A 144,179-nucleotide genomic window follows, 5' to 3' on the forward strand; every position below is an offset into this window, starting at 1 on the left:
CAGGCATTTTTCCATAGACTTTCATGGTAGAATGTTCAGAAATTCAAAATTGTTCAATATTCCAACAGCTCTAATTGGTGGTGTCACATCAGAACAATTATTCAGTTCATGTCTTGACTATCTCAAACAATATTGTAGCTATATGTACTTCTACTGTAAGTCAGTGAACTCCTTTTTTAAAAATTATAAATCAACCATATCTTTTCATTGCTATTCTTCCCTCCCCACTGTCTCCATCTGTCTTTCTCCCTCTGTACCCTGTTTAAACCATTTTTATGTTTTCATGTTATTCCACATTCTCTCTCTTAATCATGCTCAAGAAATGTCACTCTTCCCTTCTTTTTACACTACTTTTTGAAAATATATTCATTGCAGCTGCTACCAATTCAGTGCATTCAATACAGATCTCATAACTACAAAACCATCAATGTGCACACAAAAAGACACATACACATAGTGCCAGTGTGGTCTTAGTTTTGTTAAAAGTTTTCTCACCCATGGCTAGTTGCACTGAGGCAGGATCTGCTCAACTGTTTCTTCTCGACAGTAACTGATTCTTTTAATGACACTGGGCTAATTATGGACATTTCATTTTCCACAGGCTCCTAACTCTGTATCCATAGCAGTCTCTTGGTTGGTATGTGTTGTACTTTGCTATAGATTCACCTCATACAACAGAAGCAACTGATTCTTTCCCTAAGACTATTTACATCAATCCCTCTCCTGTCTGACCCTGTCTGTCAGACTCCTCTGATTGGCCACTGACATTTTCAGACTATTATTAATGGTCACTCACACTGTCAGTCTCCTGTAATTGGCCACTGACCCTGTCTGTCAGACTCCTGTGATTGGCCACTGTGAGAGTTTTTTTGGCATTGCTTTATCTTTGAAATTGGAATTGTAGAATGTATTGTGTAGACTAGACTCTTGCTCAAGAACTCCTACTTCAAATTTTTAAAATTTATTTCTTTAACTCAATAAAATGTGAGGACATTTCTCTGAGAATGTGCTGAGATTTGGAGGCTACATGTAGCAGAGGCTGATTGAGTTGTCCCAGGCTGTTTGGGATTGGTTAGGCAATGTATTGATTGTTGGTGGCAAGAAAAACCCTGTTACTGCCTTCTCACACCATAGGGTTAATCAGTCAATTGATTAAGTTTATGGTGAATTTGTTTGGCTATGTACAGTGTGTGAGTGTCTCCCTGCACTTACTCCACTGTAAAAACGCATCTGTTATTTCCAGTCTCTTAACCCTAACCCTAACATTTGTAATTAGGGATATGCATTAATGTAAGTCCTGATCATGGACTATACTAATTAAATCAGTTATATACCCACAATATCTATCTATCTATCTATCTAAACTTTGGAATTTCTAAAATGTTTATTACTTGACAAATGCAATGCAAAGAAAAGAATTAATTTTTTTTTTCATATTATAACCTCTCTCATTTCAGAACAGTAGTGTAATAATAAAGGGCCACCTTAAAATTGACAAGGTTTTGAAATGTGTGTATGTTTTTTTTTTTAATGTGATAAGGAAGTCTCCACGTCATACAAGGAGTAAAGTTTTCTGCCTCAGTGATCCAGGATATTGTTCAGTAGTGTATAGTGTTAGTATTTAATGTAGTGTGTGTCTGTATGTGTGTGTACTTGATAATGCATGTGTGTATGTGTGTGTGTATGTGCATGATGATGCATGGGCGTGGGAGACATCCATGTGTGTGTGTGGTTGGTACAGCTTCAGTGTTTACACTCCGGGGGCAGACAGCGTTGAAGGTGACCTACTTCTCTTCATTTCAAGACTGTTCCATTTATGCTTTGTGTCCAACCAGTGAACTGTGGGCCATACCCAGTGGGAGAGTGTTATTAAGCTTATTAATCTTGTGCAGCATTAAAAAAAAAACATTGTAAAAATGGCTGATACATAACACTCATTTATCCATGTCCAGCAGATAAAGGCCATGCATATAAACCCTCATTCTCATAGTGGTCTTGTGAGACGTGATAGCATGTGACAGAAAGGAGACGAAGCTGATCGATGCTGTGTGTGATTACAGAGGAGTCCTCTCTAATGCTCAGCTAACTAGACCAATATGAACTGCCCTAGTGATGGATGACTACTGCTATTGTGTGTTTGTGTATTTCTAAAGGTGTTTAATAATGTCACAAGAGAACAGTAGGAGAATACATGGTTTGTACTTCATGTACACATAGCAGACAGAAGCAGTCCTCCAGAGGTAGAAGGGGTTTTTCTGGGTTAGAATTAAACATTAAGGTGTTCCTAGACTGTATTCATGTCTCCTTAAAGTGTTTTTCAGTGGTTTTTGTGTTTGGTGTTCTGTCATCTTAATGGTATGCAGCTTTGTAATACTTGAAATGCTCTTCATAACAAAATAATTGTTGAAATAAAGGGTGTACAAGAATACAACAAAAATATTTCAAAACACTCCTTGAAACTTTTCATTACTATAGAAAATGCATGTGTAACTCAGTCACAACACCAAGAGATTTTTAAGTATGTTGTAGCAATTAAGTACGACTAAAGCATCTTAGTTAGTCTATATACAATAATACAGCAACACTGTTGCTAAGGACAGGAGAAATAATGGGCTTTTTTATTGAATGAATGTAGGGAAAGAAATCATAGAAAAGAATATTGTTATTGTTGAAAACCATTATATGTGTCCTGAACATAAGCATTCCAAGAGTACAAATGTGCAACAAACAATGAGGACAAAAATCTCTAAGTCCTAAGACCCTGTTTTCACAGCACTCTGAGAAAGAGCAGTCACTTCACCTGTTTGTTAAATCACCCTCAATTACATTTCATTATCTCTCATCATCTTTGAAAACCTACATGGACTACTGACCATTGGTTTATAAATAATTACATGTGTGATGCAACATTCAAAGACATTTGTGCACCATGAAACAAAGCAACCAGTCAACAACCAAAAGGAAAATGAAGCACCCAATCAGTGGTCAGAAGTCCAGTTTCCTTTTCTGTCCCAATGAAAGAACTCCCTTTGTTGGTGCAGAGTGAGAGGTCATTGACTCTACTGAGAAAAGAGTTCACATGTTCTCTGTGACTCAGTATAGACCTCTGGGTTCACTGCGACACAGGCATTGTGTACAGGGACTGTTTTTTTCAGGGGGAACATGTCTGTGAGGTTATGTGCAGTGAATGTTCTTCAGAGGGAATGTTTTTCAGGTGGAAAGTGTCTGTGAGTGTCTGTCCTTTTTGAGGTTGCATAAGGAGCGCGTTTCAGCCAGGCTTACATACTCATGCTGGTGAAGTCACTGTGAAATGCCACTGGTTAGTGCATGCATCTAATCAAACTCACTCTGTTCCACCCCTGTATGTGTGCTATTATGGAAATGGAGTGCGCACTGGCAGGGGCAGGATACTACAGCAGCAGCTGGTGGCTGTATCCTGTGGTTTAACAGACAGTCCTCCCTGCTGTGCACATTCAAATTCACCACTCCATCAGGAAAACAGGAGGGTTTTCACAGATGATATGAGTGAGAGAGAGAGAGAATGTTGTATGCAGACACATCCTGCATTACAGTTCCCTTGTTGTTCTTCCTTGACTGTTCCTTCACCTCCTTTGTGTGTCTCTACCGCCCCCTGCTGGGCTTGAGTCTGATTACCCACTCCCCACTGGGGTTATTGTTATACAGGTCCAGGAGATGGGCCTCAGGGTCTAGACAGTGCTCACCTTGATGAAAAAAGATAATCAGTTCCAACAGTCCAACACAGGGACAGTATTTAATCACTATGTCATTTATCACAAAATGTCTATTTGAGACAGTACTCTGGGCATACACACTTTTAAAACTGGCTAGAACTAATTAGATTTATCTAAAGATCATGTTACGAAATGTCTCTGTTTATTTCCTTGTCATGTAGCCAAAACAGTCAAACATCACATCACATCTGCCAACCACAGAAACGAATGAATGAAACAGAAAATCTGACTACCCCTCAAATCTGACTACCCCTGTGTTAACCCAGAGATATAGCACAGTGAGAGATTACCCCAATCATAGAACACAGTGAGAGATTACCCCAACAATGTAACACAGTGAGAGATCACCCCAACAACATAAAGTGGTGAGAGATTACCCCAAAAATATAATGCAGTGAGAGGCCACCCCAATGATATAACACAGTGAGAGATTACCCCAACAATATAACACAATGACAGATTACCCCAATGATAAAACAGAGCAAGAGATTACCCCAATAATATAACACAATGATAGATTACCCAACTGACATAACACAGTTAAGAGATTACCCTAATGATATAGAATGGTGAGGGATTACTCCAACGATAAAAAATAATGAGGGATTATCCAAACTATATAACATAGTGAGAGATTACACCAACAACATAACCTGGTGAGAGATTACCCTAAATATGTAACACAGTGAGAGATTACTCCGACAATATAACATGGTGAGAGATTAGCCAGATGATATAAAATGGTGAGGGATTACCCAAACTAAATAACACAGTGAGAGATTAGCCCAACAACATAAAGCGGTGAGAGATTATCCCAAAAATATAATGCAGTGAGAGGTCACCCTGATGATACAACACAGTGAGAAATTACCCCAGTGAACCAGCAAGAACAGTAACTCCTTAAAATCAGTGTTTGTGTCCAAGAAAAATCTCTTATGTTACATTGTAATTTGTGACCTGCCAAAATCTCACACAACCACAAGACCTAAACAGGCTTACTGAACAGGGTTCACAGGTCACAGGTCTCTGTAAGATATGCAGTATAAAATGGCATCCTGCAGATATGATGTTTACACTCACCAATATTTCCACCCACTTCATAGACCACACAGTCTGGATATGTAAGTGATCCATTTCTGTGGTAAGAAAAATATGATGGATTTCATTTGAAAAGTAAATGTTAGCATAACTGTTACTGGTGAATCTGTTCTGGTGGTATGTCTGTATGGGTGTGTGTGTGTGCTCTCTACTCGATAAACATACTGTGACATAGACTGTAAATGCTCTGAAGTGCATATTCAAAGATAAATATGGATACTCATTGTTTCATTTCACAGACATCTCCAGGATACATGTCTGACACTGAGCGTTTAGTCCCTGACTGGCAATAATACATAAATTAGAGACACAGCCTGTACTTGCAAGCTGCTTATCCACTCAAGCAGAAATTTCGCTTGACAAGGTGTCATTTTGGAAAGGCCAAACATATCCTTGATGGGCAAGAAGATCAAAACTTCAATGACACTGTGGCCAATGAGATTCCAGCACTCATTAAACTGATTTATCAGATTTCAGCGCTCATTTGACCGACTCACCAATGGCTAATCATTGTGGAACTTCATTACTGAGATTTGAACTCTGTATTGGCATGAAGAATTAGGAGTGATTTGGCCACTAGAGAGCGCCACAGTGTTACACAAAGTTTTGAACTGGTGTATCAAGTCAAACAACCTTGATCAGTAGATACTGCTTGTTACAATGAGGATGTCTGCCTCAAGGCAAATGGGATCATTAAATCTTGTACAATTTCTTAATACTTAAAACATTTCTTGTTACTCATCTTTATTAGGGGTGGCAATAAATGTGAATGACATGACCTCCTGAGTCCAGATTCTGTCTGCCTTACAGTTCTACTGCTGGGAATGGCAGACTGGAACCCAGCACAGCGACTGGGCTGGATGTCTGAAAGAACACAGTCATGCTCCTTTGGCCAGGCTCACTCTGCTTCTCACTGCTCACTGGTCACTAACAGTAAGGTGTCTATGTCATTGTAGGTGTTGTCATGTTAACAGCCATTTCTTCTTCGTGTGGTAAGCTATGATCGATGCAGTGGCTATGTGTTTGTGTGTCTGTGTGTGTACCTCCTGAGTAGGGCTTTGCCGTTGTCAGAGCTGCACAGTTCCTTGTGGACCAGGATGAGCAGATCAGCTGTGCGTGAGTTTGTGTTGAGGAGGACTTCCATAGAGCCACTGTGAATATCTCCCAACTGGATCTTTACAGTGCGACAGGGCTGAAAAACAGTAAACAAAGACATATGGAGCACAAATAAACTGAAGACAAACACACAAACACAACTAAATCAAAGACATGCACACAAACATAAATAAACCCAAGCTAATTAGGAACACTTACAGAAAGAAGGAAGATCATCTCAAATAAAGGTATTGTGGTCCCTTGTTTTCCGTAACACTGAACTGTCCTGTACTAATCCTATTTGTAAAATGAATTATGATGGTGATTTGATTCATTGTGAGATTTAACATCCTTTACTGTCTCCTGACAACCTTACAGTGAATCATTATCAGCCACAGTTTACAGAGAATATTACGTCTGATCATGATCATGCCACACACATTCTTAATCAGCATGAAGAGGTATTTTATCCCAAAACTTTTCTTATTTTAGTTCATTATTTCTGAAATACAGAAACCCACACCAAGAGTGTCACAAGTGAGAGAATTCTTCAAAACTTGTCAGGGCTGAGTTTCCTGAATAAACTCCTTCGTTCAGGTCATTTGCAAGCATTACTGTTAACTCCATCATTAACTTACACTCTGTGTCCTACTTTTAAAGTCACTTAAATCTGTACTTTAAATATGGGATACTGTCTTTATTGACTATTAAGGAAATACCTTCAAGGAAAGTATCTTATAATGAATTTACTAAGAAAGCCAATAACAGATGCCAACAAAACAAAATTAAATACACAAAGAAACAATTTTTTGTATGCAGGTTATCTACTAGGTATGACATAACAATCAATAATAGCCAGAAAAATCTCACTTCAATAACTGACACACCCTTTAACCTGTTTATTTGTTATAATAAACACTGTTTTTTTAATCTCCTCTAGCCCTTGTCCTGTTCCCTTTATACTGGTCTCTCTGTCCCATTCCCTTTATACTGATCTCTCTGTCCTGTCCCATTCCCTTTATACTGGTCTCTCTGTCCCATTCCCTTTATACTGGTCTCTCTGTCCCATTCCCTTTATACTGATCTCTCTGTCCTGTCCCATTCCCTTTATACTGGTCTCTCTGTCCTGTCCCATTCCCTTTATACTGGTCTCTCTGTCCCATTCCCTTTATACTGGTCTCTCTGTCCCATTCCCTTTATACTGATCTCTCTGTCCCATTCCCTTTATACTGATCTCTCTGTCCTGTCCCATTCCCTTTATACTGGTCTCTCTGTCCCATTCCCTTTATACTGGTCTCTCTGTCCCATTCCCTTTATACTGGTCTCTCTGTCCCATTCCCTTTACACTGGTCTCTCTGTCCAATTCCCTTTACACTGGTCTCTCTGTTCTGTCCCATTCCCTTTATACTGGTCTCTCTGTCCCATTCCCTTTATACTGGTGTCCGTGTCCCATTCTCTTTACACTGGTCTCTCTGTCCCATTCCCTTTACACTGGTCTCTCTGTCCAATTCCCTTTATACTGGCGTCCGTGTCCCATTCCCTTTACACTGGTCTCTCTGTTCTGTCCCATGCCCTTTATACTGGTCTCTCTGTCCCTTTCCCTTTATACTGGTCTCCAAGTCCTGTTCCCTTTATACTGGCGTCCGTGTCCAGTTCTGTTTATACTGATCTCTCTGTCCCCCTCTCTCGTCTACTCTTTCACACTTTAGCAGAGTGAGAGATTACCCCAAAAACATAAAGCCCATGAAGTCAAAGCTTCGAATATTCGGTGCTGGTTACTGCCGAAGTTCTGGAGCCCAAAAAATGGTATTCGGGACAGTCCTGGTCTCTCTGTCCCGTTCCCTTTATACTGGTCTCTCTGTCCCATTCCCTTTATACTGGCGTCCGTGTCCCATTCCCTTCATACTGTCTCTGTGTCCTGTTCCCTTTATACTGGTCTCTGTGTCCTGTTCCATTCCCTTTATACTGGTTTCTTTGTCCCATTCCTTTTATACTGGTCCCTCTGTCCCCCTCTCTGGTCTTTCTTTCACACTTTAACAGTTTCACACAGTTTCACACTTTAATACTAGTTTCTCTGTACTGTTCCCTTCATACTAGTCTCTGTCCTGTTCCCTGTATATCGGTTTTTCTGTCCTGTTCACTTTATACTGGTCTCTTTGTCCCCCTCTCTAGTCTCTCTTTCACACACCCCCTCCTCCCCTCACTCTTTCTCTCACTTCTATGGAGTTCTTGTCAGGTTTGTCCTTGATATCACTGTGCATCTTCCTCAGCAGGTTCTTGATCCGTTTGTCATAGAACTGGTACCGTCGGTGACTGTTCTCGTTCAGTTTCCGCAACTGACTCATCAGGAAGTTTGGGATCTGCGGAGGACGGAAGACACAGTCAGTTCCATTTGTTGACTAAATACATTGCAATTTTGATTTTTAAAATTTGACAATGCTCATTTGTTTGTTATTGTTTTAGTCAACATGTGTGGTTCAATGTTAATTGCCAGGATGAATTGTTTGAATCTGAGCCAGTTAATGACTAGCCTAAATCCATAACTCAGGGAGGAGTTGGTTTCAGTGCTCTCTGAGACACGGTAAGAGGAGGAGGAGTTGGTTTCAGTGCTCTCTGAGACACGGTAAGAGGAGGAGGAGTTGGTTTCAGTGCTCTCTGAGACACGGTAAGAGGAGGAGGAGTTGGTTTCAGTGCTCTCTGAGACACTGTAAGAGGAGGAGTTGGCTTCAGTGCTCTCTGAGACACGGTAAGAGGAAGAGGAGTTGGCTTTAGTGCTCTCTGAGACACGTTAGGAGGAGGAGGAGTTGGCTTCAGTGCTCTCTGAGACACGGTAAGAGGAGGAGGAGTTGGCTTTAGTGCTCTCTGAGACACGTTAGGAGGAGGAGGAGTTGGCTTCAGTGCTCTCTGAGACACGGTAAGAGGAGGAGGAGTTGGTTTCAGTGCTCTCTGAGACACGGTAAGAGGAGGAGGAGTTGGCTTCAGTACTCTCTGAGACACAGTAAGAAGGGGAGGAGTTGGTTTTAGACTTTTTAAAACAGGAGTCCCCTTAGCAGGGACTGACCGTCCAGAGGAGGTCCTGGTAGTGTATGAGGAGTCTCAGGATGTTGGCTGCTTGCTCCGCCAGGCCCCTCTCCTCTCCCTCCATGTGTCGGTTGAGGACTGCGCTGTGGAGGAACAGGTTGGGAGCCATCACCGTGGAGACAGCCCACAGGTTCATACGGTTTCTCCTCTCCCTGGATACCACATTACTGAAGAACTCCAGGACAGCCTAGAAGGAGGAAGACATCAAGAGATTTCTTTTACATTTTATTTTAGCTGACACACACTTACAAACCCTGTAAATAACACAAACAATCTCATTTCAACCACTAACAACACCCTGTAACTAACACAGTCTCATTCAACTGCTAACATACCCTGTAAATGGTCAGAGATGCTGAGTCCAAAGTGGATTTTTATCCTTAAAACAATGGGTTTGTAGTTTCTAACAAGAGCAGTAGTAATAACACTACAGCCCTGCATTGACTCTGTTGATTTGTCTTACAGGTGTTAAAATGAGTGAAGTCAGTAGCATTGTCCCATAGAGCCAGCCTGATGTCTGACACAACAATTACGGTAAAGCTGGCCAGTAAAAGGTATTTTTACATGAAAGCCCTGTCAAAATGCTTAAGGTCTGATTAAAACTACCACCTAATCACCTTGATGAATGATATCTGTACCAAAATGACTAATTAATCACATTAATGACATACGTCTCTGAACCACTCTAAAGATGTTTGGATGTCTGTACCTTAAGCGTGTTCCTGTTGGGCTCTGGCAGGAGAAGAACGAGGAGATTCAACACTTGAAGCTTCTGTTTCAGCTCAGGAATGTCTGTAGGAACAGACAACACATACAACAGACTCTAAATACTCCACATAGCCTTATTTCACTTCCTAACAGAGATTATTATTTTTTATGATTCTGACACGTGTCATGTATACAACACGTATTATCGTTGTTAATCAAAGAATACCACACAATATTGATTATGATGATGTGGACGCATGGAATAGTGCGTACACACCCATGCACCCAAACCCCGTACACACACAGACTCTCTCACACACACACACAAAGTACACACCCCTCACTGCAGTAAAGGTGTTGAGGTGCTCAGCGGTCAGTAAAGGAGAGGGTAATTCCCTAATGAATTTCTTCAGCAGAGCAGCAGCATCATGGGGACTGACGTCATCCCAGATGAACCCCCCTGAGTAGAATGTGTTCTCCAGCTTCTGCTGAACAGCCTGGGGGAGTTGGCACATGGCAGTATGACATATACCATCAGAGAGGACAGGGAATTAGAAAAAACCAAGAGTGGTTGTCAGTCCAGCACATTTTGCTCTAATCAAGGACACTCACTCACTCATTATCTAAGCCACTTATCCTGATTAGGGTTGCGGGGGGTGCTGGAGCCTATCCCAGCGCTCATAGGGCGAAAGGCGGGTAAACACCCTGGACAGATTGCCAGTCTATCGCAGGGCAGACACACAGGCAAACACACTCACACCTAGGGGCAATTTAGTGTCTCCAATTCACCTAACCTGCATGTCTTTGGACTGTGGGAGGAAACCCACGTAGACACGGGGAGAACATGCAAACTCCACACAGAAAGGACCCGGGCAGGAATCGAACCCAAGACCTTCTTGCTGTGAGGCAACAGCGCTACCCACTGCACCACCGCCTAATCAAGGACACATCCTATTCAAATATCTTTAGAGAAACAGAGTTTGGCAGTTTTCTTTCTCCCCTTAGACTGCCCTTAGACTCTTTGATGTAAAATGTGCAACTGTGTCCCTAGGGGAGGGATTAGCAAACATTTGGTTATATACAGACAATGCTGCCTGACTCTGATAAAGAATGTCAGTGTTAGTGCAGAATGATACGTTGTTGAAGAACATGTAGTGGTCATTTTGCATGTTATAAAGAAGTGGAAGAAGTCACCTTAATTCTGGACTGGGACCCTGAAATCCGCAAGATCCCCTCAGAATCAATGCCCTTCTTCTCCAGGAAAGAGAGCAACTACATGAAAGAGAGAGAGAGAGAGAGAGAGAATTACACGTTGAAGAGTGCAGACAGAAAAGCTACTGAAACTATCTTGTTTTTAGTGTTTCTAGTACATCATCATTACAGAGGCATGTGTTCTTTCTATTCTCATCCTCTGTAGTTCCCAAACCGTCTGAACAAGTGCAGTGAGAGGAAACATCTAAACTAGAGTTGGGACCGATCCGTTCCAGTATCGGTATCAGGTGCCGATACTGACGTAATTCACTCATCAGATATCGGACTGACGTTACCGATCCACGTACCAATCCAGACTCCATAGTCTGATGTTTTTATGAATTATAAAAATGTAATAAAGCAATTAGAAGCCCATAGCAAAAATGCTGTAGCACAAGTTCATTACCTGATTAATTAGTTAGTAATTAAACAGTTCTACAAAGACATCCAGTAGTCCCCATATTTTTTGTCTAAGAATTCTGAGTTGGAGCACTGCACCACTAATCTGCAACTGAGTGAGAGCGTAATGCTGACAGGTCTATCAACTCGACAACATGTCTTTAGTTTGGAGATATTTTAGTCTCGAAACACAGAAAAGCAAGACAGCAACTTGTAATGTGTGTAAAGCCAACATTCCGAGAGGTGGAAGTTGTGCTGCATCATACAATACTACCAGTTTAATTAAGCATCTGCAAAAGCATCATTTGAAAGAACATCAGGGGTTCATGTTTGTCCAAAAGGACAACTACAGGCAGGACAACTGGGTTACTCCAGAGGCATGGTAAACTTCCAGCAGACAACGTGAAGGCTAAAGGGATTACAGAAAAGTCGCTCAATTTCATCATACTAGATGATCAACCACTATCTGTCGTGGAAAATATCGGATTTCGTAGCCTGTTGGAACACTTAGAGCCAAGGTATAATTTGCCATCCAGGAAATATATATCAGAGACTTCTGTACCCGAATTATACAAACGAGTGTCATCACAGTCATCACATGAGTTTTACAACCGATATTTGGACCTCAGATGTGAGCCCAATGTCTCTAATAAGTCTCACTGTACACTGGGTGAACTCAGATACATATGCCCTACAGAGTGCGGTCCTTCAGGTGAAAAAGTGCAGAGGGTCACACTCCAGCAGTTCAGTTGCAGCCTCCATTAAAGAGATGCTAAATGACTGGAAAATCCCACTGGCTAAAGTACATGTGATTCTGCGAGACAATGTGAGTAACATGAAGAAGGCGATGGAAGAGATGGCAGTCGCTAGCTTGGGCCGTTTTGCTCATACATTGCAGCTCGTTGTGCATGAGGGGCTTCTTTCAAAACGCAGTGTTAGCAATGCTATAACAAATGCAAGGAAGATCGTGGGGCATTTTGACACTAGAAGCGCCGCGCCGGTTTGACCTACTTATACCCTGAAGCACCGAGTGCCAGTTATTTGACTGCTGTGACTACCTACTAGGAGCGCCGTGCTGGTTTTACCTACTTATAGCGCGGCTAGGCGGTCAAAAGACCGCAGAGTCATTAGACAAGGACACTGTTACTGACACATAGTGATCGCTAGATGGCGCTTCTTGCACGAAGCAAATAGTTTGCTTACAAGATCAACTCACGTTTGGCCAATGAATCATTCATTTCAGTGTTAATAGTCGGTTATTATTTCATTAGAACGTTTGTTGTCCAGCCCTTCCATCATTCAACATAATGTTTTGATTACTTATTTGTGGCAACTGTGTTTCCAAAGGCATACATTCCGGAAGAAGCCTTGATCAAATTTGACTGAAAACCATCTGAACAAGACAAATTCAGGCAACTTTTTCATAGTATTTTTTTTTTAATATTTAATCTTCTACCTTGGAGAATTAGGCTGTGTCTGAAATGGTATACTACTCGCATACTAATTATGAAATAAAAGTAGTAAGTAGTATGCAGTACGTGAAAAATAAAAATTTTGCAGTACACGACAGTTACCCGGATGATGTACTACTCTGGCGAAAATTTCTAGTATACATCCCGAGCTCACTTCGCCGACTACTGCATCCCATGAAGCAACGCGGTGATTTCCAACTGTCAAAAAATTTTAAAAACATGGCGGACAGCGACAGAACCAGCTTCAACTTCAACTGCGGTTCCGAATATAAATGTATCAGTTGCATATTTTGGTGTAATAAGTCTTCATACGCTTTCTTATAGGGCTACTTTTGATACATATTTGTGGTCGTCGTGTGTTGTTCGATTTTAACAAAACAGATAGCCCAACTGATAGCAAACGTGTAGTACACTACACGAAAGTTCTCATAATTGCGTACCATACTGTATACTAGTGTGTGGAGTAGTGTGCAGTATGCAGTGTATACTAGGCTAGTATGCCATTTCGGACACAGCCTTAGTTTATTATAAGGGATGTCACACGCGTTGCGAGTTAGACTGCGGTTGGTCTGAAAATGCGAATCCCGACTTTATCAACATTCAGTTGTCGACTGACAATGATCACGTCATTGTCCCTAGTGATTAATTTATTGTAAGGGCATGGTCCAGGTAGTGCAAAAATTAGAGACAATTGTGATTATAAATTAACTATTGTAGGGAGCGATTACAGATTTGGACATTCTAATTGTTGGGCGACATGTCGGGTGACGGAGTAAGCTATAAACTGGACTTTATGCTTACTCAGTAGAACAACCTATCGGAATGACAAGACGGGCAGTAATTGGTTGAGAATTACAATGCGTCTACATCAAAACTTGTGGAAGTTTAGAGTGTGAGACTGCTTTGGGTGGCGCTGGAGAAGTACACAGCGTGTCAGTTCCGAACTCGTCTGTCTCCGTGAAATGATCGCTTATACCACATAATATACCGCTTATACCACATAATATCAAGCTTTACACTTGCATTTTAATAAAGGAATTATCTACTACAACTAACAGATCATTCTATGCCATGATAGAAGAAAACACTACGACTTTTCAAGGCATTCAGTGGGCTATGAGTAGCCTAACACCTAGCCTGCCGAGTAACCTACGAGTAACACCTCCCAACCCCTCCCAATAGAGTGCCATAGTCTATTGTTAGTCTCCCGCATTAGAATGATTTGGCCAAAACTAGTTCATGCCACGAGTAGCCTACCACCATCTATCAAGAGTCTCAGCTAAATCTAATTCCAGACATGTAATAGAAAATGTAGGTACAGCTTGGAAATGAATAAATATGCATGGATGTGGTTTTTACAAAATATGTATGTCGCAATGGATTTTCGTAAACAAACTAAATTATAGCACGAAAAAAACCCTTCTTTTTGGTAAATCGACAGCTGTGTAGTTTATTTACAGTAAATACTTAAGAAAGAATGAATTATACATTGTAGAAGATAGATACACGCGATCGTGTATACAGTGAAAAATGTACTAAGTAAATAAATACATAACAAAGTACTTTGAGCTCTTTCGTATCCTGTGTTGGGATGCTGTAACCACTTTTACACAGCCTGTTCAAGCAGGGAATGTTGTACCTCGCTGTTTTGTGTTCCCGTTTCAAGTGGAGAGATATTCGACCGACAGCCTAGAACAATACCCATGAATCACTTGGCCAACCAACTCAGAAGTTCTCTTCAACGTAGACCAAAAGATTGTTTGCCAGTGCCAACAAGGTGAAGAAATTTTCGGCCCACTGTCATCTTTCCCTAGAGAGAGAATTGCGTTCAACATGTATTTTGTTTCAACGTCAGCGGCCACCCAGAATTTAATAGCAAATTAGCCCGGTTTAATGGCGATGAACTGTGTGAAACGACACAGTAACTACTTGATAGGGAACAGTTGTTCATCCACAGTTATGTTCTCACTAGGTGTGTAAGAAGCAATACTTCAAATCTAATATGGAAAATTTATCTGTCACAAGGTGGGCAGCCCTTGTATTCTTGTCATCAAAGTGCAGATAGCGTATGATATCTTGGAATCTCTGTCGAGACATCTGTCTCTGAAAATGGGATTTCCCAAGTTAGCAGACCAGTCATCCGGGTTCATGTTTTTACCGCCCGTAGAACCTCTCAAACAAAGGAGACCCGCAGTTTGAACTTATCAGCATCATTTCGATCAGTTTCTGCTTCAGAGTATTTCTGAATCTTTCACCACATTTCTGTGTCAATCAAACACACTAAACTGCTCAATGGACTTGCAATATTGTCCTTGGCATAACATGTGGGCCCTGGGGTTTCTCTCATGATATGACACTCTCGCGCTCTACCCCGAGGGTTGCCAGGAGTTTGTTCAACCCATACTGCACCGTCTCTTGCGTAGGGTGTTATTATATTGAATGAATTAGCATTCGCAAAATTCCTGCCAACTATCTAAGTCATATAATAATTAGTTACGCCCCTGTACGTGAAACAAAAATGTGTTTATCATACGTTTATCCGCATTACAAAACATCTGCATTTTAATATTGTAAATTATTGTTGCAGCTCTAAAATAATGTAATGTCATGACATGAGAATAAAGCTTACCATAGTCTACACACGAACTATCAGTCATATGATGACTAATTACACACGGTTCAAATTGGCTAGTGCAAAAATTAGTGACAATTGATACGAAAATGTAGGCCTACATGAAAGAAAAATGCGCTTCATAGTTATTAAATTATTGTAGTCATTTTTGCACATTATGTAATATTAATTTATAACTCTTATAACTCTGGATAGATATATATAAAACCATGAAATATATATATAAAGACAGAAAACTAGTATGAGCGAACCCTTGCGACATCTGCTGAGAGAAAAGAGAATCGCAGCCTTGAAAGGCAGGAAACAATATGGCCGAATGCGAGGCTGACAGTAATTTGACAGAAATAGGAGCAAAATAGCTTTAAATTAGCTTGTACCGGGGTGATTTTGAAAATTTAAGGATGTTGGGTGATAAAACGCACAAATCTAAGAAAAGCCATGAAAGGAGGGTCCTGAAATTTGACCGAGTGCAAAGATTTTATTTTTTTTTGGGTCACTGCGGTCAGATGACCGCCGCTCGGCGCTTCTAGGTATAAGTAGGTCAAACCAGCACTTCTAGTAAGACGTCACAGCGGTCAAATGACCGGCGCTCGGCGCTTCTAGTGTTAAACTTTCGCAACTCGCACGGTCTCGCTTGGAGGACATTCAAACTGAACTGCAAGTGCCCACAAATTGTCTACATCAAGACGATCAGACAAGATGGAACAGGTCCTTCCATATTGTCGTAAGCCTTCTTCAACAGAAGCGAGCCCTCTGTGCCTATGCTGCTGACCACAGGACTTCGAGGAGTTAACCCGGAACATCAGCTCAGCGACCTCCTCTAAAGCTGATGTAATCCCAGCTATCACTGTCTTAAAACGTCTGCTTGCCCAGGAGAATAATACTGACAACGGAATCAAAACAATGTACAGTACGCTCCTGCAAGCTGTCAACAGACGATTCAGCAACATCCAGGGTGATCCCCTCTACTCGTCTGCCACATTACTGGACCCTCAATACAAAGACAGGTGAGACAGATTTTTTATCAATGCACTAATGTTGGCTACGTTTTAAATAGGAAAAACTACGTGTTGATTTCTAGCCTAAAAATGGAGATTTGTAAGTGTACAGTCATTTGGAGAAATGTGTGTGTGTTTGTGTGTCTCCTTGACCTCTGACCTTCTAGTGGTTGCACTTATTCATCATTACTCATATTTAATGTTTTGTGTTTGTTAGTGTTGACTGTCTTATTGTTTGTAAGACAGTAAAATTGTTGATTGACTGGTGCTGGAATGTCTTGGCTACGCTATAGTTGTACTCAACCTATTTTATTTTTTGTGTCAGATACTTTACAGGGGAAGACACTGCCAAGCTTGGTTGCCCTGACATGTGAAATTTAGAAGATGGAGGAAATACTGCACAGGTCATCAGCTGAAGAATCAGCATTACTGGCAATGGAGCCAGCAGAAAAGGTGCCTTGCATGGAAGCTGGTCCAAGCACAAGCAAAAGCAAGAGCAGCTTCACCAGTCTGTACAACAACATTCTGGAGGAGCACGACGAACCTGGATCAGGGAGCACCAAGATAGGTGCTGTTGTCCAAATGCAAACGTCTTTGAAAGAACCAACGATTCTTTGTAATGACAGCCCTTTCCAGTACTGGGGTAACAACCATGCTCTCTTTCCTATCCTTGCTGCCATTGCTGTAAAGTTCCTTAGGGCACCTTCAACCAGTGTCGAAAGTGAAAGACTGTTTAGCACTGCATCCAAAAAGAGGAATCGGCTGACAGCAGAGAGAACAGAAATGCTGATTTGTCTCAAGAAGAACCTGCCAATGTTTCTTAAGTGAGATTTTTAAAGCCCCAGATCACTAACTCTGGTGTGCTCCTGGTAATTAGGTTAATCCAGGTCACTTTGCGCCGCAGTCTCTTGGAATTCAATGATGCTGTTGTTTCTTTACAGTTGTTGCTGCAGCATTACCATATAGCTGTACTTGAATTGTCCTGTTCACATTTGAGAAGCAGCCACACACATTGCTGTTTTTAACTTATTTGGTATGTTTTTTGATAGTGTACATATTTATTTCTCTACACAGTTCTTGCACTTTTATTTCAAGTATTCATGTTGAAAACCTTATTAAGGAGTTGTCAGTTAGTCATTGCACTCTTTGAAATTCTCTTATTACTTTTGAACTCGTGTATAGAAATCTACTTATTAGTATTTGATAATGCATTGCTGTGCACTTGATTTGTTCAAGTTTTTCAAGACATTAAAAGTAGTTGCCATTGCAATTTGCACCTCTACAACTGTTTATATGCGACGCCTATTACAGTTACAGTTCAAATAAATTGCTTTGGAATATATTTAAATTTCATTAAATGCATTTTTGTATATTTTGTATATTTTTTGCTCTTTTAATAAGAAGTGCTTGTGGTTTGCTACAGCCTTGTGTAACTTACACATAATACTAGCAACAACAACAATAATAATGATAATAAAATTCAAGAGAAAAAATCGGTATCAGTATCGGCATCAGTAGATATCCAAATTCAGGTATCAGAATCGGATTGGAACTGGGAAAAAGTGGATCGGCTCTAATCTAAACAGGTCTGTTGTTTCCTTTAGGTGTCAATGATGGGCTATAAGAGGACATGGATAAAGATGAGGAACTAGGAAAGTTATAATGTGTTTCTTTTTTCCTCAGCTTCTAGTTCAGGCTCGAAAGACTAGAACATATTTACAAGACTTTACAAAAATGAAAGCTGACATCACCTGAGAGTGAATGGTTTCTGATGAAACTTCAAAGACATATCATGTCTATAACTAGGCAGGCACATCTGTGTGCTTCTAAGTAGTACACTAGCACTTACAGACCACTCTCCTTTCTCTGTCTCTAGTACTGACAATGTTTAAAATGCACGTAAGTCTTCCCTTCCTCAGACAACGGGTCATTCTGCTCAACACCAGCACAGAGTAAAGACAGGTAAAGTACAGGACAGAGTAAAGACAGGTAAGGTACAGGACAGAGTAAAGACTGGCAAAGTACAGGACAGAGTAAAGACTGGCAAAATACAGGACAGAGTAAAGACTGGTAAAGTACAGGACAGAGTAAAGACTGGCAAAGTACAGGACAGAGTAAAGACAGGTAAAGTACAGGACAAAGTAAAGACTGGCAAAGCACAGGACAGAGTAAAGACAGGTAAAGCACAAGACAGAGTAAAGACAGGTAAAGTACATGACAGAGTAAAGACTGGCAAAGTACATGACAGAGTAAAGACTGGCAAAGTACATGACAGAGTAAAGACAGGTAAAGTACAGGACAGAGTAAAGACAGGTAAAGTACAGGACAGAGTAAAGACAGGTAAAGTACAGGACAGAGTAAAGTACAGGACTGCCAGACATGGTTATGTATAGTGGATTGCTATGCCTCCCAGGCTGTTATGACTGCCATGAGGGCTTGACTGTACCAAACTTAAAATACACTGATGAGCAGTGCTCTGTTAAAGCACGACCATTGTCTCGTGTCCATGAAAATTCTGTCATCCAGGTCACAGTTATCCAAGAAAGGTTAAGTCAAGGGCTGAAGTCAAGAACTGAAGAAGCCTCTTGGATGAGAGGTGAAATGTCTTCAAGAATCTACAACCAAGTCCAGTTGCCCTTGACTTAACCCTTTTTGGATTACTGTCTCATGGTCTTCTTATAAAGCTCGTCTTCTATGTTGGAGTAGTACATGTGCATTGTACAGTATGATGATCTGTAACTGAAGACAGATTAGCAAATTTGATAGAAAGAGCAGCATTGACTGCATTTAACCCGTCATGTTTGTCTCGAGCACAAACTTTTGTCAGTGTCATGGCAACCATATGTCATCATTTCTGAAAGTCTTCTGAAACCAACTATTGACTGCCACTATGTGCAATACATTGTCGTACCAGTAAAGACCTGAAACTTTCTCCATTCATTTTCAACTGAAAAATAAGCAATTAAAAATGGCAATTAAAATAAAACAAGTGGACTGATCAATGAGCTATATACAAGCACACAACACAGCATTACCGCTGTAATGGAGTCAATATCGTGAAAACTGCGGGAGTACATACAGTCAGAAAAACTAAAGATGCATTTCCGCGAGAATGTGATTGTGCCGCAGCATCATCGAATCTTAACTGTTGAAATATTGCTGCTCTGTGCAACTCGTCGTCGTCACACTAGATACCTAAAACTTTCCCCATTCATTTGCAATGGGGAAATAAACGATCAAAAATGCCAGTTAAAAAAAAAAGTGAACCGATCAAACATAAAGCAGTCACCAACCATAACACTTAAAATTGAGAGCAAATATTCCTATTAAAAGCTCTGTACCTCTTGCACAGAACCCGTGATTCTCAGCCACAGACAGTTGAGCACTGGCTAAGTGAGGTTTACTCAGCAGATCAAGAGCTTGGCTGACAATCGTCAGGCTTTGTACATTCAGCAATCACGTTAATAACTAAAAAACAAGTAGTATTGTTAAAACCAAAAACACATTAAGAGCGTTCCATTACACTGGTTTAGCAGTACATTACATCACCTTGGATCGCTGCTTGCCTCATGCTACCAAACCTGCATGTCAACCAATCATTACAACAGTAGCTAAAGGATGTGTTGCGTCTTGTTTTTCCTCTGGGTCCAGTTCATCTGGGTGCCTTTTCACTATCCATTAAGTAGTGTAATTGTTCTTTTCGTACGCTCTTGTACAGTTATGGTTACAGATTCTCCACCTACTACACTCGTATTTTGAGTATAATTAATTTGCCAAAAAAAGAGACAAAACACACAATAAACAAATTTAAAGATGAATTTGACTGATAGCATTATTATTAGGGCCCGAGCACTGACTGGTGCGAAGGCCCTCTTGAAACTGTAGTGTTTCTTCTTCTTCTTCTTAGTCCAAATGAATCGCATTTTTGAGGGGCTAACGGTGCCCGAAAACTAATGAAACTTTGCACATGCTTCAGACCTGGTGAAAATTACGTATTATATGGGTCTCGTGCATGGGTGCGGCAAAATGGCTTGACTGCGCCCCCTACAAAATTTCAATGAAGGATTGCCATTGGCTTTATTTTCACCTACGCCTATGAAATTCGGTACGCAGATGTAACATACCAAGACTTAAAAAAAAGTCTCTTGGCGCCATATCCTAAACCCAACAGGAAATCTGCCAATTTGAATTTACTGTGCAATTTTGGCACAATTTTTGCCATTTCCAGGCCATGTACTTCAAGGACCTCTTCCTACACATTTGATCAGATTGACCTCAAAGTTGGACAACCTTATGACATATGCAATGAAAAGTTATCAGACTTCTCAGGTTTCATTGCACGGCGTGTCTGCAGCAGCATGGTGATCACACAAATGCGATCACATCAACAGCACCTCTTCTTGACAGTGGTATTGTAAGGAGGACACACAGCAAGGACGTTTGCTCATATGTGCCATGATCACTGGAAGTGACTGACTACACACTCAGACATCCAGAGATGACTCTCACACTACCCAAAAAGCACATTACATAACCAAAGCTGGGTAGAAAAAACAGTCAGTGTAACCAGTCTGAAAGATCCAGTTATACTAAGCTGAGAGAAGATCTAGCTAGAGCTCTCAGCAACATCCAGGAGGCCTCAGTGTGTCTCCATAAGCACAGGGTACAGCAGAATCTTCAGTTTTAGTCAGCTAAGATTCAGTTGACTTCCCCAGAGGAAAAAGGTGTGATTGATTTGATGAAAGGGACCAGGGGATCCAAGACCTCATCAGCAAAAAGAGGAAAACATTCATTATCTGGCAACAAAACAAACACTCCAGACTGAATAAGAAAGCCTACAAGACAGTCAAATGAGCTGTCCCAATCCAAATTTGAGAACTCAGTAACAAATGGTACAGAAACACAGCAAAAAACACACAATTTGTAGACATTAACAACATACTTGAATTCTTTAAGACCCCCTGAGCTCTAAATGGTCCATCAAAACACCTCTCCATGCTGAAGATGGGGCAGCAATCTTCAAAGATAAAGATGCTGTCAGTGCCTGCTAGGTAGAACATATCAGTAACCTACTCAGTCAGACCTACCATGTTTGTCTGAACCTGAAAACGTTGTCAGGCAGATGCTGGATAGCAGAGCCAGTGAACCAGACCAGATGCTTGCAGGGATTAACAAATGTGGCTGACTATGCAACGTGCACTACCTCAAACTAAGGATCTGATATGAGGAAGGCCCTCTTAAGTGAACTAATAGATGCCGTAAGTGTTACCAGCATGACTTACCAGACTGTAGCAGCTACATCCTTCATTCCACTGCAGTTAAAAGAGTAGTCCTGAACAGACTCCTAACTCACGCTGAAGAAACTCAAGAGTGGCTCCCGCTCTCTCAGGGGAATGTCTGACACTGAGATGAGTACCAGGGGCTGTCATTACCAATACACATGCATTCCTTTGCTGTGACAAGTGATTTGACTTGGTAAACCATGAAACCCTGTAGAGAATTCCAAAATTTGGCAGCCCAACAAAATGTCAACATTCTCCATCTTCTAACCAACAGTGTGAATGCAGCTGGTTTCCCAGGCAATGATGATGCACAGCCCTGTGATCAAGAGGTGTAAGAGCAGCTGTGAAGAAAGGCTGCATCTCTGTACCCATTCTATTTTCTCTAAATATCCCTCTGGCAGGAATGCTGAACCTGACTGGGAGCAGGCTTCCAATAGAAATCCACATTGCACACAGGACTGATGCAACATCCTCAACATTAACTGTTAGAGCCAAGTCAAAAATGAAATCTGAATTTCGATGCTCATGTCTGCTTCACCTCAGAAACTGACCCTCAAGAAACAGTCAATATCTTCAGTGATGCTTATCACTGAATGGGCCTTACAATCATTGCTCAATGCCACTGCTCGTGCATCGTTTTCGGTCAGATTTCTTCTCCACCAGGGCAGGATCTAAGTAAGGCTTTGCTTTAATTTGCTTCAGTAGCTGCGATTTCTGTTTTCTCTATTGTCTCTGTTGTGTGTTATTTGCCTGAGTAGCTGCGATTTCGGTTTGCTTTGTTTACTCTGTTGTCATTTGCTGTATATAACTTACTTCGTAGTAGATTCTTTCGGGTTCCCTTATGACTAGGTTTCTTTGTCAATTTATAACTGCGTGTTCTGTCTGGTAGCGTTGCTAGTCTCTTTTGCTGGGTAGTTTGAATTCCTGTCGCATCAGCTGTTGAGTTGCTGATTTGTGTTTGTTAGTTTGTGCCACAGCCAATTTCTGGTTTGTTCTGGTTCCTGAGGGGCGGGGCTGTAGCCAGCCCATAAGCCGCGAGCGCTGTGAGTCACAAGGCTCTTTAGGAGTAGTACTTAAGTGGCAGCTGTAGCAGTAGCTGAGTGGTCTCGTCTCCCTTATCTCCTCGGATAAAGACTCGGCCAGACTAAGACAAGGGAGTCTAACTGCGAGAGTCCACCGAGGAAGAACAACGAAGTAGCCGAGACAACTGCTGCCTGCCTGCTACACTCACGGTGATTGTGTTCCCTTATCCTAGTCTCTGTGCTCTAGTTGTTGTGTTACAATCATTTCCATTTGCTTATCTGCGTAATTGTGCTACTACGCTTATCGTTCAAGTCTTGAGGAACTGAAATTCCGCTAGTATAATATTGTTCTAAATATCTTTGTCTCTCTCCCTCTGTTTATCTATGTAATTGTGCGACTACGCTTATTGCTCTAATGTTATTGTACTGAAACTGTGCTACTACGCCTATTGTTCCGAATATCTTTGTCTCTCTCTCGCACTTACACTAATGCATCCTTGCTGTCGTAACCTGTCTGACCTCAACCATCCGCCGTGCTCTACTGACACTACTGTTGTCATTGCAGGTGGCCTCTGGAACTGCTAATCGGCGGTACAGAAGGCCGACTTCATCTCTGCTCAAGCCTCCATGCTGTCCCTGCACTTTCTGGCCCTCACTGAGATGTGGATCACGTCAGAGAACACAGCCACTCCTGCAGCCCTCTCCTCTGCCTTTGCCTTCTCCCACACCCCCAGACCCTCCAGGAAGGGTGGAGGAACTGGCTTCCTGATCTCCCCCTCATGAGGCTTCCGAGTAACCTCTCTCCCTTTTATCTCCCCCACATCTTTTGAATTTCACGCTGTTTCTGTTTCTTCCTCTTGTAAACTGCACATGACTGTTCTCTATCATCCACCAGGTCCTCTGCAGTCATTCGTGGATGAACTGGACACCCTCCATAGCTCCTTCCCTGAGGACAGCACTTCCATCCTGCTGCTAGGAGACTTCAATCTTCCACTGAATTCTACTCAGTCTGCTGGCCTCCTCTCCCTCCTCCAGTCCTTTGACTTCACCCTAGTGGAGTCCTCTGCAACGCTCTGCAGAAGCCCTCTCACTTCTTCCTGTGGAGGAGAAATCCTCTAATGGCCTTTCTGTGCTGGGTTCCTCCCTGGACACCCTCTGCCCCCCGTTACCAAACTGGCTCCTCCCTCTGCTCCAGTCCCTGGCTGATCGACAGTATTCGTGCTGATAGAGCCAACTTCGCACGGCTGAAAGGAGATGGCGAAAATCGAAATCTCCGGAGGACCTATCCCACTACCACTCTCTTTCTTCTTTCTCCTCTACCCTATCCTCTGCCAAGTCTTCCTTCTTCTACTCCAGGATCCACTCTGCCTCTTCTAACACTTGCAAACTCTTCTCTACTTTCTCCTCCCTCCTCTCCCCTCCTCATCCTCCTCCTCCTCCCTCATCCCTATCTGCTGATGACTTTGTCTCCTTCTTTGAGAAGAAGGTCAAAGACATCTGCGACTTCTTTCCCCCAACCCCTCCCACCCTGGATCCTGCTCCCTCAGTCTCTCCCACTACCTTTTCCTCCTTCTCCCCTCTGACTGTGAAGTTCTTCTACTTGATCCCATCCCATCCTCTCTCTTTCAGGCCATTTCAGGATATTCTGTCCTGCATTTCATCCTCGATCAACAGTTCCCTGTCTACTGGTACAGTTCCCTCTGCCCTGAAGAGGGCTAGGGTCAAGCCACTGCTTAAGAAGCCCGCTCTAAACCCAGCTGATGTCAGAAGCTACCGTCCAGTATCTCTTCTACCGTTTCTCTCTAAATCCCTGGAATGTGCAATCTTTAACCAACTCTCTCCTTATCTTCTCCAGAACAATACCCTGGATCAGAATCAGATTGAAAGCTGGTCACTCCACAGAAATGACCCTCCTTGCTGTCACAGAAGAGCTTCACTTAGCCAGAGCGAAGTCACTCAGCTCTGTCCTCATACTTCTAGACCTCTCCGCAGCATCTGACACTGTTAACAACCAGATTCTCCTTTCATCCCTTGCTGGGATGGGCTTTGCGGGATCTGCACTCACATGGTTCAAGTCCGACCTCTCTGACCGCTCCTACCAGGTTTCTTGGAGGGAATCGGTCTCCTCCCCCCACCCTTTCCAGACTGTGGTCCCACAAGGTTCCTTACTTGGTCCACTCCTTTTCTCTCTTTACACTAGATCACTCGGACAAGCTATCTCTCCCCACGGTCTTTCTTACCAATGCTATGGCGATGACACACAGTTGTTCTTCTCCTTCTCCCCCTCCGACTCTCAGGTCCAGCCATGCATTGCAGCCTGCTTAGCCGACATCACCTCCTGGACGTCCGCTAATCATCTCATGCTCAACCTGGAGAAAACGGAACTTCTCTTTTTTCCTTCTAAGGGCTCCCAAATGATCGACGCTTCGATCACCATTGAGGATTCAGTGGTGTCCCCCTCCAGAGCAGCCAAAAACCTTGGCGTTTCCCTTGACGACAAGCTGTACTCGATCCTGCAGATTCTCCCTCTACAACACCAGGAGGATCCGCCCCTTACTCACGCAACAAGCAACCCAGCTCTTAGTCCAAGCACCTTTCATCTCCCGCCTCGACTACTGCTACGCCTTACTCAGGCCGCTTCAGCTTGTTCAGGATGCTGCTGCACGCCTGGTATTTAACCTCCCAAAACACTCTTACCTTTCATGTCACTCCACTTCTTACTGCAGTCCACTGGCTTCGGGTAGCAGCCCGCATCCAGTTCAATACACTGGTGCTGGCTTACCACGCCACAAGAAGCTCTGCCCCATCCTACCTTCAGTCTCTGATAACTCCTTACATCCCAGCCAGAGCTCTCCGGTATACCACCGCTGGTCAGCTGGTGGTTCCCTCACTTCGGGAACCCAGCAGCCGTTCTTCTCGACCTCGCCTCTTCTTTGCCATTGCTCTGCCATGGTGGAATGACCTTCCTCATTCAGTCAGGACTCTGGAATCTCTTGCCATCTTCCGCAGGAAACTGAAAACCCACCTTTTCAGAACCGACCTGTCCCCCACTGCCTATCCCTTTCTATGTCACAAACAAAGAAAAAAAATCATACTAACCTTGTCCCTATGTCACAAGTCTTGTTTTTTATCGTTTATTGTCACAGAATTCCAGGAGCGTGATACTGAGGGTAATTAATCTACAGCCTTATTTTGATCTTTGCTTATGGGGCAATGTGATCTGATTGATGCACTTATTGTAAGTCGCTTTGGTTAAAAGCGTCTGCTAAATGCCAAATTGTAAACTGTAATTGTAAAACAATTACAGTCAATGCCAAAATACTTTAGCTGCAAGTTTCAGGTGCCCACTGACAAACCCAAAATGTCAGTCAACAACGTAGGGCTAGAGCTGCCTTTGGGAAAGAGAATCTTTGCACATCATGATATCATAAACAGGACAGGGGTGGCTGTGTATAATTCAGTAGTGCTTACCTGAGGCACATCAAACCTCTTGAAAACGTTCCACTAGGGCTGCATTGATAAAATACACCTCTGGGGAGACAGACAAACATGTACCAGTGTACTGGGGAGACAGCTCAGGGGTGGAACCCCTGTTCTGACAGAGATGTGAAGAAACCTCAATCCTCTCTCATAATCTAGAGGTCCAAAAATTCATTCATTGTAAGTGCTAAATTAGCCCAGAGTTCAGGCATTCTTGAAACATTTTTGTTCTTGTTTTTTCTTGCTTTAATCCTCTGAACATAATAAAATATCACTTGGGTGGCTCTGTTAATTTTTTTGAATGATGGTTTGATTATCTGAAAAATGTTTTGTGTTAAAGTCTGTAGTTATAGCTCATTCTGTAGTTGAAAATGTACAATCAAGTATAAAATAACTGAAAGCTTAATAATGTAGCGTCCTAACTGATCCCGGCCCTCTGAATGAGGATGAGTCCAAAGTGGGGAAAAAACCCCTCTCTGACCTAGATATAACTGGAATGGTTAAAGTTTGGGGCATCCTTTGTAGAGCACAGTAGAAAGTATGGAGTTAAACAAAGCCTACAAAACATGTTACTGAAGTTCTTACTGCTTGTAGAATGAGAGGAATACTTGTGCTTTCTTTTATCTTCTGATCGCTCTCTAGCAGTGAGGTCAAGGAGATACCAAAGAGAGGGCTATCTGTAAGAGAGACAGAGAGAGAGAGAGAGAGAGAGAGGGAGAGAGGGAGAGAGGGAGGGAGGGAGGGATGGAGAGATAGTGAGAAATAAAATGTGTGGTCACACATACACTGTGTGTGTGGCTGCTTTGTGTTCTGCAGTGTGTGTGTGGTGTGTCTGTGCGTGGTGTTATGTGTATGTGTGTGGCTGCTTTGCATTATGCACTGTGTGTGTGGTGTGTGTGTGTGTGTGTATGTATGGTGTGTGGCTGCTTTACATTCTGCACTGTGTGTGTGTGCGGCAGAAGAAACGAGCAGTGACTCTGACTGACCAGGGGTTTTTCTTTTGCAGGTTTTGTGTCTTTTCATGTCCAGCTCCAGCAGGTCACTCAGAGCAGTCATCTCGATGAGAGCCAGCTGCCGAACCTTTTTCATGTCCTGCTGAGACAGGTCTTGGATGCGTGTGACCCCCAGCCTGCCCTGGGGACAGACAACCCTCTGAGGAGAGAGACAAACATGACACATCCCTTCATTCCTTCATGATGAGGAGAGAGGAAGACATGACACATCCCTTCATTCCTTCATGATGATGGCAGAATGGAGGGTGATTGTCAGAGTAAGGCTATGTGTAAAGGTTAGAGCAAAAATGAAGACAACTCTAATCACAGACACAAATATGTATCACTAGTAATATTATAATATTCTGTTATTGTAAAAGGACTATTTAACCCAACACAGTGATGAATACAATGGTTGAGCATAGCAAAAATTCAGGTGAATTATTATACCGCATAATTACTGACATGGATATGTGAACTTTGTGATCATGGATATGTGAACTGTTCTTAAAGTTGTTTTTTTCTTAATTGTCTCTTAAAAAAACAAAAAAACAAAAGACGCAGAATGATTATTGGATTCAGTTGATAATAATGATGGACACTTTACTGGTCAACTCCTTTCCCACTACTCTTTGAACATCTCAGTTCGCAACATCCTCTAAATGCAGAGGAAATTCTCTAAGTTTTGGTTTCTATGTGATTGAAATGTCGGGTTTTGATCACTGTTTGTATGCATTTAAAACTGTCTGAGACAGAGGGGTGAGGACAAAGGGCCTGCTCACGGGTAGTGTGCTGTCCTCTTTCCTCTGCTGGCTACGTTTCCCTGGCAGCTTAATCCAGATGGCCACCTGCTCACAGTATGCAATGTCCGTGATGAAAATTTCCTCCCTCTGGGGGCCTCCCTGGGGCTCCAGCACACTGACAGCTGCCAACACACATACAAACACATGCGTGTGCGCACACATACACATACACATACACATAAACACACACACACGCAGACACACACACACACAGAGTTAGTGAATTTCACCTGCAGAGAAGGATGCGGCTTTGGATTATCGGCCGTTTGTGTGTGGGCACGTGTAGCAGATGGAATAGCTGACAGTTAACAGCTGAGTGTCAGAGCTGGTTTACACGGCAGAGTTAAGCAGGCCAAAGCCGTGGGCAAGCACTTCACCCATATACAGAGGACACATGGTGTGACAGAGCAGCCTTATGGACTTGAACTACACCTATGCTCGCAAAGAGGAACCAGGCAAGACCTGAATAAATCAGAACCAATTACAAAGATTAATCAGAACATCTTACATCCCACTGAGCCAACATCACTGCCCAATCACACCTATCCCTGTATGGCCTCTCACACTGCCCTCTCTGTTAAATCATGTTATTACTTTGGCTCTAAATGGCCAAACTACTGTTCTCTTTAACTTGCCACTCTGTTCTCTGTAGCCTAACATTTGATTATTTCTTAAACTGTGGCTTGAAAAGGCAATCCACTGTTGTTTCTACTATTAGAGGTCCAAGCAGATTAGCTGCTTTATCTACATTCATTTTGCTCTGAATTTTTGGGGTCCAGACAGAAAGCTACTGAAACACTATTATTTTTGCTCTGACATGTGGTGCTGCTGGGGTCAGTCAGAACCAACACTTTTGCCAAGATCTACATGAGATCATCCCATACTGACAACTCTTTAACCTATTTAACCTTCAGCTGAATAGCTAATCCAATTCCAGAAAACATCTCAGAAACAGAAGGTCCTGTAATGCAGAGTGAAGTAAAGCCCACTGGCAACAAACACTGTAAAGAGATCAGAGAGAGTTAAACTGTTAAGAAACAGGACTCAACAGTTAGCAAGCTAACTTTAGGTCATGAAACTGGCTCAGTTTTTTGAGTGTGTAGATCATTATACTAACTTATGCCCAAACCCCCTACACATAAGGATTATATCAGGAAGCAAGTTTAACTGATATAGTTTCCAGCAGTTAGCTGGCTTCACCAAATTAAACATTCCTATTCAGATTTAATCAATCTCATTACCGAGGTTGACAACATCTGTCAACACAGGTTTTCTCAGTCCAGCCTGCCATGATGCAGCATGGAAAACACCATATATGGAGAGAACTAGGATGATATATTGAGGCTATGGTGAGCCACCATACCAGGTCCTGAGAAATTCTGAACTGCAGTAAATGCTGAAAGCCAAGGCTTGGGTGAGGATGTGTAGAAAGAAATGGCTCTTTGTAGTTATACACAAAACCTACTTATAGCAGAAATATTTCTGAGTAGTATGATCATGAATTTGTGACCTTATGAATCATATTATTATTTGGGAAACGTCATGACTCTTATAGGCCAAATCATTTCTCTTTATAGACACCAGAGGTTGGTGGCCAGCAGCTCTATCCAAGCAGAGGAAGGGTCAGACATGCTAGGGGCCTTTGCCTTGTTTGGTCAGTTGGGGAGAACTTGAGAAATATGGCGGATGGGACAAAGGGTCCAAAGCAGAATGACAGACAGGACAATGCCTTATGTTTCAGCCATTTGTTTTCATAATTATTGTATAACACTGTACATTTTTGTTGACTGGTAAAATCAAAATGTATGGATTGAATACAAATGCATCTGTAAATTTGGGGACCACAAGTAAATAACTTTTCTTCCAACAAGATTTTCTTTAGAGGGTGTTTTGTTGGAATTTTTTTTCCATTCTCATACATGAATCCTCTAACTCATAGGTATGTAGGTGTGTGGGTCAGACCTGATTAATTGATTCTGAGGTCAGAGAAAAGTTTACTGCCTGTGACTACAGTTTTTAGGTCAGAATCGAATCCTTCCCTGTAGGTATGAGACTTTGTAACTGCTTACCCTATGAATCCTGTTAAGAGTTCAGGGTCGTTGTCTTTATGAATGTATCTGGGAATCTCCCCTGTCCCTTGGATTATTATGTATGAAAAAGTGGAGGTCTCAGCACTATTATATTTCATATTTACAGCAGTTTTTTGTCAGCACTGAGAAATCTAAATAAACTGTAATCACAATGACATTCACAGAATGGGCAGGTGTTAGGAATACCTGAACTAAAATGTATTTCATAACATACATGTATTTATGTAAGCGCCCACAGTGAGCCCAGTCTTTAGGCAGACCTGATGTGATCTGATCAGGTGTGTATCCTCCTTGGTAAAATAATGAAAGGTCATTACTGTTACTGTATAATAAACAGAATGTGTGTGCAAAGACCACTTGCCTGGTAGTGCGGTCCTGACAATGGTGTCCATACTTTTCTCTGGAGCAAACTTACTTACTTCAATCAGAGGTGTCTGAACAGAGAGGGGAGACGACAATCAGTCACACACACACACACACACACACACACACACACACACACACACACACTTGTACTTCGATCTTTGTGAGGACACTCACTGACATAATGCATTCCCTGGCCCCTTACCCTAACCTCAACCATCACAACTAAATGCTTAACCCCAACCCTTACCCTAACCCTAACCTAAACCTAATTCTAACCTGAACCCTAAAACCAAGTCTTAACCCTCAAACAGCCCAGCCAGGTGTAAAACCAAAATGGTCCTCATAAGGATAGCTGTACAAGTACACAGACACACACACACACACACACACACACACAATTCTCATGGGTGACTGGTGGCTCATGTTTATAGCAGTATTATCAGAGCTTTTCATGAATAGCACAAAGCTTTGTGCTTTGTGCCTGATATGATCATTTCAATATGACACCACGACTCTTCTCTGAATACTCTGCTTTGGGCCTCAGGGAAAACTCTGTCCTCTGGAAAATAATACACCTCACACTAGGATAGGTCAGCTGTCTTTGTCAGCTGATACAGAGATAGTAAGAATATTGTCTCACACTAAACCTGCAATAGATTAAGCTCCGTGTTATAAGAAAGCCCAGAACCTGTCCATAAATACATTTCCCTGTTATCAGATAAACACAATCAGGCATTTGTAAAAGAGGATGTTAGGAACCAAATATAAATCTCTTAGAGCCTGTCACTTCTGCATTAGTAAGCAGTGCATCTGCCCAATCAAAACATCTGCCACAACTGGCTCTTTGAACTGCACAGAAGACTGGAACTCCATTGCACTCAGGACCTCTGCATATCTCTGGTCCAGACATATCATATCATCAAAATCTCATCTCTTCCTAGAGACAGTGTCAGACCACCTAGAAATCACTACAGGTCTTAGGACACAAACCCTCTGCCTTCTTATCTTCTTCTCTAACTCTGTGGTCAAGGGCAAGAGTCTTCCTCTGAGACTGTTGACATACAGTTACACATGCAGCTTCACAACACTTTACACACAGAGCACTTACTTTGACTGCCACACTCGGTGCTACTCCGACCCTGTTTTTTTTTAAATAAAGACGTGTAGGGAATCTCTGTCTCATTTTTTTCCCTCGGTTTCATTCTTTCATTGTTCTGAAAAGCAATATAATATTATGATGGTGTGTTGTTCTGAGTGTGAACAGGGAGCTTGTCACCTGTGTGATTTGGGAGTTGAAGAAGTCTCTGATGTCCCTTGGGAGGGTTTTGTTCCTCACGCATTTAGAGGCGGTGTATGAATCGATGCGGCGCTGTACTGCAGCGGCCTGAGTGCGCGTGAGAGTGGACAGCAGCGTCACCTTCTCCACACCCTCCTCCCCTTGACCAATCTGAGGAGAAAGTCCTGCGTCCTGCAGCCACTGCTCCTCCTGCTCACCCTCTGGTACACATACGTAAATACATATACATATATATACTGTATACATATACATACACATATATACAAGCGTACATACATATACATATACATATACATATACACGCATATATATAGGCGTATATACACATATATATGCATACATATACATATGTACATACATGCATATTCATACACAAAAAAAAGTCGCACGCTCCAATATTTCGTTGGACCACCTTTAGCTTTGATCACGGCGCACATTCACCGTGGCATTGTTTCGACAACCTTATGCAACGTCACAACATTTATTTCCGTCCAGAGCGGCATTAATTTTTGGCCAAGATCTTGTTGACGACAGGACAGTCTAACCACTCTGTAAAGTCTTCTCCAGTACATACCAAAGACTTTCAATGGGGTTAAGGTCAGGACTGTGTGGTGGCCAATTCATGTGTGAAAATGATCCCTCATGCTCACTGAACCACTCTTTGGCATTGTCGTGGTGAATCTTGGCATTGTCGTCCTGGAATATGTCCATGCCATCAGGGAAGAAAAAAATCCACTCATGGGATAACCCGTTCAGTACATTCAGGTACTTAGCTGACTTCATTTTATTGCCACATAACGTTGCTGAGCCTAGACCTGACCAGTTGAAGCAACCCCAGGTCATAACACTGCCTCCAGAGGCTCCAAATCCAAATGGCGACTTTTTTTGGCCGGGCAGTGTACACAACAGCCTACTAGTTGTGTTTTCATTTTTATTATCACTGTGTTTTGTAATTTGCCCTCTGGGCTGGCACCTACTGCACGCCTGGCTGGCCTAGAAGGGGTTTCCTCTCTTTGTGGTCCTTCTCAAGATTTCTCCTATTTTTCCCTAGCGTCTGGGTTTTTTGAGGAGTTTTTTCTTGCCCGCTATGAGGAACAAGTCAGGGGGTGCCACCCTGCTCTGTTTTGTTGTAATCCTGTGGGCATGTAAAGCCCTTTGAGACTGTAAACAGTGATATTGGGCTCTAAATAAACTTAAACTTGAACTTGAAACATACATACATACACTTATACATATACATATACACACCAGAGGTGGATAAAGTACACAACTCTATTATGTGAGTCAAAGTACCGATACTCCTGGTCAAATATTACTCCAATACAAGTGAAAGTTGCTCAGTCAAATTTTTACTTGAGTAAAAGTACTGGAGTACTTGCTTTTAAAAATACTTAAGTATTCAAAACTACATTTTCTTTTTAATGTCAACACATTGTTGTATTGTTGCCACAATGCATTTATAGAATCTAATGACTCTGAAACAACCTACTGAATGCACTGACTTGCTTGTAGAACATAAGGATAAAAAGGATAAAAAGCTTGTGGAATATGCTACAAAGCCAACTGAAACACAACTGAGTCGCCAAAAGGACAGCCATTATTGTTTTAATTTTTTTTTAGTTAACACCCCACCCCACCCCCCTACCCACCAGCATGGCAGTGTTCTGATACAGCTTTGGCAGTGTGTGTGTGTGTGTCTGTATTCTGTAAATCAGAAACAATTGCAGTTTTTATAAGGATCTTTTTCATCATCATCATCATAATAATACAAGTTCAGTGTTTAAAAAAGCAGAAATGAGAAACTGATCATGGAACATTTAGTGAGTTTTCACATATATTGAGTCGAACATTGAGTTTTTACATATATTTCTGACTTTAGTCACTAACTTAAGCATTTTCACTAGGTATTAGTATGCATCAGCAGTGGATTCACACATGACCTGGTGTTATGTCCCAACTGGTTTCTAAGCTAACTGGTTCCCATATGTGTTCATGCACTGTGTTAACAGCAGCAGTTGTGGTCTGCCTCTGTAACTATTCGTCACACATTCACAAACATATTACTCACAATTTTCAAGTCACATCTCATATCTACTGCGGTGAACATGATTGTATAAGTGAGCAGTGAGCAATACATCATAGCCACTTACAAAAAAAGTTAAGCCAACGCAGCACATGAACACGCACAGGAACCAGTCAGCTTGGAAGCAGCACGCACTTTGAACTTGACTAAAAGTGTAGGAGTAGATCACTGTGATTGGTTTTTCTCCTGTGACAAACACAGTACAGCCTGTCGCATTTTAGAAAAGAAAATTTGTCTGCTGACTTCAAACCTATGCTTCAAGGTAATGAGTAACGAGAACCTTCATAGAAATGTAGTGGAGTCAAAAGTACAATATTTGTTTTTCAAATGTAGTGGAGTAAAATTCATAAGTTTCAAGAAAAACTGATACTCAAGTAAAGTACAGATACTCGAAAAATGTACTTCGTTACTGTCCACCCCTGATACATACACAGAAACATACAGAGGCATTCAAAACATGGAAGGATGAAAATGAACACATAACGTTTGGTTAATGAAAAGACTTTATCCTGCCATATGATGAGAATGTTTCCTTAGAGATAAAAAGAGATTTTTATCCAGAGATAAAGATAATTAAAGGAAATTAGAGGTCAGGTCACCTTGATGTCAGATGTCTTGTTTACCATGTGTCCTATTTCATTTTTTATCATCTCTAGTAATTAGTTCTCTCTCACTCTCTCTTTCTCTTTCTAACTTACCTTCAGACTGTCTGGAGTTTCGTCGGCAGCTGTCTGGTGCTTCCCGTTCTGTGCTCCCCTGGCGGATGGTCTCCACTTCACTCCAGAAGGAATCAAGGCACAGTTTATCCAGCTGCTCCCTGGGAAAGTGCTGAAGGTCCTCCCAGGGCTCCACATTCATCTCGGTGGAGCTGGCGTCCCTGTCAGGAAAACACATCTCATCATTCTCAACACCAGCCAAACACATCTCATCATACTTAACACTAGCCAAACACATCTCATCATTCTCAACACCATTCAAACACATTTCATCACACTCAACACTCGGCAAACAAGTCTCATCACACTCAACACCAGCCAAACACATCTCATCATTCTCAACACCAGCCAAACACATCTCATCATTCTCAACACCAGCCAAACACATCTCACCATACTCAACACCAGCCAAACACATCTCATCATTCTCAACGCCAGTCAAACACATCTCATCATACTCAACGCCATTCAAACACATCTCATCACACTCAACACCATTCAAACACATCTCTTCATTCTCAACACCATTTAAACACATCTCATCACACTCAATAACCAAGCTCTAGTCACACTGAATGGGCAGAATCTCCGAATACATAATTCAGCTGTTTTAACTGATTAGCTTTGATCTAATCTTCATCCCTTACCTGTCTTTCTTTTAGTAAAAAAGGGTTATAATGTGTCTTATATACCTATTTGTCCCAGTAGATGGCGAGAAGAGGAGCCAGTTACATGTATCACACACAGAGTGAAATTAGTAAAATCATGAGAGAAAGACTAAGAAAAGATACTAATAAAAGTAAAAATGTGCACATGAATATGGACATGGAGTGTAGATAACAGGGATTTCTCTCACCTTTGTCTTGTACTGTTTAATGTAGCATCCAATCCAGTAGATGTCACTGTAATACCATTAAAGAAAACCGGAGAGATGTTTCTCATACTAATGTTACTTATGTGAATGTGTTCTAAATGAGCAGTAAACCCTGGCCACCTGATCCCCCAGTGTTAGTGCAAAAGGATGGAGAGAGAGAGAGAGAAAGAGATGTATATAGATAAGATATGCATTTGCTGACAGGGCAGATGAGAGACTTGTGGGCTAAGTGTATTTACAGTCCAAGACACTTTCTCGCAATTACTTTAACACATATCGAAAACATTTGGTTAAAATTAACCCTAGAACTTCCATCTTTCACAAAAACCTGATGATATGGTGAATTATTGCGAATAATATCAATATCACTTTGCTGGGCATTTCCTGTAGATGAGGCCAGGACTCAAATATTACCTTGTAAAAAAAGTAAAAAAGAGAGAATAAAAGAATATTATATCTAAATATACATGTTCTGTCCTTGCTGGACGTACGATTAACTGGAGGTATCCAGCTAGACAGACAGCTAACATGCGAGGATGGATTCAAACTTTCTCTTTAAAATTCTGAGCGTGCAAGAGAGCGGTTGCTCTGATCATCTAAGACTGCGTATAATTTGACTGCCTTCTCCATCTGGCCTAATGGATACACCTTGGCAAGGCAGATCTTGGCACAAGACCTAGGGCTACGCCGGTCTCCACAGACTTCTGTGCACATCACTGTTGCCGAGGTTGAGGTTTCTCTCACTTGAGGCTCCCCGCCGTGCTGTTCCTCCTCTGGGGGTGGTCTGATGTCGTGAGGGGCCGGGCCTGGATGTAATGCCGTATTGCGTCTGTCGCGTTCACACTCTTTACAGCTGATTTAAACTGTACAGTTCTTTGCCAGGTGTTTGGTGGATGCGCAACACCTAAAACAGATGTTCTTCTCTTTCAGGTATGCTTTTCTTTCTTCAAGAGGCTTGCTCCGGAAGCTGCGGCATTTTCTGAGAGGGTGCGGCTTCTTATGGAGGGGGCATTGCTTGTCCGGGTCCCCACACTCTTCTGATTCCTTTGCTGCGGACTCATGTGAGACATCTGTCTTTCTCACTGATATCTGTGTTCAGTTGTTATTCTTCACAGGTCTCTCAACTTTCCCCATACACACCGATAGAAAGGAGAAGCTGGGGTCATTTCGAATTCTAGCCTGCTCTTGTATGAATTTGGAAAAGGCAAAGAAAGGTGGAAATGTAACATCATGATCCATTTTGAACTTGGACGCCCATGAAATCCATTTCTCTTGCAGTGTATATGGTTGCTTCTCCACTATGGGATTGATGCCACGTGCTGTGTCTAGGAAGGCAAGTCCAGGTGAGTGACCTTCTGCTTTAGCGAGTTCTAACTCGAGTAAGAGATCTCCTAATTCCCTCAGCTTGCCATTCTCTCTGGCAGATATTTTTGGAAAGTCTTCAATTTTCTTGAAGAGGGCATATTCTATTGCTTCAGGAGCTCCATACGTTTCCTCTAAACGCTGCCAAACCATTCTGAGGCCCGTTGTGACATTGTGAACTTGTGCAGAGCTGACTCTCCTCGCTTGCTCTGACGACTGTGGCCCTAGCCATTTGATGAGAAGGTCAAGTTCCTCTCTAGGCGACAAAGACAAGTCTCTGGTCACATTCAAAAAGGAGGATTTCCATCCTCGTTAGTTTTGTGGGTTGTCATCAAATTTTTGTAAAGTGGCTGACACCAGCTTTTGTCTCATTAGATATTTTGCTACGTCAGTCACAGTTGATCCGTCATGGCGGGCAGGTGGTGATGACCTGTGTGGTTCATAATGGCGTACTAGACTTGGGTTTGTTGCACATGGAGCAGGTTCTGAGTTATGGTAATTGCTAGGAAGGTGTTGCTGAATCAGCTCCTGATACGTGCTGATTGGTCCTCCTGATAGGTCTTCTTCTTTCCAAACAGGTGCATAAGGCGGAGCTGGTTGTGTGACTGTGTTTGTATTTTCTCCTGCGTAATATGATGACGGCTGTACGGCATTTGTCGCTGACTGATTTGTTACTTGGTTATTTTGCGCATATGATTGACTGTCAGCATAGTCTTGGACTCTTTGCTTATGATCTGCAGAGGCAATTGAAAGATGTTCAAATTTGTGGTATTGTGGCTCCTCGTGCTGAGCTGCAGCTTCAAAGATCTCAGCTTCAGCTGATGCAGCAGCAGCCATTTTCTTTACCTTAAGAACATGGAGTTGAGCTTGAATCTGCGCTTGTTGTTTCATAGCTTCTGCTTCTTGCTCCGCATAGATCAACTGCGCTTGTGCAGCCTCTGCTTTGGCGCGCGCTCTGAGTGCTGCAACGCTTGCTGATGACCTACCGGATTGCTTTGATGAGCTAGAACAACGGGACCTTGTTGCGAGAGACTCCGCTGTAACATTCTTTTCAGTGCGCTCCATCTGCTTGATGTGGGATTTGATGTCTGATGGCTTCGACGTAATGTATACAGTAACTGTCTTCGAGTGATGGTGTCCACTGAGTAATATGCTTTTTTACTGTTCTGTCCTTGCTGGACGTAAGATTAATTGGAGGTATCCAGCTAGACAGACAGCGAACATGCGAGGATGGATTCAAACTTTTTCTTTATTGTAAAACTGAAATAAACAGAAAATGACACAATCAGTTTCTTTCTTGGTATCAGACAACGCAGACAAGTTATATTGTCGCAGCGAAACAAAATATATCTTACGCCTGACAGTGCAGCCCACCATCTACCATATAAACAGTAGCACAATTGCTAACATCATTAGCCTAGTAAAACAACTTTTGTAGCCTTCAAAACCCACCATACAAACCAGCAACTTGTTGTATTCACACCCTAAACATAACATGTCAAACTCTCAACACAGGATGACTACTTACAAGCATATGTGGGCCAAAACTCCACCGAGTGAAGAAATCGACCGTACCTCACAGACAAGTGGTTTGCTACTAAATTGAAGTCACATGACCATGAGCTTAACAAACAAAACTGCAGCCATAAGAGGGCGCCAAACCTATTATTTACATCAAATTAAAGCGTTACCAACACAATACATATAACTACATTACTGGGTCAACCATTCCCTGTATTGTGTGATGAATCATTCTAGTGTTAGGTTTCTTACTAAGCAACTCTAATTGGCCAGTGTGAAACAAATAATAAGATCAGAGGGTCGATAAATCAGCTATCCAATCAGAGAGCCTTTAAACATTTTGCGAGTTCTGCTCAAAGTTCTGCATAACCTTGAAAACTCTGACAAGTTGTAATATCCTACATGTGAATGTGTTTGTGTGTGTAATAGTTTATGCCTCTTACTGTAGCTATTAAGGGTGTAACGGTTCTGAAACCGAGACCGAAACTGCGATACAAACATCCACAGTCTCGTGTCACAGCTCTGTATTCTGTATCCCCCGTCCCCTCCACACCCCCAATCCCAACTCGCTGTCAACCGCTGTAGGTGCAGCCTGTTGAGCTCTCATTATGTTACTAATGTAGCCTAACAAAACTCTTTTTACATTTCACAGTTAACACTATAACACATGTAAATCATGAAATTATTATTATGTTTAAAGATATGTCAAGCTGTATATTTTGTGTTAGGGGTATAACGGTACACATATTTGGTACAGGATGTTCGGTTCGGTGCGCGTTGTGATGCAAGTGAATATAGTCTAGCTATAACCACGCACGTTACGTAAATTACTTTTTTTATGCTCTGATGGTCAGTCAACCGAAACGTAAGCGAATAAAGTGATACTTGACAAGATACAGTGTGCCCTCTCTTCTACATTTCTATATGTGGGACTAAAATAAGAAACTCAGTTTCCTCTCTGATTCCATAACGGAGCCGTAACTTAGCAACTGAATTAGCACATGTTCAATGATGCAGCCTCGTGAGTATGGCGACCGTAAGGCCAAAGCTTCAGGACCCTCTTGTATCCTTAAGGTCCTCTGTTTGGGAACATTTTGGTTTTCCAGTGAACTACAGTGGCAATGGGCAATGGCAAGTGGATAAGATGAAGTCAGCGTGCTGGTGTTACACTGAATTCCGTGACCATTGAATTCTGTGACCCTAGTGGGCGCTGCTGCTACTGGGCAGCTTCAAAATCGCTGGCACAGACAAATTCGTTACGCAAACAGCGTAAGCTCATAGACTGTAAACAAATGAAGGTGAATGCAATGTGGAGTTTTTTGTTTACAAATGCTGGTTTGTCACATCATGAAGTACGGGAGCCCTAAAGTGCTGTGGATTTATATTTAATTCTGTTTTCTCGTGATAACGTGTTATTTTTGTTTGTTTTCTCTGACATCTCGAGATGTCGACATACTGATGTCATTATCACGAAATGACGAAACTAAATAAACAATTCACCGTTTTCCCGAGATATCGAATTAATTATGTCATTATCACTTGAAAACAAAGTTTCGTTATTTCGTGATAATGACTCGAGAAAACAAAGAAGAATAACACATTATCACGAGAAATGGAATCAAAATTTAAATGTAAACTGATGGCATCTTAGGACTTCCATAATGAAGGCTTAGCTGCTTGTCAGATTAAATACTGTTGACTGCAGAGCAGCCTATTTGTGCATTTCTAATGGAACCAACAACTGATTAAGCTGACCTCACGCTGACAACTTTAGGCCATCAGAATATGTGACCCCACTGTAACTTGGGAGAAAATGCCTGACACACCACCCAAACCATTTCAGGTGACTTCTTTTTCCTCCCCAGGACTGACCAAAAAACTGTCTTCAGTCAGGTCAACAGCCCGACCTTGGCACGAGGGGTCACATATTTTGACAGTCAGTCCTTTGGTCAGTCCTGGGGAGGGCAGAGGAGTCACCTGAAATGGTTTGGGTGGTGTGTCAGGCATTTCCTCCCAGGTTACCATGGGGTCACATATTCTGACGACAGCTGTCAGAATATGTGACTCCTCGTGCCAAGGTCAGGCGGTTGACCTGAGTGATGACAGTTTTTTGGTCAGTCCTGGGGAGGGCAGAGGAGTCACCTGAAATGGTTTGGGTGGTGTGTCAGACATTTCCTCCCATGTTACAGTGGGGTCACATATTCTGACGGCCTAAAGTTGTCACTAAAGGTGTCAATAATTTTGAGACCTGTCTGGATATATACAGAGTGAGACAGGCAAAACTTCCCTGAGTGTCTGGAATGTAGGCTCTAGCTCAGAACACTCTGCCTGTCAAGCTTCTTTCTTTTCTTTCTGTTTTTTTGTGAGTGCAAAAACAGTCTGACTTATTTTAAACCAGAAAAGCACTATGGCATAGCGCCATTATACATCATATAATGATATTTGACAAAAAACACATCTCTCTACACTATAGTCTACGGACAACACAGTTAGAGGTAGGAAAATATTTTGATACACTGTTTATTAAGTAAAGATACACTGGTTGTCAAATACGAAATACGATTCTGCAAACAAGCACTGTTTTATCCCAGATCAGCTACCTTTAATACTTAACTCTGCACAAGTTTCCAATCAATTCAAATACTGTATTACCTCAACATAAAGTGACAGGTCAGTTGCAGCCACATGGCATCACTATCTATTTTTTTATTCATCTGATATTCTTCTAAGTTATTATATCCAGTGTATGAAAATATTACGTGTGCTGTAGCATGAGGAGATTTGTCATGCAGAAAGCAAATATGGGTTTTCCTGACAACTACAGGTGTTTCTGCAGCCTAGTTACCATTATAGTTACCATTATTTGAGATGTTTTCTCAAACACTGTCTTTCCACAGTGTACAGGACTGAAGAAAAAGCATTATTATGGAACTCTATGTAGTTACACAGCAAACCACATAACCAGGCTGTGAAGTGGCTGGCTGACTGCTCCGCACAGGCAGATACAGGAGGATCTGTGTTGTGTTGTGGAATAGTGCTTTAGCTTAATCCTACACAATGCAAAGAAAAGCCTATTAAGCTGCACAAAGTTCAAAAGTTAAGTAACGTGGATTTGTGAAACATGATGATAAACAGAACAGATACAACTAAGATTAAAAGTATTTTTAATCTTATTTCTGTGATCTTGTTTGTTAATAAATTAACCACTGAGAATGAGAAGTTGATACCATATATAATACCACATAAACCTCCTTTGTGTCATTTGATGGGACTGATAAACTATCATAGCACAAGGAATATGTAAACTGTTCACATGTAAATCATCTTTAATCCTACTGTACTTGCCTACCAAGACTTTCAGTCAGAGAACATGTGTTCATTGATTGGCTAGGAAGGAGGGAGAGAAACCAGGGTCAATCCAGCATAGTGGATTATAAGATTGTGTCACACCTCGTGGACTGTGTCACACCTCATGGATTATGAGATTGTGTCATACCCCCCTGGCTGGATGGCCGCTCGGCTTGGTCTGAGTCTGAATTAGAGGCAGCTGGCCAGCCTCACATCAACATATCTCTACCTCCACATCAACATATCTCTACCTCCACACCAAATTATCTCTACCCCCACATCAAAATATCTCTACCCTAAAATCAGAATATGTTTCCCTGTAGACCATCTTCATGGAGTGATTGTATGCACTGTAGCCAGCAGGCAACTCAGGGGGCAGCAGCTGTTGCCTGTCCTGATCAAGCTGTTTCCCTGTAATCTCCTTGGTGGGTAAACACATCAGAGCCAGGCCAGCCGTCGACTTTCAGTCAGAGTCCAGGAGGACTGCATAAGGCAACTGGACATGCGAGTGTGTGTGTGTGTGACCGTGACCACTTCCATTTTTATAGGCCTGTGAGGCATCTGAATTTGAGACAAAGCCACAGGCAGACTTGTCTGTGGTAACCTCCTGAATGCTCCTTCATTATGTTTACATTCCTCATATTTGTACTGTCACACTGTACAATCTGCAAGGTCAGTGCAGCAGGTCCAGTGTGTCCAGTGCAGCTGGCACACATTATCATTCCAGATAGGCTTAGCCGGCTATCTTCCCCTGACAGTGCCTGCCTAAATCACTCTCTCTCTCTCTCTCTCTCTCTCTCACATGGGATTCCTGAATGCAATCCCCTTGAACTTTTAAAGTCATAAAAGAACTTCCCTGATTACTCCATTGCAAAGCTACTCCTCTCTGTGTCTTTATCTACTGCTGCTCAGCAGACCAGGTCCAGATTCCCAGTTCCCAGTGGTGTCCAACACCAGAGAGGTGCTCTCCTTCCAGACCTCATGAGGGATTAAGGAATATTCATAAATCCATGAAATTGCCATATAGCAGTCAAGCCATTCACTGAGGAATGAGCTATAACTTAATCTGGAAACATGGCATCTTCTGCAGAGTAGAACAGGGATGTGGTTTATCGTTTTAGGAAAGGCAATGTTACAATGTAACTTGAGTCAGAGTGGTCAGAATGTCACAAAGGATAATATGATGTCAGCCAAATAAAAAAACAGAGAAAAGAAAACAAATGAACAGTAGAGACAAACTGCATTAAATTATTAAATGAGCCATCAGGACAGCCTTCATACCATATGGTCATCTCAGCAGGCTGGTACATGTTATTAATCTTGATGCAGTCTTCCAATGTGTATAATACTTTATAGACTTACTAAGAGTTTCAGGTCAATTTGCCTTTTGTTTAGTATGGTGTTCATTCTCAAATACAAAGGATATCCACTGCATTTTTTGATAGTCTTTCGGTGTGTGTAAACTAACCTACGTGAAAAATAGACAGCCTAAATCAGCACTCAGATCCATTTGATTCAACCGCGTCAGAAGTGCTACAAAGGGCCAACTTGACCTGCGGCAAAGCCGAGGGTCAAAAATGATTAAACCTGCCGTTGTAGCCAGTATTTCACCCTCAGAAATGTTTATAAACCAGATAACAAATGTCAGTCCTCACAGTGTTGTTGTGAAACCAAAAGTAAAAAAACAGCGAGATAAATACAAAATTAAAGATAAGTCAAATAATAAGACGAACACTCCCTCCAAGACTGACTCCCGGCTAACAAAAGAGAGAACGGCTTTGTGTCTTGTGGAAACTGTTGCGCTTTCCCTTGGCCACTCATAGCAACAGGTTCTAAGACCGTAGCAACCACTAACGCTTTGCTGTTCTCTGCACTTTTTTCTCCAACTGCTTTGGCTCAAAATACATAATTCATATCAGAGTCCTGCTTTTACAATGTGTTAACTAGGCAATTGAAACCACAGTGGTATCCTTCGTTCACACTGACACTGAGTGCTATGCATTACAGAGCCTAGCTAAATGGTTTGCTTTTTGCTTAATAGATTTTCGTTCTTACCTCTGAAAAGCCCTATCGTCTCTCCAGTTGAATTCGTCAATATCCTTGGTACCGAAACACACAAAACCTCCGGTCACAGCCACTCTAAACAATAGCAGCTGTCATTCGCGCTTCCAACCACGACATACCTCGCAATGACGTCACGGCGCATGCATTTCAGTGTGTACTGGCGTTTATGTAAGCCTTCGCTTTATCAGGTATCTACCCCTACGAGTAGGAATTTTGGAAATTTGGTAACACAGAGCAGCATGAAATGTTGAATGCCTAGAAAAGATTTTATTCTCTCTGACAAAGCAGAAACAACGGGAAACAGAGTTTTCCCTTAAAAATATTCATAATTGTTACTCAGTGAATTACAGATTAAATTAATTTATCTGCACTATAGAACTAACTCATTCTAGCTTGCTCTGTCTGTCACTGCTATAATGAAACCATAGAAAACCTTTGTCCTAGCCAACTGTTAATTTATTTTTGGGCCATCTTGTCGTCTTCTAGAGAAGGTGCTTGTGAACTGTATCTATTTACTCTTACAGTTGGCAAAAGGAAATCCTGTTTTTTTTTTTTGTTTTTTTTCTTTTCTTTCTTTTTTTTACTTTTCGCATGTCCTAAAACACTCTGAACCTTCTATGCTGTGCTTCCTATAACCTAATATTCTGTAACTCTGTAACTCTTTTTTTCTCTTTGTTTTATTTGATTCTTTGTCGGTATTCTCTTGTTTGATAAAGTTTACTTAAGAAGTTTATTTTAGTCCTAGAGTACTAAAGTAGGTAGTATTGGTATAGTAAGATAGTATACTAAATATAGTAGTACCTACTGGGTACTACTATCAGCAGTCATTAATGAGAGTTTAGAGTGGAGAGCTGCACATTGTGCAGTTTCATCGGTTAATTTAGGCCGGATTCTCACACTGTAAGACATTATGGTTAAAGTCGCAATGAGGCATCACTGTTTATTTCTGTCTCGTAGAGAAAAAAAGTAAATTATTTTGTTTTCAGGACTTTACAACATAGAGTTCATATGCTTTACGTATTTACACAAGCGAGTATATATAAGCACTTGGAATTCAGATATTTAGGGTATCTGAATTCCAAGTGCATAATTCATTATTTAGTATTTCTAATTTTGTTAAATGATATCCTTCTAATTTTTGAAGACTTTCAGTACTGTACCTGTGAGCTTGAGTTAAAGCTGGATGTGGAACTAAAACACTAACACATTTGAGAGAATTTAAATGTTCTATTCAACACTAAAAGGGAGAAACAGACTGAAGCCCAGACACACACATGCACAAACACACAGAGAAAGAGAGAGAGAGAGATCATGGAGAAGACACTAAGGAAACATACTGAAATTGGACAAATAGTGTGCACACACAAGTTTCCACACACACCTCTTTAAATGCTTTAGAGGGAAAAATTCAGTGACAGCAAATATATGTGAGTGAGAGAGAGTGAGAGAGAGAGAAAGAGAGTCTGTGTGTGTGCACGCTTGAGTAGGGAAATAGGGAAATGTGCCGGACATAGTTATGAAATTTCTGCATGGGAACAGGATAAAACATAAGATTTTTGGCTCTGTTGGGGTAAATCATATACAGTATAGAAAAACCTATGTATAGTATAGAATAATCCAGTGCCTCTCAATCCTGCTCCTGAGAAACTTCTGCTCTACCTACCTGACTGAACTCATCAGTGACACTTTTAATAGGCTGAGCACATCTGATTTAATCAAGAGCATGTTAATCACACTAATCAGGTGTGTTCAGAGCAAAGATAAATAGAAGATATGCAGAGCAGGGGTCCCCCAGGAGCAGAATTGAGAAACAATGGAATAATCTACATCTAGTATACAGAGATGGGGACTCAAGTTTGTGACTTAAGTTGCACACACAGTGACCTGTGATTTGACTTGAGACTCCTCCTCAAACGACTTGAGACTTGACTCGGGCTCAAGATTTGGACCTTGTGAATGATCTTTATTTTATTTTTTATTTTTTTGCTGCATTAACATTAAGGAAATGTCTGATGAGCTGGATGTCATTCTCTCCCTTATTATCATTCGTAACTTTATGCATGCGTACGGCCATAGATGACTGTAAACTGCAGCAACAACATCATAACCATGGCGAGCACACCTGCAGTTGTTGTGCCATTTGTGATAAACTTTGGCTATACTGTAATGCCTTCACACAACCCCCAAACAAAAGAATGGCTAAATGCAAGGTGTGCAATATCAAAATAAAAGATGCTGGATCGACCTCATCAAACTTTAGCAGGCACCTCAAAACACACCCGGATAGGTCAGTCAGTCACTTGGTAATGTGTGAAAGACAAGTTAATGTTAGCGCCTGTAGACCGTTAGCAAACATGTTAGCTCAGCATCAGCTATCTAACATTAACTTGTAACTAGCTTTGTAGCTAAGGGAGGTTAACTTGATTAGATTAGCATTCGCTGAATAGTCTGAAAAGATGAGTGAATGTTGCGAAATACAGTCATTAAATTTTTAAAGCTTTCTTTGGGTGTTTTTTCATACTGCAGTGCAGTAGCCTGTTTAAAGTGATCATATACCGAACAACTAATCAATCCTGATACTGTATGCTAATAGATAAAAGAGTGATGATAATGCAGTACATGCTTTGAATTCCTTAGATATAGAAATGCTGTGTTCTAAGCAGACTGGATGGCATGTAGCAGATGACAGAACACTCATTACAAACATAAGAGACTTGAGACTTGATTTAGATGTGCAAAATATGACTTATGAGCATCTCTGTTAGTACAGAATAACCTATGTATCGTACAGAATAATCTCTTATTTGAAGCACTCCAATGTCACCAGGATCTGTTCCACACAATATTTTTCCAAGTACTCAACTGATCAGAAAAGAAAGGGTCATGCAGTCTGAGGAAACTGCTTGCCTTAGGTAGTTTGAGACACTTTATTCCATTTTCTTAGCTCAAAATTGCAGGGCTTGAGACTCAATTAGATACACTTGAAAAACACGCCACAAAATAGGGTCTGTCCACTATTGTCTGGTTTAATCTTAATCATTATCTTATTATCAAAGTGGTGCATAAGAGTATAGGATCCAATGGATCGAAGAATTTAGAGCAAGCGAAAGAAAAAAAGGGAAACAATGATGTGATCTCATCACTGCTGCACTCAGGTTATTTACAGTTTAACAATGAAAAGCGTACATTATAAATAATTTGAGGCCGAAGGAAAGTAATGTTTGGCATTATGATTCATTTTGTCAGTAAAAACTCTTCTTCTGGATTAAAAACATAACCGTACATATACCATGTGTTAATATATCTGCATGGCTTCATTACGCCACCAGAAAACAAAAAAGGTCCTTACAGCCCATGAAAAATAAGCTGCTGTACATTTTGTGCTCCCACTGATTGCATCCACAATGGTAGTTGGTTTAACATTTGTATATTATATGTATAGTGTGACCATACGTTGTCTTTTTCCTGGACATGTCCTCTTTTTTGGACCTAAAAAATGAGTCCAGCTGAGACATCTAAATCATCAGAAATGTCCGGGATTTGGCTTTTGCTTTCCCCAGTTGCCGTTCATTGTGTGTGCATTTGCATTGCTTTGACCTTTTTCTCTAGGTCCCGACCTCTTGCACACCACCAATGGACGGTAATGTACACTATCATGCCATAGACATTGGTTAAACTGCATTCATTACTGTTAACACTGCAGCAACAGCCAAGAGACCTTAACAAAGCCGTAACGCCCCAAACTTGAATGGAAAGAAATAAGGTCATCTTGCCACTGTTATTGTGTGAGCAGTTATTAGTCTTATTTATTTATTTTTTTTTTAATATGTGTTCTTGTTTTGTTTTTTTTTTATTTGAAAACAGGATAACAAAAATACAAAGTACAACAATACTTCACAAGACAAAACAAACAAACTACAGACTAACAAACAACAAACAAATAAAATAAAATAAAATAAAAAAAAGCAATAACAACAAGATCAACCACAAATAACGTCAAAAGTTAAAGAGCAAAGGGAAAGAAAACAAAATGAAAGAAAAAAAAAAAAAGAGGGAGAAGGAAAAAAAGGAAAAAAAAACTACAACAGTTAAATAACCAAATAAATAAAATAAAAACATCATTCTTTGTATATATGTATTTATGTGTGAAGGTTGAACAACAAAACATAACAAGACTGACAAGACATGATGGGGCAAGACAGACAGGACCAGACAATCCGGGCTGGTGGGACAAACTGCACACTGTGTTAGGAGGAGAAAATAAATAAAAGTCGAAAAGAGTAGTAATGTTATGGGTCACTTGTAGGGAGAGGAATCAATGTTTAAGGTATTATAGAAAGGGGGACCAGGTGTCTTCATAGGATTTAATGTTGTTTTTCTGAAATGCGGTAAGTTTTTCTAGATTTGAATGGTCTGTCAGAAGGTTGAGCCAGTGAGCTATGGATATCTTGGTTCTGTCTTTCCAGTTCAGTAATATGGTCTTTTTGGCAATGGTTAGCGATATTAATATGAATGATTTAAGATGTTTCGATGTGTGTAGAGTAGAGACATCGCCAAGTAAGGCTATGATGGGGCATAAGGGGATGCTGAGGCTAAGGATCTCAGATAGCTTGCTCATAACCTCCGACCAAGTTTTGGACGTGTGGGCAGAGCCACATGGCATGAAAGTAATCATCTGTTGAGGTTGGACAGTGTGAACATGTATTACTTTGGCTAAAGCCCATGCGGTAAAGTTTGTGAGAGGTAATGTGGGTTCTGTGAAGGACTTTATACTGTATAAGTTGGATTTTAGAATTACATGTCATAGAGAATGTGCTATTGCATATGCTTTGCCAGTTAATATCTGTTGGTAGGTTATTTATGTCTGTGGTCCATTTGTCCATAGGGATTGATGTTGTGCTGTCTTCAGATGCTAGAAGTTTGTATATTTGGGATAACTTTTTTTGAGGTTTGAGTGATTGTAACTTTGAATAGAGGGGAGGGATATGATTGTTAAAGTTCCTAGTGTTAATGGTTTTTTTAATGACTCCTTTTAACTGGATATACTGGAAGTAGCAGTGGTCCAGTATGACGTATTGTTTTTGGATGTGGTCGAAGGTCATGAGCAAGCCATCATTGAGTAACTGTCCCAGGCTGGTTACTCCTCTCTCATTCCAGGTTGAGAAGAAAAAGGGTTTGTTATTGATTAAAAACATGGGATTATGCCACAATGGAGTATGGATAGATGGTGAGAGACTGTAATGAAGAACTTCATTTGACTTCCACCAAGCGGTTAGAGTGGTGCTAATAGTGTTGTTTTTGTAACAGTTGTGAGTTTTTATGGATTTATCTATAAATGGGAGATTTTTGACGCTCAGTTCTTTAGTTAAAGTATTTTCGATGTCTAGCCAGGGTGGATTGGTGTTATTTGTCCAGTGGTGAATGTACAGTAATTGGTGTGAGAGGAAATAGTAAAGGAAATTTGGGGCCCCAAGTCCTCCATATTGTTTGGGCTTTTGGAGTGTAGATAGTTTGATTCGTGGTTTTTGGTTTTTCCAGTAGAATCCAGTGACTGTGCTATTGAGAGAAGAGAACCAGCCCGGGGGTGGGGTGACAGGCGTCATGGCAAAGAGGTAGTTTATTTTTGGGAGGATGTTCATTTTAACAGTTGAAATTCGGCCAATTAGAGATAGTGGTAATTTATTCCATCTTTCCAGATTGTCTTTTATTTCTTGTAGTAGGGGGGTGAAGTTCAGTTTGAATAATTCGTTTAGATTTGGAGAGATGTGGATTCCAAGGTATGTAATAGATTTTGCTGTTTGTTTGAAAAGGGGGACCTCAGCCTCAGTATCCCAGTTGATCTTGGTTATAGGCAGAATCTCTGATTTTGTCCAGTTGATGGAGTAGCCAGACACCCTGCTGTAATTACTGATCAGAGTTTGGACTGCTGGAAGTGAAGATGAGGGGTTTGCAATGTATAACAGAATGTCATCGGCATACAAACTGATTTTATGGTGGTGTGAGTTTGATTGGATACCTGAGATATGGTCACATTGCCTAATGGAAGCAGCCAGTGGTTCAATGAAAAGTGCAAACAGTAATGGGGACAATGGGCATCCTTGTCTAGTACCTCTTTGTAACTGAAATGGTTTTGATATAAGTCCATTGGTTATAACAGATGCAGTGGGTGAACTGTATAGTGTTTTAATCCAGCTGGTGAAATATGGTTGGAATCCAAAGTGATTAAGGGAGGTGAAGAGAAAGGACCAATCTACTCTGTCAAACGCCTTTTCAGCATCAAGTGTTGCTATGAAGAATGGTGGTTTGTTTGGAGAGGTGCTATTTTTATGGAAATTGATCAGGTTAAATAATCTTCATGTGTTTTCTGAGGAATGCCTCCCCTTAATAAAACTGGTTTGATCTATGTATATTAATGATGAGATTACAGATTCCAATCTGATTGATAAAGCCTTGCTTATAATTTTTATGTCTGTGTTGATTAATGATATGGGCCGATAGTTGGAGCATTGAGTGGGGTCCTTATTTGGTTTTGGGATGAGTGTAATATAGGCAGTGTTCATATGATGGGGAATAGTGGTATTTTGGTGGATTTCAGACATCACTTTAAAAAAAAGAGGTGAAAGGAGAGGCCAGAACTGTTTATAAAATTCTGCTGGGTAGCCATCTGGTCCCGGTGATTTATTGTTGGGCATGAGACGGAGTGCTCTGGTGATTTCTTCTAGGGAGAGAGGTACCTCTAGATTCTCTGCTTGGGTTTGAGTTAGTTTGGGTAGGGAGACATTCCTCAGAAATGTTTCGGCATCTTTAGGTGAGGTGCTCTGGTTTGAGGTGTAAAGATGTGAGTAGAAAGATCTAAAAGAGCCATTAATTATGGAGGGGTTTTGGGTTATATTTCCAGATGGATCTATGATTGAGGTAATGATAGATTTCTCTGTTTGTTGCTTCAGCTGATTTGCTAAGAGTTTACCTGTTTTATTTCCAAATTCAAAATGTTGCTGTCGGAGTTTGAGGAGAATACCTTCGGTTTTCTTGTTCAGTATGTTGTTTAGTTCATGTTTAGTTTTCAGGAGTTCCTTCATTACTGAATCGGTAGGTGTATGCGAGGCCAGAAGGTCCAATCTCTTCACCTCTTTTTGTAGCTCATGTTCTTTTGCAATTTCTTCTTTCTTTTTGTATGCGCAGTATGATATTATTTTCCCTCTCATAACTGCCTTTGCAGTTTCCCATAGTGTACATGCTGTTATTCCATTAATGTCATTGATTTCGATAAAGGATGCCCATTCATTTTTGAAGTAGTTGTGAAATGCTTTGTCTATAAGTAATGAATTATTGAAGCGCCATCTAGGTGGGGGATGGGGTTGGTGTTCTGCTAAAAAAATAATACTAATTGGGGCATGGTCAGAGATGATAATGCTATGGATGGCTGGGTCAGTTATTTTGTGTGTAATGGAGTTGTTCACCAAAAAGTAGTCTATACGGGAGTATGATTTATGGTAGGGTGAATAATATGAATATTCTTTATTACCTGGATTTTTCAGTCTCCAGACATCCATCAGTCCATAATCTGACATGTACTGTTTAAGTAAGGATGAAGAGTGGTTGGGTTTGTTAGTGGAGGTTGATGATGAGCGATCTATATCTGGGTCCAGTACTATATTAAAATCACCGCCTAGGATGATATGGGAGTCAGGAAAGTTAGACAGTGCTGAGAACAATGAGTAGAAAAAGGAAGGAGAGTCTGCATTGGGGCCATAGATATTTGCTAGAGTTAGAGTATCTTTTCCGATGGTTCCGGTGATAATGATATAGCGCCCCTCTGGATCAGTCAATGTTGAGTTGTGAGAAAATGATATGTTCTTACTTATTAAAATGGAAACGCCTCGTTTTTTGGAACTAAATGTGGAGTGGTATGTCTGGCCAATCCATCTGGCTGTAAGTTTCCGAGACTCTGCCTCTGTAAGGTGGGTTTCCTGTATAAAGCAGATATCAGATCTTAGTTTGTTTTTTATGTGATTTAATATTTTTGTTCTTTTTGCAGGGGAGCTGATTCCTCTTATGTTCCATGATGTTATTTTCACTGGCAGTACCATGTGATTGGTATTATGGTGAATGGTATTGAATTACACGGTGTGCAGTAAGGATCCAGGTGGGGGAAGATTTGGAATGTGAAAACATATAACAAACCCAGAATGTACATGTAACATAAACACAGAAACATACAAACACTCATTGGCGCATTAAAGAGCATTGGTGAAATTGGGGATTGGTAATGGGGTTGGGAGGTCATTTGAAGGCTCAGCTGTGTACAGCAGGCCTGGAGGAGAGTTGAAATATTACAGCAGTTAAGCCATTGTTATAATGTCTTTGGATTTGTTTTTTTATAAGCAGTGAGCAAGGCGGATAGAAGGGACGATGGGGAAAAAAGTATAGTGGATTGGGACTGAGGGATAGAGGTAGGACTCTTAATGAAGAGTAATGCTGGTGAAGAGAGATGTGATTGAAGTGAGGTAGAATGATAGATATACAAGGCAGGAAGGACAGAAGGGGAAAAGAGAGTAAAGTGAGGGTGATGGGGGGGGGGGCAATTGTAGGTGCCACTGAGTCTGCCCACACATACACACACACACACACACACACACACACACACACACACTCACAAACACACACACATACACCCCAAAGGCAGGCTTATTTCACTCGTCAACAGAATGGACTTAAAGCTACGTTATCCAGGGTGTTGTACCCAGACATGGGCTAGCTTCCCTTGTAACAATAACGTTTTTAGGGCGGTGTTGTGTGAGCTGTTGTGTTTTGGAGCATGCCTGCTCTCCACCTCTCCTCCCAGCTTTCGCAGATTAGGGGCCAAGTGCCATCTCAGGGGCACATCAGTGGAATTGAGTCCAGAGCAGGAGAGTGTGGCTACTCGCTCTCCCCTCTGGTCTCTTCCTACGGGCTCGGGGGCCGAACCTGCAACCCTCCAGCAGCATGTTCGCCTCACCCACCTCTAGGCTACCACTGCCCCAAGATGTTTCCAACATACATAGAAAGGAGGGGAGAGTGGTAGCTTTATTACCTGTGGTCATACAACATGTATTCAGGATTTGTGACTGTTGGGCGTCTTGCCCATACCGCTCTATATGGCTTGGAAGTAGTCCAAATTTTAACACATACAGACCAATAATATCACACAATAAGCACTGCTATCAGGGCTTGAAACCTTTGGTATCTTGAACTTATATTGCTTGGAAACAGCCCATTGCACTCTCACAGACATACCTACACATTCACTCTCTGTGGATTATACTTATGCTAAATGCAGTGGGCAAACTCAGTGTGGGATGCAAGCAGGTTGAAAGTTTGCATGTACTGTACACTGGAAATGCAGCTCAGGTAAAAGCAGGGACAGAGAAGAGAAGCAGGAGAAGCGGGGGAAAGAAGCAGAGGAGGGACAACATCTGAGTGTTAATATAAACAAACCCATGACTATGCACATGTACATACACATTCATCAACTGAGTGATATATAGACGTTGTGACATTAAATGTTATCTCAAAATGAGTTATAAGAACAGTATAGTTACTAGAGAGGGGCGAGTGAATGTGTACATACATACAGTACACACAATGTGCACATATACTGACACATATACAAAAAAAAATTAAATAAGTAAATACATAAAAAATAAAAAAAAATAAAGCATAACGTAAGCACATATATACATACATGCATGATTTATTTTCTCCACCTTCTGCCCTCAAGAACTCCAAATTCCAGATACTGCACTGTTAGGATTAGACAGTTATATTTCCAGCAGTTCTCAGTTAACAGATGGTCCATGGTTCAAAGGACTGGTATGAGTTAACGTCACTATAGCCAAAGGGTGATATTTGGATCCTTAAATAAGTTATTGTCTATGTAGAGTTTGTCGGAGATCAGACTCACCCGTTTGCCGTTCTTTCGGTTGTTGTGGTAGATGGGAAGAAGGATTCGGCGTCGCTCCATAATCAGAGGTGGGAACTGTTCGTTTATGCCATACGGTTTGCCTTTGAGCCTTCTCCCGAGACTTCTGACATATTCCCGCTGCTTGAAGTGGGAATATGTCAGAAGTCTCGGGAGAAGACTAGCTGGCTCTGTATTGTTGCAGATAAGTACAGATGCAGTTTCACATTGCATTGTCAACCATCAGCCTTACATGCGCAAGGACAGGTACCAAAAGTGTCCTCTTTTTTGAAAACCAAAATATGGTCACCCTATATATGTACCTTACAAAATATGTCATCAGAAAAACAGAAAGCTCCAAAATTACATCACATTAAAAGCAAGGCCCTTGCTAAAGTGGTTTACAACTTTTTGCAATTTCTTATCAAATAGTCCCATGACACAGAGCTTGAAACTCTGTCATGTTTGTTGTTTGGTCATAGTTATCACACTAACATTATGATCCACAATTAGCATTATGAAAAATCTAGGTGAACCAAATTGTGGCAAGCTATCAGTCATAGAAGAATTACTTTGTTAGACTAACTACATTATTAAGGCCAGTGTTCCATTTTAACCAGTATTAACTATCCAAATGGGAACAACACACAAAGCAGGAAGACTGTTCCTTGCCAAAATACCCACTAGTACTCATACATGTGAACAGAATGGCCCACCTTTTGCTGTGAGCTGCACCTCCTCTAGTACGTCGAGTCACCACTGTCCATGGTCCAAATACGTCCAGCCCCACGTAAGTGAAAGGTGGAGATGTGTCGAGCCGCTCTGGAGGGAGGTCAGCCATCTTCTGCACTTCTAGCTTCCCTCTTAGCTTACGGCATATCACACAGTGATGGAGGATAGAACTAACCAGCCTCTTGCCAGCAACAATCCACAGTCCGGCTGCCCTAATGGCCCCTTCTGTGAACTGCCGCCCCTGGTGTTTCACTTCCATGTGATGGTGTTTCACAAGCAGTTTGGTAACATGGCTTTTGCTTTGAGAGGATGACTGGGTTTTTTATCTCTGATTCAAAAGAAGCATGCCTGAGACGTCCTCCAACCCTCAGCAGACCATCACTGATGTAAGGATCAAGGTTCAAGATTGAACTGGAACTAGAGACCTCTTTATTTGCTCGAAGAGCAGCGTACTCGTTTGGATAGGTGTCTCTTTGAACAGACTCAAGGATGAGCCTCTTGGCAGCTGCGAGTTCTTCAGGAGTGCGAGGCTTTCTGCATCTATGCCATCCTCTACACGTGTGCTGTGATGTGTCCATGGAGCCTGACCTATGAGAACGTGCCTGGTGGATCAGGAGGAAAATGGCTCTCAGCAAGGAGTTCCATGTGGAAAAGCACTGGAAACGCTCAGAGGTAAGTCTCCTGGCTTCAACATGGGTAGCGAAAGTAGAAGCTTGCAGTCTGACCTCCTCATCCATTTCAGGGTCTATCAGTTCGAAGAGCTTGTGCACTTCAGGCTCTGGAGGCTTGTAAAGGAAATTAGGTTCCTTGAACCACATAGTATCCATGAGCCGTGATGCAGGTACAGACCTAGTGGCCAAATCAGCTGGATTCTGTTCTGAAGGGACATAACGCCACTGCTCAGGGGAAGTCGTCTGGTGTATACGATGCACACGATTATGTACATACACGAAGAAACGTTTCGAGTCATTGCAGATGTAACCAAGGACTACCTTGCTGTCACAGTAGAATTTTACAGCATCTGGCTTGTGGTCCAGTTCATCTAAGATGAGCTCCACCATCTTGACCGCCAGCACGGCTCCACATAGCCCGAGGCGAGGGATTGTGGGCTGTGGCTGTGGCGATAGTTTCGCTTTTCCAAGAACGAATCCGACTTCACAATTACCTTCTTCAGTGATAACTCATAAATACGCTACTGCCCCTATGGCCCAGTTTGAGGCGTCAGAGAAGAGACACAGCTCTGTGTACATAGATCTTGAGAGCAACATCGGTACATAGCAGCGGGGTACATGGAGGCTGCTCATCCCCTGAAGTGATACTTTCCACACTTCCCATTGGCTCATTTTTTCATCAGGAAGAAGGGCATCCCAATCCTGAACTCCACTGGACAGCTCTCGCAACAACAATCTGCCTCTAATTGTCACTGGCGCTGCCAGTCCCAAGGGATCAAAGATGCTATTGATGACAGATAGCACCCCACGGCGGGTGTAATGCTTGTGGGTAACGGCTACTTTAAAGGTAAAGGTATCTGTGTTTATGTCCCAGCACAAGCCCAGGCTCCTTTGGGTAGGCAGAGTTTCATCGTCAAGACCCAAGTCTTTGATGCCTGTGGCCAGCTCTTCGGGTTCAAAGGCTCACATCACAGTGATGCTGTTTGATGCGATTTTGTGCAGTTTCAAGTTCGACTCTGCAAGTGATGCACGAGTACGCTTCAGTAGGTCTATAGCTGTGGACTCCGTGGGAACCGATATAAGTCTGTCATCCACATAGAAATGTCTCTCCACGAACTGCCGTGTGTCAGCTCCATACTTTGGCTCACCTTTCTGAGCAGCTCGCGGAAGACCATAGATAGCCACTGCTGGGGACGGGCTATTTCCGAAGACATGCACCCGCATGCGATACTCCTCGACTTCCTTGGACAAGTCGTTATCCTTATGCCATAGGAATCTCAGGTAGTCTCTATGGTCGCGTCTTACCAGGAATCCATAAAACATTTGTTGGATATCGGCAGTGACTGCGATGCGATCCTTCCTGAACCGTAGCAACACGCCCAGGAGAGTATTATTTAGGTCAGGACCTGCCAGCAGCACTGAGTTGAGGGAGACACCATGCTGTTGGGCACTTGAGTCAAACACAACTCTTATCTGTCCCGGCTTCTGGGGGTGGTACACCCCAAAAATGGGCAAGTAGCAACACTCCTGTTTCTCATGGATGGGCTGTGCCCTCTCTGCATGCTTATTTTCAAACAGCTTCTCCATAAAGGAAGAAAACTGCTGCTTCATCTCAGGGTTTTTGCTCAGAGTGCGTCTTAAAGAACTGTTGGGCATCAATGTTTTTAAAAGTGTTGAAAATAATAAACAGGCACGACGATGACTTAAGGTAGCTCTTTTGTTTTTATTGAGTAAAAGGTAGCGTATACAGCAAAAGCAGAGAGGAGGTCATCAGAAACACCCAGGCAGAGTCTTGGTGGTGGAAGACTAGGTCTCGATGGTGGAAGACTGACAACAAGGTCTCACACACACACAGATACACTCGTGCAGCCAAGGGCCTTCGGCCTTGACGCCCATAGATAATGAGAGCTCTCTAAAACAGTGGGGCAGGTGTGTGAGAGCTTGGTTGATAAACTAGTGTTTGAGTGAGAGAAGGGTAACACAAGATGAAAAGTATGTCCACACATTCCATTCACTTAACAAAATATATACCTGTGATCGTATTTTACCACTACACCTCACTAAGAGGCCAAAGAGGTCTAGTGACGGTCAAAGTATTCAGCTAGGCCCCACAGAACTAAGGCGGGACAACGCTTGCTCTCTGTTGTTTGGGAGTGGGGGGCGAGGTGACCTGAATGGCAAAGGAGCTACCCAATTGTTACCTTCATCCTGTTGGACTTCTTTCTCCATAATCTTTAGAAAGATCTCGTCATCGAAGGACATGGCACACTTGTTGTCATTCTCTGTACGTTCGAATACCGCAAGCCCGAGCTTGTCTTCAGCTGGCATAGGCTTTGATGTGTGTGTTGGGAGCCCATGTCTGCGCTCCCCGCCATAGCTTGGTTTTTCTTTTACTCTGATGCTATTATGACAAGGAGTGAGGAGAGATGGACGTCCATTCTGTAGGATATGGGTTCTGAAGACACTTAGAGTCGGCTTGTGAGCATTGTTGATGCACACTTCACCCACGATTAGTCTAGACGCTGAGCAAAGGGTGCATTGTGGGGCCCATTGACTTGCTCTCTCACCTTATGCACTCGTGTCATGTCTCTCCCCAGCAGGATCATCATATGAGTGTCAGGATCTAGCTTGGGAATGTAAGGAGCGATGTGTTTTAAGTGAGCATGTGCAAGGGTGACCTCTGGTGTTGGTATTTCAGATTTATTGGTCATTATCTCATTGCACTCGATGAGAGGTGGGAGATCCAAGCACACATGTCCATCTACTGCTTCAATCTGGAAGCCTACTGCTTCCGTGCCAGCACATGTCTTCATCAGATATGACGACAGGCTGCCTTCGATCCCAAATAGGCGGAACAATTCAGAGCGGGCCAGCGAATGGTTGCTCTGGTCGTCCAGTATGACATATATCTTGATGGAGCGTTCAGGTTGGCCCTGAGGGAAGACCCGCACCAAGCAAACCTTTGAACAGGATTGAGTGGGGCTGCCTTTACTGCAGACTTTGGTGCACCGCAACGTCACCTCAAGTGGAGTGCTGCCTTGTGGTTCTGCATCTGGTTCTGGTGTGGTAGACAGAGGAGGAGGCTAGGAGGTGTCAGGATGCATTGCAGAGCAGTGTCTTTCACTTTCGCACTCGCTGCATTTCAGCGTCACCTGACAATCCTTAGCCAGGTGGTTTGGAGAGCAGCACTTAAAGCACCGCTTGTGTTCTTTCAGGATGTTTTTTCGTTCTAGCAATGTTTTCATTCTAAAGGCTCTGCATTTAATCAGAGGTTGAGTTTTCTTGTGAACAGGACAGTATCGAACAGGATCGCTGTCTTTCCTCTCAGTCTCTGCTATACTTGTGGGGCCTGTGTCAACAGTTGCCGAAACATCAGTCTTGTGTACGGATACAGCCATCTTGAACCCACTGTATCTTGATGGAGTTTTCTCACCTTTGCTGCAAGACTGACTGCTGCTCGTCAAGATGAAGCTTGGGTCATTTCTGGCCTTAGCCTGGCCATAGACAAAGTCAACGAAGAATGAAAAGGGGGGAAATGTTACTTTGTGTTGTTCCTTGTACCGGGAACCAGTGAGGAGCCATTTGTCCTGTAAGCCTAGAGGCAATTTCTCTACTATAGGCTTTATCCCGCGAGGAGTATCGAGGTAGGCGAGGCCAGGAAGATATCCTTCATTTTTAGCCGCCAGCAGCTCCATAAGAAGATCACTGAGTTCTCTCAGTTTCATGTTGTCTTTAGCAGACAGACGGGGGAAGCTATCCAGTCTTTTAAATAGGGCATTTTCTACTATTTCTGGTGTAGCATAGCATTCTTGAAGTCTGTCCCAAGACAAATGGAGGGCAGCTCGGGGGTTGGTAACGTGAACAGCGCGGATTCTTTTAACATGCTCAAATGACTCCTTACCGAGCCACTTTACCAGGAGGTCCAACTCTTCACATTTTGAGATACCTGTAGTCACGAACTCTCTGTGTGCTAGGAACTTAGCTGCTGCTGCTTCTAAGACCTCAGCTTTTATTCGAGCAGCTGCTGCTTCTTTTTCAATCTCCAAAGCTTCCAAATCTGCTTCTAATGTAGCCTTTTCTAGATGTAACCTAGCTCTCTCCCGTTTGATTTCCAGCTGGTTTTTAGCGTAGGCCACCTTGGTAAGCACAGCTTCAGCAGAGGCTCTGGCCCTGGCGGCTGCTTCAATGACAGAGGACTTAGAAGAAGATGAGCGTTTCGAGCCAGCTCTTGAAGCTGCCTTGACTGAAGACTTGGAGGACGACGAACTCTTGAGTGTAGCTTCTTGCTTAGCTTTTTCAGCTTTTACACTGGTTTCAGAGTCGGAGTCCATGGCTGTGTCCTTGTATTTTTTTTTACACCCACTGATGGTATGTCTTTTCACTGTACTGTTCTCGCTACGTGTTTTATACAACTTGTATGTAAACGTAGATTAAACAGCCAGCCAAACTCAGTTTTCACGAGCCAGGAGGTGAGAGCCTTGCTCCTTTATTAACGTTCTTCAGGTGCGGCAGGTGAAAGTTTACAAGTGAAACTGCGATAAATAAAAACAGAAAAGACTTAGAACGTCTCTTAACTAGTTACCGTATGACACAACTGACTAATAAACAGAATTACAAGCAAATGGTACATTAACGTCGTCATACTTTAGTATACAAAGTTATCGTAAATTAGCATCGCTGCAACAACTGAATTGATTGCTATCAATCTGCACACCATGTAACCAACAGTGCATATAGAAGAAAATCTAAGTTACTTATGCTTGTTAAATAAAATACAAAACAACCAAACTTACAGACATTGCTTTCGAGGGTATTAAGAAAGTTCAAAACACAGGGGAGGCCTACAGACGCGCATATCTATGCTCCATAGCAACTTGCTCCATAGCAACATAGCACTTCTCTCTCTCACAATTCACAGCAAGTCTCTTACTACGTGTCAAAATAAAAGTCATTCGTGGATTCAATGTAATGTGTGTCTATTTGAACAGCCACTGCATGAATTGTAACCAATCATTATTGGCAACATACAAACTTCCTTCACCAACTTAAATCAGAGGGCAGAACACCCACTCCCTGTTTTGTTCTCTTTGTTAGTGTGGATGAGGGGAGAAAAGTGCCTTTGTCAGTGTGGATGAGGGGAGAAAAGTACCTTTTCATGTGCCTTTAAGACAGCACCAGCTGTATAGTCTGTCATAACCAGCTATAGCTTAATTGCAATGCATGCAGATTAGTGACTAATCTCAACAAATGATATTAGTCTCATTTGTTGATCTATGTTATTTTTGAGAGTGAAGATCCAATTACATATCTTTGCAGTGTTTTCAACAGAAATTAGCTTCATAAACGCCTCTGATTGGTCAAACTGCCTATGCATCAGTTAGATTAATGATGTTGTTGTCCACTGGCTGGAATCCCTGAACTGAATGAACTTTTGCAAGATTTAACGCACTCAGTCTGTTTAGTGACTTTACTAATTAGTAGTCACAGACTCTACGGGAAAGCATACTGAAAGCATTACATTCAGTTTTTTATCCTCTGCTCAGTTTTCATCTCCATGATCTCTATGAATCAATGTTCAAGCACAGTAGTTCCTGAGTCAAAACTAACTGCACTGCCAAGATATATACTCAGTCTGAATGTCCAAATACTGAATGCACGTGGTAACCAATTTTAAAAAGTTGTTTCCTACCATTGTTCCATCCAAGACCCAGATGAGGCTCAAGACACCATTGTGATAATCTTTCATGGTTGCCATGGATACTGTGTAATGTTTCAGACATTCTGTGTTAATGAAAGGTTAGTGGCATCCTGTGACACTGGGAAGAGAGGAAGGAAAGAGACAAAGATTAGTCATTGGAAATGATGTAAATCTTGGTGCTAAACAAGAGTCGTACCTGTTGTACTTTGTATTAAAAAAATTTGTGATTATGATTGTGACCTGTTAGGGGAAGGACATGGCAAAATTATCAAATGTTTTGTTGTCTGACATATGTCCACATTCAGGAGTACACTATATTACACTATATACTACTATACTACACCACACTACACTACACTACACTATACTATACTGTAGGGTACTATACCACACCATGACATACTATAGGCTAATGTACTGCACTACACTACTGTATTCAGAGATGGGCACAGATACATCAGTAAGTATCAAGTTGTATATTTTGTGTTAGGGGTATAACGGTACACATATTTGGTACAGGATGTTCGGTTCAGAGCGCGTTGTAAATATAGTCTAGCTATAACCATGCACGTTACGTGCATAACTCTTTTATGCTCTGATGATCAGTCGACTGAAATGTCAGCGTTTAAAGTGATACTTGACAAGATACAGTGTGCCCTCTCTTCTACATTTCTGTATGCGGAACTAAAATTAGAAACTCAGTTTCCTCTCCGATTCCATAATGGAGCCGTAACTTAGCAACTGAATTAGCACATTCAATGATGCAGCCTCATGAGTATGGCGACGGTAAACCCAGAGCTTCAGGACCCTCCTGTATCTTTAAGGTCCTCTGTTTGAGAACATTTCGGTTTTCCAGTGAACTACAGTAGCAGTTGAGATGGCATCATCCAAATGTGAATATTACCGGTACAAGATAAAACAGAGTTGAGAGCAAACTGTTATGGCCAGTTTGCCATTCTTTACAAATTTGTGCAAGTTTATAAGTTTACAAGTGAATTCATATTAAATGAAAGGAAATTTCATGTTTTGCATGTCTTTTTTCACTGTACCGAAACCGTACCGAACCGTGACTTCAAAACCGAGGTACGTGCTGAACCATAACTTTAGGGTATCGTTACACCCCAGTATACATACAGCAAAATCATTGATTAGTAGTTAAATTCTGTAATTGTGCAGCATGTTCACTGGTTAGTAGTTAAATTCTGTAAGTGTAAAGCATGTTCACTGGTTAGTGGTTAAATTCTGTAAGTGTAAAGCATACTCACTGGTTAGTAGTTAAATTCTGTAAGTGTAAAACATGCTCACTGGTTAGTGGTTAAATTCTGTAAGTGTAAAGCATACTCACTGGTTAGTAATTAAATTCTGTAACTGTAAAGCATATATTTATACATATATTTTATATTTAGCAGGGAAACAGAAACAGTCTCCTTTGTCATGGACAGTTAAGTTTCCAATCACTTAATCATTCACTCATCTACTTACAGTGACCTGTATGTCTTACATACACTAAGATAAAATCGTCTGTGGGGCTGGTCCAATAGCTCAGTTCAGTTTTTTAAGTTCACTGACCTATATTTTTACTTGCACACCTGTTCAGAATTTATTGTGGACATAAAAGATACACAATATGACAAAGACTGTAGACACATGCCATACACAGCAGTTCGAGGAATGAATAAGCAACATCTATTAATCGACACTGGAATAGCATAAATACTGCAGTGATTCTTTCTAGCACGCTTCTCCATGATGACACTCAGCCATAACCTGTAAGAGTAAAGCATCTATGCCTAGAATCCATATCTTTGTAGAACCCATATTTTCACAAAGGAAATGAGTGTGTAATGGATGTGGTTTGATGTGGCTGACAGGGGTAGCCCTACATTCCCTTCCTTGGCTCTCAGTTGCTCTTGATGCAACATACAATGTGTCTCTATGACATAGAGAGGAACATTCATTAGTGTGAAGGCCTGTCCTCTGACACCACTGTAAATAGGGCCCTGTCTTTGTACAAGCCAAGCATTTGTTTCCATGGAATTTGTTTCTCCTCATGTAACTGCACAGCACACTGTACATTCCTTTAGTTGTTTCATGACCAGGAAGCCTCGGAGGAAAAATAAAGTCCTGTTTAAATGCATCCTCCTGTGTGTTTCACATAAAAGCCCAGGTCCTCTGAGTTGTGCTAGAGTGTGTCAACTCGACTGACAGCTGTAACCTCAGTCTTCTTTGTATCTTGGTATTACCTGACAATGGAACTGATGGAACCATGTTAGCAATGACTGGCAAGCTCGTAGCAATAGAATAGAATAGAATAAAATAGAATAGAATTGAAGAGAATAGTTCATTCAACAGGTAAAAAGGAATAGGGAAAAACCTGTCACTGATTTGGAAAGTTCTGGTACTGAGGGACGGAACTGGTAGCTTTTGCAAGATGGAAGTTTTTGATGAACAGGGTGGATAGGATCAGTGACAATTTTTGGTCTACACTTCTCCAGTCTGGAGAGGTGCAGTGCTTCACTGGAAAGCAAATCAAATACTTTCACGATGTTCGATGTCAATGCTATGGGTCTGTGGTCATTCAGATTGGTAACTATGTCCCTCTCAGTGACTGGTACAATGGTAGGCGGGACCATGGCACTGGGCGAGAGACAGATTTAACAGGTCAGTTAACAATGGGGATAGCTGACCAGAGCAGTGTTGGAGTGTACTGGGGGAAATGCAGTCTGGACCAGTAGCTTTCTTGCATTTTTGCCTCCTAAGAAGACATCCATATCCTGGATGTGGAGAGGAGCTGTAAGAGGCTAACTGGCAGTGAGTAGTACTGTTGTTGGGGGACGTCTGGGCAGTCTTAATAGAGTGGAGGAGGGGGGTTGAGCGACATGTTGTGATAGATCTGGAGCATTCACTGCTGATGGTCCTTTATTTTTCGAGTATGCAGTAAAACTTGTTCAGTCTGTCTGGGAGGGGTGAGTCAGCTCCTGAATAGACGGCTTACAACTGGCAATTGTCTGGAGGTTATTCCACACAGTAGAGGAGTTCTTATTTTATTAATTATATTTCATTTCTTATTTTCAAACTGTTGCTCCAACCCATTCTTTCATCTTTTCATAGCTGAATTCAGTTGTGTTTTAGTCTTCCTGTAGATCTCCTTGTTTTTTATTGGTCCAACTTATTTCAGTTTGTACACCAGGAATCGGACCCAGGTCAACTGCTTGGAAGGCAGCTATGCTAACCACTATACCACCGATGCTAGTGCAGTCTTGCCAATATACTAGAACAGCACACCTCATATAAGGCCACCAATGCCTGAGCTGTAATTATAGCAAGAGGTTTTGGATATCAGGATTTTAATACATAGTTATCTTTCTTTTGTTTCCCAATTATCCTGAGGCAGTTTGAACTATTCTTATGATTTTTAATGTAATGCACAGCATAACTGATAGCTGATAACTGATTTTGTTGAGAACTTTGCAGGACATGAGTGGATACACTTATCTCACCTGCCTGTACAAGGGACCACGTCAGCATGTATTAAAATATGCAGAACATTTTGTGGATAGTTCCTTTTTAAAGCGTATGCTGGCTGTTTCTTCTCAGTTTCCATAGGTGCCATTTAGGGATGCATATTTCTGTATTTCCTTCTCTTCAAATATAGGATACAGAGGAGGTCCCTGTTGAAGGGCACTGCAACTGCTTGAAACCAGGGCTGTGCTGTCAAGTCTTTTTTTTCCTCATCATTCTTATAATTCATGTGGAAGATGCTTGAGTGTTTGGGGCTTTCAGTAAGGAGTGCATTAACATCTGTTTCTAATTATGGGCTTGGCAATCCCATTTATAACCTGTAGTTTCAGTCCCACAGGCATTGCATGCCCTCTCATGCAGATAGTGACTGTACGCTTTGTATGCCTGTACAAGGGACCACATCAGTGTGTATTTAAGTATGCAGAACATATTCTGAGAGAGAATGAGTGTTTTGTAATGGTGTGGTTGGAAGTGTGTATAAATTCTGTAACAGACTGTTCCAGATCTAATATTGATCAGAACTGTTACTGCAGTACCTACATTAAAATAAATAAATGAATGAATATGAAAAAGAATTACCACTGTCACTCTTCTACTAATTGTAATTTTAAAAAAATCACGCCATTTCAACTTTACAATTTTGAGGGCAAAACAAAAACTATATTAACAAATTAACTTTGTGTACACAGACAAAAAGTATGGGATCTTCATTTGACTCCCACAAAGTGCAATTACTTTGCATTGTCACAGGATTCAGTGCAGAAATCAATGCAACTTCCTACAGTTCCAATACAATTCAATTTCTATTTTCTTAATGTTTTAACAATTCCAATTCAAATTCTGCACTGGTGCCAAAATTGATTAAACCATTTAGTAACTGTATTTTTTCATGTAGCCAGTAGATGGTGATCTTGTTCTATGTAATTTGTCTGAAAACAATCAATCAATCTATGGCCACATCTGTTGACTTCTTTTTACAATTTTTCACAATTGTTTACACATTTTCTGAATCTTTGGCTCATTTTCTCAAAACTCTAAACACGAAACAAAACCACAAACGCAAAATCCAAAATGCATTTTTTGCATCATAATGACACACACACACCATCATATGAATAGAGCTTTCTACCAGCAGCAACACACTGATGTGCTCAACACAAAACACGACTATGAATATGTTATCAGCAGGTCTCTGCCTTTTGCATTTTCAGTGTTACACTGTGGCTGGCTGTAAAAGATTGTTACAGTAATGTATGTCTACTCAAATATATATAAATAAACACACACAAATGCAATATAGTAACAAAAACATTTTTTTCCCCCCAAAATGCAGTATGTTGGAACACTTGTTTTGCGTGTTACATTTTACATAACCAACAGGAGAAAACCAGGAAAAACATTCAGTATGATAATGGTTTTCTGTCAAAATAAATAAATAAAAGTGGCTCATTTTTTCAAAACTCTAAACACAAAAAGACAAAACAAATGAAAATTGTAAGACAAAAGAAATTAGTCTTTCACCATGGCCTGGTCATCTCTCAATTCTGTAGAAGACCCAGAAACATGTAGCAGCTCAGGTTGGGCTGAACTCTCTGTTCAGCCTCCATCATACTCAGTCCCTAGTTGAGCACATGGTCAACCTGTGTGGGTCGGATCTCATCTGAGACAACTGTCCGTCCTCGTCCTCCTCTTACTCTCACTCCTTGACCTCATCTGTAGCTGTTTTATAGTGCTAAAGCTCTGATTTCTCAGTGAGAAATGAAGCAACTAGTGTTTACGCCTGTGAGGAGTGGGTGTTGCCAATTGGCAACTAACGCTTGGCATTTTGATTGGCATTGCTTTCCAAAAGAACAAAAGATTTTAATTTTGAATGTTGTGCCCAATGTAGAGAACTCTGTCCAGTGTTTTTGCAAAAAGTGTGATTCAGGATTGAAAACTGACTGAAAAGCAGAAATTGGGCTTGCAATTTTGTACACTTGGTTTAGGGATTTGGTACATGGAGTTTCAGTGACTGAATTTCAAGGTCAAATTTTAGTGTGTAAATAATTCTGAAAAACTATAAAAAAAAAAAATTATTCTGGGCAGTTCATGTCACGCTGGTGGTGTGGTGCAGGACACGATGATGAAGGTGACAAACTGAGGATTTTACTGACAAAATAAAGATGAAAATACAAGTGCAAACCAGGAACAAAAACTGATAACAAAAAGGTGCAGCATAACAGTGCGCACAAAACACAAACAACGATAGACAAAAGACAAGGCAAACACTAGGGCATAAACAGAAGGAGAACTAAACAGGGCAAAACAGGATTGGTTGAAATTAATAAGGTTAATAAACGAGGCAAACAGGAACAGGTGAGGGGTGGAGACAGACACAGAACAAGAGCACAAAGACATACCAAACTAAAAGTCCAAAATGGAGGTGCAGGTTGTGACAGTTCATGTGAAACAAAAGACACTTCTATTTTGAGCATCAAAAATTCCTGCTGCAGAATGAAGGCCCTGACTTCTTACTGCTATAAGACATATTCTGTCTACATCACCAAACATGTGCTCTGTGTAATCAGCAGGATTACAGTGTGATTAAAGACTTCAGAGGAATATGTTCAAGTGAAAGACACATGTAAGTCATGTTTCAACCGATCCATTTTAGCCATTTTTACTAAGACTCAATGGATATAACTGAATTAGTTCATTCTAAAATGTTTTACTTTATATTAGAGTGAAAAATAGACATCAAATTGATTTAACAGTCAGGGAATAGCTGAGTCACACAAACTAGGAGAAAGATTTCTGTTGTAAATTAAATGCCCCACAGGGGAAATTATTTTAAATTAAAATTATTTTAGACTGATGGCCTCTTCAGGAAATAATTTTATGGCGGGTCAAGACTGGTAGTGGCTCAGTTGTACCTAAGTTCAAGTTCAAGTTTATTTAGAGCCCATTATCACTGTTTACAGTATCAAAGGGCTTTACATGCCACAACAGTTAAAATCAAAACAGGATGGCACCCCCTGACTTAATCCTCATGACGGGCAAGAAAAAACTCCCCAAAAACCCAAAAGGGAAATGGGAAAATGGGAGAAATCTTGAGAAGGACCACAGAGAGAGGAGACCCCTCCTTGGCCAGACAGGTGTGCAATAGGTGCCGACCACGTGGGCAGTTACAATTGGAAGTAAATTGTAGCATGAACAAAGGGGATGGCAATGCAGACAGGAGGCTGACAGGGGGATGAAAGATGATAACACCAGGATGGATCGGTCCACGGGGCGGGAGGAGTCAGGATCACTGCTATCTCAGGAGTAGTATGTGTGGCTTGACAGAGAGAGAGAGAGAGAGAGAAAGAAAGAGAAAGAGAGACATTGTTAGATGTTCATTTCCACATAATGGTTCAGGGAAAATATACATCGTGTGCTGAGTGCAGGCAGAGACTCCAGCAAGACTAGCTAGTACAGCATAGTTAAAAGGGAGAGCTAGAAGGTAATACGGACATGATGGCACTCTGGGACACAAGGCGGCCACCCACTCCACTGTCAACAAACCTGAGTGAACATGTTAGAGTGGGGGGGCGACAGCATCGAAACATCCCAGTTCACCAAACATTCTATGCCCAAGAACCCTCCAGATCTGCTCCTTTGCCTAGTAAAGAGCTGTTAGCAAAAGGCTTGGCTGAACAGATAAGTTTTCAGCCTTGACTTAAACAGAGACTGTGTCTGAGTCTCGAACATTAATTGGGAGGCAGTTCCATAACTGTGGGGCTCTGTAAGAGAAGGCTCTGCCCCCTGCTGTAGCCATCACAACTCGAGGTACCAACAAATAGCCTGCACCTTTTGATCTAAGTAGGCGTGGTGGATCATAAAAGACCAGGAGTTTGCGCTGGTACTGTGGCGCAAGACCATTTAGTGCTCTATAGGTTAATAGTAAGATTTTATAATCAATACGAGATTTGACTGGGAGCCAGTGCAGTGTGGATAAGATAGGGGTGATGTGATCATATCTTTTGGTTCTAGTAAGAACTCTGGCTGCTGCATTCTGAACTAACTGTAGCTTATTTATACACCTATTAGAACATCCAGACAGTAAGGCATTACAATAGTCTAACCTAGAGGTAATGAAAGCATGAACCAATTTTTCAGCATCTTGAAATGACAATGCATTTCTTATCCTGTTAATATTTCTAAGATGAAAGAAGGCTATTCTGGTAATATCATCTACATGAGCTTCAAATGAAAGACTGGGGTAAATAATTACACCAAGGTCTTTTACTGCCGCACCTGATGAAAGAGAAAGGCCATCCAGAGTAACTATGTGATCGGAAAGCTTACTCCTAGCTGCATGTGATCCTAGTACAAGTACTTCTGTTTTTTCAGTTAAGTGAGAGGAAGTTAGTAAGCATCTAGTGCCTAATATCCTTTCCACATTCCTCAATTTTGTTAAGCTGGTGTCTCTCGTCTGGCTTCACTGAGACATACAACTGTGTGTCATCAGCATAGCAGTGAAAGCTAATACCGTGTTTACGAATAATATTACCTAGAGGTAGGATATATAAAGAGAAAAGCAGTGAGCCTAAAACAGAACCTTGCGGGACCCCAAACTTTACCTCAGTATGTGCAGAGAAGTCACCATTTACATCAACAAACTGATGACGATCAGTCAAGTAGGACCTAAGCCATAAGAGGGCCGTTCCCTTAACTTACCTCTGAGGTTAATCCAGAGCTATCCATCTCCAGTGGAAGAGTCACAAAGTCTTCAATCCAGGGCTATCAGAAATGCTGAAAGACGGTTTAAACAAATAGTTTATTATCAATGAACTGACTGAGTTTGTCTTGAAATGGATAGGGAATAAATTGATCAACTCTAGGCTACACTACACTCACACTGCACTTCACTACATTACACTATGCTACTCAACACTACACTACACACACTGCACTACTCTACTCTACCCTCACACTATACCTCACTACACTACACTATACTACGCTAGGTTATGCTCTTAACACAGCTACACACCTACATCACACAATTCAAATAGTTAATTTTCTGCTCAAAACCACACTTTGTTCATTACAGTTTTTCTCGATTGCTTAAACACAAAAACTGGTTCCTTTAGCACAAAAACCCATACCCTTACGTCATGCCCAAAAACACACACACATTTCCCATAACCATAAACACTATTCACCTGTTTCCACACGTTTCAATATTCAAAACTCTTTCTGCAAAACCTTACACAAAAGTGGCCAAATAAATCATTCACTGCACTATATGTTCATTCAGCAAACACATGTTCCCAATATAATTAACTCAAGTCATCACAACCTAAACTCAAAGAGCACACCTTTCTCCAGGTGCAAACACTAAGCCTCAAAATTGTTAACACACCAATCAGAATTGCAGGGTCAATCAATAGTTTTTTGACTTCTGTAGAGAATCTTTGAGCTGGATGCCAGGGCTGACCCACAGGAGTACATCTTCACTGAGGGGGCAGGGTTCAACCTAACAAAAAGGTGCAAAAGGGGGCACAACATCATTGGTCACCATGCCATCAAACAAGTTCCTGGCCAGAGGGGAGGCAACATCACCCTATGTGCAGCCATCAGAAATTGTGGCGTCCTCCACCGCCATGTCAAAGTGGGTCCATACAACATGGCACAACTCCTTCAATTTCTATATCAGATGCACAATAACATTCTTCAACAGGAAGGGGAGCCAGGGCAACCAGAGCAAGCCCAAAATGTTGTCATTTGGGATAACATGAGTTTTCATCAGGCTGCTCTGGTTTGTGCCTGGTTCACTGAATGAACAAAGCCCAAGCATGCTTCCCCCCAGCCCATATACCTTGATAATGGAGCGTGCCTCAAGTGACAGGCGTACGGTTTGGTTACACCATTGACATTTGTTACAACAGAAACATCGTGGAGTGAGAAATAGTGATGGGAAGTTTGGATCTTTTTACTGACTCGGATCTTTGAATCTCGTTCAGCAAAATGAACGAATCTTTTTTCAAGTCATTCGTTCATTTTGTTCATTGGAACTAGTGTGGCGATGTAGCTGTCATCTGAGTGATGACAGAAAGAGCAAGAGCAAGGTTCTCAGACACTAAGAGCAACATGGTTTGCTTCACTTGGTAAAGTATAATTACACAAGTTCACTTATGTTAAGCTCTTAAGCAACCTTTTGGACCATAGTCTATTGAGTTATTCAGTTGAAATGACTGATTACCTCAATTCAAAAGTCAAAGTCAAAATGTTTATTGTCATATACAGAGTTAAAACAAGCTTCCGTACAATGAAATTCTTACTTTACCGTCCACTCTGAACGCCGTTCATCAAATAAACACGAGGTATAAAAAAGGAGAGATAAAGGAAAACAATAAAAATATATAAAAATACCCAGAGCACTATGTACAATATGTTCAATTGTCCGTACGAGAGCGCTGCACTTATCAATAAAAAATATTATTCTGTTTATTCAATGATAACTATTCACTTTAGCCTACCTGGTCATTGAGGACCTGTAGTGTATAAACTCGTTCCAATGGAAAGGCAAATTAAACATCCATTCAGTATCTATATTACACACAGCTAGCTAGCTAGCGACAGAAATGTTCTGGTTGACCAACTAACATTAGCAAGCCCTCCTCACCAGTAATAATAGCATTTGTCATGTTACTGCTCTAACCATGTGAAAAATGAATGAAAAACTCAGGCCAGAAGACCCGTAGTTATGAGTCGTGAATGAATCAGTCGTTCCCACACTGAGAATATGCAGCGGTCACGTGACAAGTGAACGAGAGATTCAGGACCCGAAGACCCGTAGTAATGAGTTGTGAACGAATCACTCATTCCTACACAAGTGAACAGAAGACACCGTCTGTCATGTGTCTCTTGGTTACGTGCATGTATGATCATGTCATGTGAGATGTTCTCAACACCAGCTAGGGCACTGGCTATCTTATGCTGATATTGTTCGCTGGCTGAAGATATACCAAATAGCAGCCTCTTGTATCTGTACACTCCGCTGTGCACTGCGAATGTGGTGATGTGACTCGGGAGTCAGCTCAAGCTGATGGTAACCCCATTTCAGATCCAACTTGCTGAATATCGTTGAGCCATTCATATCCTGGAGCAGCTCATCCACAGTGGGGATAGGAAAGTGTTCCCTCACTATAGCCTCATTGGCCCGTCTCATATCCAGACAAAGCTGGACATCTTTTTTCCTGGTTTTGGGACGATCACAACTGGGTTTACGCACGGGGTGGGCCCATTCACAGGTTCAATAAGTCCATCAATTTTTTAACCTGGACTCTACTGCCCCCCTTAGGTTGAACAGTATGCATCTGAGCTACAGGTCTCACCTTTGGGTCAATGTGAAAACTGACCTGTCTTGTTTTCAGCCTTCCTACTCCATTGAATACTTCTGGGTACTGCTGTTGGAGTGTTTGCTTAATATCTGTGATGAGATGTTATCGCCATTACCCCTGATTACAATGAACTCAGTATGTTCAGTTTTTTTTCCTATGGAAACCTCACATGTGACCTGTGGCATGAAGTACAAGTTCAACGTGTCGACCGCTGCCTGGTAGTCCGTTGGGTCACACGTGTCTGCCAGAGTCGAAAAAACGTCTTGTATGTCTGGTCCAGCGAGATGTAGTAGCAGAGCGCATCCCCTCTGCCTCGTAGCTGGTGGTGAAGTCTCATCCATAATGAGTCCTTTTCTGTCGGCATACGGCTTAAACGACGTTAGCCACCTCTTCCAATTTTCCAATTTCCAATTTAGCATTTGGCAGACGCTTTTAGCCAAAGCGACTTACAATCAGCTGGAACCTAGTGTAGCTGGAACCTAGTTTAGCTGGCTCCGTGTAGCATGCAAAGTTTTGAATTCCTTATTTCTCCCTGTTAACCCACTAAACTTGTATATTTAACTAACTAGAGTCAATGTTATCCTCGTCACCAATGTTACGTTTCTGCTTTACAAATAAATTAAGCAGTAATAACCGAATTTAATACCTGAAATATTTACTCACTCTCCCACTCACGGGTTATTTCCATTTATTACACTTTATTAAAAACTCCTCCATTCTGGTGTACCCACAATACACCTCCAGGATTCCAACCATGGGAATGTTAACCATGGATATGACATGACCTTATTCTCAAAATCTCAGAACTTTCTTCCCCTCTCATTGGCCAATACTCTGTCGTACAAAATAAAGTGCTTAAATTCACCTTTTTTTTTCTCATGTAATCAATCAAAATAGGTCACTAAAATGATCAATAATTACCGAAATTGACAGAAAGGAAACATTTTATTGTGATAATTTGTTCAGCTATATCACCCAGCCCTAAGCCTAAAATTAACGTACACGTTTACCCCCTTGAAAATTTTGAAATGCCCCCTCAGTCATTGTACCCTGCAGCCGGCCCTGGCTTGTGGTGATGTGTCTGTGGAGTCTATCCAGGGTTTTCTAAACAAGAGCATTTTTCCCATGCTTCCTGGCAAGAGCAAACATAATGTGTGACACTGATGAGGTATTATGGCATGACCCAGACCTGAGACAAGACGATGAGAATGCTGATGTCGAGTAACCTGTACATTTTGCTGCATTTGGAAATAAAACTTTTGAAAATTGGGTACTTTACTGTGCATGGACTCTTCCTTACATGTTTTGTCAGTGTGACATTTCAAAGGTCAGGTTTTTGACGCAAACAGCATATACAGTAGCATTCCCTTATACACTAATTTACATTAGTTATTAGGGGTAATTATTAGGGTATTGCTTTGAATTTCTCTCGCAAGGGTGTTCCTGAAAGCGTTATCTGGGTAGTCAGAACCGTGGTTTTAAAAAGTTCCATATTTTTTCTCTGAAAACCTATTCTACACATTTTGGTAGCACTGTTTTGAATTAATCCCTCCAGTGTGTAGCAAACAGTCATGTATTCTGTGTTTTTGACAGCTTGTGTGTGTTGGGTGTGCGTTTTTAAAATTGCGTGTGAAGATTTGAGAAAATGGTGAATTGTTCCAGGAATTGTGTCTTAGCATTTGAGAAAAACTGTGATGAACAAAATGTGGTTTTGAGCAGAAAATTAACTATTTGGTTCATTGTGTAATGTAGGCGTGTTGCTGTGTTAAGAGTTTAGAAAAAGTATCCTAAGTACAGGTAAACGCTCGTTGGCAACTGTAAAAAACTGTAATATGTTAAATAATGATCATATTATTTTGACAGTTAATTGCTGATTGTTCCCTAATTACTAGGTAACTGACCTGTTGGTTGGCCATCTTGGTAGTGGGTTGTCTGCATTTGAGCATACGAGGAGGTCTATGATTGCTGCAAGAGCTGTAAAAAATGCTTTATTGTTGTATTTTTTCTGTTTGTTTGACAAAATGAATTTTGTACTCCGTGGCACCTTAACCCTCTACTGCTGGTGTAGTCTTACATGCATCATGTCTCAGCCTAAGATCCTAGTGCAATTCTACAACTTGTGGCAATGTTCAAAAATGTCCAATTCTATGTCCAACTACAAATTAAAATGATATGATTTCTATTGTATGCTTGTCTGGACAAAAAGGAAGAATGATATGTGACCTTTACCCTTTGAGGAGTGTGATGCACGTACTCAGCACAGGTCTTCTGGTGATGTTTGACAGCCCTTCACTCATGTGACTGTGTTGACTGAGCTGTTCCACCCTGTTTCTTGGTTTCCTCCTTATTTCTCGTTAATCTCCCTATTTCTTATTAGCATCTCTCTTCCTGTGTATTAGCCATACCCTGTTTCTTCACTTATTGTCTAGTCCTCAGAAGTCTGTTTATCGTCTGTTGAACTCTGCCTATTTTGGACTCAGATTATGTTTTGGAATAATGATAGCCTGTACTTGGATCCAACAACTCTGTGAATACATAAATAGTTTGGGTCCTCTGCTGCACCCTATGGAAGAACATGCATGTTTTAAAAAATGTCTCAGTGCAGAGTACTCAGTGACAGCCTTTTATGGACTTGGAGTAGGGGAAGTAAGATTACTTAAGATTAATTTCTTTTTTTAAACTCTGTGGTTGTAATCTCCTTTATGAGCAGATGGCTCTGGATTGGTAGGCCACTGAGCTGAAGATTTTTGTGTGGAATGACAACAATTTATTAAATCAGTTGATGTCTGATTGTTAGAGGATTTTACACATCTCCTGGCTTGTAAATCAGTCAGTTGACTTTACTGATCGTAGTCTCAATGTATGCACAGGACTGTAGTGATATTTAGACTATTGTTAAAGCAGTCTAGTTTACAAGCACAGTTCAAGGTATGGGATGGATTGCTGCCTTTTAGGGGAAACTTTAGATCCAACAATGACAAATGAAATTTGAACTTTGTCCTTGTAGGTAGAGGTGGGCCACTGAACTGTAAGCCACAGACATCTGGACAGATATTGGTTGTCTTTCATCAGCTGCATCTTACTTGTACTTATTAGAACATCTGCAATCTAAGAGTCAAACACAGATCAGATGTAAATAAATCTGTAACGTCAACAAACAGCAAAGATGACTTTTGTCAGGCAATATACGTATACGATTGCTAAATAAAGCTGCTTTTAATTGGTTTAAATTTTTTCCATCACTGGGCACTGATGTCATGGCAACAAAGCTCTGAACCAAAATCCTGTTTGTTCAGCTTGTACCGTGCTGTACAAAAGGGTTTTTCTGTCCGTCCAGTGTCTCCAGTGTGTGACTAGAATACTGTGATTAGCCTGCTGAGACTCCACTCTACAGAATTCAGAATCACTAGACAATACTCTGGAGAGACAATGGAATGGAGAGGAGTCAGGTCGAGTTGGGGGACATCCATGAGATTGCTGGTACACTGAGCAATCTGGTTTAGACCATATTTGCTTTACAGTTTTTCTCAATTGCTTAGACACAATTCCTGGAACAATTCACTATTTTCTCAAATCTTCACACACAATTTTAAAACCGCACAGCTAACGGTACAAACATCTAACTTCTGGCCCTCAGACAACACACACACAAGCAGTCACAAACACAGGATACATGACTGTTTGCTACACACTGGAGGGATTAATTCAAAACAGTGCTACCAAAATGTTTAGAATAGGTAATCAGAGAAATAATTTTGAGCTTTGTAAAATCACAGTTCTGACTATCTAGATAACCCTCTCACAGACACTGTGGCGAGAAAAATTCAAAACATCACTCTAATAACTGCCTCTTACATTAGTGGATAAGGGAATGCTACTGTATATGCTGTTTGCGTCAAAAACCTGACCTTTGAAATGTCACACTGACAAAACATGTAAGGAAGAGTCCATGCACAGTAAAGTACCCAATTTTCAAAAGTTTTATTTCCAAATGCAGCAAAATGTACAGGTTACTCGACATCAGCATTCTCATCATCTTGTCTCAGGTCTGGGTCACGCCATAATAGCTCATCAACAGGAGGTTTTGCTGTACATAGGGGTTGCAGTCATACACTCCCCACCACCATGCTGAGAAAAATTCCCCAGTTGGATTCAGAAATGGAGGATATGCTGGCAAAAATAGAATGGTGAACCTGGGGTGGTAACTGAACCAGACACGAACCAGTGCAGCAGAGCATTATCCCAAATGACATTTTGGGCTTGCCCTGGTTGCCCTGGCTCCCCTTCCTGTTGAAGAATGTTATTGTGCAGCTGATCTAGAAACTGAAGGAGTTGTGCCTTGTTGTACGGACCCACTAACATGGCGGTGGAGGACGCCACAATTTCTGATGGCTGCACATAGGGTGATGTTGCCTCCCCTCTGGCCAGGAACTTGTTTGATGGCATGGTGACCAATGATGTTGTGCCCCCTTTTGCACCTTTTTGTTAGGTTGAACCCTGCCCCCTCAGTGAAGATGTACTCCTGTGGGTCAGCCCTGGCATCCAGCTCAAAGATTCTCTACAGAAGTCAAAAAACTATTGATTGACCCTGCAATTCTGATTGGTGTGTTAACAATTTTGAGGCTTAGTGTTTGCACCTGGAGAAAGGTGTGCTCTTTGAGTTTAGGTTGTGATGACTTGAGTTAATTATATTGGGAACATGTGTTTGCTGAATGAACATATAGTGCAGTGAATGATTTATTTGGCCACTTTTGTGTAAGGTTTTGCAGAAAGAGTTTTGAATATTGAAACGTGTGGAAACAGGTGAATAGTGTTTATGGTTATGGGAAATGTGTGTGTGTTTTTGGGCATGACGTAAGGGTATGGGTTTTTGTACCAAAGGAACCAGTTTTTGTGTTTAAGCAATCGAGAAAAACTGTAAAACAGACTGCCAAAATGTTATTCTGTATGGATGTGGTATTAATATGGTTTACCATAATTTTGGTTTGCATAAAGCGGTGGGGACATAGAAATCTTTGTCAGACCTGATCCAATAAGGTGCTATAGAAAAAAGAGGCATTCATTTGGAATATAAAGTATGGTGTGAACAATTGTGACAAAGCTGTTGGTCTAGTACTAAATGTTTTATTCATATCTTCTACTGGAGTCTGGGCCCACTGTGTAAATCTATCCATAATTTGTTATTCATCACTTGTGCACAGCTCATCACTTAAGCGGATGCAGACAGCAGACAAATTTTAATACAGATTCCAACTGTTATTGGTCAGTGATTTAGTATTTGACTGTTGCCTTCGAGTGTCATTGTTTGACTACATATAAAGCACTCAAAAAACTAATCAGTACCATTTGCCTTGATTTTTACCAGTGTCTCCAGCTTTATGGCATTTTCTGACACACCTCTTCAAATTTTCACTTAGCAAGACAGCCTTAGCAGTATTACTCAGGATAGAAAGTCTTGAAAAGGCCAAACATTTGGTCTTTTAAAAAAAAAATGAAAAAAATATGACTCAACTGTCCCTTATGTGCATAGTTGAAAAGGACCAAAGCTTTCAGCTGGCTTTATAGTGCAATGACTGTGCTTTATAGTGCAATGACTGTTTTATAGTGCAATTACTGTGCTTTATAATGCAGTGACTGTGCTTTATAGTTCAATGACTGGCTTTATAGTGCAATGACTGTGCTTTATAGTACAATGACTGTGCCTTATAGTGCAGTGACTGTGCTTTAAGTTTCAAGTTTAAGTTTATTTAGAGCCCAATATCACTGTTTACAGTCTCAAAGGGCTTTACATGCCCACAGGATTACAACAAAACAGAGCAGGGTGGCACCCCCTGACTTGATCCTCATAGCGGGCAAGAAAAAACTCCTCAAAAAACCCAGACATTAGGGAAAAATAGGAGAAATCTTGAGAAGGACCACAAAGAGAGGAGACCCCTTCTAGGCCAGCCAGGCGTGCAGTAGGTGCCAGCCCAGAGGGCAATTTACAAAACAACAGAGTGATAATAAATGAGAACACTACTAGTAGGTAGTATGAGGAATGACAAGACAGCATGGGGCTCAGTTGGGGTGGACGGCATAGCTGTAGCAGCGCAGGAGGACACGAAGCCGCAGCAGCCATCGGGATGACGGTGAAGAGGGATGGCATGGAGGGTGGGGGGGGTGGGGGGACACCTAAGAGAAAGTAGCCACATTCAAACCAGACACTCATGCTCAAACAGATGAGCCACAGCCATGCAGGAGATGAGGGAGGGAAGGAGAGCAATTGGAGTAGCGGCACTTAACAGATGAAATAAGAAAATAATTTTATAGGTAATTTTGTATTGAAAGTTGCAAGAGTACTAGCTGAGGAGGGCGCAGGAGGAGCAGGGCCACATGGGGGAGCAGGGCCAGGGACAGCAGGGCACAAAGTCATTCAGCCGGTCAGGGGAAGGTGCCACATCCAGGAAGGAGGCGCAGACATCGACCACTCACACAAAGAGAAGAGAGCAGGTTAATGACAGAAACTGATCAGGGTAAGATAAGAGCAGAGGAGAGGGAGGAGAGGGAGAAGATGAGAGGTATCTAAGCCGGCAGCTACTAAGCTAAACTATGCCAGGAGAGACTACAGCAGAGACTGAGCTATACCGGAAGATTAGTTTGAGACTATGCTATCATACGACACGGAGAATAAATGAGTCTTAAGTTTGGTTTTAAAGGTAGCAAGACAGTTTGCCTCTTTAATATCTATAGGTAGGCTGTTCCAGAGAAAGGGTGCGCGGTAGGCAAAGGCGCGATGGCCAGCAGACTTCTTTTTAACTTTTGGAACAACTAATAATTTAGCAGCCTGAGAGCGCAGGGTGCGGGGGGGGGGGGCGTAGAGTGTAATTAAATCAGAAAGATAGGCCGGTGCAAGCCCATGGAGAATTTTAAATGTTAATAGGAGGACTTTAAAATTAGCCCTCATGTGAACTGGGAGCCAGTGAAGGGAAGCCAGGACGGGAGTGATGTGATCGAACTTCCTAGTTCGGGTCAGGATTCTGGCAGCAGCATTCTGGACAAGCTGAAGACTTCTGGTGCTAGAGGCGGGCAAGCCAGAGTACAGAACGTTACAGTAGTCGAGGCGAGACGTGACAAATGCATGAACAATGGTTTCTGCATCAGCTAAACATAGTAGGGGCCTAATTTTGGCGATATTGCGGAGATGATAAAAGGCCATTTTGGTATGAGTGACAAGCGAGAGACTAGAGTCAAAAATCACACCAAGGTTTTTAGCGGTAGAATTTTGCGAGAGAATGCAGTTGTCAAATTTTAATTTAAGATTATTAAAAAGATGCTTATGCACAGGGGGTCCAATGACTAGCATTTCTGTCTTACCTGCGTTAAGCATCAGGAAGTTTGAGGACATCCAATTTTTAATGGCACAGAGACATGCCTCAAGGTTAGCCAATTCAGAGCGGTCACTGTGCTTGATTGGTAAGTAGATCTGAGTATCATCAGCATAACAGTGGAAGTTAATGTGATAGCTACGAATAATGTCTCCAAGAGGGAGCATGTAGATAGAGAAAAGGAGAGGGCCAAGGACCGCCCCCTGAGGGACACCACAGTTAAGCTCTCGATACTCAGATGTCACATTATTGTAGTGGACACACTGCTTTCTCTCTGAGAGATAAGATTTTAACCAGGAGAGCACCAAGCCACGGATGCCAATTTGATTTTCCAGGCGCTTTAACAATATGGTGTGATCGACTGTGTCGAATACCGCACTCAGATCGAGAAGAATAAGTATTGAGGTATCACCAGCATCCATGGCTAGTAATACATCATTAGTCACTTTAGTTAATGCGGTTTCAGTGGAATGAAAACGCCTAAAGCCTGACTGAAACACTTCAAAGAGGCTGTTGGAGGACATGTATGCGATGAGTTGCGCAGCGACAATTTTTTCGAGTATTTTAGAAAGAAACGGGAGATTAGAGATTGGTCTATAATTATTCAAGCTTTCTGGGTCGAGGTTAGGTCTTTTAAGTAGGGGGCTAATCACAGCTGTTTTGAGAGCAGAGCGTAGAACGCCTGACTTAATTGACAAATTTAAAAGGTTGAGGATTGTAGGGCCGAGGATTGAGAAAAGTTCTACGTAAAGTTTAGGAGGTAGGGGATCAAGCAGGGAAGAGGCTGGTTTAGCGGAGTGCACCAGTTTGGAGAGCGCGTCTAGGGAGATAGGCTCAAATTGGGTTAAAGAGTGCACATCCTGATTAGGCTCTGGGGCAGCGATGGGGAGTATACCGGCGCATTGATTTTGTTGACTGTTTTTAATATCACAACGGATTAAGTCTATTTTTTGTGAGAAAAAGTCAACAAAGTCGCATGCGGTAATAGAACTGGATTGAGGGGAGTGATTCTGGGTCAATTTTGATACTGTATCAAATAGAAATCTCGGGTTGTTTTTATTGAGATTAATTATTCTTGAGTAATAGGCGGATTTGGCCGTGGAGAGGGCGCATTTATAGGCTATTAAGCTATCATGCCAGGCGAGGCGGAAGACCTCCAGCTTAGTGGCGCGCCAGTTTCGTTCAAATCTTCTGCATGCTTGCTTCAATACACGTGTGTCGTTATTAAACCAGGGTGTTATATGTTTACGCCTATTTTTTAGCGTTAATGGTGCTACCGTATCTAAAGCATTGCAGAGGGTACAGTTTATACTGTCTGTCAGATCGTTCAAAGACCCTTGTTGATCATCGAGAGAGCTGAGGGCAGCAGGAAGTAAGTTAGCAAGTGCGGCAGTGGTGGAAGCATTAATGCAGCGGCAGCGACGAACCACGGTGGAGACTACAGGAGGAGAGGGGAGCGTGACCTGGAAGGTGACAAGAAAATGGTCAGATAAGGCAGTGGAATAGGGAGAAACAACCACATGAGAGACGGTTAGGCCGCGAGCTAGAATAAGATCTAAGGTGTTGCCATTGGAATGAGTGGGCTCGCAGACGTATTGGTTGAAGCCAAAAGTGTCTAAAATAGAAGTAAATGCTTTATTAAGAGAATCAGAGCTATCATTGATGTGGATATTAAAATCCCCCATTATAAGGATTTTATCCACCGTAGTTATAATGCTAGAGATCAATTCAGTGAAATCATCGAGAAATTGACTATAGGGCCCAGGGGGCCGATAGATCACTACTATGAGGAAGGGTGAGGTAGAGCAGGATTGTTTCAGAGAGAGCAGCTCAAAGGAGGTAAAATTTGGTGCATTAAAGATGCTAGGCGAGAATTCAGTGTTATAAATTAAGGCTACACCCCCACCTTTCTTCGCTGCTCGAGCAGCATGTGAAAAGGAATAATTGGGGGGTGAGGCTTCATTTAAAGAAAAATAAACATCTGGCTTCAACCAAGTTTCACACAAATCCATCATGTCAAGGCTAAGATCAGTAATAAGATCGCTGACCAGCAAGGCCTTGTGGGAGAGTGATCTAATATTAATAAAACCGAACTTCAGGGTTACTGGGCTTACAACGATCGAATCGGAAGAGGGGGTCAGTTGAATAGGAATTAAGTTATTGTGGGAAATAGGCTGTCTAAATCTAGGCCGAAGTGGTCTGCGAGGGCGTGAGAGTACGCTAATAGCGAAAGCCAAATTGCTGCTGACAGAGGGATGACCATAGAGCGAGTTATGTTGAGCAACTAAGGCAGAATGAGGACCAGGCTCACAGAGGGAGCTAGTCTCTGCTGAAGCCCCTCCACTAAATGAATAACTAGTCAAATTAATCTTTGCCTTATGTTGGAGGAGAGGAGTCATTGGTTCATGGAACTCAGCAGCCTCTGAGGGGATTTCATTAGCAGGTTCTGTAATCACCTGCGACCTGGCCCGCTCTAGTGGAAGATGTCATAGCTGACTCAGACATCTATCTATGTTACCTGATAAAACAGCAGCGCCATGCCCATTAGGGTGCAGGCCGTCCGCTTTTAGCAAGCCAGGTCGACCCCAGAAAGAGGGCCAGTTATCTACAAAATCAAATCCCTGATCTAAACAAAACTGCGAAAGCCAGCGATTCAGTTGCAATAATCTACTATATCTTTCGTCGTTACCCCTAGCTGGTAGAGGGCCAGAGACAATTAATCGATGCCGACACATCTTTCTGGCGAAGTCACAAGTCCTAGCTGTGTTGACTTTTGTGACTTCAGATTGCCTCATTCTAATATCGTTGGTGCCGACATGAATAACGATATTGTCATAGCTAGTGTCTATGTGGTGTGCCTTATCGATACGGCTATTCCTGTTTGCCAGCACCCTAAGGTTAGCTTCTATGTCGGGAGCTCTGGCCGCGGAGAGACAGGTAACAGTCGCTGGCATTGCTAATCTAATCCCTCGGGTCACTGAGTCCCCTATAACTAAGGTACGGGGCTTGGGGCGGTCGTGGGAGGTGGAGGACCCGGGCCGGCAAGCAGGAGAAACAAGAGTAGCATAGCGATTCACCACCGGCAGCGGTTGTGAGTCGGGCCGTACGGATGACGGCTGGTGTCGGCGTCGGCGAGACCTCCTGCCACTCACGACCGTAACAAACTCCTTTTCCGCCGGCGAAACTGCACTAAAGGGAGAGACTGAGCCGCTAATCGGCTCAGAGGCTAAACTAATGCTATCTGGGGTGCCCGTCGTATCTACAGTAATAAAACTAGGGCTAGCGCTGCCTTGTTCTAGCTGACGGACACGTCTCTCTAGGAGAGACAACTTCTCTACGAGAGCGAGGCAGAGAGAGCAAGACATAGTGGCAGATAAAGAGAGGTAACGTAAACGTGAACTATCAACACACTATTGCTGTGTAAATAAGGTTAGCAAGAATGCTAGGCTGGTGTTAGCACGCTAGCAGCCAAACAGTAGAAAGAATGTGTTGATAGGTAACGTTAACGAAGCAGACACAGAGCGAGATTAAAACAAGCACACAATATTACAAGATTAGAAGTGCAGCACAATGTAAATGTTAGAGACAGACCGTAGAGCAGTGACGAATAATCAGCACAACAGCGGCAGCAGGCTTGCACAGGTACGCACCGGAAACCGATCCTTATATAATCAGTTTTTCATTTTCAATGAGCATCAAAGCTTTAGTGCAATGACTGTGCTTTATAGTGCAATGATTGGCTTTATAGTTCAATGAGTGGCCTTATAATGCAGTGGCTGTGCTTTACAGTGCAATGACTGGCTTTATAGTGCAATGACTGTGCTTTATAGTGTAATGACTGTGCTTTATAGTGCAATGACTGTGCTATACAGTGCAATAACTGTGCTTTATAGTGCAATGACTGTGCTTTATAGTGTAATGACTGTGCTTTATAGTGCAATGACTGCTGTATAGTGCAATGACTGTACTTTATAGTGCAATGACTGCTTTATAGTGCAATGACTGGCTTTATAGTGCAATGACTGTGCTTTATAGTGTAATGCCTGTGCTTTATAGTGCAATGACTGCTGTATAGTGCAATGACTGTGCTTTATAGTGCAATGACTGGCTTTATAGTACAATGACTGGCTTTATAGTGCAATGACTGGCTTTATAGTGCAATGACTGTGCTTTATAGTACAATGACTGTGCTTTATAGTGCAATGACTGTGCTATACAGTGCAATGACTGTGCTTTATAGTGTAATGACTGTGCTTTATAGTGCAATGACTGTGCTTTATAGTGCAATGACTGTGCTTTATAGTACAATGACTGGCTTTATAGTACAGTGACTGTGCTTTATAGTGCAATGACTGTGCTTTACAGTGTAATGACTGTGCTTTATAGTGTAATGACTGGCTTTATAGTACAATGAGTGGCTTTATAGTACAGTGACTGTGCTTTATAGTGCAATGACTGTGCTTTATAGTGTAATGACTGTGCTTTATAGTACAATGACTGGCTTTATAGTACAGTGACTGTGCTTTATAGTGCAATGACTGTGCTTTACAGTGTAATGACTGTGCTTTATAGTGCAATGACTGGTTTTATAGTACAATGAGTGGCTTTATAGTACAATGACTTTGCTTTATAGTGCAATGACTGTGCTTAGGTTTTCCTGTTCTGGTGTATGAGAGAGAGAAAATTGATGGAAGACTGAGCTGTCATTTGAAAGGTGTTGGTGTATCAATATTATAGCTAACTGCATTAATGGTTACAATAAAAATGTATATATGAGCAGCTATATGAGTTTCCACAGTTACTGACTCCAATCAGGGATCTGTGGGAACACAAGTAACAAAAGCAACACAAGTTCACACTCTCCTCCAGATGTGTATTATCACTGTTTTGACTGAAAGTGTTAAACCCTCCCTATAGTGGAAGAGGTGTGTGCTGCCAAAGCTGAAGGTGGCTGTGTGATTACTGGCTGTGGCTGTGTGATTACTGTTATTGTTATTACTGAGTACTCAAGTGAAATTACACTTAATTGATTTCTCTGGGGAAATTCCTCCCTGCATTTCACCTGTTCTAAGTGCTTAGTTGCAGTGGGCAGCCACCATACAGCACCAGGGGACCAACTCCAGATCTGGGCCAGGGCAGTGGAAGGAGCATCTGATACATGTCTTTGGCTGTGGGAGGAAACCAGAGTGCCCGCTGGAAAGCCATATGAATATGCAGAGAACTCCATGCAGAGAGCAGCTGCAATAAGCAGTCAAAATTGGAACATCTGTCTTGTGAGACAACAGTGCTAACCATTAACCACTGTGCTTTATGCTGTAAAGTATTAGCAGCAACAGAATAAGTGTCACTGTGCAGCAGAGAGGTTTAAGCAAACTGCCATCTGCTAAAGACCACATTGCCATTGCTAAAAACTACAGAAATGGTGCCCTTTTCCTCATGCACAACGTCAGGTGATTAAAACTACAGAGATGGTGCCCTTTTCCCCATGTACAATGTCAGGTGATTAAAACTACAGAGACGGTGTCCTTTTCCCATGCACAACGTCAGGTGATTAAAACTACACAGATGGCGCCCTTTTACCCATGCAAAACACTAGGTTATTAAAACTACAAAGACAGTGCCCTTTACCCCATGCACGTCTGATAATTAAGGGACATGAATACTGGCGACATATTCTTTCAACAGTGCTGCATGACAGACGTGCAATATCTATATATACCCTCCTCTGTCACATGTTAGAAACAAATTAATATAACCAAACTGTAAAGCTCTTACTGAGGATGCCTTGCGGTATTACCACACGTTTTGGCATTTTTATTTTTAACAGTGTTCCTTCATCCTGCATTAAGCGGGCCTGCACAGTAACTGCCAGTGTCTGCCTTGGACTGTATAATTTAAATCTTCTCCCCAGTCTAGCTTCCCTTTCTTAAATATGTACAGACAGACAGATGGACACACTCACACCTTTTTTTTTTGGTTGAGTTGTCACAAGACATAGCTCAGTGCCTCCCAGGTTTGTCTGCTATTTTATTTCATTCCTTTCATTAGATGTGTTTGAGCTGGGACTCATATTGTCTCATATTATATTTATAAAGATATATATCACATTGGTAGATAAAGTAGCATCTTAATGAACCAAATCTCCGACTAACAAAAGCCAAGTCAAACATGCTAAACTGAAAGTCTGCAAGCTATGTAGGCACATCACCTCCGTTTAACACTATTAATGCTGAATCTGTTTTAAGCTGAAAAACACATTCATTTAGGGTTGTGTTGAAACAGATGTTGAATATTACAAATGAATTCATTTGGAATGTCAAATATTGACATCAGTCTATGCATTAATCATGAATAAATTTATTTCCAATATTGTTCCTAAGATGTCCTGATTCCTTGCTGCACTCTCACATATCTCAGGCTGGAGTTCCAAGCAGGTCCCTGGGCATTCACCTGTCTGTCTGTCTTTGACTTTCTGATTGTCATTCTGCGTTCACTTCTCTGTCTGTCTTTGACTTTCTGATTGTCATCCTGTGAACAGGACGTTAGGGAAAAGTGCTGCTGGTCTGCGCAGTCTGTCATGACTACCCCTCCATCTCCCCCATCTTCCTCACCCCCCCACGGTTATGCTCGGTTCTGTGAGAAATTATCACATTTACAAACTGACATGTATCAGTTTTTGTTGATAACTCCCCTTTCAATCAACAAGAGGTTTGCATTGCTGCAGTTTATGAGTGTAGCCTGTGCATTGATTAGGAGCCTTGTTACAAGTTTAATTCATTTGTAGCACTTGTTCTTAACAATACTGTTGAGTGGAAGTCCTCTTTGTCATTTGCTCTCATAGTAGTGTATAGACACCTGGGGTCTGATACTGATTTGTGTTTGTTTGTTTGTTTCTTTGTTGTGTAAGCTAGTTGTTGTTGAAAGGACAGTGCTGGTTGGTGATTTTTACATCCATACAGATGTTGAGAGTGCCTCTCTGAGTACAGCCTTTTCATCTAATGATTGGGTGTAACAGGGCACACCCATTGCCATAGTCACACACACACTTGAGCTCCCATGGCAATGCGCCGAAGACAGCTGTCGTTTTCTGGGCTCTTCCTTCATTTCAATATTTTGTTAATTTTTGTGCACTAATTTTGATATATGTTGGGGTAGATTTGTTGCTGACGGTCTGAGAAGCTAAATTTCTTACTCTATACACTTTAGCTCACTTTAGAGTAGAAATCTTCAATCATTTATGTCCGTGTTTAGGGAGTTCCCATGTCTACGCGCCTAAGATGGCTGCTGTTTTTTGGGCTCTTCCTTAACTTCAATATTTTGTTAATTTATTTGCACTAATTTTGATATGTGATAGGGGTAGATTTGTTGCTGACGTTCTTAAAAGCTAAATCTCTTGCTGTATAAACTTTAGCTGCTTTAGTGTAGAACTCTTAAATAGTTTATGTTCATGTTCTGTTGTAGTGTTTACAAAATTTATGTGTTTGTTTACTCATTTATCTATTTATTTAGCCAATTCAACGTTATATCTTATTATTGTTTTTTTTGGTTGTTGTTTTTGTTTTGTTTGCTATGTTTATGGTGTTGCAGAATCTAAATCTTACAATCTTTATCTTAACTGTTAACAGGATTATTTACATCATACATGCTATGCCATGTGTATACGCCATACATGCCATGCTATCTTCGAATAAATACCACGTTATGCAACAGACTGTTACTTTATGTATCTATATGGCAATAAGATTCTTATTGTAAATAACAAATATGTTGCTGTGGTAGACATTTTCTTTGCACAGTATAGGCCTAGTTATTATTAATGTATCTTGACAATTGTATAATACTCTCCTTTTCCCTCCTCATCTTCTAAGTGTGTGTGTCTCATATGCTTGAGTATGAATGCCTTGTGTGAGTGTTGCTGTCCCGGGTGTCCTCTTCATCCCTCCCTGTCGGAGTCCTCCTCATTGCCACCCCCCTCGTCCTGCTTTTGTTGTCATTATTTTGTCTTTTTCCTAGTGTATTTTCTTTTGCATTATTATTGTATTACTTGTAATTGCCCATTGAGACAGTACCTTTTGCACACCTGACTGGCCAAGAAGGGGTCTCCCCTCTCTGTGGTGTTTTTTCTTGCCCGCTATAAGGATTAATTCAGGGGGCGTTGTCCCATTTTGTTTGTTGTGGGCATGTAAAGCAACAATATTGGGCTCTCAATAAACAGCAATATTGGGCTCTTGATAAACTTGAAGCTTGAAAAAAACTTGAAACCCACACACCCAATCCTAAGCTACAGTGCTTGTGCTGAAGATGGAACTGTCCTTCTAGTATCAGTATCATTACCGTTAACTTTTGTGCTATGAAATACTGTTGAGCTATGCTGCTGTGTCTGTCCCTGAATATCATTTTTGCCTGCACTACTACTTCATTCACTGCTGAAAACTTCACTGATAAGTGTCCTGATTTGTTCTCACTGATAAGATTCCTGATTCCTTCTCACTGATAGGCTTCCTGATTCATCTCACTGATAAACTTTCTGATTCCTTCTCACTGATAAGCTTCCTGATTTGTTCTCATTGATAAGCTTCCTGATTCCTTCTCACTCAGAAATGAGGCATCTGGTGTGTCTGCTCATGAACAGATAACAAAAGATTCAGACAGAGTTTTACATGATACCCTGGACATAGTTGCACTGCTTCAGAAGATAAACAAACATAGAGACAAGTCTGCATTCAGGGGGGTATTCCAGAAAGCAGATTTAACAAACCCTGAGTTTAATCCTGAACTCTGAGTTCATGAACCCTGAGATGGGAAACTCCGAGTATTCGGTTCCAGAAAAGCTGATCTGAGTTAGTTCAATCAACTCTGAGTATGTTAACTCTGAGTTAAGCGTGTGCATGACGATTATAAAAAGCCATCCTCAATGGAGCTCTGATGCTACGTTTCACCATGGCAGCAGGTTAAAACAAAAGTTGTTTTACTTCACCCCGCTGCAATTAGAAACTGATACGTGCTTATGGCAAGTATGAGCACACTCTCAAAACAAAAAAAGGGGCAACACAACTGCATCGGCAAAGGTGAGTCAATTGGTGTGGGAGAGAATTGCTGTCCGAGTCAATGCGTAAGTTTGAATGCAGTAATCTATTCATTTAACATTTAACCACACTTTCTTTTAATATTACAGGTGGAAGTGGTGGAATGTAATTGAATAAAATTCTGTTTTTTTTTGGGTGCAATCCCATGGGTACAAAGTGCACTTGGCAGCCGCTGAAAATGAAATATAAAAACATAGTTCATAGGTAAGGCACATTTTTCTTCGGCCTATAGGCTCATGGTTGTACCTCATTTTGGTTTTTATCATATTTGACATATTAAACAAAGTAAATATCCTTCAGTGGCTATTTCAACTTGGAGTAGCTTTAACCCCCAACAGAATGCTATTTTAAGACACACAAATGTCCTCTCGCCTAATATCCTGCTTAGCAGATGAATATTTAAGTTCTATTAAGCTCACAAAAAGAAGGGAAGATGCTCGCAAAATGGGTGGAGGGCCACCACCATCACCTCTGACAGAGGCAGAGGAGCTGGCCCTGGGCCATAAGACTGGGAAACCAGTAGCCGAAGGCATCCCTGGAGGGAGCTCATCCAAATATATCTATATATATCTATAATCTATACCTATATATATATATATATATATATATATATTCCTTTTTTTGAGTTTTTAATTCCTCCCAACAGTCACTGATGGTCTCATCAGCCTTGTTGAGCCTCCTGCCACAACAGGACTCCCTGCAGTTGTAAGTACTCAATACTCCAGAGATTTTGCCAAATGTAGTCATTTAAAGTATACTGAAACAGAATGCTCTTCTTCATCACAGGATGATGATGATGACATGTTGTCTGCTGCCACAGAAAGGGATTCAGAAAGGCCTACAGAGGTTTACATATTAATAATTATGTATGGTAGCTACTGATATCTCTCTCCCCATTTAAATGTTTTTACATTCTTGTGTGGAATTTTGAGTTTAAAAGGGATGACAAGTTCTTATCCTTTTTAACAGAGCATGACTGGGCATTACCAGGAGAGTCCATCAACCTCCACAGCACATATTGACACAGTGAGATGTTCAGTAAATGCCAGGTTAATTCTGCATGTAGAACTGTAGAATTTAATGTCATCCTTATGTTTTCTCAGTTACCAGTAAAGGAGTTGTATAAAATGCATCTCCTGAAGAAAATGGCTAAAACTGACTGAGAAATGGTGTACTTGGAGTGACAGATTAGAAAGGCCTATCTTGAAATTAAATTACAGGAACACCAGTTAGAGGTGGGTGCATGGTCACAGGTGAATTGTTAATTGTTGGAACAATCTAAATGTAGTAATTGTTGCATTTGCATTTGTAGGAAATAAAGAAGACCAAATAAAATGTGACAGATTTTTCTTTATTTGACTGCTGGGGGTGGTGGTATCTTAATCTGTGAAATGATTTTGGCAAATTATGTCTTGGACGGCTCCTCCATCTGGGACATCTGCAGGGTGGATGGGACTGTCTTCCTCAGGGTCGTTCGTTTGTGCGGCAGGTTGCTGCTCTCCTGTAATTGTGGCAATATTATGGAGAACAACACATGGCAAAATAATGTCACACGCCCTCTCAGGGGTCACCCTGATTTTACTCAGACGCTTGAGCATGCCTATTGTCATCTCAACCCGGGCTCTAGTCCTGCACTGGGCCATACTGAAACATTATTGGGGGCCCAGCTCAGGCTCAGGGTAGGGGCTCAACAGAGAGGGCTGGCATGGGTACTCTCTGTCACCAAGCAGGTGGCCGTCAAACTCTCCTGTAATTATATAGTGGATACATTTTAAGGGTGTTAAAAGAGGGAGACAAGGGAATGATATTTGTGCAAAGCTTTACTTACTATGTGCAAATCTGTTGCTCAGGTTACACTAATGATACATTCGTGAATCATGCACAGAGCCGGGCCACTTGGCTTCAACATTTGTGATCAAGTGCGCTGCATCACATATAATCTTGACAGTGCAGAGAATGAGAAATATTAGTTGTAGTATATTGTGACGTATAGTTTTTGTTATTGTAAGACAGTAGTCAGTGTACCTGCACATTAATGCTGTGGAAAGACTTCCAATTCACATATTCTACTTCATTAACTGAAGGAGCAGTGATAGGGATCTGTGTGCTATCGATGCAGCCTATGACACTGGGAAACCCTGCAACATAAAAACTAACTACTGATCCCAGTGTGAGGTTGCAGCAGAATGTCATGAACACGATATAATTTAAAATATTATCGGGAATCACGGGAATGATAATACGTCTAATGGGGGTCTCAGAATCTCCTAACGTAAGGCTATGCGAATTAATTTGGCTTCAACGCCGATCAGCTTAGCAACAAAAGGACACACCATGTTTGACGGCTTCTTCAGGTTCAGCCTGAGGGAGGAGTTGGGGAGAAACTCAGGGTTTGTGGAAGAAAACCTGCAAGCGAGTAGGTTAGGTTCACAGAGTCAGTTACCACGGTAATTGAGCCAGAGTTTGAGTTACCTCACTTTTCGGAATGGAAAACCCAGAGTTTCCTTCAGCAGGGTTAACAACTAAACTAAACCCACTTTCTGGCATACCCCCCTGGTACACTGATCATAAATGTGTACTTAAATAAGCTTGTGTAAAACTGCCATGGAGATTATGGAGAATTATGGGATGTAAAGTTGCTGGTTTTACACCCATTGGTCTAATTCTTCTGTCAGAAAGAATGCAGCTCCTCCAAGGAGATGACGTTGAGAATTTCTTTGTGAGCTTGGAGGTGTGTATGTGTGTGTGTGTGGTTTCTAGACAAGAAATAAAAAAAAGTACAATCAGCGTAATATACTAAACAGATAGCCGTTGTCAAATTAGCTATGTGCACGGTTACTTCCTGGTTTTAGATAGGCCAGCTCAGGCATTTCTGGTCAACTGTCAAAGATACTGTTCTATACTCGCTGCCTGCAAGATCTCCCCAATTCAGCATCAATGATGTGCACTGTCTAATTCAGTCAAACTCAAAAGCTCTATCAAACAAATGTGAGAAAGGATTTAAGCTGTACATATCCAGCTATATCCATGACTGCGAAGGTAAGTGTATAGTTAGCAAAAGTATTATTCGGCCGTTCTATAGGGTAATAGACAGATAGCTACATAGCCTAAACACCAAAGATAGCGTAACATCGGTAAACAGAATATAACGATGCTAAGTTGGCAGCATCGAAATGCATAGATATGTCTCCCACTACTCTCCTTGAGCGAAGCAGTCTAGGCACTAACATAAAATTGTGTGTTGCCATGTCATTATCGTTGCTGAATTCGTTGCTTCTGTTGCTCAGTTTCTGCCAAGAATGAGGCAGGAGAGGTGTCTGTGAGGGCAAGCTGCTTCAGGTCGATGAGGAAAAATGAGAGACCACACAACTTGAGTGTAGAGGAGTGAGAGAAGGTTCAATGTAATAATGTTAAAAATCTCTGCTTTCTGGGAATGAAAATGTCATTTGCCAGTGTAATATAGGCTAGAGAACAGATAGCGAGTGTAATACAGTTTGGAGATACAAGATTCCCTAGAGAGTACAGACAGATAGGCTGCCAGCATTTGACATTGTACACAGTGAGCAAGATTAAAACACATCACTAGCTATAGTGTGAGCCCACATAATTCTTTTAATAAATACTTATTTCATTAACATTACAGCCACTCTATATTTTCTTGACCCTCAAAACCCATAGGCTACGTTATCAGCTGATATATTTCTTTTACAGGTTGTTCTTAAAGACTCTAAACCTGTTGAGCTTTTGGCCTATCAGTGCTTGTGTGTGGCAGGCTTGAACTATGCAATCATATTGCAGCATTGCTCTACCAGACCTCACATTACAGCCAGCAGGGAGCAACCACTGCCCCCCCTACTCACAGCTACACAGGGTCTGAATAAGATGTGAACATACAGCATCCTTCCTTAAGAGAATATATGATCATATAAACAGTATGCCTTAACTAAACTTTACACAAAGTAAATAAGTTAAACATTACATTCTTTTATAGGGCTTTAAGCCTGGTCCAACAAATGAGATGTTGGTGTTGTCAGCTAGCTCCAAGGAGAGAAGATCAGATAATGTGTAGTAATGTATTAAAAATATGTATTTGCAATGTAAAGTAGCACCTCGTATTTTTTGCCTAGTTTATGAACATTGTCCACTCTTTGGGACTGTGATCTGAATTTAACATGACTCTCTAATTGCACTGAATGTCCATACACACACACACCATCCCTGTAGTGTAGAGCTACACATCACTGAGGTAGAATTTACATGGAAAGCATTCATTTATGATAATAATAAGCAGTACATAAATACCTGTCTAACTGTTCAGTTATGTGTATGTTTTCAGAATAACTTGTACAAAGGGGCCTGTGACTGGGCCTGTGACTGGACCTGTGACACTCCAGACATGTCAGTTCTGCGGGTGAATGAGATTTACCAAGGCATGCCAAGGGAAACTGCTCCACTTAAAACAACTATGGGAATAGCAGGGGATGTACCTTTGGCAGACAGTGCCTTTGGAAAAGTCCAGGAGGGGAGTGTTCTCTCCTATCACTTTCCAGCATGGAGTCCAACAAAAACTTGTCCGCATACCATCGCACCAACAAGACCATCCTTACCCCTTGATGGCTACTGTCTGGGTCCCTAATACCCCTTTCCCACTGCCGTGGTGCCGGTGCCGGTGCCTATTCGAGCACCGGGGCCGCGCTTTTCCACTGACAAAATACTGGTGCCGGAGCCGAAAAGCTGGCACCGGCACGGCACCACAGAATTGCTGGTCCCAAAAGTTGGAACCGCTGACATCAGAGGCTATGCAAATAAAAACCCCGTGAGAACCAGTCAGTTCAGCGTTTGATGTGTTTGGTACGTGACGTTCTCTAGAGAGGCGGGAGTAACAAAAAAGTCTGACCAAGTAGTGGTAGGCTAAAGGATATTTGTAGCATGAAAATATATGATTAAAAGATGTATGAGCAACAATTTGTGTCTACATCAACACGGGCTGTTGTTTACATGTTACATGAACGTAGTTGGACCCAGAGTGGTAGAAAAAGACACTCTCTCTCTCGGCTCTGGCTGGTGCAAACCACTGCAGACCTTCATTTAAACACTCGTTTTAACTTTTGAGCTAGGTGACAGACTTACTATTTTCATGAATTTTGACTGCAGAACGAAAAGTTATAGGGCACAATTCGTGAGCTGTTTCGCTGTGTGGAAGCCTAGCGTAAAAGTACATTTATAAAAAGCAAGCAGATGCGTTCTGTCCGACATTATTTTTGTCCCCACGGAAATTACCCAAACTTTCGCTATGTAGTGTTCGGTTCCCAAACCAGTGGAAATGCGGGTCGGTTCTCAAAAGGCACCAAGGCAGCACTGGCTCCGCACCGGCACCGGCACCAGCACCGTCCTAGTGGAAAAGAGCTATAAGAGTGCTGTTTTGTGTTAAGCTACCATCAACAGCTGCACATGAAGTCTCTAGCAACATCAGAGGCCATGGCACACCAAATTGAGAAAAGCACAAGACAGCAAACCACACTGAAGGAATGGCATCTATTAAGAAAGCCGTGTGTGACTTCCTCTAAATTCAGGTAACTGTAAACTTTGTGAAGTGACAATCAGCACATTTTGTTTCTTATGTCATTTAAATACTTGAGTTGTTTGTATATATATTCATGTATTTCTAGGGAGGTTAGCCATGTGAGAGGATAGTCCTCAGCAGAGAGTCTGGCACTGAGAATTGCAGTCAGGCTATCAGAGTGCAGAAATGAAGAGGGGCCTTCAGATGGGGCCAAAAGCAGTGGAGGAATACTGCTGTGTCAAGGAGGTAAATCACTACCACTGTGGTTTTATAATCCACCCTGTTGCACCTTGGCTTGGCTCATCACCAAATGGGTTGGTGTATGACCCTAAAGCTGAACCTGTGTTTGGACTGCTAGAAGTCAAGTGCCCAAATGTGAGAAGCTATGTAGACTGTGCCTACCTTAGGGTCTCTGAGTGCTACAGCTCAAACCATCTCACACATACTACTGGCAGGTACAGGGCCAAATACTCATTGCTGGTTTGGAGTGGTGTGATTTCGTCGTCTATGCTGAAGATGACATGTTTATTCAAAGAATATCCAGAGATGGGGGAGTCCTAAAAACAACCAAAGAAAAGGTTAATTATTTTTACTTTTACTTTTATCTACCCATGCTTTTGGCTTGAATGACTCTAGCATTTGGGTCATTCCATACTAACTCACCTAGACCCTACAGTTCATGTCATGAATCAAACTTTGGTTGGAAAAAAGTGAAAACTGGTGGAGATATTCATTTTTAAAAATGACAGATTCTTTGTTCGGGTAATTTATTTTTATTAATTTGATTACCGACATTCAGCAACAACTGTTTACATGAATACACGCTGCAAATTATCCTTAGGGTTTCTTGGATGTTCAGTACAAATTTCAACCCAATCCAGTGAGAAATAAGCAATTGGTGAGGCTTACGAAGAATTGCAAAAATAATGATAAGCAGAGTAAGTATTCCTGACTCTATAAAGATCAACTTGTCACTAACTGAGCCAGCATAGAGGGGAGACACAAAGGTTACAGCATCATGGAGGGCCATGCCAATCATTCCCTTCAGGGTATAGTGGGACTTGTAGTTGGAATACACTTCACTCTGGAGTAAAGGAGAGATAGGTGTTTGACATCTGAGCTCTGTGCAGTCCAGGATTACGGTAGTGTCTGGATAATATCTGAACTCTGCTGGCATGTGCTCTTTAATTTTGTCTTGGAACATCCAAATTCTTTGTGAGCCAAGAGCACAGAACAAAAAATTGATCCAGGTCAGAATGATCCTGCTGACAGTAGATTGATGGACCCCGTACTGGTCAGCCAGGTCCCTCTGCTTCAGTCCAAGGGCAAGGTAGTTCAGGAAGAGGAACAGTTCATCAATTGGCTGTAAAGACTGTGTCTGTATCAGATATATGAAAAATATCAATATAATATTCTTACATTGGCTGTATATTTCCACAAAGTAATGTAGAATATTACTGTGAAATGAATGACTGTTTATGGTAATGTGGTAAAATCACAAAAATAAATGGTAATAACATACCATGGCAGCACTTTGCTTTGCAGTGTCACTGTTTGCCGTTCTTGCTCTGGTAGCTCGAACCATGAACTGCAGCAATGGTTCAATGAACTGCCAAAACCACATTAGGTGGTCATAAGATGAAAACCTGGAAATAGTAGAAATATTGTATCAGGAAGACAGGCAATTGCATTTTAGAAGTGAACAAACGTGACATAACAATCATATGACATAACATGACATAACAATCATAACAATCATGGGGATACAGGTGTTCAGGTGTAAACGCATCCAATGCGCATTGAGGTCGCATCCAGATCCGATCACTCAGACCACATTCGGAGGTGGTCTGGACCGCATATGACCACATTCTTACAGCAGCGTAAACGCGAATGCGAACTCGACCACATTGAACGACCACCTGCTCAACTGATGTCCTCTGCTTACGTGGAAGTACAAACTCATTCACGTATGTAGCCTACATATTTGCTCACGCATTCGGCGTCATATTAAATTGTGACAAGAGGCAGCATCATCAACAACAACAGGCAAAATGTGAAAGAGCTTAAGTGGCTTAATGTTCCAAAACTGCGATCAATGATCACCAAATTTCTCTCGGACATCTCTTGTTAGAAACGCCTCCTCCTGTCAAAAAAAAAAGTTTTCCTCTCCACTGACATCCATTATACGGAAACAGCTTAACGTGCCTTAATGTCCCAACACAGCGATCAGTGATCACCAAATTCATTTGACATCTCACATATTATAAGCACTATTTCTAATTTAGACAAAGCATAAGTGAAATTCAGTGAAAGGGGTAACGTGTTGGAAATGATTTACGTGTTTATTTGCGTATAGAGCGGAGAAGTGAGATCCAATCTCAAGTGGTCATTCGAGACACGGATTCTAAAACCAGGTGTAAATGGACGTACTTAGAGCCGTCCACTCCACCTTGCGTAGAAAAGGATGTCCCTGTCAGAGCCTGCAAATCGCTGTAGCCCAAAATGCTGTTTGACTGACAGCTGCTCAAGCTTCTACCTCAGCTGGACAATTTCGTCACGAAGCCTTTCGTTTTCACTGAGAACCGAGTCAACAAACACGGGGTCTGGAGCTGTGCAGTAATTGTGGTCGTTGGCACATATAGGGTGAACATCATCCCCAGTCTCCACACTCTCTGGTCTCGCTCTCTGTTCCCAACCCCAAGCCTTCTCACTCCAAGAGAGTAATTGTTCCAGGGGAACAACACAGGTATCGCACCAGGCTTCAGCTTCCGCCTCCCTCCTACTTCAGTCGGCTCGATGACTCCTTCTGACACAAAGTGACGACTACACACATGGATATAGTGAGATATGATCAGGTTGTCTCTCCTTATATTTATGATACATTTCTTTCGTGGCTGGTAGTTGGAAGGGAAAGTATGAAAACTAGTGGACGAATTGAATTTTGCTGAGGACGAGCACTGAGGGACGCAACAGTGCTCAGCTGTCGTCCCCTCACAACGTTGAAATTTAAACGTCTTTGCCATCTCTTTCACCTATTTTTTTTATGTATTTGATAACTGCCAACCCTAAATATAAAATTAACTATTAAAATTATTCATATAGTTGATATATATGCTATTTACACTGTTTTTATAGGTACCTCACAAAACTGAAGATACCAGCAAAACAACAAGTGACGTTTTACCGGAGGTATACGAGCTGGCTCATTTTTTTGTGGAAGTCCTACATAACGTTCCACGCATGTAGCGAATTGACAAATATGTATTAGAAATGAACAAAAATTAGTTGCTGTAATAATTACACCACTAGATGGCAGCGTAAGGCATCACGTGAAACTGTATGCTCACACTGAGAGCGGCAAGATTGTCAAAGTGACCGGAAGTCATTCATTTTCTATGAGAGCCAGCGTCTTTAAGCGGCGAAGAGCATCGCGGCGAAGGTGGTTTGGGCATCAAAATACAGTTGAAGTTCGGTTAACTTCATGGTAATGAGATATGACGCGGTTTGGCAGCAACCAATAGGAATTTGAAAGTGCTCCGCTCTAGAGAATTTTAGAGAACACAACAGTACAAACTATTGTTCCCACAAAACTTTTGGTCCTAAGCAAAATGGAGGAGAAACTGATTATATCTGTGGCGGGTTTCCCCATGTTGTACTGTAATGTAAGTTATGCACAAACGTTACTGTACGTTCACACTGAGAGCGGCAAGAGCGTCAAGAGTCGCCCAAACCTCCCTGCCAACGACGCTGTTGAACACTGTGGACGCTCTGCCGTTGATGAAATAGGCGGGTACAAGTTCCTTCGGAAAGCTTGGTTATGCAAATGTTTTTAAAGGGGCTATAAAGCAAACAAACAGGTCGAGCGGTATCTTTGTGCTGACTGACCACCAGTAGGCTATAAGTTAACCTTATGCGATATTTTAAATGTGAAGGTGCGAAATCGACCGATGACAGAAATAAATAAACAATGCTAATTACATATTTCGGAACAAAATTAACTAATGAAAAACACTACTTAAAAGCTTTTTGTTGTTGTGTGTCTTTTGTGTTAATGATAGGCTAGGTCAAATTCCAGCATGGAGTTTATAGGACACGTTTACTAGCCTTGGTCTTTAATTAACACTAACGTTTGTGCATAACCTACATTACAGTACAACATGGGGAAACCCACCACCGATATAATCAGTTTCTCCTCCATTTTGCTTAGGACCAAAAGTTTTGTGGGAACAATAGTTTATACTGTCATGTTCTCTACAATTCTCTAGAGCGGAGCACTTCCAAGTTTCTATTGGTTGCCGCCCAACCGCGTCATATCTCATTACCATAAAGTTAACCGAACTTCAACTGTATTTTGACGCCCAAACCACCCTCGCCGCGACGCCCTTTGCCGCGACGCTCTTCGCCGCCTAAAGACGCTGGCTCTCATTGAAAATGAATGACTTCCGGTCACTTTGACGCTCTCGCCGCGCTCAGTGTGAATGTACAGTTAGTGTTAATTAATGACCAAGGCTAGTAAACGTGTCCTATAAACTCCATGCTGGAATTTGACCTAGCCTAGCATTAACGCAAAAGACACACAACAAAAAAAGCTTTTAAGTCGTGTTTTTCGTTAGTTTATTTTGTTACGAAATATGTAATTAGCACAGTGTTCAACAGCGTTGTTGGCAGGGAGGTTTGAGCGACTTTTGACGCTTTCGCCGCTCTCAGTGTGAACGTACAGTAACTGTACGTTCACACTGAGCGCGGCGAGAGCGTCAAAGTGACCGGAAGTCATTCATTTTCAATGAGAGCCAGCGTCTTTAAGCGGCGAAGAGCGTCGCGGCGAGGGTGGTTTGGGCGTCAAAATACAGTTGAAGTTCGGTTAACTTTATGGTAATGAGATATGACGCGGTTGGGCGGCAACCAATAGAAACTTGGAAGTGCTCCGCTCTAGAGAATTGTAGAGAACACGACAGTATAAACTATTGTTCCCACAAAACTTTTGGTCCTAAGCAAAATGGAGGAGAAACTGATTATATCGGTGGTGGGTTTCCCCATGTTGTACTGTAATGTAGGTTATGCACAAACGTTAGTGTTAATTAAAGGCCAAGGCTAGTAAACGTATCCTATAAACTCCATGCTGGAATTTGACCTAGCCTATCATTAACACAAAAGACACACAACAACAAAAAGCTTTTAAGTAGTGTTTTTCATTAGTTAATTTTGTTCCGAAATATGTAATTAGCATTGTTTATTTATTTCTGTCATCGGTCGATTTCGCACCTTCACATTTAAAATGTCTCATAAGGTTAACTCATAGCCTACTGGTGGTCAGTCAGCACAAAGATACCGCTCGACCTGTTTGTTTGCTTTATAGCCCCTTTAAAAACATTTGCATAACCAAGCTTTCCGAAGGAACTTGTACCCGCCTATTTCATCAACGGCAGAGCGTCCACAGTGTTCAATAGCGTCGTTGGCAGGGAGGTTTGGGCGACTCTTGACGCTCTCGCCGCTCTCAGTGTGAACGTACAGTAAGAAGGAATAATACAACGTGACTAGGCAGCTATGCATTCCGACAGTTTGCCGTTAGGAAATTATGCATTGTGCAAACAACGAATCTCGATGAATATGAACAGATAACAACATGATAACTATCATAAATATTACATCAACTGACTGCACTAATAGGAAGATTGTTCATACACTTTGTGGCTAACTGCTCTTGTACTCGCACCAATTATGCTAACATGTCCGACATATACGGAGAATAAACGGCAGTCTGACATGTGCAAACATAAGTATACATGCAATACAATGTTAAACGAGCAGGGTAAATACTTACAGTGTCAGCAACGCACAGCAGAACAGAAATGAAGTTTAAGCAAATGCAGAACCATGTAATCGAGCCAACAGTGTCATCGATACTTCAAACTGCGCACTAAGGAAAACAAACTTTGCGCACGTACAACGTTAACAGGGTAATCTTTAAGAGACAATGGCTGTGTCCGAAATGGCATACTAGTGTACACTGTGTACTGCACACTATTCCACACTCTAGTATATGGTACGCAATTATGAGAACTTTCGTGTACTACACGTTTGCTATCGGTTGGGCTATCTGTTCTGTTAAAATCGAACAACGTACAACTACCCCAAATATCTATCAAAAGTAGCCCTATGAGGAAGCGTATGAAGACTTATTACACCAAAATATGCAACTGATACATATATATTCGAAACTGCAGCTGCAGTTGAAGTTTAAGCCGTTTCTGTCGCTCTCCGCCATGTTTTTTTAAAATTTTTTGACAGTTGGAAATCAGCGCGTTGCAGCATGGGATGCAGAACCCGACGAAGTGAGCTCCGGTTGTATACTGCAAATTTTCGCCAGAGTAGTACATCATCTGGGTAACTGTCGTGTACTGCAAAATTTTTATTTTTCATGTACTGCATACTACTTACTACTTTTACGTCAAAATTAGTATGCAAGTAGTATGTAGTATGCCATTTCGGACACAGCCATGGTGTTTGATTCAATTTGAGATTTAGAAAGAAAGACTTTTAAGCTGGACAGACAAGCTCTAGTTACTGCCATTTTGTCATCTCCAGCCTCCAGTCAGAACATAATAAAAATAGTTTCAGATTCTTATTAAGCAGTCTTAAAACTAAAGAGGACTCATGCAAGAGTTATTCATCGTATTTTACTGGGCAGTGAACACTTCATTAATTTTTAATGGGAAAATTGCAGAGATCACAGATAAAATCCTTCCTCAATGGCAACCAACTCCCTGCTTACTGAGTCTGCTGAACTGCGCGAGTCCTTTGCTGCAGTTGGATGCTCAGAGAAACAAACAACACAGCTCAGAGACTCAGTGAAATGAGAAACCTTGCAATGGTAAACTGGCAAACAAGTATAAATGGGCAGGGACAAAGAGCAGGTGGGGGTGGGAATGAGAATTAGCAAGTTCAATAATCAGTAGACAGGTGAAGATGAAAGCCGATTGGTGGAATCAGATGACTATGCGTTAGTGGCCGTTAGATGATCTCGTGTTGGTGTGTGTTGGTGTGTGTTAGTTGACAGGGACGGCTGGTATAAATGGGCTAGCAGGGCTAAGCCCTCCCTATCTTTTACAATAAAGATGAAAAGATTATTGTTAAAAAACCTTACAACAGATTGTTTTAAATTTTGGTGGAACCTAGAGCAGCAACAGCACTATGTAATCACAGGAGAAACACAGGATATATCTAAATGGGCTTATTTTTTACAGCCCAAACACAGTAGCATCAGCTACCATTCATCTTCATAGGGTTAAGTGAGTGACAGGTGTCATGCCACGCCCTGTTGATTTGCTGATCATTTGGGCTAAATTAATTCAGCCCACAGGCCATTGACTTTTGACCAATGACAGCGGATGTACAGACGGTACATACAGTGAGGTGCTACTGTAGCACCTGCATGTACGAGAGTGGGGAGAGCGACTGTGGCAGTGGTGGGAGTTAGCATGAACGAGCGGATTATTTACTTTCGCATCCATTTTCTTTGATGTTTTTGGTGGAAAAATTGGAAGTGAAGAGACTGGGGACACATCGTCCAAACAATGTTCAAATAACACAAAAGGACAAACAACACAATCGTAAGTTTTGTAACTTGGTTTTAATGAAAGGACTGGCTAGCGATAAGTGTAGCTAAGAATTCGCTTTTCTGTTTCCCATGCTTGCTTTTTGGAGGAGACACGGCTTAGACCGTGAATTCCTGTAAATTTCAGCTTTGCAACCGTACTCCCCTCCCAGAACCCATAGACTCACTGGTTTCCCCTCATGCTGCCCGGCGGATTGTAGGGGATGCCGCGGGATCGCGTGTCGGCATTGTTTACGACAGTTTCTGATCATCTTTGATCCTCCAACTTGCGTTTGTGATTTATGAAAACATTCATAAATCGACAAATGCTTTTGCCTTTGTTTGCCTTGCACCGGTCCATGAATTTCACCTGTGTGCAGTACGGATGCCCCCGGTCGTCCCTCTAAATCATGGCCCTGAGGCGCTACACGGCTGTGATAAAAACAGTTGCGGTATCTATTGGCAGTCGTTACAGTTGGAACACGTTTAGTAGTGCATCCCTAGGTTGACCCTTTTCTGACATTGTAGGCTACATGACAGGCTGCATGATAGAACAGAATGCTCTATCATTCCATCATTCTTGTATATTTTGTTTTTGTTAAAAATGGCATGTGCTAATGCATACAGAGGAAAATAGTTAAATGGTATGCAGCCCGTGTGTGTGTGTGTGTGAGTGAGTGAGTGAGAGAGAGAGGGAAAGACAGATACAGATACAGAGTTTGTTGGCATTAGGCCATTCTTGTGGATACCTCTCTATAGTATTGTTGTAGAGCACTTGCTATAACAAGGTGTTGTGCCCTTTAAAAACATGCATTGCAGAGTTAGAAGGAAATGTTTTAAAAAAAATTTGTTTCTTAATGTTTTACATGTTTGAACTGAATGTTTTAGTAATGCTGTTAAATAAGGTGTGGTCACTTTAAAATCTTTAAGTTTGTGTGACGACATTAGTAGTGGCCGAGATCTTTTGAGAAAAAAAAAAACGTAACAAGAACGGAAAACGCAAGACGGAAACATGTTAAAAGAAAACTTGTTGTCGAACTGGGCCTTTATTAAAAAGTTGCTTGCAAAGAAGGAGCTGCCGTGCGAGTGTCTTTCTAGGGTGCAGCAAAGGTATATATTGTCCTTGTTATAACTTGGTATCTCGGATGTGATGCTGCTGTTGCTGCAGTGTAAACTATTGATGGGTATAATGCACTTGTTAGCCCACCCACCCCATATCACCACCAGCCGTCACTGTTAGTTGACCATTAGTTTTATTATACTGCAAAAGTTAAACTTGTCAGAATCTCATACCACATTCATACACTTATACTCTCACACACTCACACTCCCATACACTCATACAGTTATACTCTAATACACTCTCATACACTCAGAGACTCTCATACGCTCAAACATTCATACACTCACACTCTCATACACTTACACTCTCATACATTCACATAGTCACTGACACACTCATATACTTATACTCTCATACACTCATACTCTCACATCCCACAACGTTGAATCAGTTCATCCAAACACAAAGTTTTAGTGGGAGAAACATTTCATCACTCATCCAGGTGACTTCGTCAGTCTCAGCTGACTGCAAGTATCCCCAACCTTATAAACAGCACAGTTGTGTAACGACTGAAACCAGAACATTTGCATAACAACGAAACCGGTGATTGGTATCAAGTGGCCACTGGCCTGTAGATGGGTGTAGACCGTGGAGTCCCGGCCTGATGAGGTAGCTCTTCTGTGTTGTGCCATCTACTTCACCAGAGTCTGTTTGGTTTCCCCAACGTACAATTCACAGCAGTCCTCCTGCACTTAACAGCATACACTACATTGCTCTGTTTGAGTCAGGGGATCTGATCCTTGGGGTGGACCAATTTCTGTTGCAGAGTGTTTCAGGATTTGTAAGCAACCGAGATGCTGTGTTTAGCAAATATGCGTCTCAACTGTTCCGATACTCCTGCCAGATATGGAATCACCCCTGGTTTACGCTTAGACAACGGCTGTCCTTTTCTTCTCTTTGATTGGCTGGTGCACTGTTTGTGCGTCTTCCCGGCGTTGACAAATGCCCAATTAGGCCAACACACTTACCCAGGACCAGCTTAATGTGGGATTTCTCCCCTTCCCTGGCCACTGTGTCAGTGGGGACGCTGTCGGCTCAGTGGCGCAGTGTGCTGATGACTCCTAGTTCGTGCCCCAGTGGATGATGAGTGTGTGTTGGTTTAGATCAGTGTGTGTTGGTTTAGATTAGATTAGATTAGATTCAACTTTATTGTCATTGCACATAGTACAAGTACAACAAAATGCAGTTTTACATCTAACCAGAAAGTGCAAATAGTAGAATAAGGTGCTGATATTGAATATGCAATTTATATTAACATTTATGTACAGTAATTACAGGTAAGAGTATATAGGATAGATGGTTATATATTCATGAAATATACACAGGTAAGAAAAAGAAGTTGCTGACAAGGCAATATTTACAGGTAAGGTGCAGGGATAGGCATACAATAGTTATATATAGCTAGTGTTGGGTTAGAGAGTTCAGAGAGTTCAGCATGGTGAGCTGAGGGTCCTGTACCGTCTCCCTTATGGGAGGAGGGCAAACAGTCCATGGCTGGGGTGTTAGGTGTCCCTGGTAATGCTGCAAGCCCACCATAGACACCACTTATGCTGGAGATCAGCGATGGCTGGGAGCGGGATACTGATGATACGTCAGGCAGTTTTCACCTCCCATTGTAGGGCTTTCCTGTCAGCTGTGGAGCAGCTGCCATACCACACCGTGATGCAGTTTGTCAGGATGCTCTCAATTATGCAGCTGTAGAAGTTCACCAGGATCACAGGCGGACTTTCTTTAGCCTCTTCAGGAAGTAAAGGCGCTGCTGCACCTTTTTAACCAGACTGGAGTTGTTGAAGGATCAAGAAAGATCTTCAGATATGTGGACACCAAGGAATTTGAAGCTGGAGACATGCTCCACTTCAGTGCCATTTATGTGAATGGGGGTGTGTCTGCCACATTTGGTCTTTCGGTAATCCACAATGAGCTCTTTGGTTTCCTGGTATTGAGGGCAAGGTTGTTGTCAGTGCACCATGCTGCCAGATGCTGGACCTCCTCCCTGTAGGCTGATTCGTCGTTTTCACTGATCAGGCCTACCACTGTGGTGTCATCTGCGAAATTGATGATGGCGTTGGAATACAGTCATGGGTGAAGAGGGAGTAGAGGAGTGGGCAGAGCACACAGCCCTGTGGAATGCCGGGGTTTAAGGTCAGAGTGGAGGAGGTGAGGTTGTTTAACCTAACAGACTGGGGTCTGTTGGTCAGGAAGTCTAGTGTCAAGTAACATAGGGATGTGCTGATTCCAAGGTTACTAAGTTTAGTGATCAGATTCGAGGGGTTAACTGTTAAATGCGGAGCTGAAATCAATGAATAACATCCTAACATAGGAGTTGTTATTGTCTAGGTGGGTCAGGGCGAAGAAAAGAGCCGTGGATATGGCATCCTCAGTTGACCTGTTGGGACGATAGGCAATCTGGTGGGGATCTAGTGTGGGAGGTAGGCTGGACTTGAGGTGAGCCAGAACCAGTCTCTCAAAGCACTTAGTGATGATGGGGATTGGTGCTATGGGGCAGAAATTGTTCAGGCTCCCTAGAGCAGACCAAGAGCCTGGGCCAGTGACAGGTTGAAGCTGTCGGTGAAAACCTCAGACAGTTGTCCAGTACATGCCACTGTGTGAAAAGTGGTGTATCTGGAATTATCTGGACAAAGAAAACTTCCGCCAAACCTGCTGTTTTGCCGGAGGTATTCGGATGCCTCCGGAACTTTGTTATGCGGACCTGCAAACTCCCGCAAATGTCAGAATACAGCTGTTGGGCGGAGGTTTTCAGGCATCTGTGTGACCACAGTTGTTAGCTGATGGCTTGGCCTTTCAAATGCTATTAACAGGCAGTGGTCTGGGTGGGACTGGGTACAGAAGCCTGCCCCCCTTCCTCTCCGTAACTTTCTATCGGATAGCCTATATGCAATATTTAGGCTATATTTTGATAACCACACAAACTTGTTAGGTATTGCATGGTGTATAATACAGCAGTGGTAGGCCCATATAGCCTTTAATACCATTGCACTGTTGTGCAACTACATTAAGATGGACTCTTCAAATGGAGCATACAAAAACACAATGAAAACATAATAAAAAAAAAGTCTAAATGAAAGGCTCATTAATTACATATTTGATGGTTATGCAACTGTCCTTTACTTAGGGTCAAAGTGTAGGGTGACCAGATGCACACAGACCAAATGTGGGACGAACAGTAAGTTTGTGTGGGACAATGTGGGACATGTTACCAACGCTGAGAGATAACGTAAAACTTAGATATAATGTTTAACTGAATAAGAAACACTTGTTCTTGCTGAGAACGACACGCACAGGTATGATCAACATACAAGGTAAGACAACGTGTTTTGTTGGTATATCATCACGATTGTTTCATAGCAGTACCTGGAATTCTAAATTAACTTTTTATCAATCTTCTTTTCTTCTCCACTTTCTTTTCACTGTCTAGCATCCTGCAAGACCTACTGAGACTATTAGAGAGAGTTACAGCATGAACCAAGAGGGGAATCTAGAGAACAAAGAGGGGGCAGGATCGCCACTCAAACGAGGCAAAGGAAGAGAAGAGTAAGTCAAAACATAATAATTTCCGCGGTGGTTCTTAGACTTTGTCTCCATTTGCTATTTTCAGTGATCTAATTTCTGTTTTCACTATGTTTTGCAGCTGCACAAGGCCAGAGCTAATGTTCTTTAAATTGAGGAGGAAGCTGCCATATGGAAGACCGCATCAGTAGATATGATTTCTGAAGAGGATGATGCCATCTTGGATGGAAGGCGAGTGTGAGTCCTCCGGCCTAGCACAGTTGTTTGCGCTGTGTGGGGTGCTACAGAATAGACTGGACGAAGACCAAAAATATGTTGTGAATCACCATGCACGAGTTGGTGCGGATAGATTTGCAATGGAGACCACAGAAGGTGGGTTGTTCTTAGGAATGCTCAACATTTAGTGTTTCTTTTATGTTCCCAAAAAGCATTTATATTATACTGTATACTATGAAAGTACACTATATTCTGTTCCCACTCACTCATTATCTAAGCCGCTTATCCTAATCAGGGTCGTGGGGGGCGCTGGAGCCTATGCTAGCGCTCATAGGGTGAAAGGCAGGGAAACACCCTTGACAGGTCGCCAGTCCATTGCAGGGCAGACACACAGACAAACACACGCACACACACATTCATACACAGGGACAATTTAGCATCTCCAATTCACCTAATCTGCATGTCTTTGGACTGTGGGAGGAAACCGGAGCTCCCGGAGGAAACCCATGCAGACACAGGGAGAACAGACAAACTCCACACAGAAAGGACCCTGGCCGCCTGTCTGGGAATCGGACCCAAGACCTTCTTGCTGTGAGGTGACAGCGTTACCCACTGCACCACTGTGCCGCCCCTATATTCTGTTCTAATGTATTCTATTCTGTTATATGTTGTACATTGATTTATCCATATATTTATGCATATATGGATAACTTATATACATGGATAATTTATATGCCTTATAATTTATATTATACTGTGTTTTTTTATTTATAATAAAATTTGTGTAATTCATTTTTGTTTGGCAGACTATCTGTACAATCTACCTATGAATACAAAACAACAGTACCACTACCAATAATAATAATAATAATAATAATAATAATATAAACCATATGAAATCATGTCTGGGGACACACACTGGACCAATAGGGAAGGGTTTTAGAGGAGGGGCAAGACAGTGTTCCATCAATCCAAAGTAAGACTTTTGACCAATTGCAGGATACCTGGTGGCCCAAGGTGTGAAGTGCAAATGTTCCCTTGCAAGCACCCCAAGGGATTATTCACCAGGGCAACTAAGGGCTCTAGGCGGACCCCCAAACCTGGTGCATATCCAGGAGTATTCCAGGCCACGTAACAGAGCTGCAATCTCCTCAGTACATCCAATTATCTGTGGAGTATCCAGGAATATATAGGAGTATTCCAGTCCAGATACATTTCTTTTCATGCAGCGTGCCTTAAGCAGGATGCCATTGGGGCCAGCAGCCATGCGTGCATTAACCCTGCTCAGAGCAGATTGGACAGCAGGGGTGGAAAGTCTGAGGGGCTGGCAGCTTTGATGGCTGGTGTGTTGTTGTCACGGTCAAAATGAGCATAGCAGTTGTTGAGCTCATCAAAAAGGGAGGCATCATTAGCTAGGGGGATTGTGTTCTTTCTCCTGTACTTGGTGGTGGTCTGGATGCCTTGCCACATGCGTCTGGGATCGGAGATGTTCTTGAAGTGCTCCTCGATCAGCAGTTGGTGTTTTTGTTTGGCAGCCTTTTTCAGGCTGGCCCTGGCTAAGCTGTAGGCCTCTACATCACCAGATCTGAAAGCAGCGTCACATATCTTCAGCAGGACTCTAACCTCCCTGTTCATCCAGGGCTTCTGGTTAAGGAAGGTCTTGATTTGTTTGTGGCTTGTGATGTCGTTGATGCATGTGTTTATATAGTCCAGAACAGAAGAGGTGGAAGTTTCAGTGTCCAAGTAGGAGTCCAGAGTGGCCTGGGGGGCAAAGAAGTTCCAGTCTGTATTCTGAAACCGCTGCTGTAGAGCAGAGTCTGCCCCCTAAGGCTAAACTTTTATTGTCTTCACTGAGGGCTCCATACCTCTGATGAGAGGTGTGTATTTGGGGAGCAGGAGCAGAGAGCAGTGAACAAATTTTCTCAGGTGGGGGAGGGGAATGGCCTTGTAGGCCTCAGCATTGTTTGTGTGCACCTGGTCCAGGAGATTGTCTCCTCTGGTAGGACAGGAGACGTTTGGGTGGAACTTGGGGAGTACTGTTTTAAGTGATTAATGTCACCCGCAACTAGGGTTGCCACCTTTTATATGGAGAAAGAAGGGACACCCCCCCCCCCCCCACACTCTGTGTAGTGTGCTCTGCTTGTACATGGGTAGCACGTGCAGCGTGCTGTTTAGGGTCAGACATCCCCCCATGGGTGACTAAAAAAGTTCAATGGCAAACTGTATAGTTTGCCCTGTATTTGTCACCAGGGAAAGGGCTGACCCACTGATCATTCAGCCCAATATCTCGACAGCCTCTTACGTTTCACCGGGGGACTTGATACATCACTGAAATAATAAGGAGAAGAAAAATACAGCAACTGAGGGTGCTGTTTTTAATTGTAAGCTACAAGGCAGCCACTGAGTTACACATAATGGTAATGATGACGCAGTCTAACACAGCACGCTGACCACAGAAATTAAACTTCCCCACTCCGCTTGTATAACTGGCTTGATTTTACTTGATGTTATGTTATTCTCAGCACTTTGAGGACCTAGTGCATACATGAAACGACATGTACGAAAATACGGGACAAATCGCGTGCCTTATTGATTCAACACGGGACGCACCAATATAGGACGATCCCGTATTATAAGGGACGGGTGGCAACCTTACCTGCAAAAATAAAAGCCCCATCTGGATGTGCGGTTTGTCGTTTGCTAATAGCAGTTTGTAGTTCATTGCTAGTTTAACGTTAGCATCCGGAGGCACACAGATGGCAGTGATAACAGTATATGTGTATTCTCTGGGCAGGTAGAAGGGTCTACAATTTATCATCATATATTCCAGATTAAGAGAGGAATGAGTTCCAGTTATGACAGCATCCATACACCATGCGTTGTTTACGTAAATGCACAGACCGCTGCCTTTGGTCTTACCTAAGTACTCTGTTGTTCTATCGGATCTGAAGGCGGTGCGCCCCTCTAGCTCAAAGCGTTGTCTGGGATACAGTTATTCCGCCATGTTTCTGTGAAAATCATGATGTTACAGTCCATAATCCGTTTATGTGAGGTGATCCGATGTTGCAGTTCGTCTAATTTGTTCGCCAGAGACCGAATGTTGGCGAGGAAAATGCTAGGCAGACATAGCTGGTGGGGGGTTAGCTTTAGCCTAGCCTGAAGGCCTCCCCACTTCCCTCGCCTTTGTTTACGGTCTCGCCGCCGCCAGGCTATTCCTGTTGGGGCAGCTGGTTTGCTAGACCGCTGTCCTGGCAAACTCTGGTGGTAGTTGAAGGTTGTCTAATGTACTGTTTGTACAAAGAGAACCAAGGTCCAAAAGTTCTTGTCGGCTGTATGACGTATTCGCACAACTATACCAAGGGAAAAAAATAGAAACTAGTAAACAGATTACTACTAATTCGCAAAAACTGGAGAGATGCAGAGCCTTGCATTGTGCTCCTGATGCCATCTTGTTCATGCAGTACACATCAACTTTCAAATGCTCCCCATCACCAATTGTAACTTCACAGTCTAAGAAGGCTAACATGTCATTTTTCACATCCTCCCTGGTGGACTGGATGTATTTATCCCCAGAGTTGATGTGGTCAGTGAAATGTGGTACGTCCTGAGATTTTAACCAAGGTGTCGTCCACATATCTGAACCAATGGCTAGGTCTTGTCCCTGAATAAGACAACAGAGCCTTCTTTTCCACTTCCTCCATATACAAGTTGGCAACTATAGGTGAAACTGGGGACCCTATGGTGCACCCATGTTTCTGCGTATAGTACTGCCCCTTGTATGTGAAGTATGTGGACTGAAGACACAGCTTCAGGAGCAGACACATTTGTTCAGTGTTAAGGGTGGTCCTGTTGCTAAGGGTGGGGTCGTCCTGTAACCTCATATAGACTACCTCCACTGCTTCAGCAACCCAGAATACATGTGAAGAGGGATGTAACATCATAAGGGACCATTGTTTCATCTGCCTCCATAATGACGTCCCTCACCTCATTCACAAAATCAATACAGTTCTGAATGTGATGTACAGTGCTGCCTACCAACGGGTTAAGAATAGATGGCAGAAACTTAGAGAAGTTATAGGTCACTGAGTTAATTATACTAACAATAGGCCATAATTGCACAACCTGTTAATATATCTTAGGTAAACCATACAGACTAGGTGTAGCTTCCCATGGGTATAGCCTGTGGTACAAAATTCTGTCAATAGCATTGTCCTGTTCTAACAGCTTCAGACAATCTATCACCTTTTTCTTGTAACCACTACCTGGATCTCGTTTCAGGGGCTCATAAGTATTTATGTCTCTAGGTAACGACATAACTTTCTCATGAAAGTCTGTCTGGTTTAATGAAACAGTGTACCTACCTTTGTCTGCTGGAAGGATGATGATGTTATTGTCTTTACTGAGAGTCATGAGTGCATTCCTCTTGTCTCTGCTGATGTTGGACGTCAGTGGCTTCACGTTGGTGTCTGTTAGGTGACTGTGTGTTGGTTTGTGTTAGTTGACTATTAGTTTTATTATACTGCAAAAGTTGAACTTGTCAGAAATTCATACCACATTCGTACACTCAAACTCTCAAATACTCACACTCTCATACAGTTATACTCTCATACACTCACACACTCACACTTCCATACACTCATACAGTTATACTCTAATACGCTCTCACACACTTATTCTCTCATACACTTATATTCTCATACACTCACACTCTCATACACTTATATTCTCATACACTCATATTATCATACACTTATTCTCTCATACACTCATACATTCATACACTTATATTCTCATACTCTCACACTCCTATAGACTCATACACTTATTCTCTCATACACTCATACCAGAGGTGCAAAAAGGGGGTATGCAACATATGCCGTGCATGGGGGCATTACGCGAAGGGGGGAGATACGAAAGATACGAAAATGTGTCTTTGTTGTCAGTTGTCTTTGTTTTGTCATTTAAAACTGTATTATACACGTTTTTTAAGTTACTATTCGCTATTCGTTACGCTGCGTCCAATGACTGTCTCAATGATGAGAGTTAAAATGTTGTCATGAAAGATCCTAGAGCACGAGGTGGCACCATGTGATCTAAGTTGTCAACTTGTCATGACATACAGAGGGAGTCGAGATGGAGAAAGCTCAAAAGAAATTGTCAGGGGCGCAGAACAGGAAAAGAAAGACGGAAAAGGAGAAAGCATGTGAAGCAATGAGAGAAAAATTGTCTGTGTGGATTTAAGACTGCAGGTAGGACAAAAGGCGCTTTCGCACCGGAGGAACTTTTCATAGTTCTTAGAACTGTTGGAGAAAGTACCCCCTTTTTGGCGTGTTCGCACCGCAGGAACTTAGAACGATTTTAGTTCTAAGAACGCCGTTTTGAGGGGCTTTTTTAGCCCCTACTCCAGGGTAGGTACTTTTGCAGCACAATAGGAACCTTGTGACGTAGGTGTACAGCCATTGGTCCAGACGCAGGTATACGATGATTGCAACCGCCATTTTTAAAGATCCGTGCAAAATATAAAGTCTTAGAACGTATTTCATTTAGTTTTTGATATTCATGTCTCAAAATGTCTGGAATTGTAGGAGGGGGCACATAGTTTTTATGTTTTATTTTACCGGTATTTTATATCCCCCAACAATGACCATTTTGCAACGTCCAATGTATATTTGTACATTGAAGAGGTAGCGTATACTCCGCTTCGGTAGGTGCTTGTGTGTCCGCTTGTGTGGCTGTGATCCGCATTTTAACCTAAAATAAGAATGTGTTTATCCAGCTTACGATTTTAGGGCTGCGGCGGGGAAAAAGGGGGAAAAAAAACACGATGCCGCGAGCAAGGGTCAGGCACAAGCGCTATGCTAGCACCCGAAAAGTACTATGCCCATCAAGTCATTCACTGCTACTGCGGGGGTAAATGCATAAATGCATTGGGAAATTATTTTCTCCATTGGACTGGGTCTATCGCCATACAGTTTTATTTTCGTTAATGAGAAGGCAGTTATAGGTTATCTAATGTGCACTCAATATTTCTGTCATTCAAATTCAATAAAACTCATTGCGTATACTGTAGTCTAGTTTGTCGATTTCTTTTGCCGCAGTAATGGTTCTTTTTTTCCTTTTGGAGGTATTTAAAAGGTCTTAAAAGTCATTAAATTTGTACTTCAAAATGTGCAGCTATCCTGGTTAGTCGTAAACAACAGCTCTTAGCTGCTATACCGTCGGCCGGCTTACGTCACTTCAGCGTTCCTACTGGCGGTGCGAAAGCAAACAGAAAAAAGGAACGAATGTAGTTCTAGGGGAAGCTCCACATGAGGTAATTCCTATCAAATTAGACCCTAGAACTGTTCGGTGCGAAAGCGCCTAAAGTATCACTTCAGTGAAAATCTTGAGAGGGAAGCTTGAAGTTGATATTTTCTAGTTAGCTAAACTAGACTAAGCTAACAGAAGTTAGTCTAACATAGTTTTATGAGACATGGTAAAAGACTAGATAGCCTATTGCCTCATTCATTCATTCATTTTCCAAGCTGCTTATCCTAATTAGCATTGTGGGGGTGCTGGAGCCTATTCCAACATTCACTGTGTGAAAGGCGGGGACACACCCTGAATTGGTCGCCAGTCTATTGCCTCAGTACATCGAAAAAGTATGTTATTGGTTACATTTAGATTTTGGTCGAACCCAATGAATAAATCCCAGTATTTTATCAGGACATGTATAGATTGATGAAAACAAACTGGAAAATGTAGCCTACCTCAAATCTTTCCTCAGACATGAAGTTGATCAGCCTGTCTCATTCAGTTCTCTAAATAACATGGGCTACCGGTGGTATTTGGCCACGGGTTTTCTTGTGTTTCTGCCAGTCAGTCACTAACTCATGTTAGTGATGTGATGTTATACACAATCATGTGGTTAACATTACCATTTAACTGTAGCTTCCTAGTTCTCCTGATAAGTATACCAAAATAACCTTGCTAAACACACTCACACACAGACACCAGACACGACAGATGGCTTTTTATTATTGTTTCAGTGGGTAAATGGAATAAACTCCTTTCTGTTGCCTCTGCTGAAAGATCATTCAGCAAGCTAAAACTTATCAAAAACACCTTTAATCTAGTATGAACAATGACCGCTTGACCCAACTGGCAGTCATCTCAATTGAAAATGAATTGGCATGGTCAACTTCGCTTGATGATATACTTGAGAAATGGGCAAGTGCAAAGGTGCAATGCTAATGTTGCATACCCCTCAACAAATGGGTAGTTGCGCCCCTGACTCATACTCACACACTCATACAGTCTCACACACTCATACGCTCACACACTCATACAGTCTCACACACTCATACGCTCACACACTCATAAACTCATATGCTTAAACCAGGGGTGCCCAATACGTCGATCGCGATCGACCGGTCGATCGCGAAGGTAGTGTTGGTAGATCGCATGCCAATCAAAGTCTGTCATCCATCCTCCCTACGGCACTTGCCAGTTGATTGAAATACAGGGCAGCCAATCTGAGATCTCTTTTTTTCTGACAGACAAGTTACCACGCATGTGCAGTCAATCGCGCAAGCTACTTCAGCGAGTTAACTAGCAAGTTAGCCTTTCAAATTATTTCTTCTAAAGAAAGGACAAAAAGTGAGTGCGGGAGCCGAATCAAAAAAGAAACCGAAAACTTACCACTTCCATGCGGAATGGGAGGAAGACTTTTTTTTCACAATGTCATATTCAAAGTGCGTTTGCTTGATCTGTCAATCTACCATTGCTATTCCGAAGAAGGGAAATGTGGAGCGCCACTTTCGGACTGTTCATAAAAGCTACGACACGAATTTCCCTCCAAAAAGCGAGCTGAGAAAAAGAAAGGTGAAGGAACTAAAATCACAGTTGTCCGGACAGCAGTCATTTTTCTCAGGGCTGACTTCAAAAGCGAAGGCAGCTACCGAAGCTTCATTGCGGGTGAGTCACTCCATCGTTAAACACAATAAGTCTTTCCAAGATGGAGAAATGATAAAAGAGGCATTCGTTGAAGCAGCAGACTCATTGTTTCGGGACTTTAAAAACAAATCGGAAATATTATCTTCAATCAAAGCTGTCCAACTATCAAGAAGCACAGTTACACGGCGCTGTGAGGTCATGGCTGAGGATTTGACTCAGCAGCTTTGGAGGGACATCGCACAGTGCGAGTGTTTCTCACTGCAATTGGACGAGTCAACGGATGTAAGTGGTACAGCCCAGTTGTGTATTTTTATTCGGATGGTGTTTGCAGATATGACTGCAAAAGAAGAGTTGTTAACAATACTGCCCATGAAAGAACATACACGGGGAGAGGACATTTTTCAGTCTTTCAAAAACTTTATTGAGAAAACCCAGCTCCCAGTGTGCAAATTGACGTCGATCACCACAGATGGGGCACCTGCGATGGTTGGCCGCTCGAATGGATTTATTGCTAAGTGCAGGGAGGATGATGATTTCCCCGACTTCCTTAATTACCACTGCATAATACACCAACAAGCATTATGTGCAAAAATGCTAAACATGAAAGAGATAATGGACGTGGCAACAAAGATCGCCTGTTCTATTCGAGCGAGATCACTTCAAAGACGGCTGTTCCGTGCACATCTGGAGAAGGCTGACTGCAACCACTCTGAGCTCTTGCTACACACCGACGTGAGATGGCTTAGTAGGGGGAAATTCCTGCAGAGATTTCGAGAGCTCTGTCCGGAGATAAAGGAGTTTCTTCTTGTTGCAAAACATGCAGAATACAAACAACTCAGTGACGATCAGTGGCTGCTAGACTTAGCATTTTTAACCGATCTGACCAACATGTTGAATGAGCTTAATTTGGAGCTGCAAGGAAAAGACAAAACCGTGGTCAATATGATCAGCTCAGTTAATGCTTTCAAACGAAAACTGCAAAATCTGTCCTCAAAGCTGCAACGCCACGATTTGAGGAACTTCCAAAACCTCATTTCAGAGCTGGAGACGCAACGGAAGACATGTTTGCACCTTAACATTGCACGCTACACCGAGCAGATTGACAACTGTCGGTCAGAGTTTGACAGACGCTTTCAAGACTTTGCTTTACTCGAGCCAGTTGCTACATTTATGTGCTACCCATTTAGGGAAGATATTGAGGTTGATTCACTGGCATCAGAAATTGCAACACTGTTTCACCTGAACTCATCTGGAGTGGAGGATGAGATATTGACACTACAGGCTGACATTCTGCTGAAGTCCAGGGCTCATGGACAGTTTTGGAACTTACTCACAGAGGAGAAGTACCCAAACATGAGGAAAATTGCCGCCTCCTTGACTGCATTATTTGGCTCTACTTATTTATGTGAGTCAGCCTTTTCCCACATGAAGATTTTGAAGTCCAAACACCGTTCAACCATGACTGATGATCATTTGGAAGTCTGCTTGAGACTGGCTGTGAGGGTTTGACGGACCAAGACCCAATCGCAGACCCACTGGGTAAAATAAGATTTATTCAAAAAACAAAAATCAATCTCAGAAACAGTGTCCAGTCCAAGGTCAGATCCAGATGTGCAGAGAGCAAACAATTCCAAGACGTAAGGCAAAAGATTGGTCAAAAACAGAGTACAAACAGGGTCAAAGCCAGAGATCCACAGGGCAACCAAATCCGAAACGTCGAGCAGAAACAGGTCCAGGTAAACACAGTAAAACTTACAAATCACAGGGGGCAGAACTCACACAGGCAGGAACAGACAGAAAACGGTCACAATCTGACAGAGAACAGATACCAGCACAGACTTAAATACACAGAACCATTGACTTCAAGGACAGGTGATTGGTGGAAGCAAATGAGGCAATAATAGAGATCAGGTGAGGGGCGGGGACAGGAGAACACAGGAACAAACAGAAGCACATGGCAATACACAAACAAAGGCACATGGCAACACAATACCCAGAATGGCCAGTAGGGCGGCCAAAAGACAAAGTCCTGACAGGAGTACTGACAGTACCCCCCCCTTAACGGACGCCTCCAGGCGTCGTAGCAGAAGGAGTTGGATGTCGGCGGCGGAAGTCTCTGATGAGCGTGGGATCCAAAATGTGCCGGGCTGGGACCCAGCACCTCTCCTCAGGACCGTAGCCTTCCCAGTCTACGAGGTACTGGAGCCCACGACCTCGGCGACGGACATCCAGCAGCTGGCGCACCGTGTACGCCTCTGACCCATCAATGAGCCGGGGGGGTGGAGGGGGTTTGGGGGCAGGACACAGGGTACTACGAACATATGGCTTGATCCGGGAAACATGAAAGGTGGGATGAATGCGTCGAAGAGTAGTAGGAAGCTTGAGCCGGACTGCTGTGGGGCTGATGACTCTAACGATGGGGAAGGGTCCGATGAACCGAGGAGCCAGTTTGCGGGAATCTACTCTGAGGGGAAGATCTCGGGTGGACAGCCACACACGCTGTCCCCGGTGATACCGTGGAGCCTTGGAGCGATGCCTGTCAGCATGATGCTTCATCCTAGCCACGGCACGAAGAAGGGCAGAGCGTGCGTACCTCCATGTCCGGCGGCAGCGACGGATGAATGCCTCGGCAGAGGGCACGCCAACTTCCTCCTCCTGGTCTGGGAATAGGGGAGGTTGGTAGCCAAGGGAGCACTCGAATGGGGACAGGCCAGAGGATGAGGATGTGTGGGAGTTGATGGCGTACTCTGCCCAGGGTAACTGCTGGCTCCAGGAGGCAGGATTCTGGGAAGCCATGCACCGCAACACCGTCTCCAGTTGTTGGTTAGCCCGCTCGGTCTGGCCATTGGTTTGTGGATGAAAACCTGAAGACAAACTGACGGATGCACCAAGAAGTTTACAAAAGGCGTTCCAGAAATTGGAAGTGAATTGTGGACCCCTGTCTGACACCACATCACTGGGTAGCCCATGCAACCTGAACACATGCTGTATCATGAGGCTAGCAGTTTCTTTGGCAGAGGGAAGTTTGGGTAGAGGAATGAAATGTACTGACTTGGAGAAGCGATCCACAACGGTGAGGATAGTGGTGTTACCATCTGATGGAGGCAGACCAGTTACAAAGTCTAGCGAGATATGGGACCAGGGTCTCTTGGGAACAGGCAGGGGTTGTAACAGGCCAGCAGGGGGCTGGTTGGAGGTCTTGTTCTGGGCACAGACCGAGCAGGCTGCAACGAAGTTATGGATGTCATCATGCATGGAGGGCCACCAGAACCGCCGACCAATGAAGGCCTTAGTTCGTCTGATTCCAGGATGGCAGGACAGATGGGATGAATGACCCCATTGCAAGACCTGTGAACGGACAGAGCTGGGAACATAAACACGGTTAGTGGGGCACTGGCTGGGGCCTGCCTCGTTCAACTGGGCAGCGCGCACAGTGGACTCTATGTCCAACTGTGCAGCAGCCACGAGACAGGAAGATGGAAGAATGGTATCTGGTTCTTGGGGACTCTCAGGAGAACTGAACCTTCGGGAAAGTGCATCAGGTTTTATATTCTTAGAACCAGGACGGTAGGACAGAGTGAAGTTAAATCTGGAGAAGAACAAGGACCAGCGAGCCTGACGGGAGTTTAGTCTTTTGGCGGTGCGGATGTATTCCAGGTTCTTGTGATCAGTCCAGACCAAGAACGGCACACGGGACCCCTCCAACCAATGCCTCCATTCCTCCAGTGCCAATTTAACCGCCAGCAACTCCCTGTTGCCGATGTCATAATGCTGCTCCGTGGGAGTGAGGCGGTGAGAGTAGAAGGCACAAGGATGGATTTTATGGTCCTTAGGGGAGCGTTGAGAGAGGACTGCTCCGACGCCAACATCCGAAGCATCCACCTCCACAATGAACTGAAGATCAGGGTCAGGCTGGATCAGGATGGGGGCCGAGGTAAAACGTTGCTTCAGGTCACGGAAGGCTGTTTCTGCTGCAGGGGACCAGAAAAATTTGACAACTGTAGAGGTTAGGGCAGTGAGGGGGGCAGCCAATGTGCTATAATTACGAATGAACCGGCGGTAAAAATTAGCAAAACCCAGAAAACGCTGAAGCTCCCGACGGTTAGTCGGTGTAGGCCAACCTAACACTGCCTTGATCTTTTGCTGATCCATCTGAACACTACCAGCTGAGATTACATACCCGAGGAAAGAAACTGTATCCCGATGAAACTCACATTTTTCTGCTTTAACAAAGAGCTGGTTCTCCAGCAGTCGCTGGAGGACCCTGCGGACATGAGAAATATGATCAGTAAGGGACTTGGAGAAAATCAGAATGTCGTCCAGATAGACAAAGACAAAGTGGTTAAGCATATCCCTGAGAACATCATTGACCAGGGCCTGAAACACAGCAGGTGCATTGGTTAATCCAAAAGGCATGACTAGGTACTCATAATGGCCAGAAGTGGTATTGAAGGCTGTTTTCCATTCATCCCCCTCACGGATTCGGACCAGGTGGTAAGCATTGCGGAGATCCAGCTTGGTGAAGACTGATGCCCCCTGTAGCAGTTCAAAGGCTGAGGTCATGAGAGGAAGAGGGTAACGGTTCTTAATGGTTATATCGTTGAGGCCCCGGTAGTCGATGCAAGGACGGAGGGATCCGTCCTTCTTCTCAACGAAGAAGAACCCTGCGCCTGCGGGTGAAGAGGAAGGACGGATAATACCTGCAGTCAGGGACTCTTGAATGTACTTATTCATAGCCTCCGTTTCAGGTTGGGACAGAGAGTAGAGGCGCCCCCTGGGAGGAGACGTGCCAGGCAGGAGATCTATGGCACAGTCATAAGGGCGATGTAGGGGTAAGGATGTGGCCCTGGACTTGCTGAACACGGCCTTCAGGTCCATGTACTCGGAAGGAACGGCTGAAAGATCTGGAAACTCTTCAGGAGATTCAGGTTCTGAAAACAGAGGAGTCTGAGCATGACGGAGGCAGTGAGAGAGGCAGAATGAACTCCAGCCCACAATTTTATTGCTGCTCCAGTTTATGTGTGGGTTATGTTTGGCTAACCAGGGGTGACCGAGGACAATGGGAGCTTGAGGGGAGTCAATGACATGTAAGATTAACTGTTCATGATGATTGCCAGAAAGACTGAGACTCACCAGAGTGCTGACATGGGTTACGTTTGCCAATCTCTGTCCATTCAACGCATGGGCCACCATTGGCACCTCAAGCGTAGAAGTGGGCAACCCCCACTGAGCGGCCAGGCAGGAGTCGATGAAGTTCTCCTCAGCCCCGGAATCAACCAATGCCAAAATTTCGAGCCGTTGGTCCCCCCATTCAAGAGTGGCAGGAAGAAGTGTGCGTTGCATCGAGGAGAGTTTGACAGGAGTCACGCCCATCGGTACTCCTCCTCCTACTGGAGAGCGTCGGCTTTTTACTGGGCAGGTGGCAATGAAGTGACCCGGCTGACCACAATACAGGCAGGAACGGGTAGCCATTCTTCTCTGTCTCTCCACTGGGGTCAGGCGGGCACGGTCGATTTGCATGGGTTCAGGCTCAGAAGTGTGGAAATGGGATGGGGATGAAAGACATGGGAATGGCGGTTGATTGGCTGGAACTTTGGTGGATGCCCTCAGAAAACCCCCAGGAACTCTACCTTGGTGGCGCTGCTGTAGCCGTGAATCAATTCGGATGGCCAGGCCTACCAAGGCCTCACAGGTGTCGGGCAGGTCCTGGGTGATTAGTTCATCCTTGATGTCTTCGGAGAGGCCGTTCAGGAAGGCGTCATAAAGCGCATCTGGATTCCAACCACTGGAGGTGGCCAGAGTCTGAAAGTCAATGGCGTAATCGGACACAGATCGGCGCCCCTGGCGCATGTGTAGCAGTTCACGGGCAGCCTCACGCCCATGTTTTGAGCGGTCAAATACTCTTGTCATCTCCTCAGAAAAAGACAGAAAATTATTACAGAAAGGTGATTTGACCTCCCAGACGGCTGTTCCCCACTGCCTCGCCCGACCAGACAGCTGAGTGATAATGTAAGCAACTTTAGCTCGTTCAGTGGGAAATGTAGAAGGTTGCAGCTCAAAAATAAGTGAACACTGAGACAAAAAAGAACGGCAAGTGCCAGGCTCACCCGCATATTTTTCAGGAGGAGGCAGGCGGGGCTCGTGGACATGTGGAGAGGGCAAAGATGGGGAGGTCAGGGTATCCGAAGAACTTGTGGTTGGGACGTGTGGGCCACTCTGGGAAGGCCGGAGAGACTGGATATGGACTGTTAATTCTGCGATGTTGGCAGCAAGCGAATCCAGGGTCTTGCTTAGGGAATTCAGCTGGGCTTGGTGTCTTCCCAGCATTCTTTCTTGCTGTTCCAGGGCAGATTTCACATGACTGGGGTCTGCTGGGTCCATCTTGGTCAGATTGTACTGTGAGGGTTTGACGGACCAAGACCCAATCGCAGACCCACTGGGTAAAATAAGATTTATTCAAAAAACAAAAATCAATCTCAGAAACAGTGTCCAGTCCAAGGTCAGATCCAGATGTGCAGAGAGCAAACAATTCCAAGACGTAAGGCAAAAGATTGGTCAAAAACAGAGTACAAACAGGGTCAAAGCCAGAGATCCACAGGGCAACCAAATCCGAAACGTCGAGCAGAAACAGGTCCAGGTAAACACAGTAAAACTTACAAATCACAGGGGGCAGAACTCACACAGGCAGGAACAGACAGAAAACGGTCACAATCTGACAGAGAACAGATACCAGCACAGACTTAAATACACAGAACCATTGACTTCAAGGACAGGTGATTGGTGGAAGCAAATGAGGCAATAATAGAGATCAGGTGAGGGGCGGGGACAGGAGAACACAGGAACAAACAGAAGCACATGGCAATACACAAACAAAGGCACATGGCAACACAATACCCAGAATGGCCAGTAGGGCGGCCAAAAGACAAAGTCCTGACAGGAGTACTGACACTGGCTACCAGCAGCTACTGTCCGGACTATGCAGCTCTGGCTGATTCCATGCAATGCAAGTCATCAGAGTAAGGTAGTCACCAAAAGTGTACTCTGTTGTAGTGTGCTATAAGGGTTCATGCAGTTATGTGAGGTGCACAAACATACGTTTTGTTAAGTATACTCTGATATATAAATAAATATATATTCAGCATTTTTAGTGTGAGTAGATCATTTTGACATGGTCATTTGAAAAGTAGCTCACAAGGCGAAAAAGTGTGGGCACCCCTGGCTTAAACGCTCTCCTTTCTCACACTAATGCTTTCCCCCTTGTTGGTGTGTAGTAGTCAAAGGCTCAGATATATCTGATCCAGCTCTGTCAACACAGGTTTGTAACACCCAAGAAACCAGAGACGCTATTCCACCAAATAGTACATTTTATTAGCAATTTTATTTAAAACAAATGGTCATCCCACCAATTAGTGTGGCAGTACACCTATGGCAGCCGCAATGGACACTGTTAACCTGACACACAGAACACAAGTATCTCCACACACAGTATTACACTCAGAAAAACAAAACCAGGAGCAGGGCTGGGGCTTACCGCAGCAGTAAGGGGCAAGCTGAAGGAGGACGGGGTCCTGAGGCTAAACATCACATGTGAATACATTGCAATCCAAATAAACACCCTGAGTGCTCTACCATAAAGGGGCCAGTGACGGGACTCCACCACCTAGGGACTGGTCTGCCACCTGCTTGGGCCCAACAGCCCCTGTCGAACTAAAGAAAAGAAGAAAACAAGAAAGACAGCAGTTGTCAAAAAAACCAAAAACAACACCGTGTGGGGGGCAAGCAGCCAAACTGAAAGTAGTCAGGTCCTCATTTAATGACACTTATCGTTTCCCCCCAGCACTGTGCTGTGTATTAGACCGGAGTAAACAATGGGTAACTGTAACTAAAGAACACACACACACACACACACACACTAAACCGAACAGTAAATGGAAGCACCGGCAACCACACACTGATGTACCGTTAACAAAGCAAAATAAGGAAAACAAAATAAGAAAAGGATGAAATTAAAACGAACAAGATAGGTAATACAAAACAACAAGACACGAAAGGAACAAAGTAAACCCTCAGTTCAAACAACCAGATACACAAAAAAAACCTAACCTGCTACACTGTCATTCCTGACACCTCATAATCACCCTGCATGCCCCCTAGCCTCCTTGACCAGCACCTGCTGTTGCACCCATGAATAGACATGTCTTTAGTTTTTTTTTATATCTCAGCTGCCTATAATGCTGTCTGTCAGTACTCTTTCACTCTGTGCCAGAGATCCTCACAAGTCATTTTTTGCACATCCAAGTCAAGTCTCCAGTCTCTTATGGTTGAAAGTCTGCCTAGAACACTGCATTGCTATATCTAAGGAATTCAAAGCTCGTACTAGGGCCGCCCTTGAAAGTCGACGAGTCAAATCATCTGTTGGAGACCCGTCAGTCGAATGAGATTCTTCAAGTCGAGCAGTGTTTTTTTTTGTAAGTCAGTGTGCATTACAATAACAGGATAAAACAGATAGAAGCTTACATAAATGCACAAGGATAACATTTCAGTGAGGAATTATAAATAGGGAGAATCATATTTTACATTCTAGCAGGGCTAACTGGTGCGCTTGATAAAAAAAAAAAAAATCTATGTGACAACATGCGCTGATGTTAACTGATGAGAGAAGCTGAAACCTGAGGTGGAGTGGTTGGTAAACTAGGCTAGCTATAGTCATGTCTCAGAAGAAGTCTAAAGTATGGTGGCATTTCGAACATGTAAAGGACAACCCTAACAAAGTAAAATGCAAACTCTGTATGCAAGAATTCGTTTATCATTCAACAACATCAAACGTGGCAAACCTCTTGAAACGAGTAAGTTGCATAACCAGGTGGCCATTGAAAAAGAGACTGAAGACAAAGATTTCAAATCTTAAATTGCAAGTGTTTAATTTGTTTATTAACTCGTTTACACTTACGATTTATTTATTATGTCGAAAGAGAAATACAGTAGCCTAATAAGCCTATTCTGCTGAAGACGAGAAGTTATTATTTCATAGTGGGCAATGCCATGAGTTTAATTTAAAGTGATTTGTTTATCCATTTAGGCTACAAGTTGTATTCAATGTTTAAAGTGGAACAAAAAAATAGAGTATAAGAGCTTGATTTAAGCAGAAATAGGCTACATGTTGCTGCCTGTCTCATTAATCCAACAAATCCATATGGTAGCCAAAAATCAATCTTGCAGCTGCGTTTTATCGATTTTTAAATGCTCAAAAATATGTTCCCATGACTCTGTTTCATTGACTAAGTTAATGTGGTCAAGCTCAATACCGAAACTCATGCCAATGGATTTATAGTCTATAGCCAGATAGTGTATATGGAAAAAAAAAAAAAAAAACAGGAACGAGTCAATCAGTGTATCATTCGTTCTTTTCATATTCAATTGAGAATCCAAAATCGGAAAATGAAAAAAAAAGATTTTTTTATTTGTTAATGAATCTGATACCAAAAAACAAATGGTTTGTTTCTCGTACTTTCGATTTTATGCTCAGATCAAAAATAGGAAATGAAAAAAGGGCCCAGGGCCAAACTTGATTTTGATATTTAATTTGGCTGATTTGTATGATTCTGAAGTTACTGTCTCGTTATTCAGTTTTGTTAGCCTTGATGATCAATCACGAGCTGTATTCAAAATGTCCACCCACACACTATATAGTGTTTGCTACATAGAACACTCACTAGGGGATTGTCAGGCTTGGTGGAAGAGGCTGGATACATGTGCAGGTCACTTTATTCAAGTCAAATAAGATTACAAAAATTTACAAACTGAAGAACTGGCAAACAGAACAGACACCCTCCACAGAACTGCAAACGACACAAGAGAAAGAAACAGGAAACCAAGGAGTATTTATACAAGGCTTACTGAACTAAAGACAGGTGAAAACTGAACAGAACTTAACGGGGCTAAACCAAAAGGAGACTAAAGGGACAAACAGGACTGAACCAAACGACAACAGAACCAAAACTGGCCACTAGAGGGGGAAGAAACAGCAAAACACAAGAACAAAAGAGACAGGGCATGGCAGACAGCTGGTTATACATTTCACACACTATGTGGATGTTACACTGCTACATAATTATGCGCTGGATATTCGTAATTATTATCCCTGTCACATAAACAAAAGCCAGAAGATCAGCACCACATGTGTGAGGCCATGGACACCAACGTTGCTTTTTTTTTTTTGAATAAGTAGCCTACACATTGTAATTGACATACTGCGTCTCTTTTTAATGTTGAAATAAACTTTACAACACAAATCTGTTCACTCGTAACTTAATTTAACACATACTTTGGCTGCACTGTATCCACCTACTCAAGCATGATGGGGACTGCAGCTGTAACTATGATATTATATACTAATCTTCAATATAGTAATTGTGAATTAATGTTACCCATGCAAAGCAATCAAATACATTAAAATAATGGTAGCCCCGCCATTGTTGTTATAGCTCACATGCAAGTGTTTAATTAGTGAGCTACTTAACAACATAACATATTTCCAACAGTTTAGACTGCAACTAAAGTTTCTCAAGTATGGTTCTGGTAGGTATTTTAATAATAATTTTTGAAATCCTGCGCTCTGGCAGGATCATCAAGGGTAGCAAAACTGAATCAAACTAACAAGACAGTAACTTCCGGATCACACAAATTGGCCAAATTAAATATCAAAATCAAGTTTGGACCATGGCCCCATTTTTCATTTCCTATTTTTGATCATCATAAAATCGAAAGTACGAAAAACAAACCATTATTTGTTTTTTGGTGTCAGATTCCTAAACGAATAATGAAATAATGAATCATTTTTTCATTTTCCGATTTTGGATTCTCAGTTGAATATGAAAAGAATGTTTCAAGGATTTGAAGTGTCCAATCTTCGTATTGAACAAATCCGATTCGACTGACAAAATGCAGAGTCGGGTACAGCCCTAGCATGTACTGCATTATCATCATGCCTTCGTCTAATAGCATACAGTATTGGCATTGATTAGTTGTTCAGTATATGATCACTTTAAACAGGCTATTGCAATGCAATATGGTAAAAAACACACAATGAAAGCTTTCCTTTAAAAAAAGTTAATAACTGTATTTTGCAGTGTTCTCTCATCTTTTAAAAATATTCAGGGAACACCAATCTAATCAAGTTAACCTCCCTTAGCCACAAAGCTTGTAATAAGTTAATGTCAGATAGCTGATGCTGGGCTAACATGTTTGTTAACCGTAGGTGCTAACGTTAACTTGTCTTTCACACATTACCAAGTGACTGACTAACCTATCTGGGTGCGTTTTGAGGTGCCTGATAAAATTTGATGTGGTCGATCCAGTATCCTTTATTTTGATACCGCACACCTTGCATTTAGCCGTTCTTTTGTTTGGGCCTTGTGTGAAGGCATTATAGCTAAAGGTTATCACAAATGGCACAGCAGCTGCAGGTGTGCCCGCCGTGGTTACGGTGTTGTTGCTGCAGTTTACAGTCATCTGTGGCCACGCTCAGGTGTAAAGTTATGCATGATAATAAATTAAATGAATAAATGAATAAATTAAATGAATAAATAAATAAATAATTAGATAAATAGATAGATAAAATAAAATAGAATAAAATAAAGAGCCTTTTGAGGACAAGTATCAAGTCAAGTCTCAAGTCACTGTGTGTGCGACTTAGGCTAAGTTCACACGATTTTAGCACTGACTTTCCACTCGCCAACAGTTTTTGGAGACTGCCAACAAAAGGCAAATTGGCGTTTGCTCAGGCCTTTCAAATCGGCTCTCGATCGCTATGTTTGAACTGTTCAAAGACGCCATCCGAGAGACTCAGTGATGCCTCGCAGATGCCTGAGAGATATCTAGCAGACTAAATATCTGGACCTGTTGGGGAATCCAAAAGTGTTGTGACTGGCAGTGAGTGCAGCGACAAGCTTCAGCTAATGATAGTGCAAGACATGGGGTGAGGGGAGACCCGGGGGAGGACACATATTCTTTTCTTTTTCCTCCTTTTTTGCTGCAAATCAGCGCACAAACAACTTCGATCGTTTGCTTCTTGCTGACATCCATTTTTGGAAGAAAAAAATCCCTGTCTTGTGCATGGTATCTAAATTTCCTAATATTGTTATCCTAAATTTCTTTCGGGATTAATTAAGTATCCATCTATCTATCTATCTATCTATCTATCTATCTGGTATCACGTCCGACTCGACGGAGATTCCTCCTGGTGAAAGATCTTGTAATGTGTGACCCCTTGTCGCTGATCACAATAACCTCAAGATTGCTGATTACATGACGACAAGTTGTGTAGCATGAACAGTACAGCGATCTGATGGATTTGAAAGTTGTGTAGTGTGTCCATGGCTTTAAAGTGTGACTTGAGTCCAGGTCGCAAACTTAAGTCCCCATCTCTGCTCCATGCTGTTCTCTAAGGCACCTGCCTAGTTGCCAGACACAAAAGACATGACCAGCCACACTCTTCAGCCATTCCCCAATATGGTCATCAGCCAAAGTCCTGAAAATACTTCTCTGATTCTGCGTCAAGGCTTACTTGACCCCCTCCTCCTCCCTCTTGTCATGACTATTTACACCCCCCTTCGACTGAGTCCCTCTATCTCACATTTTTTCAGACATATTCAGCCCCAATAAACCCTAACCTTGATCATCTTTACATAATAGCTATCCTGAGACCATTTCTTATTTCTCCTAGATTTTGCTGTCTTTTGTCTGTCATACTCCCTAAAACCCAAGCCTTATTTTATAAGACTAACTGCTCTAATCCTGACAACTTGGTCGCAGCTGGAGGAGCATGGGTTACCCCTTCTGTTGGTTCCTTTAGGGGAATAGGAAACAGTTGGATAAAAATCTGATTTTAGCAGTGATGCAGAGCAGAGAGTAGAGGCTTGCAGTGTTTTTAATACCAGGGCAGCACAAGCTCACTTCAAAACCTAAAGGTACAAAAAACAAACAAACAAATAAATAAATAAAAACCATGAAAAACTGTCGAAAAATGCTCGTTTGTGCACCTTGTAGGAGCACTACTTATTCATCCTTCCATTTATCAGTATCAGTCAGCTATCATTAAATTACATTGATGTTATAAAGAGGTATCTTCTTTCATGCAGTGAAAGGAAAGAGGAGCAGAAATGGGGCCTGTTAAATATGCAGTATTTCTGACTTTAAGAGCACCGTTCTCAACAACTGCCTGGGGACTGACAGACGAGAGGGTGGTAGACATACACACATTTTGCTTTGTCAAATCCTCATTTCTGACCTACTTTTATGGGTGGTACAGTTGTTAAAATAGCAAATACATTATTTATCATGACTTGGCCTTTGGTAACCTTTCATCAAGAGAGCCATGTGTTTCGTCCCCAGGTTCTGTACTTGCAATGTTTAGTTAAATGGGTCAGCCTCCGCTAAGCTCGGCTCATTTTACGGCTTCAAGTGATGCGTTCAGTTCATATTATTTTATGATACATTGTGGATTCAACGCTGTATAACCTATTATATAATTTACAGAAAAAAGGACTTGTGTATGTGAAATGCCGTTTATATAGGCCGTTTGCTTATCTGTAATTCGCGTCGAATTCACTGCTGCTGAGAACACATCTGATAGTTTAGATAATGACGGTTGGGTTCAGACTTCCCCACAGAACGTTACTGGTATTTTAATATACTTGGGCCACCAACCACAGAGGTTCAAAAGAGAGCGGATGCTGATCATTTCTCAACTGTTGTGTCTGCATTTTTGCCTCCGTCTCCTCCTTCTGCTTCCGCCGTGGCCCCGCCCTAGAGGTGGAACCTCGAATGGAGGGGCGTTATGCTCTGAACAACCGCTGATGCTTTTTCTATTCAAACCATCTCTGATTCTACTTAAAAAGACAGCTTACAGTTCAGAAACGATACACTGGAAACATGCAACACATACCTCTGCCTCTTGGAAACTGAGATTGGAGTACCAGGAATGAATGCTTCGTGGTGAGTAGTCTGTTTACGAATGAACAGTCTTTTGACCCCTCATCTCGTCAAGAGAATCTCATGAAAGTGGGGATGGGGGTAAACAAGGCATTTTTCGCCAGTGGTGAGTAGAACCAAGGCGTGAGGGAAAGGTTGTTTCTCAGGCTACAAAGTATTAACTGTTTTTATTATTATGCATCCCTGACGCGTCAGCATAGTCTAATTTAAATTGCTAATTCAGAGGAGAGACAACTAAGAGGGCAGCGTTAGTTGAATTCGCTTTAGCTTATTAACGTTGCAACAATGCTTCCTCTTACGCCACAACAGTTTTACTGCTGGCTAAGTTGTACAGTTCCAGCGCGGCATTCGATGTGTTCTTGCGTGATTTCTGTAGTGGAAAATGTGAGCTGTTCTAATATGCATTTAAATTCAGACATATGTTAGAGGGGTGAATGAATTCATATTAGCGTTCTCGGGTCCCTGATGTCAAGTTGTGGAAAAGCAAGGCGCACACACGTGTGTGTATGTCTGGGTTTGTGTGTGGGTGTGTAATGCAGAGGCTATGCTGTACTTCGTACAGTGGGATGCCTCAAACCTTCACATGTGAACAAGTGTAGTTCTATTCTGATTCAGCATGTTCTGTAATCTCTCTTATGCCTTGTATTTTTGTGTAGTGTTTTGTTGTTGTTGAATGTACTACTCCGTTATATAATATTTTCGCTTCTTCTAGTGACTTCTGATGACACATGTTTCTGAATAAAGGAGGTATTGTTCTTTCGTCCGGGGGTCTTGGCGACCTACTGAACTTGACCATTGTGAGGGAGAACCATGCAGTTCCTTGTGTGGACTAGCAGCACAGTGAGCCATTTTCTCAGTATTCATCCTCGTGCGGTTTTACTTGAAACACCACCTCATCTCCGCATAAGCGCACTGAAACTGTTCGTGTGTTTAAAAAAAAAGCTGTCGTTAACAGTCGTACTTCTCTGCGCATACTTGGACCGGCGAAACAAATGTAGGCTGTTGATTAAATTAACAATTACAGCGAATGATGGGGGTTTGACCTTTGTCTTGGTACTGACAGACTGCACACATAACAGAGATAATCATAACATAGCTTACGGAAAAAATGCCATGCACAGGAAATGCACTGGTCTAGAAATACTCTATCCATCCCGGCTTTAGCCTCTAAACAAGTAATAATACACTTAAATACACGATATAAACTGGTTTATTCGTTATCCATGTTGTGTTGGATGATAAATTGACTTTTTATTAAGACCCTTTATCAAGAAACTTAACAATGTGGGCCCACCACCATGAAGCTCTGAAGTAGTATTTGATCCGAATCACTGGCTTCTCCTAAGTCAGTAGTAGATCATATGAAGTGAGCGCTGTGAGAAATTACTGGTGTACTTAGTTTGACATAATGAGTGAGACAGGTCCCATTGGGTGATGTTCTAGACCAGCATTATTCTTTGTTACTAAAGTTTCTCTGAGAGCACTTGTTTTGCTGTCCAGTCGTTTTGAAGTCCAGGTTAATATCAACTTAACTGGTAGTACCTCAAGGTCGCCATAAACAGGACAGTTAAAGTATGTAAGAAAAAAAAAACTCTGATTAGTGGGATTTTGTGGGATGAAAGCAGAGCTGTTGTCTTTGTTAAGTAGGACCATGAGTGAGTAAAATATCTGTGTGGTGCTTTGTAAATATATTATGGCATGTTTGGTGCTTTAGGTGCCTCTCTAGTCTCAGGGCTGGTCTCCAGGCTGTCAGTTTGAGCCAGGAATGAAACACTGAAAAGCAGAGCAGTCGAGGTCCTCTGCTATGAGGACTCTACCCCTCTCAGATTCAGTGTGTCAGATTACATGATGATTTGTGACAACAGCAACAATATGCATATAAAAAAGATTAATATATTTTGCACATTCATATAAAACACATACACATTAGCATGCACAAACAACCTCACAACCTCGTGTAAATAGACATAAAGGCACATGCACACCAAAGTCTTACATACAAATAGATGATGCACCAATGTGTGGATCCCAGAACTTGCCCAGTAACACACACACATACACACATGCTCACACTCCCTCTTTCCTGTTTAATCTATATGTCTGGGTTATACTGCTTTGTCATTACTGCATTAGGCCCACTTACTCAATGGCAGTAAATCCCTCGCTCTCCTGTATAGTTTTTGCTCTATCTGGTTTTCATGGATAAAAATGTTCAGGTGAAAACAGTTTTCCCTCTCAATACACAGATGCTCGCTAATTTTCGGTTACGCTGAAGAGCAAGTACTATTAATAATTCCGAGAGCTATACTATAACTGTCCTCTTGCTCATGAAATATTTAAATGGGAGAGGTCATGCCCACACCAGACCTGTTTACTTACTAAGGGTAAGCTTACTCAGAGTTTGCGGATTATCATCAGGGTTAATGTGGCTGAGTCTGTTTTAGAACTAATCTCAGCAGGAATAGCGTTGGGGCAGATTTTGCAAAATGTCTCCTGTGTTCGAGAGCAGAGCTGGCGGTGGAGTGGCGCTGACTATGGCGTGGTCTCTCCCCTCAGTTCAGTTTGGACAGAGGCAGAATGATTTCAGGGTCCTGCTTACTCATGCTGAGGACATGTAAGTCTGAAGATGCTGGCATGTCTGTGTATTTAGCATGAACATCCACGGTTAGATATTTACCAACCAAGGCAGTAAAATACACATTTTGAATTCAAATTCAGTGTACTTGAATGTGTGCAAATGTGTAATTGTTCTCTGTGTCTTTGTGTGTGTGCGTTATGTTCTTCTAGCATCAGTGCCTCCATGCACCTGGCCTTCAGTGACCCGACATTTTCATCAAGTTTCTGTGTGTGCATATGTGTGTGTGTGTGTGTACATGTGTTGGTTCATTCTGTTCTCTGTGAGTGAGCAGTAAGTGTTTTGAGGCTCTCACGCAGCCAATCATCGGCAATGTAGCACTGTGCACAGGAAGTGCGTTAACAGGCCTGGCTGCCCATGCTAAAAAGGGCAGGAAGTGGTATAGACGCGGCATATCCGTGGCTCCTGGTTTTGGACTTGTTCATACTGTTTGCTTATACTGATTCAGATCAGGTAAAGCATTTTGGAAAGTTGGTCTTAGATGTGTTGTTACTGGCTGAAACTAACACAGGAAACTGCTGGACCAAATGCAGTATTGTTAGTTTTTTCTCCTTGCATTGTTGTTGTGAAGGGAGAACAGTAAGAGCTTGAGTGAATGCCAGTGCACAGACCACAACGGATACAGACATAAGTTCTGAACTTAGAATATCACCAGTCTCATCTCACATGTATAGCAGCTGGTCCCTGTCTGCCCACTGACATAGAGTCACTAACTCATGGCTATATAATCAATATAGAGAGGGAAACAGCTGGTAAAGAGAGGATTTGGTGAAATTTTAGCTTACGTGCTCATTATCTATTTTGTAGCACTGTTAATGGTAGAACAGCGGTTAATAGGTAATTACAACATGATATGTTTGCTCAGTGTCTTCTAGGGAAATTCAAAGATGTTCCACTTAAAGGGTACCAGGCTTTAGGCAGTTGCTTAAAATGTGTGTGTGTGTGTGTGTGTGCCTGTGCATGCGCGTGTGTCTATGCGTTTGTGTCTGTGTGTGTGCACGCAGGGACCTATATGTTTGTATGTGTGTGTTTGACACTTCCTGAAAAGTGCATTTTCAGAATCATTATCTTTTGAACATTTTGAGGTTAATGGCCAGTGCTTTCTGTAGCATGTCTGAAACAGAAACACAAGCAACTTGAGTGAGTGAGTGTGTGTGTGTGTGTGTTTGTTTGCTAAGATGACATAAGAAACACTGTTTGCTCAGACCATGCTTTCATCAGTCACGGTAGATTTGTGTGAGTATGCATATTGTGTTTCTGTATCTCCAGAATGGTTGTGGGTGGGTCACACAGTGATTTTGTGTTGTTATTTTTTGTCAAAATTGCAGACAGTGCTGTTTAATCCAGACCACTACTCCAGCATGTTTTTAACCACTGAGTTCACACAAATAAAAAAAGAAAAACGTCAGTTTGTAAACGTTCTTACAGAATGTTGATGGCCAAGAATGCAGCATCAGTGCTCCTCAGAGAATTCCATGTGCTTTAAATCAAATGATTATAAATACAATAATTAGGTGTTTAAAGGTAGGTTTGCTGGAGTTATTTGCCGGCATTAGCAACAGAGTGTGATATTTTTGCCACAATGGTCACTCCTCACAATAATTGAGTAAAAGAAAGTGCCTAGATTTCTTTGTGATGTCACCCCCCAGGCTGTGACTTTGTGTGGTTGGTTGGTGGAGGTAGGGGGTGTCGTTTTTATTAATGTCAGTGGTGGTGAGTTTGAAGATTCAGTGCTCTGATATCACAACCCTGAGTCCAAATGAAGCGAAATGAAGATGAAGCAGGGCTGTGTGTCTCTGCTCTGGACTCTGGTACTGTGTGGCCAGGCGAAGGGGGCGTGGACAGTGCCTCTGCTTTGGTCAGACTTCTCAAGCTGCATACACCCTGGGGAATTTTCCAAAACACACAGAGCCTCTGACATCACATCCCAGGGTGTCACAGACAGCTGGGGTCCACCCTGCTCCCGTGGCTGTCTGGTTAAAGATAAAATTGTTGTTTAAGGATTACACATTGCCAGTACAAGGTTTGATATTTACATTCATAATTGATTTAAAACAAATTTGCAGCTTCTGGTTTAGATGGAAAATTTTTCACAATTAAACATCAAATTTGTGTTATTAGGTTAAAAAATATTGCATTTATTGTACAACATATTTGCATGACTTTTAGTTTACAGTTTAGTGTGTAACTTGTCTACAGTGATTAACCCAAGTTTGTGAAATGTTTATTGAGAAATTATGAGAAGTTGAACATTGTTTTATCTCTTTTCTCTTGCATACATGTGCTTTGTTAAGGTTACTCTATTATGACCAGGCGCACACACACACACACAGACATTGCATAAAAAGCACACATTACCATGGTTTGATGAGAAGAGTTTGCTTGAGAGAGAGAAAGTGAGAAAATAGGAAAGGAAGCATTTTTGACAGAGTTATGTGTTTTAATAAGGTTATACATTCCTGTCAGCCATAGGAACAAACATTGTTTCATACCATTTCCAAATAACAACACCAGCAACGACAACAACAAAAATCATTTCATGGAGCTTAATATTTCCCTTAAGCAATTACAGGACGTTAACTCAATATGTTTGGATATTTAAAGCTATGGTCATTTCAGTTACGAGTCCTCATCTGAGACTTTGCTGGAAGTCGTCATTTCTCTTAGATATTTTTCTTAGGAGATCTACATGCAAAGACTTGTGGGAGAAAGGACACGCCTGTTACACCCTTTGAATTCTGTGAAGTCTGAAGTTTGAAGGCCACACTCAGGTTTCAGTGGAAACTTGGTTATAGAACTTTGCAACTACACATGGAGAAATTCACACACTAGTAATGTTTACAAATGAAGGAAATACTAAGAAAAAGTGTGACGTCCATTAATGTCCTTCAGCTGTGGGTGCCTGCTCTTCACGTAAAAACATGCAAACCTCTGCTCTGTTGTCTGCTTGTCTCACTGATACTACCTGTGTTTTATACACTGAGGTCTGTCCAACTGTGCTTTCAGACAGCCTCACCCTACCCTGATCCCATGGTGCCTCATTCATCCTGCATCATATTTTTATTGCTTAGAACTATTAGTAAGATTACCCAGTCATCTACTGTAGTAACAACAGCTACTTTATAAAGAGGAAGCTACCACCGTCTTTCTCTGGTTGGATATTCAGTGAATTCCAAAGAATTGTTTCATTAAAAGGGCCAAGGCAGAGGTCATAGGTCTTAAAAATCACACTCATTTATATATTGTTTGTCCTATACTTTTGGAAAGGTTTGGAAATTAAACAAATGGGCACTGAAAATGCCAAAAGTCCAGTGTTTGAGATGTGTTTTGCCAAACCATAGCGCTGGTAAGTGAACTTATTGCATTGTGTTGAATGGGATAAATCATATGATACAGGAGAGGACCGACAGAGGGACAGTGGACAGAGGGGCTTTGATGCAACATTCCAATCTTATCTCTGTATTCGGATATGAAACTGGATGAATTTAACTCTTTTTATCTCTGCACTCAGATCTGAAACTGGATGAATTTAGCTATTTTTACTTAACTAGACACTTAATGAGTTAAACGGTTAACTAAACTCTTAACGAACTCTCAGATGTGCTCCCACTGAATTTTATATTCCATTTTTACATAAAATCCAGTGTGTTCACATGTTTGTATTCAACTTGTTGTAGCTACAGAAATGATTATCCTCAGGGGTATTTTTACATATCTGCTGGTTTTGAAAGTAAAGGAAATTTTTATACCACTTCAAGCTAGAATGCTGAAGTATGCAATAAAGGAAGTGAGACTTAAATATAAGTTAAATAATAATAATAATAATAATAATAATACTTAAGTGTAAATGAAGTAACATATGGTTCAGTCATATATTGGTATGTAGAATACTACAGTCATATTGTAGAATACTACAGTCATATTGGTGTTTGGAATACTACAATCATATTGGTCTTTAGAATACTACGGCCATATTGGTGTGTAGTATACTGCAGTCATATTGGTCTGTGGAATGCTGCAGTCATATTCCGATAATGATATTTTGGCCGATATATTTTTTTTCCAGAAACATGTAACATGTAAAGATTTTCCCTAACATTTGTTATGTGTAGTTATGTAAAAGTCCTCACCAAGATAACATGACATAATAATAAAATAATAATAAAATAAACTTGTTTTATTCTCATAAATAGTACTTTGAACAAAAGTACAACAAAATATATTAGAGTTTTGAAGAATAATGTAGTAAACTGATACAGTGACTTAGAGTAAATGCTGCTGTTGAATGCCTCTAGCCTACATGATTGTTTCCATCGTGGACTTGTGACTTTGGGATTTCACACTACACGTTTGAAAGAGAAGCTAGATTACTTTGTTTGGCTACCACCAAGCCATGTTAGATACTTGTTCAGCTCACGTTTATTTACATGTCCCCTCTGGTTTAATGATTTCCAATGCACTGAATGTAACTGCAGACATGGGAGTCACAGATATATTTACCATTGCCTCATTTAAGCAGAATAAGTTAAATGCTACAGTTTAATCGCTCAATAACGTTAGCAGTCTTCCACTGATAAACATGGCATTAGCTATAGCGTTGTTGGTAACCTAATTTAGCAATGGACGCCATTGTAAGCCGCTGTAAGCGATGCTGCTGGAGAATTGTTAGAAGTGACAAGGGAGAAATTATAGGACTGCTGTTTGTTTACTCACTAGAACTGCAACACTGTTTCATAAATGAACTTACAAACAAGTTTGTCAGCAGCTTAGTCTACACCACTCAACTACTGTAACGTCAAAGGTAATTTTGATGATTGACTGTCTGTACCGGCTTTCACAGTACTGCAGCAAAACCAGGCATGGCTGACATGAATGTCATAACATGATTGAAGGATCCATCTTCCGTCTCTTTTTAATTTATCTGCAATCAGCTCATATCGGCCGATAATATTGGTACGGTGATTTATCGGTTGGGCTCTACTGTTGCATACAGTCATATTGGTCTGTGGAATACTACAGTAATATTGGTCTGTGGAATACTACGGTCATATTGGTCTGTGGAATACTACGGTCATATTGGTCTGTAGGACACAGAACAACAGTCATAGTGGTGTGTAGTATACTACAGCCGTAGTGGTCTTCATTATGCTACAGTAAATTCTCAAATAAAAACCGGGTCTCAAATAATAACCAGGGGTGCTACCTGTTTGGGCAAATAAAGGCCGTTTCCAAATACAGGCTGGGTAAAGAAAAAAAAAGTAAATAAAAACATAAATTATAGAAATGCTCAGGTGGTAAATTCACAATATTTCCACAGAATTATTTACATCAGTACAACAACATACGGTAATTATGCACACCACTGTTGCTATTAGTTTCACTTTTTATCAGAAATACCACACCGATGCATTCTAACTCACATGGATTATGGTCGCTGTAGGACTATGTGTGCAATGGCCCATTATTTGTACAGTATTCAGGGACATCACTTGATCACTTTCATCTCCTTCCTATTTCCTATGCGTTATTTCATTATTTCTATGAGTTATTTTATATAACAGCACGTCTCAACGGTACTTGGAAAAGTCACGGAAGGGAAAAAATGTCTGATTTTTGATGGCGTAGGTACGACAGGGACATGTTGGCTGGTGAGCTGGAAACAGAGGAACAAATTTTACCTTTAAACCTGTCAGATATACCTTTGCCAACAAGTAGCCTAATGGCATATCTGACACGCTCTTTATTTTTCCCAGTAATTAAAATGCTTGTTACTGAGATACAGTATGTTATTATTTGAGAATCTGTGGACCAATACATTTGTATATGATATCGCAGCTTGATTGTTTTGTGTGAATTCTTCCCATTGAATATCTCACAGATATTACCATATGTTGTTTTTTATTTGCCTGCTTTTATTATCAGCACCATATCATTATAATCTGACACAAACTGCCTGTAGTGGACCTAGTATTTTTATTCTTTAAATACAGTACAGTATAGGCTATATTTGAGTAGCAGGTATACCTGTAAATCCTTATAGGATAAATTAGATATTAAACATTGCTACAATATTACAAAATATACTACTAAAAGGGGACAAATTATTAATAATGGCCTGTCCCTAACAATAGCCTGTTTCAGGTAAAGGCCCGGTTCATTCTTCAGTTGAGGTAAATAAAGGCTCGGCCACTATTTGAGAATTTACAGTATCATGAAATATTACACCTTGTGTTGGTGTTCAGGTAGATAATATAACACACTCAGCATTCGGATTATCTCAGTATACTTAAATACATTAATAAATTTGAAGTGCAAATGTCTTTTTTTTCTTATATATTTAGTCCATTTCTCTATTCATCTACATATTAACCTGTCCTTTTTTTTAAAAAATATATTTAGTCCATTTCTCTGTTCATCTGCGTATAACCTGTCTCTTGCACTCTGACCTTGTCTTCTGTGTGTTCCCTAGCAGCTGCAGTCTTGCTGCCTCGTGTACCTGCAAGCTGACAGCTGTGGCTTTCTATAGCTGACCTGGTTTTGTGCCTCCTACTGGGGACACACTGTCCCAGAAACCATGAGCCTGTTAGCATTGAAACCATCAGCTGTGGTTTGAAGGAAATCAACTCTTTTCTGCTGCAGTAAGGGCTAAGTGGGCCAAGTAATCCTTCCTGAATACAACAACCTCTAATAGAACATCTAGCAGGTGGGGGAGGAGTGGAGGAGGACAGTCAGAAATAGAGAGCAGAAGAGCAGGAGGGGAGCAGGGATGTGGCGGAGACAGGTTGTACCATATGAAATCAAAAGAATGTGGAAGGAAGATGTTCCAGGCTGAGTGGATGCCTTAACTGGGTCCACTGTTAAAAACTGTGTAATATAATAAACTGGAAATGCTGACATTTTTAGTTAATTTTTTTAGTACTACAGTAAGGTGTTTGGTCAGTATTTATTTGTAAACTGCCTCTATCTCCTTCTCTGTCTTGTCTTATCTGCTCGATTGACCCATTTCATTTTCAGCATCAGTTAGTAAAGCTGTCTTGTGAGATGCAGAGACATCAAGAACTTTCAGTCTGGAAATTCTCCCTGTTACATCAATGGGACCTGCACCAACATCTATAGAAATACTAGGCAGTCCTGTTTTTCACCTCTGTGAAAATGTTCACCTCTGTGAACCTTGCTCCTTGAAGTGCTGCTCTCAGCGTGTAGGCATGTGTATGTGTGAGATCAGTGGGACTGACAAACACAGATGAGGATGAGGAAATTTCCACAGAATGGAAATTTGTGACAGCTGACTCTAACACGTCTAACGCAGGTTTCATCACACCCAGCTTGCCACCGACAGGAGTTTTGCTGCTGTGTTGTGTTTGGAAACACCTCTGATGTTGCACTGAGCTGGGGCCTGATCAATCTGTGATGGGCTACAGACAGTGATCATTCTCAAATGAAGTGGGATATTCACAATCATCTGACTCCTCTCCGCTCCTCTGCTCTCCTCTCCACTGCTCTCCTCTCCTCTGCGGCTTTTCTCTGTGAAAAGTGAAGAGTAATCAGTTTTACATCCTGTCATTTTTTTGTCTTATGCACTATGCACTATTCTCTCTCCCCTGTCCTGATCTGTTCTTTTGTTCTTTTCTCTCTTTCTCTCTCTCTCTCTCTCTCTCTCTCTCTTAGATGTGTCTTAGATGTGTACTTTACTTTGTAAACCAGCTGTTGATGTGTTCCCTGGTGCACTATGTGTGTGTGTGTGTGTGTGTGTGTGTGAGAGAGAGAGAGAGAGAGAGAGAGAGAGAGAGAGAGACTGATGTCTGCCATGGTTTTCTCTCAGCTAATCATACTTCTTAACAGGCCTGTGATGCTGACAAGACTGGGTGAAAAACCACACTTAACACACGCACTGGTGCCTGTATGTGTGGCAGGGATGAGTGGTCAGCACTGTGTGAGGAGGTGTGTGTTGCTGCGACTACATTTTTGGGGAGATGCACGTCAGGCTATGGCGAAGGCTACGGCGTAGGGTATGTGGCTACGCAGAGCCTACGGCATACCTACGACATAGATTCGCTGCACAAGTATAAATTGGCCTTAAAGGTTTAGTTTTTGGTGGGTTCGAGTTTAGTCTTCGAGGGGTTTAGGGTTAAGTTTGTTAGGGGTTGGAGTGTAGTCTGTGAGGGTCTATGGTTTAGTCTGTGAGGGGTTAGGGTTTAGTCTTTGAAGGTTTAGGATTTAATCTGTGAGGGGTTGGGGTTAATCAGTGAGAGGTTAGGGTTTAGTCTCTCTGGGTGGCCAGACTGCTCATGTGGTTTCTTTGTTATGAGCTTCTGAGGAAGACAGCACAGTGCAGTGTGAGTTTAGCTCAGAGCTCAGAGAAGGATGAGTATGTGACCAGGAGAAGTGGTTTAGCACACACACAGACACAAGACCAGCGGTAATGCCACACCAGAAATGCTCATCCAACACACTTTCATAATGAGAAACTTTAAGGACACTCATATACTGTCTGTTTTTCATACAGGTTCGTATCACTGTTTAGCCGAGCCATCACTGGGGTATCCTGTGTGAGAACTGGCTAAAAATAGTCCCAGTTTTTTGGAGACTCAGAATCAGAGATAGGTCTCCAGTCTTCATGGAAAAGAAAATATTACAGTTTTTAAAGAGGATGAATCAGCCTATATGTGAAAAACATCACCATAATCAACCAGTGACAAGAGGGCTACTTCCAGTCTTTTCTATTTTGACAAAGATAGCAGTAAAAGAAAAAAGGGCCATTCAGGGGCAATAAAATTCATCCACATGTCAGCAAGTCTTTCAAATCTTTTCTCAAGAGGAACGTTTCATTTTTCAGTTGCATAAAGTTTTAGGCTAATATAATTGGTATGAGAGTAATCCAGTTTTCTTTGGGTGGGTTGTTTGAGGAAGTATTCACGTGTTTCTTTTTTGCTTTTTTTCTTTTTTAAACACTGCTAAAAATGTATTTTTGTTGGAAAAAGTATTTTTGTTTCCTCCCCCACTTCCACATGCGGGGCATTCCCCAGGTGTGGAGCTCAGTGATTCTGACTAACTGATGCTGACACAATGTGAGGGCCAAAGAAACAAACAAACAAACAAAAAAACCCACAGCCTTGTACTGAGTGGGGCAAGGGGAGCACAAAGATGGCCAAAATTTTCTACATAATTTCTGCTTTTGCATCAGTAGTCCTTCCCCTAGAGTAAGATTATAAATGTAGAATGCTGTAAATATTTTTGGTCAGTTGATCCTAATGCTGAACTACATCTGCATTTACATTATACTGGATGTCATCATTATTAAAGAACCTGGTGAAATTCCTCTTTGAATTCTCATCTGAAAATGAAGTGGGGCCTTTACCATCAGAGTTAAAGCAGGTGTAGTATTCAGCTGTGTCTGGACGCTGTTACCATTTCCTTCTCTGTCTCATGGCTCAAGTCACAGCTAGGGATGCTCCGAACGATCGGCCGCTGATCATTATCGGCTGATATTCATTCTAAATAGTTTGATCGGAGCTCTCTATATAGACTGATCAGAAGAGCTGATCAGATGATACAAAATACACGAGACATTTCTCTGTGCGCGGCAAAAGAAGCTTGCTAAAATGGCTTCACCGGTCTGGCAATTCTACAAGGTGTCCGAGAACGACAATAAAATCGCTGTATGCAATGTGCGTGAAGCAGATATCCCTTGTGGTAGACCGCAGCAAAGATATTTTAATACCACGAACCTCATTAGACATTTGAGAATTCGTCATGTCAAAGAATACGATGAGTATGAAAGGCAAGCCAGCGCAAAGTCAGTGAAGGGAGTTAACCCTTTAGCAAATCAGTTGTCCGTCACTTAGTTGTCAGTTAGGACATTTAAACGGCAGGAACCCTATAGCACCGGCAGTAAGAAGTCAAAAGTAATATCAGCCAGGATAATGGAATTCATTGGATTCAATGGAATGTATTGCCTTATACAGGCTATAATGGTTTCTTATGCTTTCTTGTGCTTTGAAACATAGTGCATAGTGTTGAGCACAATAGCTTGTATTCCACAGGAAGGCTAAAACATTTGCTAAACTGGTCTTTAGCCAAGCATAGGTTATTATATTGGTTTCAGTTTCTTTATAATCTGCATGACCTAATAATTGCCTCCTAATAAGTAAACAGTTGTCAATTTATGATACTTTCTCAGCTCTTATGCAGTGATTCATAAAGTTTATTGTGACTGAATACAGAACCTCCAACCACATTATCATGAAATAAGCTGCAAAACAGGACTGTAGTGGGGAAATGTATCGTATTAATGTATGTGAGTTCAGTTGGCTGAACTCTGCCACAGAGGCAATGCCACCTCCCACTGCGGGCACATCTGTGGGTCCACAGTCACAGCAAACTATGTCTCTCATTCCCACATGGGCACACACTCTTGTGGCACAGAGAAAACAGTCACTTTGGTGTAAAGGATGGGCAGTCCACAGCTCCAGTGCAGATTCCCATCATTTTGATGAAATGTCCCCGTTTAACTGGGGATGGTTTCATGACTGTAATGTTATATATTTTCCAGCAAAAATGAGTTAAATCAGTTCAGACATGTTCATTTTATATGGAGAACAATCATTTCAGGAGTACAGTTTTCCATGGAACAATTCTGTCTGATACACCCAGTCCATTACCCAAAAGCCTTTGGTTGCCCACTCAGCATGCCTTTCCATCCCCCAAAAAGAGAAATAAAGTAACTGTGTGTGTGTGTGTGTGTATGTGTGTGTGTGTGTCGTTGACATAAAGGGTAAGCTGATATTATGGGACAGGAAGCGGTTAAGCCAAATGTGTGTGTGTGTGTGTGTGTGTGTGTGAGAGAGTTGTTTACAGCCTTGCCTTAAAGCAGATTGCTGCTTCAGAGAAATATAGAGAGAGCACAGACTTTCTGCCGCAGTGCAAACGGAAAATTATGATGAACTGGCAAAGATGAAAGTAGCAGCTCTCCCCAGGCCTCCTTCAGCGTATGTGTAAAATCCTCTAGCTTCAGATGATGTGTGTGTTTGTCACTTCTGGTACCAGTCAGCTACCAGTTAAAGAGTGCCCCCTGTACACACAGTAATCCCTAAAAAATGTTTCTGAGTTTTCCCTTGTGAAACTGTAGCTCACAGACAGACATTTAGATATGTGTGATCATAAGGACCCTACAGAAACTTGTACAGTGATTTCCACATGTTGCTTTAAATTGTGAATCAGTGCCATAATATCACAGCTATAAATAAAACAGACTTTAAATCATTCAGTCAGAAATAAAAGTGATTCTAGCGACAAAGATTTGTGATGTACACTGCCTGGCTCAATTATTCAGGTCTAGGCTCATCAACATTATGTGGCAATAAAGTGAAGTCAGCTGATTGCCCGAATGTACTGAATGACCAGGTTATCCCATCAATGGATTTTTTCTTCTCTGATGGCACGGGCATATTCCAGGATGACAATGCCAAGATTCATCGGGCTCAAATTGTGAAAGCATGGTTCAGGGAGCATGACGAGTCATTTTCACACATGAATTGGCCACCACAGAGTCCTGGCCTTAACCCAGTGGCGTGCCGTCAGGGCAAGCAAGGCAAGCACTGCTTGCCCAACTTTCCTATGCGAAAATATCTCTTAAGAGTGATCATTTTCGTATATGTATATGTACAATACATGATCTTCTACTGTCTGTTCTACTACATTTCTCCAGCAACTCACTCACTGCCCTCTTGTGGTGTTTTTGTCCTGTTTCGCTGTGCTTTTCTGCCGAGAATAAGCTGTGCTTGCCTGCAGATCGTTAAACTCAACAGCGGGTCTGTTCAGCTGATGACATGGGTCCCGTTGAAAAAAGTAGGCAAAGGCAAGCGGTTTAAAATCGCTGGCCGTGTCCTGATTTTTGCATCAAAAGTTTGGGAAACAAACACACTTGCGCTTTCGTATTGCGACCGTACAATAACACTATGGGATAACTAGCCGACTAGCATGCTACCTTTAGCGACGTTTCCACTGAACTCACTACAGTTGTCGTTAGACAGCCAACATCAGAAACATAGGAAAGGCATTCTTGAAACTGCTTGCCCTGTTCTAAGATCATTTGTGTATTTGTGTCCTGTGTTGGGCGGTAAAACGATTGAAATGGTCCACTGATAGAGACTGTCATCCACTAGACAATTTTAATAGCCTTTTTACCGGATTGAACGAAGCTGTATGTGCAGAAAGGAAAGTCCAGGGTCTTATAACAAATGGTAAGCATTTTGAAGATGAGTGTGGAAGGTTTTCCCTAATATATTTTTCAAGCAAGCTTCTTCAGATATGTGCAATGTGTAATAAAGTTTAGTGTCAGTTAAAGTAAATCTTAGTCATTTTTTTCCTTTGGTTAGGCAGGGTGCAGCAAGACAGAGGAGAGACACTTTAGTTACAGGACAGGAAAGAGAGGCAGTATAAAACGACGAGACAGACAGTTGCACCATATTGGGCAGACTACAAATTCCAGAGAGCAGTATCGCCATAAAATCGATTTCAATTATTTATTTATTTATTTATTTTTTGCTGTTTCTGCAATGGACGTCTGAGGTCTACAGTGGTCTGTTTTCCCTGACCAGAGCTGCAGAGAGAGTTTTTTTTTCCTGTCGTTCATGTAACATTTAAACAACAGCCCGTGTTGATGTAGACACAAATGGTTGCCCATACGTCTTTTAATCATATACATGTTTTCATGCAACATATAGTCTTGGCTATAGCCTCCGCCATCTTGGCCAGACTTTTTTTTGTTACTCCAAAAGTAACTGTCTAGAGAGCGTCACGTACCAAACATATCACATGCTGATCTGATTGGCTCTTGCGTTGTTTTTATTTACATGAAGTTGGGAATTCGCTATCTCAATTTTCGCTTGCTGCCGGATTCACTGTGATTTCGTCCAATCAAAGCGAACTTCGCACCCATACAACCTGAGTGAAAGCGAAGGGAAATTTGCTTCAATTGAGCATGGGACAAGTAAAGTCAAATGAATAAAAAATTAAACACAGTGGAGTTTGTTTGCGTTTCTGCCACAAACGATGGCATTCTTCGAATGTCGCGGTAAGGAAATTTCTGTACCGCAACAGCCCTAGTACGGGTTAAAATAATGTAAATGTAATGTAAATCTCTGCGATCGCACACATACACTGTGAACAGTGAGCAGTGAATTTGTCCTCTGCATTTACCCCATCCAACACACCAGTAGTGAACACACACACCAGACGCAGGAGCAGTGGGCAGCATTCCTTGCGCCCGGGGAGCATTGTGGTTGAGTGCCTTGCTCAAGGGCACATAGCCGCGGATGTTGGTCCTGGGAATCGAAACGGCAACCCGCTGGTCACAAGCCCGGTTCTCTAACATAGAATTAATGTAAGAGAAGAGTTGATTGAAACATCCCTGCTTTACAACCGTT

At 42.0% G+C, this 144,179-nt stretch overlaps 1 protein-coding gene across 1 annotated transcript; it reads right to left on the bottom strand.

Annotated features, from left to right (window-relative positions):
* Positions 1-3,621: 3,621 nt before the first annotated feature.
* On the bottom strand, positions 3,622-55,519 carry arhgap40 (Rho GTPase activating protein 40). Its single transcript, XM_030779111.1, has 17 exons — positions 54,824-55,519; positions 53,730-53,867; positions 36,236-36,297; positions 34,600-34,778; positions 31,798-32,018; positions 31,512-31,572; positions 28,045-28,187; positions 27,257-27,422; positions 26,856-26,947; positions 10,929-11,006; positions 10,072-10,231; positions 9,736-9,818; positions 9,007-9,213; positions 8,162-8,305; positions 5,894-6,042; positions 4,833-4,888; positions 3,622-3,722 (listed from the first exon to the last, which is right to left on the bottom strand). The coding sequence occupies exons 1-17, from the start codon at positions 55,517-55,519 to the stop codon at positions 3,622-3,624; spliced, it is 2,736 nt and encodes a 911-aa protein (XP_030634971.1).
* Positions 55,520-144,179: the final 88,660 nt, after the last annotated feature.

Source organism: Chanos chanos, chromosome 7 (genome assembly GCF_902362185.1).
Source record: "Chanos chanos chromosome 7, fChaCha1.1, whole genome shotgun sequence".
NCBI classification, from domain to species: domain Eukaryota; kingdom Metazoa; phylum Chordata; class Actinopteri; order Gonorynchiformes; family Chanidae; genus Chanos; species Chanos chanos.

Coding starts and splice junctions, on each gene's coding strand:
- arhgap40 (XM_030779111.1), bottom strand. CDS start 55,519: ATGGTGGAGCTCATCTTAGATGAACTGGACCACAAGCCAGATGCTGTA. Junction 9,214..9,735: donor CCAACAGGAACACGCTTAAG/GTACAGACATCC, acceptor TCCTCCTTCTAG/GCTGTCCTGGAGTTCTTCAG. Junction 6,043..8,161: donor CTGACAAGAACTCCATAGAA/GTGAGAGAAAGA, acceptor ACTGTTTTTCAG/CCCTGTCGCACTGTAAAGAT.